Below are 102801 nucleotides of genomic sequence, written 5' to 3'. Positions count from 1 at the left end.
GATAATTGAGGATAGTAACCTAAAATTAATACTCCCAGAACTGTCTCGTAAGTACCTTGACAGAAATCACACATAGGGCTATGGAAACCAAGATGATGAAAATTAAAGAGGATGAGAGAAAAAGGTTTCCTGAAAGATAGCAATTAAGGTTTGTTTGTGTGTGTGTGTGTGTGTGTGTGTGTGTGTGTGTGTGTGTGTGTGTTTTTCAAAGAAGGTGGAAAGAATAGGGTAAAAGATGGATTTTATGTGGTAGTAACAGCATAATCCCTTCAAGAACTATTAACAGGCACTCAAAAATATTTCAATGATCCAAAGTATGATCAGGGTAGAGTCTGGAGAACCTGATTCCCATCTAAGTATTTCCCTTTTGACATAACAGCCATTTTTGAAAATAAACCCAACGGTGACCTATGATTGTAAGAGAAAGCTGGTGAAGTAATTTATCCTAGAATCAGAAACAACATGCCCACTAGCTTACTTCCTGATCACTTCTAACAAGGATTTCAGTGCAATGGCTCTTTGAGCAAAATAAATGTGTCACTAGTTATAAAGTAGTATCATCTAAGTCAATTCAGAATGAAAATCTAAGGGACTGGCTCTGGGCTCCCCACCCTTCTGCCTGGAGAGATCTGTCAAACTTCCACTTTTAAAGCTAGAATGCTTTACTGCTTGGTAAACAGGCAACTGCCTTCCCCTTTTCACTTAATTGCATCCCTTAAGATCAAATGTCATCTAGGTAACTTTTGCTTTAATTCCACTTGCAGGAGAGAAGACATAAGGAGAAAATACGAAGTTAATTAGGGAGTAGTAAAGCGGTTCTCTGCAAGATTGAAGAGATAGAAAACATCTAAGATTCCGTGAACTGGAAGTATTGCTTTGGTGTCCTATAACCTCCACTGTTAAAGGAGTAATACCCCATATATTCTCTATTTAGGTGCTGAATTTTTTTTTTTTTAATAACAGTTTCTAATAAAACAAGGAGAATTTTTTTAAAGCATAACTCAATCTCTCAAAACAAAAATGAAATATAAGCTCAAAACATTAAAAAAGTAAAAGCAGCACATACTCTGAGCTTAAAATAAACTTTAAAACATGTTTTAAAAGTATGAAATGAGTTTTCTATTTTCTTATTTACTTGCTGAAAATTTTTGCATGTTAGGTATTATGTCCCACGTAAGAATTCACACCCATAAGCAGGTCTGACCTACGTGACTAATGATACTTTACAAAGTAGAAATGAACAAATTATTTTCAAAAAGCTGGTATTTTGTGTTTATTAAAATTACAACCACAATTTATCTCCTGACATACAAATAACTGAGAAGTTAAAAGATGTTTAAACTCCAACCTAATTGCACAAGTGTTGTTTTCATCTCCAATCTTGAAAGGTTTGTCACATAAACAGTTTAGTGAGGCCAAAGTGGTGATAATAAGTGAATCTTAAACTGATTTTGAAAAGGATGCATCACAGGTTCACACTTCCACATCTATACAACTTTATTAACAAGTAAAATACATGCCAGCATGTTTTATATATGGGCAAGGACATTCCTATGATAATGAATGGCACATTATCATCTAACAATTGACCTTTATCAAATATATGTTAATATTTCATATGACTATTTGAAGAATTAAACAACTAATAAATGCTAAAATAACATTTAACAGCAGTTAAAAATATAAAAGCCATTCAGTTTAGTATTTACCATAAGCTGGAATCATTCAAATACAACTATTAAAAAAAATACTATTTCTCTTCTACAGGCCAAATGGTTAATTAGAAAACACTGTGGCAATAATAACTGGCTCCTACCCTTACCCCAGTTCCATCCCTCAAAGGGCAGTGGAGCTAAGGTAGTCGCTTCTTGGTACGGTCTACAATTATACACAGGATGATCATATAACTTATCCTCCAAATTAGAACACTTTTGAGAATACGATGAGGCACTACTAAGCTTGAGAAAACAGGAATAACCAGGACAGTTTTGAGCAAACTAAGGATATATATTACCTTAGTTAAGTACGGTGTCACATTCACTATCATCACCTTTTGCACCTCTTGAAATAGTGCACACTAGATGAAAAAAGTATGTTAAATGAAGGAACTCTGAATTTTTCTCCAATTGGATATTTTGAACTCCACTTTTCCTGTTAGGAGAGATTTTACTAGAAATAATATTGTTTTAGCAGGTACAAATATGTGAACAACTTCAAAGGCATGTCTAAAATGAAATATATCTTATAGACTTAAAATAATAGGCTAAAGTTTAGTTTTTTTTATATTAAGCAGAGATTTTCATTTTAATGAAATGTAATGGGATTTCTATTTTAATCTGTTTCTAAAATCTATCCTGCATACAACATATATAAAAGTGTATTTTTGCCTTAAAATTCAGTTTATTGCATAAATACATGAAAATGGATTATCCTAGCCATGACCAGCTTATTCATTTACAACAGAAATAATTTGAAAATTTTGTATTAACTTCCAATCCCCAGTTCACACTCAAAAATGTTTAGATACCCTAACAAGAGTTTTGATTTTTCAATCTTTAAGGCAGAGTGCAAAGATGATCAAGCGTCCCCAAAACACAACAGCAGCTGTTCGAGGTCACAGGAAATGAAGTATGCAGGATTTGATATATCTGAAGGGAACATTAAGTTCTTGAAAATAACATTCTGATTCCCTTGCTTACGTGATGAGATTTAAGGTTACCACTGAATTATGCCAATTATAGAGGATTAAGTCATATGTATACTTGAACCTTATAGATTTGGGGGGAAAAAGTCAAAATAAAAAGTGAAGTTTTGATGCTGGATCAAAAGTAACATACCCATATTCAGAAAACAAGCACATATACCATAAAAGCTAAAATGAAATTCTAGTAAGTCGATGTTTTGATAGCTAAGCTTCCTAGTAATTATTTATCATGTAGCAAAGCTTTAATTTCATTTAAAAATTATTGAAAGAACAAAGTACAGGTCTATAAGAAATTAATATGAAAGAGATACAGCATGAGTTTGAATATGTTATTAGTACAGTTTAATTTTAATTAATTTCCAAATTAGGCAACTAAACCAAATATTTTTTCTTTACCCCATGCTATTGTCTTATTTCAAGGGTTGTAACACGGGTACTTTAATACAACAATAAAATTTTAATACAACAATAAAATTCTATGCAGGAAAGTAAACTGAATGAGACAAAACAAAAAATAGGCTACATTAGCAAAACTAAACTATGTTTTATTTATCAAAGACAATGAAACAATCAGAAAATACAGAGAAATACAGAAGAGGTTATAAAGCATAATAAATTTTATTTTTTGGAAATGGAAAATGTCCCTGAATAGTTAGATGTACCTTTTAGTAGTAATGTCTGATAATAAATAAGAAATCAATTTTATACGTTCCATATAGCTGTATTAAATAATTTTTAAGTTTAAAAGGTAAAATACCATCATTTTAAATGTTGGTATTCAAAACCAAAGATATAACCAAAAGGAAAAACAGATGAGACATAAAATGATTTGCAAGATGGGAAATATAGTAGTTTATGAATGTAAATTAACTTCCAGTTGTAATAATGGTTACATACTCTCACTACACACACAGACCCCACAGTCCTATATGCCACAAACACATTTCCATAACTTGAAAATGAGTGTTTTGCATATCTCAGTTCAGGATATGTTTTTTACAAGTTAATCCTAAAGTCATAAAGCAAGAAGCTATTAATAGTACAAGATTTTATTTGCTAAGTTTTACAAATTAAACTCTAAAAAAATTATTACAATGATACTGACAGATATTTTATTGGCTTTGTAAAAGACAAACACAAATGAGAATTATCTTATTTAGAGAAATTAACTTTCAAATTTTTAAATGAAATAATATAATACCTAATACAATTCTTTCGCAAGATCCTCCAAGACAGGGCCATCTAAAAACCCAGGCTTCTCATCTGAAAATCCTAAAACTAGTATGCCTTTAAAAAATTTTTTTTTATTTATAAAGGACATTGGTATTCCCACATTTTCTTAAAATTTGTTGTCCTAAAACAAATTCTATCTTTAACACTCAGGTTTCTAAATATATATATATGTGTGTGTATGTGTGTGTGTGTGTGTGTATATATATGTATACATATACATATATATATTTAGTTCACTGAATTTAAAATTAATGAAAGCTATCTGGACACAATTTCTAAGAAAACATTGCAGAAAGTAAGTTACGCACGTATTTACAGGAAGAGTTTTCCTAAATATAATGTAAGTGTCATGTTCAAAAATCTGACAAATCCTTTCTAATAATCAGCACTGCAGGTTTCAATAAACCTTATGTAACAAAAGATGTTTCATATGTAGAATTACCAGATGAGTCTAAGAGCCAGAAACTAAATCATTAGACATGGTTAATAATTTCATTTTTATTATACTAAATGTCAGGTCAGAAGTCAACGGCATTTACAAGCTGGAAGACTGTTTATCCACTCAACTCTTTCAATTATATCAAACACTGATTAACCAAATGTGACTGGACTTAACTGCTACAACTTTACGGTTTCTATCAAGTATACGCAAATCTCTCAAATGGGCACATATGCGTATGTGCAAAACAAGTGAAATACAGATACTTAAAGAATGAACAGAAATGGCTTGTAAGCATAAACCACCCTGCCATTCAATTTTGAAGCTCCGTCTTTTCCTCACTAATTTGTCTTCTGTTATTAGTAGTCTTCTATTAAAGTTGTAGGTTTACAGATGATCTGGAAATTTCACATTGGTATAAGAAAGGAATGTCAAGTTGATGCAGTCTGGAGGCAAAGAAGGAATTAGTCTTAAAATGTATTAAGTTGTCTTTATCTAAATCATAGTATAATACAACACATTTTATAGAAGAATTACATCAAGTATATAATATTCTTTTGATAAAGTCTATATATCAGAATATATTCTAAAGTGTAAGGCTTCTATAGCAGACTTTCATCTAGAAAATATTTGCATTGTATTTTACACTCTTCGAAATGTACAGAAGATAACCACACAAATTAGTAAAATAGCAAAATTACTTTGCCTTTTAATCTTATTATTAATACTGACAAATTCTTAATGCCACTGTTTGAGAAGGTATTTTGCTTGTTAAAATAAAGTGACAGTGACTTCTTTGGGAGTGGTTGGGGGAGACTTTAATAGAACACTTAAAATGATACTTAAACATGATCTAGAAATACAAGTGTATTCATAGTACTCTAGCAGAAATAAGTAAATTATATAAGCTTATGTATAACTTACGTAAATGATAAAATGTAAGCAACCAAATCACAAAGCATACAATTTATTTGAAAAAAGAATACTTAGTAAACTTGAAACACTTTGTTCTTTATAGTCCTACATTCAGAAGTTAGGTACTGGTAGACATTTTGGTTATGGAGTTCAAATGCTTTATCAATTTACATTATTTATAGGCATAAAGTATATGGTACTTGCTTTAAAAAATAGAATAGGGAGTATGAGGTTACTTTATGTGAAGATACTCCTGCTGCACAATAAATAAATACTATTACTATATCCATGGCCTCCAGAAATTCACTGGATAACTAGTAAGACAACTTCTACTCATTTCTTCATATTCCTACTTATTCAAGTTGTAGCATTCATAGTTGATAAAAACCAGCACACATTAAGAAAACAATAACAGAACTATTTTCTTCACATGACTTTTATTCCTTGATCCAGACTGTTAAAAGGACTGTAAGACAAATTGTTTTTCAATCACAGATTTTTTTTTTTCCACCACATGTCTATGTGAATTTCACATTGTTTTATACAAAATGCCCATTCCTTCAGTCCAAGTACTATGTCCTATTTTGTTGTTTTCAAGCCTTCAAATTTCGTGCTGGTGGTTACTTCATATACATTCTATGGTTAATCTTTAAAGAGTTATCTAAAAAGGTCTATGACTTATTAAATTTCAATAAGCTGACCATTAGCAGCATTAAAAAATATTAAATATGCTAACAGTAAAAATCATGAATACACATTAGGCATTTAACACGTATCTGGTAAATTTGAATACATAAAGGGAATAGGCAGAGTTCACAGATTAATATTTCTTACCTCTATAATAAGAAGAAATACCTTGTTCTATGAGCAGCTGCCATACTTTCAGACATGTTTCTGACTTTTAGATAATTAACAAATCCTCTGAAGAAAAGGAGCAGACCTGAGAAGGTTGAAATAATATGGATATACTATGTTTTTATACAGAAAGGGGCAAGATAAATTTAAAGTAGACAATTATGAACAAGATCCTCTTGATTTAAGGAATTTTATTTGCAGACTTCCATTCATTTCTGTAATATATTTTACACTATAAGGATAAACTCTGTCACAAGGAAATACAATTTTTCAATTTGTTAAGCCTAGATGTAACAAAATTAAAGCAAACCTAGTTATAAAATCCAGAATTACATAAAAACATACATTTAAGTAATTTTCTTAAATAGCGAAGTTACCTGATGCACTTAAACTGATTCAACTCATAAAACCCCCATTGAGCCCATGGGTTCAATCTTTTCAATTAATATAACTACTGAGTGAACATAGTTATTTATATAAAGTACATAAAAAGGAAAAATATACATGTGGTTGCTAACAACTGTGGGGAAAAAAACAATAAGCCTGTATAGCAGTATCAAGTGCCTGTCATCTGTGAAATCTGCATTTGAAGATATGTGCATTATGTACATATTTTCAATTATGAGTTCTTATTTTGAAGTAATAATAAGAAATTAACATAATAAAAAATTAAGAAGAGTTAGAAAAGACAACTTGGAAGACAGTTACTCTAATGATTTTGATTATTTGGGATTCTTCTTATATCTATCTCAGTTTTCTCCTTTGTAAAGTAGTATTTTAAAATAACAACCACAGATATATTTAACAATTTAAAAAGCAATACCTGTGAAATTCTCTAAAGTTTCACATAACAAATATTAGATCAATATAAAACATTACCATTATTAGTATAAGCCTTTGAAATACTTAAGCATATGATTCTTAGGGAAACATTAACCCCAGTAAATTTTAATCAGGAAACTGGGGTGGGGATCCAAAACAAAACAGAAGATATCTACTGTATGTGTATGACTTTCCTCACCAGGAGGAAAAAGAGTTTGAGAATTTAAAATATAAAGTCTCAAATTAAATTTGTACTCCAACTGCAAGACAATAATCAAATTACTAAAAAAAAGAAGCATGTGTGTAGTAAATTGGAGAAGAAAGACAGAAGAGAGATACAAATGATGACTTAAAGGGTATAAATTTCAGCTAAACCCGATTGCATCTGCTTCGCATATCCTAACTCCCTCTGGGACTCCCTCTGAATTCCACCCTCATATCTTTCCAGATGCTGTTCAAAGATAGTAATACTGTTATCCCAAATGTAAAAATATTACTGCAAAATGTAAACCAACTTATTTGTGGGATCCCTTCCTTTCTCTCTAAAGCTGCTGTTTTCTAACACACATTTTACTTCTCAGGCATTTTCTAAAAGAAGTCACCCAGTTCATATCAAAAAACCAATCACTCAGTGGCTACTGTTTCTGAGCATTCTACAAAGTGCTCAACATTCTTTTCAGCATATGTGAGAGCAACATTTTTATCATTTATTACATTTTCACATTCCCCTAAATAAATACTAGATTACGGCTCTGAAGTGGAACTAGCATTGTCCTCTGTATTCTACTCTGCCCCACACTAACCTCCCTAAGATTCCTCCAATCTCTAAATAATATATATATACACACACAAATGTACTCATTTAATATAAATACTTAACAGACTTTACGAATCTTCTCACTTTTAGGTAAGAAACTCAATAAAGAACACGTCATTCAGGCAGTTAGAACACAACAATATAAAACTGGCTTCACCTCCAGATGCATCTCAACAAGGTCACAACACTAAAATAATTTCACTATAGCTATTAAAGAATTAAGTGACCTTATCTAACAATAATTTGTTTCCCAAAAGATCCCACAGTACGACTAAATAACAACTCAGAGAGAAGACTGCCACCTACTGAAATGCTGTTATTTTCTATGAGTAAAACATGGGCTTTTAATCTTAACAAGAAACAAAATGTATTCCTTATGTCAGCAAACACATCTGAAAAGTGGATTAAAGGTATAATGTGATCTAATGATTAACTTAATTATCTCACATCAAAGGTAAAAAACAAAAGGGAACAAAAATTGAAAATCCATAAAATTCCATCAATATTAATAAAAAGACATGCCTTATAGAAAGACAACTCAACAGTAGTACTGTGATCATCAGGCATAAAGCCTTTCCTTATGCCTGGCTGATTAATGATTAATTCAAGGCACAATTCAAAAGCATAAAGAATGTTTCCACGATCGAAAAAGAAGAGAATAGATAGAACAACCAAACTATCCAACTCTCAAATTTCCTAAGATCATTAAAAGAAGTTATTTGTGTATATTTTCTGAGATAAATGCTAAGACAATTTTTTTATCACGTTGTTATTTTACAATTTTGTGGCATTCAATGATCATCCCACCACTGACTCTTTACACTGATAGCCTCTGGATTTTAAATCTAAGAAATCTGTAGTGCTATGTAGAATAGTTTAAAATGTATTTTAACTATTTAACTAAAATGTATTTTAAATCTAAGAAATCTGTAGTGCTATGTAGAATAGTTTAAAAATGTGAGATGATGTGTTTGAATATGAGAATTTTATAGAAGAAAAATAATTTCCACATAGATTGTGCCACAGTTTATTTACATTTACAGTTTTTGGAAATATCAAAGTTAAACTAAATACATTAAGAATAAACTTACCAAGTACAAGAAATATCCACCAAAGCCAATACTGTCCATTGAAATATCCAGTAAAATAATCAGAAAACTATGGAGTGAACATAAATATATTAACCAAATTTGTACACCTGAATTTGAAAATCATAGATTATCTTCAGTTTCAGAATGATTTACCTCAAATAATCTTTAACACTTAAAATAGCACAAAGGAAATATAAAACACTTAAGGGCATACATATATATAAATTATTTGAGAAAAAAATCATCTTATGCAATAGCAAAAAAAAAAAAATTAAATGAAGTATTTTGGAAACAAAAACCAGTTTCAAACTCCCTGCAAGAAATACAAGTAAATGTTGTATGTCTGATTCACACATTTTCTTATTAAAAATTTCACATCAGTCCTTCTTTCATAATCTCAAAACCACAACTACCATCCCAAACACACTATACCAACCTGCTGCTTCAGATATTAACACCAAAAGCCATATTAGTTTAATCTTATCAGATGGGGGTATCCTGCTGACCTCCAAAAAGAAGAGCTTTTGACCTTCTGTACACTCCCTACTGCTAATCACTGCCAAAAATACTAGGTGCATAAAGACCCCCATTAGAGTCTTTCTATTTTCAAACTAGATGCTCTAGCATTCAGTTCCCAACAGTGAGCTGAGAACAGCTAAATGAACCTTAAAGTGGCATTTCAACAGTTCCTATTAGCGGCCATGGCAGACAGTTTTATATTCTCTGTGGTGTGGGAATATGAACAGGCCGATGGAAGGCAGAGTTCGATGATATTGGACACAGTTACCTTTTCCTTGATTAGACTCTAGACATCACACTTCATTAATTTTAAAAGGCTTTTTAAAAAATCAATCTGATTTTCTTTAGTTACTTCAGATAACTTTAGCACCTAAAACAATGCCTCAAATGATTATTTTTTTAAAAGTGTTTAATATAACCTACTCTAAAATTAGTAAAAATTAGCTTGTATTTACCCACCCTGTTTCCACTGGCCTGCAAATTGAATCTGATGTAACTAAAAATGATTTCATTAAATGCAGACTTGCTCTCAAATCTGATATTAATTAAAAGTATTTGTAACTTTATAGGTAAAGATTTCCAATTATTTGTTGGTAATTTCCATATAAGCTTAAAATCCTAGGCTTTGGCAATAATAAAAAATGCTTACAAATTGTAAATAATGTTATTTAGTAAGCATATCAAATAAAGATTACCTAAGTCTACTTTTTATAGCCTTTTAAGTATTTTCTCAGGAAGTATTTCTAATAAATCAACCATTTATAGTAATTTCAGTATTTACAGTAATTTCATGTTTTACATTTTATAGTACTTTAAAAAAATGTATAGTAATTTCAGAGATTTAAAATTTCAAAGTACTACTAAACACAGAGATCCCACGTACACCTACATCTTTAAAATATGTGTACAATGAAGGAGGGACTCGAAATGAAAAAGATGCAGCTTACACAGGACTGTACTATACTATTTTTCAGTCAAGTCATTCACAGTTAGAAATAAAACACTTTCATATAGGTCTTAAAGGCTTTTCAAGAACAAAAAAGAATAAAGAACCAAGGCAATACGTTTTGATTTTAAATTTCTGCGTGTTACCCAGTAACAGGCAACCTGAACAGCCAGAACAGAGTCTTTCTTCACCAAAATATTTTGAAAGAGAAGGATTCGCTATGTAAAAAGGATAAAATAATGTTGGACTCATTACTGTGTTAGCAAAAATGTTTTAAAATACTAAAATCATAAGCCTAAGCCAACTGTTGTGTTTTCTTTAATGTAAGTAAACCAATCATGTTGATTGGCCAGTCACAGGCTAGAGAAATCAAATTTTGGAAAATAAATTAATGAACATTAAGAATTCATCCGATTTTATTATATTAATACATCATCACTATTTCATTGTTTACATCCTACTTTCGAAATGTAATTTGTTAGTTTTTAATAAAACACATATGTATTTTTAACCAAATAATAAAAAACTTAGACAGAAGTAGTATCGGAAGCCTAGGCTAAAGATATTTACACAAAATCCGAGGTTCATGGCAGCTCAGACACAAAATGGACAGCAGCAGTATGATTTATAAATTACTTATTGTCTAATGAAAGGAAACACCAGGTTTTAGGGGAAAACTTTTCTCTCAGCACTAAACTCTAAAAGGAATGTTTTACTTGGAGCATTATAGTAAAAGTCAAAATACAGTGTAACAGAGGCAGTACAGAAGTAGGAACATAGGTGATGAATTGAGACCAAGGTAGATGCCAATTCACATTAAAAACTGTGGGACTGGCTGGGCACGGTGGCTCACGCCTGTAATCCTAGCACTTTGGGAGGCCGAGGCTGGCAGACTGCCTGAGCTCAGGAGTTTGAGATCAGCCTGGGCAACGAGGTGAAACCTGTCTCTACAAAAATACAAAAAATTAGCCAGGCGTGGCGGCATGTGCCCGTAGTCCCAGCTACTTGGAGGCTGAGGCAGGAGAATCGCTTGAACTCAGGAGGCAGAGGTTGCAGAGTGCCAAGATGGCGCCCACTGCACTCCAGCTTGGGTGGCAGAGTGAGACTCTGTCTCCACAAGAAAAACAACTGTGAGACCTTGAGCAAATTATTAGATTCTTTTTATTCTTAGTTTCATTACCAATAAAATGGCTAGATCATCACCAGCATCAGAGATACAGTTAAAACTTTGAAAACTCGTTATTTGTAACAAATTATGCCTGGCACACACTAAGGGTTAAATGAATGACAGTTATTGTTATTTTATACAAAAGATTTTTTAAAATCCTTTTCTTATAACACTTCTTAATACACACTAAAGGCATAACATTAACTCTAACTCAGTAAAAGTATTTTAAGGGAAATTAAACAGTCCTGGAGATCAAACTTGATGACAGTATATACCTTACAAAACTGTAAGAAACTCCAATCCTTGAATATAAGTTCCCCATCTTATCACATCAACTAGAGTTGATAACTAGATAATCTAATCCCTTCTCAACCTGAGGTTCTTATGAGAAAATTAAGCTGTAATACTCTAAGGGCATAAGTTGTATAGGATGCATTAACTTCTTTCTTATACATCTAGAATGATACTAGCAATTTACTAACTGGGAGAATTGAGAAAACAGTCCTCATATCATTTTGTATGTTCTGTGATTTAGATGAGAAATCCCATTTGAATAATAGTGCTTAATAGTATCATAATCAACGTTGGACTTATCTAGGCCCAACTTCGAGGTATTTTAATAATAATTTCTATAAGGGAAGGGATTGTGTCTTTATCTTTGTATGTTCTGTAACACCTAATAGATTTATACTTGTGTTAGGAACCCACTGCACATCTTTTGCAGTAAAACTAAAACAAGAAATTGTCAGGGGATAGTTCTTACGATGGCTCAAATTTTAATTTTCTTAGAAGAAACCAGTCCATAGGTCCCAACCAATAATTAATTGATTAGTAACTAAAACCTATGGATTACTGAAACCCTGGGAAGCTATAAGTTTTAAAATAATAAAGAAATGCATCACATCTATAAACATTAATATTTTCATAATGGGGTACTTTTAAATCAAGCTAGGTAATATGGATGGTATTATCAAACGTGAACATTTTAGGAGAAGCTCAATATCATTTGATCTATGAATTTAGCTAAAAATTTTAGGAGGATTTAGCTCATTCAATAAGAAATGAATGTTTAAATGTAGAAGTATTATATTTTATTGAATGTATAATAGCATTTAAAATGTGTAGGTAACTTTTCCAAAAGACTTATTAAAACAATAAGTAAAGCCATTCTTGGATCATTCTCCTAGATCTTATAGTAAAGAAAAAAAAAAAAAAAAACTAGGAAGAAACATTTGTAAAAGAAGTGAACAGAGGCCTTCAAAAGGCAAAGGTAAAGAGCTGGGGAAGATGATGCTAACAACACTAATGCCTAAGCAATTTTACAGAAAACTTTTTTGGGACTAGAAAAGTTGTTAAGGTGGGGAAAAGGACTTATCACTGTCTCCCTACACACTATCTTGTAAATGATAAGAAGAAGCCAGAGGGTGACTTCAGGGAACAACAGGAAAATAAGGAAGGCTTAGAAGAAGCATGAGGGAAAAAAAGGGTTCTGATAATCACTTCATAGGCCTTTACTTTTGAGCTCTCAATGTTTTCAAAAGAAAAGAGTGAGAAAATATTTAAGTTCATGATAATGTGACTAAACGAGAAATTTTTATGTTTTAACTGATTTTAGGCATACCTGCACTATATCACAATAATAGTAGCCATGATTTACTGAGCACATATATTTGTGCAGTAACTGGATAAGGTACTTTAATTACATTATTTCCATACCTCATAAAAATGCCACAAGGCAGGTATCATCAGCCTATTATAAAGAAACTAATGCTCAGAACAATTAAATAAAGTTAAAAGACATATAAAAAAGTTGAGATTCAAACTTAAATTTTTATGATTTCAAAGTTCTTTCCACTATATTAACAATTTCTCATATGATAAAGTTATAACGTGTTCATACCGCAGAGCTCACTATAATGATTAAATATAGGATTTAAGAATAAGCCTTGAAATAACAGAATTCATGAAAATAAAGTGCCCATTTATGAATCACACAGAAAACTTCACACATCTCATTTTAGAGATAAAAGAGATACAGGCTATCAAGACACTCACCCTGACAATAAGGATCCATTTGATCAAGGAAAGGCCAAATCCGCAGATAGCACCATACCTTCCAGCTATGGTATTGGTGATACAGAAGGATAAACAAAATCCAAGCCAGTTGAAAATAAATGCCACTAAAAGTAACAGAAACAGTTATTTTATAAACCACAATTTGGAAACAAATTAACATAGACGTATCAATAATATTTCATTGCTCAATGGAAACAGCAGTTCCCTTTCTTTTAACTCTGCCAATTAAGGCTTCTTTATAGACTATAGCCTACTTTTTGCAAACAGCTTATTTGCTATACTGTATATCAACAAATGGGTAAGCTTGGTTTCTCCTCAGTCTGGCCAACAGGAATCCATTCCTGAAAGCTTATCATTAATAGCTGAAACTGCAGTTTTAAACTAGCTTAAAAGCAGATCACAATGTAGCCCACATGTGGTTCCACGCAAGAAGTCCAGCCTAAGCAAACAGCCAACAAAATTGGCTTTTTAAAAAAGGTAAAAGCAGGCCGGGCGCAGTGGCTCATGCCTGTAATCCCAGCACTCTGGGAGGCTGAGGCAGGGGGATCAGCTGAGATCAGGAGTTCGAGATCAGCCTGGCCAGCATGATGAAATCCTGTCTCTACTAAAAACAAAAAAATTAGCTGGGCGTGGTCGCAGGCACTTGTAATCCTAGCTACTCAGGAGGCTAAGGCAGAATTGCTTGAACCTGCGAGGTGAAGGTAGCAGTGAGCCAAGATCACACCACTGCACTGGAGTGTGGGTAACAGAGCAAGACTCTGGCTCAAAAAAAAAAAAAGAAAAAAAGAAAAAAGAAAAAAAAGGTAAACAAAACAATAAAATTCAATACTTCACAAATACTTTATGGGTTTCTTCAGTTGTAATTACAATTCTTAGATGTTCCTTTTCTGGATTTACTTATGCTATGTAACGTCATCTAAAAGCTATATAAAAAACAACTTTCCATGGACAGAATAAGTCATCAATTTTTGTTTTCCAAGATGTGTAGTGTGCAGATAACCCCTTTAAAAACTGTAACTTTTTGACTTGTATATGGTAGGTGTTCAAAAGAATGAACTGAATAAAGATGCTTAACATGAATTGTTAGGGAAATAAAATTAAACCACAATGAGATACCATCACCAAATTATTAGAATGTCTTAAAAAAAAAAATCATCAACACCAAATACTGATGAGGATACAGAGCAACAGGAACTCTCATTCATTACTGGTGGGAATGCAAAATACTACAGCTAGTTCGGAAGACAGTTTGGCAATTTCTTACAAATCAGAATTCACATTTCAAAACACTCTTCTAATTCTTTTAAAGTTACAAGTATCTTCTCTTTCTGTTTCCCTCAAGTCTAAAATGAGAATAATGCAGGTGATTACTTATTACCATGGCATGCTGATGTGAAGATTCACAAACGGTACAAATGGCTAAACCTCAGAAGAAAAGTTTTCTAAACAGGATCAAATAAGAGCCCATTACATTTTAAAGCACTAAAATTTAAGGTCATTTCCATAGACTGTCAATTATCTGTAAACTTTTCATTTCTAGTGTTTGGCAAATAACCAAATTCTGTTCCATTCTCTTAGAAAGTTTCTTAAAAATAAGATCAGAGATATGCATATTATGCATGTATCTGAGGCATTTTATGGTAACACTTTAAAAAGATTTTGAGAGCAAAAGCATTATTACAAACATTTCTTCTTTTACATTTTCTGAACAAGAATACACAATTATCTCACCAAATTTAAGTGTAAACTTTTTTTAGGGTTATATGAGGTAAAACACTAAAAATAAAGAAGGAAACAATTAAACCACCAAAAGGTTTTAATTGAAATAGTCTTATTGATATTCACTGTAATTTTACTTGTGCAAGTTATGTAACGTGACATGCTTAAGTTATAAATAACCCACACTAAAATAAAATCTTTTCTGGACCGTTTTACCCACAGTAGCTATTAGATATTTAAGAAACATGGAAAATATAGCAAGTTGCAATTTGAAAACCAGCCACTAGATGGTAGTGATGACAAATAAATCTATGCTTATCAAGCAAATAAACTCTAGGCCTATAGCCTACCAGGAAAAAAAAAATCAGGAAATAGAGGTAAAAATATAAATTTACTGTTACAATATTGGTACAATATTTGTAAAACAGGAAGCGTTAAATATATGAGTTGTGGAAACAATTTAGTAAAAATTTAGTAAAACATAATTTATATTAAATCTATTAAATATAAATATATACATTTACATTATATTAGCTAATAATACTATCACTGGCTAAGAATAAAGTCATCCAGTGTGTCTAAGTTATCATGCATTTATAACACATCAGTGAAAGGCCTTCAAATCTAAAAAATAAAAATTAAAAAGAAGACACTGGTGGTAAGTGAATAAACGGAGAAACAACATTTCTGAGTTGCATAATTAGAAGGTGTCAAATAACATGTTTTTATTCCCAAGAAATAGGTATTTATACTAAAATAGTACAATATATTTAGATCCTTTCTTTTCTAATTAAGGTTTCTTAAAAGGTATAGTAACAATGAAAACAATGAATGTTTAAGCTACTTTTTGTAAACAAACTATGTGAGAGGTTTGTTATTAAAATGTTATTAACATATAGGATTACCAGTTAAACCAAAATTAAGATAAAAACCAAGGTTCACAGGACTAATATTACAAAACAGCACTCATTTGTAACCAGAGTTTACTGCCTTTTTATTATACCTAACGTATCTAACTAGAAATTGTAACTAAAACCAATTTAAGATTTAAATCTTGCATATACATTTGCTGGTTGACAACCAGAATACTACAATTAGTAAATTCGAGGAGCTGCCTGCCCTCCTTCCTCATTCCTCTCCCCCTCTTTTCTTCAGCAGATGAAAATAGAATGGAAGCAAGAAACCATTTCAAACTTGGGAGGACAAGGTTTACATGAACTTTCAGACTCAAAAGTGTCAACAAATGAAGTTTGTATTTTCTACTTTTTAAAGTTGAATGTGGCACTTTAAATAAGTTTATTTCTCGGTTTTATGATAATAAAGCTTATAACTAAACCGAATTAAATCAGCATTCTATCCAAGAATGAAAGCTTGATCATTTAACCAGGTGGAGGGCAGAAATTAACTATATCATAGATCAATAAACTTACTTAAATGGTTTCTACCAATGGCTTTAGTAATTTATTGGGCATCTTATTATTTAATGAGTTTACTATGTCAATCCCTGTATTAGGAATTGAAATAATGAAGACTTTGACACAGTCTTCCCTCAAGAAGATTAAATTTACTTTATAAGTCAAATACTAAGAATTCTGCAAGATGTTAAAATGTTACTAAGTTTCTGATCTTCTAATTCTTACCATTCCCCCCAAATAAGACTTATACTTTCATAACTGTCTGTCTCAAGTGACACTGTTCCAATTGCCCAGAATGTCCGTTTTTTCCAATCCTTCTTCTAGCTTAAGGACACTCAAATGGAAATCCTCTGCCCCCAAAGCGGAATTTATAGTTTCATTCTATATGCTCCTACAGAGCTGAATGGGCACCAATATAGCAGTATTTCTCTTTAAAAATCTGAAATAGCTTAAATATGCTTATGTACTTTTACATGTCAGTGTCTTCATAATGGCTGCAATGCACATTTATGCAAACAAGAGTTTAATAAATTCTAGGATTTGTATTTAAACATATGATCACAGTATTCATTAGTCCAATATCAGAAACAATTTACATTTTAAGAAAGGTAGACACATGCTAACAATATTTGCTTCTCTTCACTATGTTACTTTAATATACATAAAATCAATACATGCAAAAAAAATCAAAATAGTTGGGAAAGATTACTTACTGAAAAATGCCAGCATGAAAATGCCATCATTACCCACTCTGAGCTGGTCTGCATCACTGAAGTCATCTCTTGGTGGACACTCTTCCTCCTGAATCTGTAAATATGTAACATTGGAATAGTTCACTAAAAATTACAACTTTACCATCTTAAATGTTATAAACATAAGAACTTCAACAAAATCTAATGTTCTCAATTTGTTGTATAGACAAATGAAATAATGAGTACAATGTCTGGCACAGAGTAATCAATAAGCATTAGCAAGTACTATTTTTTCACAGTCACATTTGAAAAGAGTAACTTTAAAGATAAACACACACACAAAAAAAGATGAGTAACATCAAACTCATAAAAATGGTATCAAGAAGAAACATGTGACAGTGCTGCATTAGTAATGATTGGGAAATAAGAACTTTCATAAACAGTGGTGGAGTATAAATTGGTACAACTTCTATGGTTGGCAATTTTGCAATAATTATCAAAAATAAAAATGTGCATACCCTATGATCCAGCCATTCCAGTTCTTAAAATATACTGCACAGATATCTATATATACATACACATATTCCCTCTTATAAAAATGATGTATTAAAGATAATTCATTCCAGCAATGCTAATAAGAGCAAAAGATTAGATACAATCTAAATGCCCATCAACAGCAGACTATGTTAGGAGATAATTCTCCGCACTTCTATCATGTTTCTACATGTCTTCCAGGTAGAGGCATTGGCGGCCTTTTTTCTGGAAAAGCTGCCAGCATTCAATGCCAGCCCCTGAAAGCAGCCACAGGAACTGTACACTGCAAAGCCTCAAGGGCAGAGCTGCCCAAGGCCTGGGAAGCCCACCCCTTGTACCAGAAAGCCCTGGATGTGAGACATGGAGTCAAAGACTATTCTGGCCAGGTGTGGTGGCTCACACCTATAATCCCACACTTTGGAAGGCCGAGGCAGGCGATCACTTGAGGCCAGGAGTTCAAGACCAGCCTGGCCACCGTGGTGAAACCCTGGCTCTACTAAAAATACAAAAATCAGCCAGGTATGGTGGCACATGCCTGTAATCCCAGCTACTCAGGAGGCTGAGGAGTGAGAATCGTTTGAACTCGGGAGGTAGCAGTTGCAGCAGGCCAAGATCACACCAATGCACTCCAGCCTGGGTGACAGAGTGAGACTGTCTCAAAAAAAATATCATTTTGGAATTTTAGGATTTAATGACTGTCATGCTTGGTTTCAGTCTTCCATGGGGCTTGTATCCCCTTTTGTTGACCAATTTCTCCCTTTTGGAACCAGAATATTTACCCAGTGCCTATAGCGCCATTTTATCTTAGAAGTAATTAACTTGTTTTTGATTTTACAGGCCCATAGGTGGAAGGGACTTGCCTTGTCTCAGATGAGACTTTGGATTATTGATTTTTTGAGTTAACGCTGGAATAAGATTCTGGGGGACTGTTGGGAAGGCATGGTTGTTTTTTGAAATGTGAGAAGGACATGAGATCTGGGAAGGGCCAGGGACAGAATTACATGGTTTGATCTGTGTCCCCATCCAAATCACATGTTCAACTGTAATCCTCAACTGTTGGAGGCTGGGCCTGGTAGGAGGTGATTGGATCATGGGGATGGTTTCTAATGGTTTAACATCATTTCCCTGGGCGCTGCTCTCATGATAGTGAGTGAGTGCATTATTGTTTTTTTCTGAGATCTGGTTGTTTAAAAGAGTGTGGCATCACCTCTCCACTCTCTCTCTTTCTCCTGCTCCAGGCATGTAAAACGGGCCTGCTTCCCTATCACCTTCCGCCACAATCGTAAGTTTCCCGAGGCACCCCCAGAAGCTGCTATGCTTCCTGTACAGCCTGCAGAACTGTAAGTCAATTAAACCTCTTTTCTTCATAAAGTACTCAGTCTTGGGTATTTCTTTATAGCAGTGTGAAAATGGACTAACATGGTACACTTCATCTCCGTTGAGTGTGAATAACTCAATTTTGTGAGGCCGAGTCTGAGAAGCTAGGGTTCTGCTCAAGATCACATAATGAGGAGGGTCAAAGTGCAACCTGAATCCAGGGCAATGATGTTCTTTTCCACACAATCATGGTAGCCTCACTAAGCATACTGCTATCCTGAAATTTAAAAACTTTCAAAATCATTTTATATTGCTTATTATTTGGGTACAAAAATCCCTTAAATTGTGCAATCATATATCACAGGTAAACTCAATATACTAAATTTAATCACTGGCCATGACTAAGTACATATTTATAAAATTTTATATAATTTCAAATTAATTCAAGGAATAAACATTAAAGCATAGTAAGAACAAAAAACTGTCAGTGTGATGGCAAAAAATATATTTCATCCTGTGTATTTTAAAACATCAGTACAGGCCAGGCACAGGGTCTCATGCCTGTAATCCCGGCACTTTGTGAGGCCGAGGTGGGTGGATCACTTGAGGTCACGAGCTCGAGACTAGCCTGACCAATATGGCAAAACCCCGTCTCTATTAAAAACCCCATCTCTACTAAAAATACAAAAAAAAATCAGCCAGGCATGGTGGCATGCTCCTGTAGTCCCAGCTACTCGAGAGGCTAAGGCAGGAGAATCATTTGAACTGGGGAGGCAGAGGTTGCCCTGAACCGAGATTGCACTACTGCATTGCAGCCCGGGGGACGCAGTGAGACTCCGCCTCAAAAACAAAACAAAACAAAACAACAACAACAAAATCAACACAGAAATTTTATCAAAAGTCATTAAGACAAAAAAAAAAATTTTTTAAGGTAAGATCTCACTCTGTCACCCAGGCTGGAGTGCAGTGGCACAATCATGGCTCACTGCAGTCTTCATCTGGGCTCACTATAGCCTCAATCTCCTGGGCTCAAGTGATCTTCCCACTTCAGCCTTCCAAGTAGCTGGAAGTACAGATGCATGCCACCACGCCTGGCTGAACTTTTTTTTTTTAGTGGAAATAAGGTCTCGCTATGTTGCCCAGGCTGGTCTCAAACTCCTGAGCTCAAGCAATCTGCTTGCCTCAGCCTCCCAAAGTGCTGAGATTACAGGAGTGAGTCACTGCAATATGCCCAAAGATGTCTTTTATAATATTAATAGAAAAAAATCGAAACACAAACATTTGAAAATACTTTAATTGTTCACTCTAGAGGAATGGCCACTAAATTTCAATAGCATATTGATTCCAGGGAATTTAACTCAACTATTAAGTAACAGGGAAATGTTTATATAAGATGTTTAAAAAATAAAATGGTATCTAGGCAATAATTTCAACTACATTAAACATTAATTTCTGAATCCTAAAATTGGTAAAGACATTGAAATATTTTAAAATAGAGAGCTGTAATAGAACACCTGTGGTATTTTCCTCTTCCTATTTTCCCACATTGGCTAATACAGAGAAAGCATTCATTAACATAATTGACTGTCATTCACTAAACAACAAAAATGTGCCTGATAATAACTAGGTACTGGGAATGTAAATGCAAGATATCTGTCCTGGAGTTGCTCATGATTTATCCAGTGGTAGTTCTAATGTCAAAAGACAAGTTACTGCAACAATTTAAAACAAATTACAAAAAAAGAGCCCTACCCACTATAAGATGATGAAATGAGCCTACCTGAAGAACAAGCCATGTTCTAAACATTTTATAAAATTAATGGTTTGGAATTAGCATTTTTCATAGAAATATTAAAAATAAGTTGTCATTTTCAGAAAACTACTTAACCATTCCATAACATACATGCAATTCTATGCATCAGAAATAGGAAATAGTAAAAAACAGTAGTCTTAAAGTCTCTTGACTATCTATATTCTCCCAATGAGAGTTGATTTGGGACATAAGCTTTCACACCCAGCTGAGACTCATTTACAACTGAATGTACTCAAATGCTAATTCGATGAGACTTTTTTTTCAATTTTTAAATTTTGTTTGTAATTGACAAAAACTATATATGTATGATGTATAACATGATGTTCTAAAATGTGTATACATTGTGGAGTGGCTAAATTGAGCTAATTAACATGCACAGTATCTCAAATATTTTTTCGTGGTAAGAACACTTAAAATCTACTCTCCTAGCAATTTTCAAGCATAGACCAATATTTTAATCTCAATCAGGTAATGGAGACTCATATGCAAACATTCATACTCTGCACAAAGAGGGTGCTGAAGCACTGGGTTAAGGAAGCACTGGTAAATTTAAAAGACTTTTTACAAGACCTAAGTTAGCGTCTCTTGTACACATTTCTATTAATACTTTGCTGTCTATGAAATTTTCCACAATGCTCACAAGCTGGAGTTACAATGATATTAGAAGCAGGTGAAAACAGAGAATTTTTCGTTATGGACATGTTCCAATTCCGGCTGAGGATTACATTTACTTTCTAAAACACGGTGCTGAAAATGATGACCATGAGGAAACGGAACAGTAACACTTCAGACTTTTCTCTCCAAAAGGAGTAAAATCAACTTTCCTCAAAGCACACTTGGCAAGACTTAATACTTCCTACATTGTCTTTAGAATTCTATCCTATTGTATGGAAGTTAGGGCAGTAAATGATCTAAGTTCCATAATACTCTTTAAGGACCTTTGCCACTGCCAAGGTCTCTAGGGAAATACCCCTTGAGAAAAGGAGTTATTGGGACTTTCATAGCTAGAGAGGACTCAATCTACTTCACTGAGAGATGGGCATGTGCATTTACAAATATAAGTGTTCTAAGTAACCTAGAACTGATTTAGACAGAAACACCCTATTTAGATCTATCCTCCTCCTCTATGATGTTCCCCTCACAGCAACAAAAATTCTTATTGACTCAGCTATATTATGCCACTCTGTTAAGAGACTTACTTTCCTCCTCTGTGAAGAAAAAGGCATAACAAATAAAACTGGAGTTTACTGTCTTTATATACCTTCATAACTGTGTCCAAAGCTATTTATGTTGACATTTAACTCTGTGTGTGCCGGAAGAAGGTAGTGGGAGCAGGCATAAAAAGGGTTGTTGCTGATAAAAGAAACACATCCAGGGCACATGCTCATCTCTCAAGAGGATCTGCTTGCTGGGCTCTGACCTCATAGCAGCTAGAGGAGAATGCCATACATGGAAGTACATCTCTCTCCCTTGATTCCTCACCTAATTCTAGCTTTCCTAGGTGAATTGATTTTTTTTCTTTTCCCGAACAAAATGGGGTGAATCCAGGGATCTGAAATGGCATCTCTCAAGTCTGAAGCAAGAAAAAAAGGCAAAAAATTCTAGCACTCCTTGCAGCCACACTAAAATGTAAATAATTTCTGCCTCTTACCTGGCTGCAGAATAGCAGCTGTGTATGCATGTCACTGACTCTACATGACTGAGACAGCCACTCCTTTTACCAGAGCAAAGAATAATATACATGTATCTCATTAACTCTATTACTAAAACAGGTAGATGAGGAAGACAGAATTCTTGATCATCATTCCAAAATTCTAGAGTAGAATATGTTATTTAAAACAACAGCTGACAAAAATAATTTGAAGGCCTTGTAACATTTCTGTGTTTTTCGGCTACCTTGAGTTTTTTCACAGTTTAGTAACTGGCTATGCTAATATAGAAAACATAAATAGAAAAAAAAGATGATTCACAATTAAAATGATAGGCCATGGAATTCAAACTACGTAAGAAGAGAAATAAGTACGTGGACATCAAAGAGGTCCATGGACTTGAGGTCCAGGCAAAGAGAAAAACTTTCCAAGTGGTGGTAACCAGAGTGAGTGAGTTAGGATGCGAGGTGAAGGCTAACACACGAGGTGCCTGAAATCAAAATTTAGGAAATGATAAGTGGGGAAAAGCAATAGAAAAGAGGAAGTCAAGGGATGGAGAAGGTGAATTTAACTAGGAGAATGTCAATTTCAACAAAAATGACCACAGACATAAGCAACAGTAGAACAAATACAGTAACCCTTCAACAACACAAGGATTAGGGACACCGACCCACCTGCATGTGGTAGAAAATCTGAGTGATTTGACTTCCCCAAAACTTAACGACTCACAGCCTACTGTTAACTAGAAGCCTTACTGATAACATAAACAGTCAATAATACATAAACTAGTATCTACATACATTTTATACATTCATTACATGCCTTAATTTTTTCAATATTTCTAGGCTACGCAATTCATCCCAAGTTTTTTCAAATTATTGCAGATCTCCAAAATATTTTTCCAATATACTTATTTAAAACAATCTGCATACAAGTAGACCTGTGCAATTCAAACTCATGATGCTCGAAAAAAATCTATATACACACTTAAACACAAAGAACTATTTTAAGTATTACTAAATGTACATATCAATTAACAAAAATAATTTTATAGAAAGAAATGATAAAATTTTCTTACTCTTTGAGATGTTTCTGCTGCTGCAGCTGCCATTGCAGCAGCTTTAGCCTTCTCAGCTTCATCGTATGTAGGAAGAGAGGTAGCAACGCTATAGGGAGGTGGCACAGGATAAAACTCACCGTAAACTTCTGTATCTGAAGAAAGAATTCAAAAAGAATAACCAATAAAATCTATTTAATTTTGTAGCCATACTTAACAATTTACAATAGGCCACTAATATGGGACTACTATTATAGTTCTATGTTACAAGCTATAAATTACTATTACAATCATATATCTTATTTTAGTCCAAATTTATTATAAAGAGAAAGAATGGATAAATACCATTTAAAGACTAATACACTAAACAAGAACCTCTAGATTGAAATTCAGAAAAAGAGTGCCAGACAAGAGAAGTTAAGAATCTCACAATACTTATTACTCATGTGTTCACTGTAGTAGCACTTTTAATTGGCTTCAGGAACATTCCTATATGCCAAAGCCTGGTTCAGAGCAACGTGCTAACTCTCTTCAATACTATGAAGACTGAGAGAAGTGAGGAAGGTAAAGAAGAAAAGTTGGCCGCTGGCAGAGGTTGGTTTATGAGGCTACATCAAAGAAGCCATCTTCATAAAAGTGCAACATGAAGCAGCAAGTGCTGACGTAGAAGCTGCAGCAAATTATGCAGAAGATCTAGCTAAGATCGTTGATGAAGGTGGCTATGTTAAACAACAGATTTCCAATGTAGATGACACAGCTTTCCACTGGAAGATGCCTTCTAGGACTTTGAAAGCTAGAGAGGAGTCAATTCCTGGTTTCAAAGCTTCAAAGGGCAGGCTGACTCTCTTGTAAGGAGTTAATTCAGCTGGGAACTTTAAGTTGAAGCCAATGCTCATTTACCATTCTGAAGATCATAGAGCCCTTAAGAATTATGCTCAGTCTACTCTGTGCTCCATAAATGGAACAACAAAGTCTGATGACAGCACACCTGTTTACAGCACGGTTTACTGAATGTTTTAAGTCCATTGTTGAAAGTTCAGGAAAAAAAGATGTCTTTCAAAATATTACTGCTCACTGACAATGCACCTGGTCACTCAAGACCTCTGAAGGAGATGTACAAGAAGATTAATGTTGTTTTCATACCTACTAACACAACATCCATTCTGCAGCCCATGGATCAAAGGGTCATTCTTTCAAGTCTTATGATTTTACGGCTATATTTCATAAGACAATTGCTGCCATAGATAGTGATTTCTCTGATGGATCTGGAAAAAGTAAACTGAAAACCTTCTGGAAAGGAGTCACTATTCTAGATGCCATTAAAAACATTCAGGATCACGGGAGAAGGTCAAAATACGAATATTAACAGGAGCTGGAAGAAGTTGATATGAACCCTCACAGATGACTGAGGGGTTTAAGACTTCAGTGGAGAAAGTAACTGCAGATGTGGGAGAAACAGCAAGAGAAGTAGAACCAGAAGTGAGGCCTGAAAATGTGACTGAATTGCTGCAATCTCATGGTAAAACTTGAATGGATGAAAAGTTGCTTCTTATGGATAAGCAAAGAAAGTGATTTCTTGAGATGGGAGATACTCTTAGTGAAGATGCTGTGAACATTGTTGAAATGACAAAAAAGGACTTAGATTACATAAGTTTAACTGACAAAGCAGTGGCAGGGTTTGAGAGAACTGACTCTAGTTTTGGAAGAAGTCCTAGTGTGGGTAAAATGCCATAAACAGCACTGCACGCTATAGATAATTCTTTCGTAAAACAAAGAGTCAACTGGTGTAGCAAACTTCATTGCTGTCTTATTTTAGCAAATTGCCACAGTTGGAGCTGGGCACAGTAGCTGGCACCTGTAATCCCAGCTACTCGGGAAGCTGAGGCAAAAGGATCACTTGAGGCCAGGAGTTTGAGACCTGCCTGGGCAACGTGGGGAGACTCCATCTTTAAAAATATTATTATTTTTTTTTAAATGGCTGTCCCTGTAGTACTCAGGAGGCCCAGGCAGGAGTATTGCTTGAGCCCAGGAGTCCAAGACTACAGTGAGCTATGATAGCGCCACTGAATCCTGTCTCTAAAAAAAGAAAAGAAACTGCCATAGCCACCCCAACCTTCAGCAACCACCACCCTGATCAGTCAGTAGCCATCAACATTGAGGCAAGATCTTCCACCAGGAAAAAGATTATGACTCACTGAAGCTCTGATGATCATTAGCATCTTTTAGCAGTAAAGTTTTAAATTAAGATATGTACATTTTTTAAACACAATGTTACTGCACCCTTAAGAGTACAGTGTAAACATTAACTTTTGTATGCACTGGGAAACCAAAAAATTCATATGACTCTCTCTACTGAGATATTCGCTTTACTCCAGTAGTCTGAAAATGAACCAGCAATATTTCTGAAGTATGCTTTTATTTTTTTACATTTGTTTACAATTTTCTCTAACAGAATTTCTTGCATTTCCAACCTAAAAACACATTTTATTCTAGCAATACTTCTACCATATTTTCATGCATATAGGTCTTAAAACAATTTTTAGTGCTGTCTATAAGAGCTAAGGACCTGAAGTTAGGTCATTTTTAATCTAATCACATGGAATTGGTACTAGCAGTGTAATACTGAATGTTATCAAACACAAGAGACAAGAGTCAAATTCTTAGAAAAGATTTATTATCAGAATGTAAAAACATAAGTGGTCAAGTAAACAGATTTCTTTAGTTCTGAAAGAGTAGAAGCAAAATCTAAGTAAAAATGATGTTTACAAATTTTAAGGCAGTACCATTAAAACTATAAATTTTAAAAACTGGAACAATGGCACACATTATCCAAGGAGATGTGATCTTTCATAATAACAAGGATGTAAATTTTTGAAAGGTTTTAATACTCGAGACAGGAAAAAAAATCCCTACCACTAATAGATGAAAGTTGGGTAGGAAAACTCAATTGCTACAGCTTTAATTTTCACTTTTAAATTTTACTTATTTTCTCTACCCTTTTAAGAGAGTGGTTCTCAACAAAAGGATTTAAAGTCTGGCGAGCTCCAGCTCCAAATCCTCCTCTTAGAAGTTGTGTGACCTCAAGTTAATCACTTAAGCACTATAAAAGCTCCACTTTCTCATCCATAAAACTGACGCAGCAGGGCTATTACTTGCTATTACGGGATAGAATAGAAGAGTATTCAAGAGGACTCTGTAAACTGTGAAGCATTACACAAATGTCATGTATTATTATTTACGTTGCTCAGATCTATTAAAAACTAGCCAAAAAGTGACCTAATGGAGAATATAATCTCTGCAAAATCTAGCACAGTTCATGTTTAAAATACAGTCATGCATCACTTACTAACACGGATATATTCTGAGACATGTGTTAAGCAATTTAGTCTTTGTGGAACATCATAGAGTGTTCTTACATAAACCTAGAGTGTAGAGCCTACTACACAACTAGGCTATATGGCATATAGCCTATTGCTCAGACTACAAGCCTGTACAGCATGTTATTGTACTGAATACTCTAGGCAACTGCAACACAATGTTAAGTATCTGTGTTATATAAATACATCTAAACATTGAAAAAGTACAGTAAAAATATGTTCTAAAATATTAAAAAGTGGCCTACCTGGATAGGGCCCCTACAATGAATGGAGCTTAGAAGACTGGAAGTTGCTCTGGGTGAGTCAGTGAGTGAGTGACGAGTGAACGTGAAAGCCTAGGACACTACCATACACTACCACAGACTTTAGAAACACTGTACACCTAGGCTATCCTAGATTTATTTTAAAATATTTTTCTTCCTCCAATAATAAATCTCAGCTTTCTGTATTTTTACTTTATAAACCTTTAAATTTAACTTCGTGATTCTTTTATAAGAACACAGCTTAAAACACAAACACACTGTACAGTGTACAAAAATATTTTCTTCTTTATATCCTTACTCCACAATCTTTTTTCTATTTTTTAAATTTTTTAAACTTTTAAACTTTTTTTTTTTTTTTTTTTGAGACAAGGTCCCACTCAGTCACCCAGGCTGGAGTGCAGTGGCACACGGCTCACTTCAGCCTCAACTTCCCAGGCTCAATCAATTCCCTCACCTCAGTCTCCCAAGTAGCTGGGACTACAGGTGTGCATTGCCACACCTAAATAATTTTTGTATTTTTTGTTGAGAGAGGGTTTCCCCAAGTTGCCCAGTCTGGTCTCAAACTCCTAGGCTGTGATCCTCCCACCTCAGCCTCCCAAAGCACTGGGATTATAGGGATGTGCCACCATGCATGGCTAGTTTTTTTGTTAAAAACTGCAACACAAACACACACATTAGCTTAGGCCTACACATGGTCAGGATCATCAATATCATTGTCTTCCACCTCCACATTTGTCCCACTGGAAGGTTATCAGGGGCAATAACACACATGGAGCTGTCATCTCCTATGACAACAAACGCCTTCTGGAATACCTCCTGAAAAGATCTGCCTGAGGCTGTTTTACAGTTAATGTGTTTTTTATAAGTAGAAGGAATACACTCTAAAATAATTATTAAGATTAATAAATATACAAATCAGTAATATAGTCATTACCATTATCAAGTATTATATAATGTACATAATTGTATGTGTTAGACTTATACACAACTGACAGTGTAGTGGATTTGTTTACACCAACACTGCCACAAACACTGAGTAGTGCAACCTTACGACAGCTACCACGTCACTAGGCGACGGAAATTTTTCGGCACCATTGTACATGCAGTCTGTCACTGGCCAAGATGTTGTTACGCAGCATGTGACCGTATCTCTTTAAAGAAAGCGAAAACAATCCAATTACTATACCATCCAGACTAAGTGATTATTTTTAACATATCTTGGAATTTCCTTTACATGGAAATGTTCATCTATTTCTTAAATAATGGGGATCACATCATATATGTCATTTTATATTCTACTTTTTAAATTTGCTGTTTCAAAGTGTGTGATATCAGTAAATGGTCTTCAAAAAATCTAATTTTAATGGTTATGAAATATTTAAATATAATATTATTTGAAAATGTATTTAATGATTCCCTATTTTGAGGATGTGTGATGCTTCCATTTGTTAGTTATTAGAGTCACTTGCTGTCTTCGCTTCCTCCCTACCTGTGTGCTTTTTTTCCCATTATATGCTAGGTTTCTATTCGAAACACTCCAAAGAAACCATTATGGCAAAACTCACCAATGACCTTCAAATAGCCAAAATCATAGGACACTGCAATTATAAAACATGACTGTGGACTTTAGAATTACATACATCTGAGTTCGAATTCTGTCTTTACCACTGAGAAGCTATGTGAACACGAGCAAGTTATTTAATTTTCCATGACTGGTTTCTCCTCTGTAAAATGAACCTCATTTTACAGATGTGATTTACTCAGGATGGCTGGAAAATCAGATGAGCTATATACCTAAGAACTTGGAGAAAGGGCAGGCATGCAGTAAGCACACAGTAAGTGCTAGGTACAATCTTTTTAAATTCTTGACCAGCCACTTCTTTTTAAAATTCTCTCCTCTCAGAGGGCTTCTAGAATATTCTTTTCAGAGTCCTCTCCTACCTGCCTAATAGTTCTTCTTTACTTGTGTTGCTAGTCTTCAAGGTTCTCCTGTTACCCTTTATCTAACTTCATTCTCCTGAAGGTCCTTAGATGACTCTATCTTGGTGTTTCTCATACCTCTCCAGCTTCTCTTTTGCTGATCTGCTAATCTTCCCCTACTCACTGTTAAATGTTGTAGTTCCTCAACATAGACAACTTCTTCCTCCTCTCTACTCTCTCCCTTGCTATTTCATTCATGGATTAAGAATTCAACTACCAACTACACACAGCTGATTTGCAACATTTATTTCTAGCCCAAACCTCTCCTCTGAATTTCAGGTTTATTTGATGTGGGTCTATTTGTTATCACTTGACTGCCTATTTGCTATCTCCTCTTTAGTTCTCAAAAGCACCTAAAATTCAACATGGCCAAAAAATAACATTTTGATCTTCATCCCAAACCTGTTCCTTTTCAGTGATACTTGGGCATCATTCTTAACCCCTTCTCCCTCATCCTGATCCAATCTGTCACCAAGGCATTGATTTTTACTTCCCACATATTGCTTGAATCCACATACTCTTCACCACCAGCACTCTAGTCCAAACTACCAGCATCTCCTGTCTGAAGTTTTAGCAGCTCCACCTCTTCTCTCCATCTGCTAAGAGCATAAAATTATAGATCTCACTAATATTGTAAAAACTTTAAAATATTCACAAATCTAAATCCAGAAGAGACTAGAACATGGCATGAAAACTGTGTATTTCAGAACATGGAGATGGACTAGCTTAAAGACATATAATAATATATTTCATTTCATCAAAAATTAAAAGAGAAAAACCATATACAATAGTTCTACCTTAGGCATGGTTTTGCTTTCCACAGTTTCAGTGACCCCAAGGTCAACTGCAATCCAGAAATATTCAATAGAAAACTGTAGAAATAAACAACTCATGAGTTTTAAAGTGTGCATTGTTCTGAATATCATGATAAAATCTCACACCAACTCACTGTGTCCTGGCCAGGATGTGAATCATGCCTTTGTCCAGTGTATACATGCTGTCAACACTACCCACCCATCAGTCATTTAGCAACTCTGTGTTATCAAATCTACGATTGAAGTATTGCAGTACATGTGTTGAAGTAACTCTATTTTACTTAATAATGGCTCCAAAACACAAGAGTAGAGATGCTGGCAATTCAGATATGCCAAAGAGAGCCATAAAGTGCTACCTTCAAGTGAAAAAGTGAAAGTTCTTGCCTTGATAAAGAAAAAAAATAGTAGGCTGAGGTTGCTAAGATCTACAGTAAAAACGAATCTTCTATCTGTGAAATTGTGAAGGAAAAAGAAATTTGTGTTAGTTTTGCTGTCACATCCCCAACTGCAAAAGTTTTGGCCACAGTGTGTGATAAGTGCTTAGTTAAGATGGAAGAGGAATTAATTGGTATGTGAAGGACACAAGCAGAAACATGTTCCGATTGACGGCAATGTGTTGCACCAGAAGGCACTGAGCCTATACGAAGATTTCAGCAAGGAATCTCCTGAAACCAGAGACACTGAGCCATTTACTGTAAATAAGGAATTTTCACACAGATTGAGGATTAGGTTTGGACTAAAAAATAAAAAATTACGGGAAAGTCTGTGTCTACTAATGAAGAAGCTGCTGTCGCATTTCTGGCAGAGTTGAAGAAGCTGTTAAGGAGAAAGGATACCATCCAAACAAGCTTTCAATTGCGATGAAACTGGGCTCTTCTGGGAGAAGATGCCTGACAGAACTGACATTTATCAAAGTACAAAGGAGGCATTAAGGCATAAAACATGGAAGGACAGATTAACTCAGGTGGCGTGTGGTGACACTGCAGGGCATATGACAGAGCCAGGTATACTGTACAAAGTGAAGAATCCATGTGCCCTCAAAGAAAAAATTAAAAATTATCTGCCCAAATTCTGGCAACATAATTAGAAAGTATGGGTGACAGCTATCTTGTCCACGGAATGGTTCCACCAATGCTTCATCCCCGAAGTGAAAAACTACTTGAAAGAAGACAAGTTGAAATTTAAAGCCCTATTAATAACAGACAATGCAGCTGACCGTCCTGAATCTGTTTGCTATGAAAATGAAAATGTCGAGGTTTTATGTTGACCTCCAAATATAACCTAATTGCTTCAGTCCCTTGCCCAGTGCATCATCTGGTCTGTCAAGGCCACATATACTTGCCTAGTATTTAATCACATTTGATCAGCAATTGATGCAGACCCTAACATGGACATAATACAGTGCTGGAAATCACTATTGCTGATGCAGTAATATTCATCAAAGCTGCAACTGATGAATTAAAACCAGAAACTGTAGATGTCGCCTTGAAGAATGGTTAGAGTAGTTATGAATGATTTTAAAGGCTTCTTGGGGATCAATGGAGAAGTCAGGAAAATCACACAGCATGACAAGTTGGTAGAGAAGGATTTGCCAATATGCTTGATGAAGAAGTAGAAGGTCGTAACTGAAGGCCATCAAGAAGTGTTAATAAATGAGGCCATGGAAGAGTTAGAGTCATCTACAGAGGAAGAGGAAGACGAAGAATAAAATAAAGCAGAATCAGTAATGTGGCCATTACCAAAATTTGCTGAAGTGTTTCAAATTGCACAGACATTAAATGTCAAAATTATAGAATATGATCCTTAATGGGACATAGTATCAAAGTCACCCAAATAATCACTGAAGCACTATAACCTCTGCAGCAACACTTCAACAAGTTAATAAAAAAGAGACAACAACTTCCAGTTACAACGTTCTTCCAAAAGGTTTCAGCAAAATAACCTTCAATTGTCAAGGATCCTCACTCATCGACATCGTGATGGTTTTGCAGTCCAGGATCATCTGAAGTAGACAATCCCCCTTCCGACATATCATCAGAAGGTGAATAGTAGCCTAACACTACATCACAATGCCTATGTCATTCACCTCACTTCATCTCATCATATAAGAATTTTATCATCTCATACCATCACATGAAGAAGAATGGGTATTCCAAGAGAGAGAAAGAGAGACTACATTCACACAACTTTTATTACAGTATATTGCCATAACTGTTCTAGTTTATTATTAGTTGTTGTTAATCTCTTACTGTGGCTAATTTATACATTAAACTTTATCATAAGTATATATGTATTAAAAAAAAACACAGTATGGGCCGGCACGGTGGTTCATGCCTGTAATCCCAGCACTTTGGGAGGCCGAGGCAGGCAGATCACCCGAGGTCAGGAGTTCGAGACCAGCCTGACCAACATGGTGAAATGCTGTCTCTACTAAAATTACAAAATTAGCCAGGTATGGTGGCACATGCCTGTAATCCCAGCTACTTGGGAGGCTGAGGGGACAGAATTGCTTGAACCCGGGAGGTGAAGGTTGCAGTGAGTCAAGATCACGCCATTTCACTCCAGTCTGGGCAACAAGAGCGAAACTCCATCTCAAAAAAACAAAAACAAAAACAAAGAAAAAACAGTATGTATAGAAAAAACACAGTATTTATAGGGCTCAGTGCTAGCTGTAGTTCTAGGCATCCACTGGGGTTCTGAGAACACATCTCCCTTGGATAAGGGGGCTTGCTGTAATTTTAAAATCAGGTACCAAAATAAGACTCCAAGGTTTCTGGCATACTGAAGCCATTTATTAAAATAGGAGAGACTGTGGAAGGAGAAGGTTTGGTGCTACAGGGAAGAGTAAGTATGCAATTGTGACAATTTTAAAAGTTAGTCTTCAAGTTCTTTAAAACTCCTCTCATCAAGAAGTAGAGATGAATTCCTCTCCTCTTGAATAAGGACTAAACTTAGTGACTCATTTCTAACAACCAAATATGGCAGAAGTAATACCATGTGACATTTGAGACAGTATCATAACAGGTGATACAGCTTCCATCTGACTTTCTCTCAGAATGCTTGTTCTTGGAACCCAGCCACCATCTACCGAGGAAGTGTAAGCCACAATAAGAAGCCACATTTAACTGTCTTGGCCAGTAGCCCCAGCTGTGGTCCTAGCTGAAGCCAGTATAAACCACCAAACATGTGAAAAAGGAATGATCTCTTTTGAGATCATTCCAATCCCAGCCACCATCAGACAACAGTCACATAAGACTCTAGAAGAGAATAGCATAGTTCAACCCAGTCCATGCCCAGAACAGTAAGAATTAACAGTAATAAATGATCGATATTTTACTCTATTACATTTCGGGTAGTTTGTTACACAGCAATAGCAATGGTAGTCACAACAAAGGGATCACAATTTCACTCTTAAAATCATTCATAGCATCTTTCATTACTCAGACAAACATCAGTGGGAAAACAACTCATTTTCTTTCTTCAAAATTACAGTCAAATTAATTTTTTAAATCTAAGGTAGCAAAGTCTTATTATTATATTGTGAAAATTTGTAAAATATTGAAGAAGTATTTGGCATATAATAAATTTTAACAGGCATCAAACTAGCTGTTAAATCTTAAAGACAAAATTGTTATCAACATAAAAACTGTGCATAAAACCGGGCAATGAGCAAGCATATTCATCAAATAAACATTTTATACAAATAAAAGGAGTAAGCATGTATTAATTTCATTAGTGAGGACACCATGAAAAAATGATTTTCAGTAACTACACAAAAAAAGTAAATGAATTTGGTAGAAGAAATACTGAATTTACACATTCCAAATGTAAAAACGGTAACCAGAGAAAGTTGGCATTAATTTGAGAGCAGTAGATGATGTTAACTACAGAATAAGATGAAAAGTTCTAGTGAAAATTTTTTCTGTTAAAATGTTTTCAGTAACTGATTTTTAAAATGAAATTTTTTCATAATGAGTATACAAAATATTTAGAGAAGTTATTTAGAATTTATTTAGAAATTATTAGACTAAAGAAGTTATAATCACATACAAAATTCAATAATCATCAGATAGTATACAAAATCACACTGGTATACAAAAGTGATCAAACTGAATAATTTATCATTGCTTAGGAAATAAAAATTGTAGTCAGAAAAACAGATTAGTTCTTTAGTGACCTGAATAAGATGAACAGCAGCAAACAGGAATTACTGACTTGTATTCAAGAACTATCATATGTATGGGATAACACTATGTACACCCTTCACCTATAGTCACACATACCACATTCTCACTCACACTCATCATTATCTTGTTTTATGGCTATATAAGTATGTACACATATATACACACACACATATATGTGTGTATACATTTGTATATTTATATGTGCACACAGTATGCATACACATATATAAATATCCATGTGCATATATGTTTGTAAGTCCATTAACAGACTTTATAAGTACACAAAACCAAAATGTCAAAAAAACAAGAACTAATAAAAACATTACTAGCTGTTTCATACCTGAAGTTGTAGGTACTTCCACAGTAATACTACTATATGGTGGAGGGGAAGAGTCAGTTTCAAGTGCTGGTGCTGAAGAGGCAGCCTGCACAATCTGCGGTGCTGGGTTTGAAGTAGATGGCTGCTCTATGGCCGATAATTCCGAGTTATCCTCTTCATTAAGAAGCTAAGAGAACAAAAGAAAAAGAAAACATTAATGTAATGCTAATTATTTTTTAAATTTTAAGCTGATTTTATCATTTCAGACACAGGATCACTTTTGGCCAAACACAAAGTAAAATGGCATTTTAGATAGTATACAAAACCACACTAGTATTTCAAAGTTTTGAAAACAATTTGTAAAGATTTAGTTATTAAGAAGTTCAGAATTTTCCATTTCTTTACAATAAAGTTCAAATTAAGAATTTATAAAGAAAATATCATGATTCAAAATAGATACAAATTCATATGATCCTACAGTAGATATCAAAGGTCTACCACATCGCTTGGATAAGGTGGCCTACTGTAATTTTAAAATCAGGTACCAAAAGAAGACTCCAAGGTTTCTGGCCTATTGAAGCCATTTATTGAAATCAGAGAGACTGTAGAAGGAGAAGGTTTGGTGTTACGGGAAAGAGGAAGTATGCAATTGTGACAATAGAGTTATTACATACTACAAAGAAAAGCAAAAATCCTAATAACATAGCCACGATACCATCTCTACTACTTATGAGCCTCCTGAAAAAATGTGTGAATCTAGAATAATTAAAAATGAAAGCTGAATTAATGAAATGGAATAAAACAGATAAACATTCTAAAAATGTGGATTACTCTAAGTAGGTTTTCCCAAGTACAAAAAAAATTACTAAAGCAAGGCAGGGCGCAGTGGCTCATGCCTGTAATCCCAACACATTGGGAGGCCGAGGCGGGTGCATCACTTGAGGCCAGGAATTTGAGAACAGCTGGCCAACATGGTGAAACCCTGTCTCTACCAAAAATACAAAAATTAGCTGAGTGTGGTGGCGCACACTTGTAATCCCAGCTACTCGGGTGGTTGAGGCAGGAGAATTGCTTGAACCCAGGAGGCAGAGGTTGCAATGAGCCAAGATTGTGCCACTGCACTCCAGCCTGGGCGACAGAGCGAGACTCCATCTCAAAAACAAACAAACCAACAAAAAAATTACTAAAGCAAAAAGAGCTGATGTGTATATAAAACTCTAGCAAATGTTCTTCATCTCAGCAAATTCACTGAGAGTTCAATAAATGTTAACAACATGTTGAGATCTTTAATCACTTAACTCAATCTTCACAAAAACCTAGGAGATCCTAGGAGACAGAGACTGTTATTATCACCAATAAAAGGAAAACAATAAACAAACAGGAAGTACAGAAACTAACTTGCCAAACGTCACAACAGTAAGAAAGGGTAAAGTAAGGAAGTAAAGCCAAGCAGTGTGACTGAAGACCTTTTGCTTACTTATGGTAATCTTTGAAATGGTCATTCTTCAGGAACTGGTAGTAACTACATGCAGACAAACTAAGATGAGTCAAAGGCACCAATACTAACTATAAAAAGTGATTCATCAAGAAGCACTTTGACCTTAAATATATTTGGCAAAAAGTCTTACTAAAAATTTTAAATACTTTTAAAACCGGAATCTTTATTTCAAAAGAAACTACTAGTTTTCTATATTATTTAATTTTCATATTTTGATTTATTCCTGTTACTCTAAGAAATTCAATGTTAAAAATAATCCCCCAACTAAATTTTGTCAGAGCTAGTATACACACCAATTTGAATGTGAAGTAGCAAAATGAAAATGAATTCTGGAATTCAGAAAGAGCAGCACGTTGGACTATGTGCAGAGGCTTGCACCTGTAATCCCAGCATTTTGGGAGACTGAGGCAGGCGGACTGCTTGAGCTCAGGGGTTCAAGACCAGCCTGGGCAATATGGTGAAACCCAATCTCTACCAAAAAATACAAAAATTGGCCAGGCCTGGCATGTGACTTTAGTCCCAGTTACTAAAGAGGCTGAGGTGGGAGAATCACTTGTGCCTAGGAGGATGAGACTGCAGTGAGCCATGATCATACTACTGCACTCCAGCCTGGATGACAGGGTAAGACATTGTCTTAAAAAGAAAAAAGAAAAGAAAAAACAAAAAAAGAAAGATCAGCATGTAAATTTTTGCTCTACCATTTAGGACCTCTGATAAAATTTTCTCCATGCCTTAGTGTTCACCTATTAGCTCTGAATGCAGCCAAAATCCTCATAGGGTTGTAAAATAATATTTGGAAAGCATCTAATATAACAATCAACACACTGAAGGATTTAACAAATACTATTCTCCCACCTCTTCCCTTTTATTTAGTTTAGTTCATCACCTCAAAGAGAAATTATGCGGTACTCTCTAACAATCCAGTCAGTAGTCACTCATCTTTAAAATAAAGAAATAAATGCAAAGTAAAAGAAGAAGTCAATTTACTATACATTGCTTTTCCATGTCTTGGTAAATGATCACACTAGCAAAACATTTTTGTGAGATAGTAAATGTATTATAACTTAACAAAACTGTCACAATCATGCCTAAAATCATTTCTGAAGTTACTAAGACCACTCTTTCCACAAACATCATAACATTAAGATTTACATAATTAAATCAATTGACATAAATTGAATTCTAAAACCAAATAAACATAAGTGAATTTTATGATTATGAGCCTTATGAAATTTATATTTCTTGCAGCACTTTCCAATTAGGCACTCAATGACTACCCTCTTGACTAGCGACATGTCGCACCTGGTATTACAATCTGTCTCCCATGTCTTCCTACTACATGGTACCCAGGAGAATTTCTCACTTAATTATCTTTAAGTGATAATATTTTAAGACCAAAAATGTTAGATGAGCAAGGTAAGCCAAATAAAAGTACAATACAGATATCTACTTGTTAATATCACCTAAACAATTAATTGTGAAGGTGTAAAAAAGGGAAAACCACTTTTCCATATCTCTTATTAAAGCTGCAAATGTAGATATAGCGAGTTTTATATGCAAAATAGCATTCTTCCAGTTTCTCACAAAAAAACACTCTTTACCACATTGAATACATAAATGTGCTCCCCAGAATGACCAGCTTACTTTCAAAAACTGTCAGAATTTACTCAAATAACTAAAATGAAAGGAATAACTACAAACACTTTTATATATAAGCTCCAACATAAAGCTTTGGAGCCTATAAAACATGCCCTAATTTATTTCAACTGCCCTATCTAACACCTACGGTTTTGACAAAATTATAATATGTGAATATTACCATGCATCAACAGTAAAACTAACTCAGTCAACGACCTCTACCTACTGTAGCATATATAGCTTTCAATTTACTTTAAATAAAATTATGTAATTTTGGTATCTTTGTGCCAGCAATAAAATTGACTCTATGAATTAACCAACTTTGATTGCCTTTTAAACAAATTCATTCCAAGGGTTAAAAGAAAATCATATTTATCAAATTAGACAATTCTACTTGAGAATAATTTCTCTTAAACATGTTCTCCAATGGTTCTATTTGACATTCATTAACAATTACCTAAATAGCAAAAAGGGAGGAGAGGGGAGGCAGGAGAGGAGGGGACCTACTTGTATACCGTGATGTGCTAAGCTCTGTGCCCAATTTATACATCACCTCAAAAGCTTCCAGCTTTACCTACTTATGAGTCTCCTGAAAAAATGTGGGCAATATAGCACATGAAAACTAAACTGTCTTTAATATATCAACCAGGGTGGTGAAAAGTTGCATAGTGAATGAACCAAAATTGTTTTCTTTTTGTTTAAAGAAAAAAAATGACAACAGAGCTGTCTTAAAAGCATTTGTAGCTAGTCTTTACAGATGTATACTGAGTGTTTTTAATAACAAGAAAACTGTAAGCATTATGATTAACTCTAGCTGGAAGCACAGCCTTCTAGTGTATAAAGATTGTTTCTTTTACTTTTATTGGCATTTATCCTATATAATAGCCTTTCATTCTATCTTAAGGTGATAAAATATTAATGTAACAACTGGATGCTTTGCTTTTGAGAAGCCAGAGACCTCACTGAATGTTCTCTAAAAGTACCAAGATAAGACTGTGCAGATGCGCTATCAAGTGTTGCTTGGCAAGTAGTGCACTACATTAGAGCCTGGTGGGTCAGCCAGCAATGTGACCTCTTCTCATTTCTTTTCTGTTTTAATTTGGATGTAGGTTAGACCTACAGGAAGAGAACTGTAATTTTTTAAAAATCATTTTTAAAGTAGTAAAAAAAAGTGATCTAAACAGCCTATGAATATGTATACTATCATATTATTACTATATTTAGTATCAGAGGGCAGATCCAGGAATAAGAGTCGTTGCAATGAGATAAATTTTAGCTCAATAAAAAACTTGGCTGAGTGTGGTGGCTCACACCTTGTAATCCCTTTGGGAGGCCAAGATGGGAGGATCAGTGGAGCCCAGGAATTCAAGACCAGCCTGGGCAACACAGGGAGACCCTGTTAAAGTAATAGCTCTCCAAAAGTGGAGGTTATGTCTGTCTTGTTGAACAGTCTGAAAATATTAAATAAAAGTAAGTCCCCCAAAGTACTCTGATTCAGCTTTGGTTAAAATTAAAAGAAAATATAATATAGGTCACCAGTCATAATGACTTAAGAGGGAAAGCCCTGAGAGAGAAAAACCTTGCTAACACAAGTATTTTGACGTCTCTAACAGTTAGTACTACTTTCCTTAATATGTTGCCATTACTTTTAATGGCAAAATCGCAATTACTTTTGCACCAACCTAATAAATTAAAGGAGAGAGGGCGGGAGAACATTAACTTCTCAAAGACCTCCAAGGAACAAAGTCAAACGGGTGGAATAAAGATCTTATATAAATTTATATTTAAAAAAGAATCACAACTCTGGTCAAATTCCTTTTCATGTGTTAAAACTGCAACATAAATATACTAAATACCAAGATTCCCTCCTGGAACACCACATGCTCCCAATGGCACATTGATTAGTTGTGTTTACACTCCTTTAATTAGGAGAGATATGCTTCTTGAAATCTTACAAAATATCAACAAAAACATACTCTCTTCAAAATTCTATTTACCTTACTCAGATTTTATCTAAGAAAAAAGTATTTACAAACCTGTCCCACAATTATGACTTTTTATCAATAGGTCAATATGATCTGAACATATTAATAGCTTGCTGATCTCCTAATCCTTAATGGAAAAAAAAAAAAAAAAAAAAAAAAAAAAAAGAGAGAGAAGAGAAAAAACCAACATAAAGGAGAGAAAACATCTGAGTGTGCTGGGTTGACACCTTCTCAGGCTTTCTTTCCCTCTAAGGTTGTCTATCTTCAAGGACGCTGCTCCCTGCTGGACTCCACTCACCCTCTCAAAGTCTTCTGAAAATCCAACAATCTAGCTCCCATCAATTTATCATGAAAAGCCCACAATGTATGTCATTAATGTCTATATGTTGCATCATGGGATGATGTTCAGCTCATTTTTTGTAGTTTTATATCACAATATGTGTTAGATATATTTAAAGTTTAATTTTAAAAGATGGCATTTTTTGAAGTCTGGCAACGAACTTGAGTTTGTGTCTCTCCACAGTACAATATCTTGATTTCATTAAGGCCTGGAACTTTTTGAATATTTGTTGGCAACTATGCTGTGTGTTAAACAGAGTAGACGTGTGATTGTCTCCCTAAAATCCTTTCCATAACTCTTTCATTGTAAGTCCACAGTAATTTCTGTGGGAATTAACCCACCCTAGTCCAAGGCTAACCCCAACTACATTAATCAGGATACTCCTTTGGCATGACCACTGACTGGTTCCCAACCAGCATGGCTCTCTTCCTGTGCAGGATATCTGGGTCAAAGGTAGGTGATAAGGTAACCTAAAATGATCCAATTAAAGATAATGGCACATTTTAATACTCACATAAATTAATTGAGCTAATTTCCAAGACAAATATGGTTTTCATCAAATTGTTTTAATAAAATGACAACACAGAGTGATTCTAGTTTTTAAGATTTCCCTCCTTAAATGGCTTGGAGACCATAATTTAGAAACCAAAATGGAGGAGCTACAACCACAGGACCAGCCCAAACTGAGCCTACTCTGTCAATAACAAAATGTCAAGTACCTTTTAGGTGTAACAGATTCAGAGACTGCAAGACATGTAGCCTGGGCATGTGCAACAGAAAAAGCTTGACTTCTAACAATTCCCACAACCAAAGAATCCTCCCCTCAGAACCAAGAAGACTGGGATGTGACCAAAAACAGGGGTCCATTGGCCTGGAAGATCTGAGACTACAATCCACATCAATATACCTTTCCACAAATGGTCAAATTCGCAGCCCTCCAATCAGACCCTGGCAAGCCAACATTCCTAAACCCTTTTCCCGGCCCTCTGATCCCTTAAAAGTTGCCTTAGAGCCTAAACTGGGGAGACGGTTTTGAATCTGTTCCTATCTTCTTGCTTAACCAGTTTTGTAGTAAAGCCTTTCTTTTCTCAAAAGCCAGTTCCACATACTACTGGGTCTCTGTGCATCCATCAGGCAGCAACAGCAAGCCCATGTGCTTGGTAACAAGGCTGCTTCAATGCATTTTTTAAAAGCAGAAGCCATTTTAAATGACAGTGTTTGAATTTATAAAACTATTTAAATTTCAAGTTTTCCAAATATTCCAGTGCTTTGGTTTTCACAAGCTAACATACTAGTATTCTATCCAACAAAGCCATCGACAATATAATAATGGTAACTAGTAATCAAAGGTTTTGTTTCCTTAATCAAATTAAGTAAGGACATTGTGACAGATTCTCCAGAAAGTTTCTGATTTGCATGTACCAAAAATTAGTCACAAATGGGGTGGCTAATAAAGTTTGAAAGTAAAATTGTGCAAAGAAAATATACATAAAAAGGTTTCACACATTAAAGCATAGAAAAATATCAAAATATTCACCAATCAGAATCTGAATATTAAGGGGTTTTAAAAGCAAAACTATTTAGGGAGAAGAACATAAAACAAGAACTAGTAAATTCTAATTGCAACCATTTCCTTCCAGGAAACATTCACTCACAAGTTTGCGCTGCTTTCTGAGTCTCTGGGGGCTTAGAGACACCTGGCCATCTCTAATTAGATTTGGGAATTATGTCTGCCTTCCCAATCAGATCATAAGCTTTTGATATTTAGGAAATATGCTTTGTTCATCTTGGTATCCCCTAAATCAGGTAACAGAGTTTAGGGCATAGAATTGGTTTCACATTAAATATACTGTCCTCGAAACCTCCTACAGTTTTTCCCTCATGGAAATGGGAGCTTGTCAAATAATGGATGCAATATGCACTGAACACATCAAGATTCAGTATTACACACCTCACAGATTTCTATGATTCCCACAGTGCTTTACATATATAAACTTGAAATATTTCATATTCAACTGTTACAAAGCAGTCACCATAATTTAGTAAGTAAATACGTGCCCCTAAAAGTTTACTAAATTAAACAATGGTTTCTGAAAACTACAGGTCACTCAATATGTATCCTAAACAAGAATGTAAATTCCAACCCCACATCACCCAAGTCTTTATAATAACTACTACTTTAGTGATGGCCATGCTTACCATAGCTAGACGAGAGAGCTAAGGAAATCAAACTATTTTACCCCAAATTATACGGCTTTGACATAATTTGAGATTGCTATTCAGAGGGCCTGCAAACAGAAGTAGCCCTGAAAAGCTATCTTTTGTGGGAGATTTCTATCTACAGAGAAAATCTACGTTGATGCAGCCAGGCTTTCTCTGAGGGCCTTCCCTTGTCCAATCCAGGAAAGTTTAACTGAGACCATTGTTTTTTTGTTTTGTTTTGTTTTCTGAGACAGAGTCTTGCTCTGTTGCCCAGGCTTGAGTGAAGTGGCAAGATCTCAGCTCACTGCAACCTCTGCCTCCCAGGTTAAAGCGATTCTCCTGCCTCAGCCTCCCAAGTAGCTGGGATTACCGGTGTGTGCCACCACACCCTAGGTAATTTTTATATTTTTAGTAGAGACAGGGTTTCACTCTGTTGACCAGACTGGTCTCGAACTCCTGATCTCATGTGATCCGCTTGCCTCAGACTCCCAAAGTGCTGGGATTACAAGTGTGAGCCACCGCACCCAGCCAACAAGACCACCTTTGATAGCCAAGTCCTCCTCTTCTCTCCATCCCATTACCTGTTTTGCCACTATAACCTCTTTTGCCACAATCCAAGCCCCCATTCTTTCTATTCAAGATGGTATAGAAGCTTCTGAATCCACTGTTGGGTTGGCAGTAATCACTCCGTGGTTTTCCCCCGTGTGCATCTTAATAAATTCTTACTCCATTTTTCCTATTAATCTGCCTTAGTCAGCTGATTTTCAGAGAACTTTCAGAAGGCAATGGGGAAGTTTTCCCTTGGCTCCTACACAGCCAATAGTAAAAGGGTCAAAAAAAAAAAAAAAAAAAATCACTACGGGATCACCTTCTCCCATCACAGAATCAAAGAGCAGGCTAAGGTCAGTGGATTAGGGATTAACTGCCTAGCACTTTTAATATACTGATGGAAAAAAGCATCAGTGACTTACAACATAGCAATAATAGCAAATGTTCATATACAGGACTTCCGCCTGTCAAAAAAAAAGTACACTCTTAAAAAAATATGAAATATATGGGAAAAAAAAAAACAAAATAGGTCACAAAAGGGACAACTTTTATGCAAGTTACTATAAACCAAAATAAAATTCTAAGCCCCCCAACCATCTGAATGGACTCCTGTGATGGGTAATACTGACTGTCAACTTGACTGAAGGATGCAAGGTATTGATTCTGGGTGTGTCTGTGATGGTGTTGCCAAAGGAGATTAACATTTGAGTCAGTGGGCTGGGAGAGGCAGACCCACCCTTAATCTGAGTAGGCACCATCGAATCAGCTACCAGCACAGCTAAAATATAAAGCAGGCAGAAAAATGTGAAAAGATGAGACTGGCCTAGGTGCCCTGCCTACATCTTTTTCCTGTGCTGGATGCTTCCTGCCCTCAAACATCGGACTTCAACTTCTTCAGTTTTGGTACTCAGAATGGCTCTCCTTGCTACTCAGCTTGCAGATGCAAGGCCTACTGTGGGACCTTGTGATCGTGTGAGTTAATAAACTTCTCTCTCTCTCTCTCTCTCTCTCTCTCTCTCTCTCTCTCTCTCTCTCTCTCTCTCTCTCTCTCTCTCTATATATATATATATATGACTAATACAACTCCTCCTCTTGGCCAAGGGCATTCCAAAGTTAACCTGTAAAACTAATTCAGGCCATGATGAGAAGAGGGAGTGGACATGCCTCATTACCATTAAAATCAACACAGACCATAAGGCTGATAGAACAGACTCTTTAGGTCTGATAAGAAGCATTTATAAACTTTAGGTCTTATAAGAAGAATTTATAATTCTCTCTGAAGCCTGTTACTTGGTGGCTTCATCTGACTGATAAAGCCTTGGTCTCCGCAACCCCTTATCATAACTTCTTTCTATTGATTTCAAGTCTTTAGATAATAACTCAACCAATTGCCAATCAGAAAATCTATTAATCCACCTATGACCTGAAGTCCCCACTCTCCACTGCCCCCTACTCATTGTCCCACCTTTCCAGACCAAATAAATGTACACCTTACACATACTGATAGATATCTTATGTATCTCTAAAATATATACAACCAAGTTGTAGGCCAACCACCTTGGGCACATGTTGTCAGGACCTCCTGAGGTTGTGTCACCAGCATGTCTTTAAGCTTGGCAAAATAAATTCCTAAATTAATTGAGACCTGTTTCAGATACTTTTGGGTGACACAGTAAAACGCCAACTCTAGAATAATTTTATTACACAAAACACATGAAACAACAGCACACAGAAGAAATGTAAACCAATAAAAATAAAATATTTCTAGTAATAAAGGAAGTAAAACTGCACGTTGGAAAGAAGAGAGTTGGAGTTGAATTAGCTAGTAAGAGTATAAATAAATTCAATCACCTTGAAGAGCAATCTGGTAATTCCTATTGTCAAGAGATGTTTGAACCAGAGCAACTCCATCTTGAACAGGAACTGGGTAAAATAAGGCTGAGACCTACTAGGCTGCATTCCCAGAAGGTTAAGGCATTCTTAGTCACAGGATGAGATAAAAGGTTGGCACAAGTTACAGGTCATAAAGACCTTGCTAATAAAACAGTCTGCAGTAAAGAAGCTGGCTAAACCCCACCAAAACCAAGATGGCCAAGAGAGTGGCCTCTGGTTGTCCTCACTACTACACTCCCACCAGCAAGCAACCTGACAGTTTACAAATGCCATGGCAACGTCAGGAAGTTACCTTATATGGTCTAAAAAGGGGAGGCATGAATGATCCACCCATTGTTTAGCATATAATCAAGAAATAACAATAAATATGAGCAACCAGCAGCCCTCAGGGCTGCTCTGTCTATGGAGCAGTCATTCTTTTGTTTCTTTACTTCTTTAATAAACTTGCTTTCACTTTATGGATTCGCCCTGAATTCTTTTCTTGCATGAGATCTAAGAACCCTCTCTGATCCAGACCCGTTTCCAGTAACACTAGTAAAGGTAAAAGTGTGCAGGACCCAACAGTTCTACTTCCAAATGTTAACACTAGGAAATTCTCACATGGAAATAAAGAGGCATGTACAAGAATGTTCAAGGCAGCAATATTTGTAATGGTGAGAAACTTAAAACAACTTTCTAGCCAGTAGGCAATAAATAACTATTATCCCATGATTTGTAAGACTAATTAGATCTATATTAACCATCACAGATAAATCTTTAAAAGATGCTGAATGAATAAAGTTCAAAAAGTATAAAACAGAATACTATAACAAATACATTTTTACATAATCTGAAACTAAAATACATATTATAATAAGGCATACATGTAAGTATTAAAAGAAAAGCAGAAAAACATTCACAGAAATGATAAATATCAACTTCAGGATAACGTTAAGAGGATAAACAGATGAGGAAAAGCATAGAATGTAATGCTTTATTTCATTTCTTTAAAAAAAAAGTTCAAGATCTCAAACAAACATACAGCAAGATGTTAACACCTATTATGTCCATGGTGGATACAGAACTATCTTTCACTTTATGTTTGAAATGTTTCATAGTCTTAATGTTTAAATTTTTTAAAAAGTTCATCCTGCCAAGTTGTCTTCCACGAATAGACATTTTTAAACATGAAAGAAGACAGAATACACAGCACCCATGTGTCCTTGAAAAGCAACTCCCCGTGATGAAAACAAGACAACTAAAACTCAATCAGAACAAAACCACAGAAACAGAAAATCCATGGAAAAGATATAACGGTAAGCACTAAATCCATTTAAATATAGACCTAAGGCTAAACATAGAACTAAAGACTAACTTCTGGTAAACAGAAAGCAAATATTATATGCCCTAAAAAAGCAAAAATACAACATAAAATTCAGAACTGAAGAAAGAGATGACAGAACGTATGAACAGCACTCAACTTCATCTTTCATGGCAGGGATTTCATATCTCATATCTAAACTTTAAACATGTAGTTTTTTAAAATACTCCGATTTCTTACTGTTTTTTATAAACCATTTTCCTAATTTTAGTGAACTCTTATAGAACCTAAGATTTTTGTGGCAAAGAAGCCTTTACCTAGAGTTCAGCATTTAGCTAGAGCTTAAGGTATTTTTCCCTTGTTATTAAATTCAAACAAAATCATAATTTAAATTTTTGTTTTTTAAAATGGCATAATCCCATAATTATGAAATTATTCCTGTCTGTCTATACATAAGCATGAATAAGATGATGTTCACCAAATGTTAACATAGGTAAGATTTGGGTGCCTAGACTGCTTGTCTCTTTATACTTATATGTACTGCTATATTTTTAAAAAATAAAGTATATATCGCTTATTTTTCGAACACAAAACACTCACACATGTCAATCTAACACTTCCCATTTTAAAACTATACCCTAGGGAACTAATCAGAAACTTAAACAAGATTTCTTTCTAATGTTGTTCATCATGATGCTACAGTAATAGGAAACTGAAAAAAAAAAACCAACAAAAAACTACTTGTCCAAAATAGAAGAGTTAAACAAACATGCTGTATCAAGGTAATAAAATATTATACAGCCATTTTAAATGGTGTTTTGAAAGAATCTTTAACAGTGTAAGGAAATGTTCATGAAAAGATGTTAAAGAAGTAACAGAGTTGTGTCTGTGTGTCTGTGAGAATCATATATTATTCCAATTTTAAATAAGACAAAATGTTAACAGTTTTAAGTGACTGTTAATAGACAAAATAGGTATCATGGTTGCTTACAAGTTGCATTTTCTTTTTTATTTTTCACTTTTCTGTATTTTTTCCAAGTTCCCTAGAACAGGGATAAAGAAAGGAACATATCTTTCTGTTTTTAATGTAGGACAGAAGGTAACATGTTAAAGAGATTTCCATCTGTGCTTAAAGGAATAAGTTTCTACAAGTCAGAAAACTCATATTTGTTAAATTTCTCCATGATGATAAACAAGATCATCACAGATTCTACAACCATTCAGAAACCTCCGATAATTATTTTCATCTTCACAAGAAAGTCAAGTACATAAACACAGATATGATGTTGGTTGCCATCAATAATTTAACAATAATAATACATAGAGTAAAAACCAGCATGTATCCACTTTAAGGTGATGATTTTCTAATGAAACACAGTTTAGAAGTTACAATGATTCGTAAGGGCTTTTTTTTTTTTTCTCTTTCCCACCTTTTGCTGTAACTAGTTATCACCCACACTGCATATTCATTTATATAATCTAAAATGGCATTCTAGTTTTCCAGCAATAGTACCTATTCTTTGGGAGCTTTTTGGATTTTGGGGTCTTTTTTTAAAGGCAAGGTCTTTCTCTGTTGCCCAGGCTGGAGTGCAGTTGCACAATCATAGCTCACTGCAGCCTCTAACTTCTGGGCTCAAGCAATCTTCCCGCCTCAGCCTCCCAAGCAGCTGGGACAAGCAGACACCATCACGTCTGGTCAATTTATTACGTTTTTTTTTTGTTTTTTTTTTTTTTTTTTTTGTAGAGTTGAAGTCTTGCTATGTTACCCAGGCTGGCCTTGAACTCCTGGGCTCAAGCAATACCCTTGTCTTGGCCTCCCAAGGTGCTCAGATTACAGCCATGAGCTGCTGCACTGGCAACTGCTTATTCTTTAGAACTCCAATAGTAAGGATGACACACCCACGTTGTGAGCAACATGCCACCAAAGTTCCAACTGCTTTATTCAACAATCCAGCTAATAAAGGACTCTAGCAACCTTTCCACAAGTAACTCTGTGAGAAAATGTTCATTAAGCACCTAGCACAGTAGCAGTAAGCTATTGTGGCAGTAACTATTGTGTTGGTCAGTATTCTCCCATTGATGCCCCATGCATAAGTGTAAACAGTGCTTCTTCAACCCAAATTAAACTCCAGTAGTCAGACATATTCATATTATCTGAATGCTCTATGGCAAGAAAGTACAAAAATGCCAAGAACATGTTACAAGGAGGCAAGAGCAGATGGAACAGGCTCCTGCTGGCCAAATCGGAGATAATCTGAGCCTCAAAATAAATTATGACAGTATCAGATTATAACTCATAGAATAAAACATGAATCCATGAATACATACTGATATAAATTAATAGACTGGGAGCAAGAGAAAACTCTTACAGAATTCTAATTAATAAACATAGAAAAAAAAAGGAATTAGGAAATCACTATTTGACAACCACTAAAGTTATAACTATTTAAGGCAAGAACCACCAATGAATTTTAAAATCAGTGAGTGAAAGTATAATAAAACAGAGCTACAAAATAACTGACCTGAACCTTTCTAAAACATTAATGTAATGAAAGACAAAAAAGAAAAAATTAGAGAACTGTTCCAGGTAAAGAGACTTGATAACTGAGTGTAATGTTTAATCACAGATCAGATCCCAATTTTTTATAAAAATGTATTTTCTTTTGCTGTGTAACATTAGTAGGAAAACCGGTGAAGTATGTTTAACACTGCACCAATGCTACAGATTTTGATAACTGCACTCTATATAAGAGAATGTCTTTGTTTTTGGGAAATAGACACTGAAACATTTAGATACAAAGAAACATCATTTCTGCCATTTACTTTAAAATGTTTCAAGGAAAAAATGTACTTGTATATAAATATAAAGAACTCATCATAAAACAAATGTGGTAAAATATTATTTGGGGACAATGGGTAAAATATACACAGGAATTCTTTGTATTATTTTGCTACTTTTCTGTAAGTCTAAAATTATTTTAAATAAAGTTTAAAAGCAAAATGCTATATAGTAAGAAAGTAGAATATATTGTATAAAACAAACACATTAATTTAAAACATTATGAATCAGTATCTAAAAATTTTCACTCTATCTCTAGAACCCCTATATGATGATTAACTCCTCTATACCTTCAGCCATTTTATAAAATGATCTCTCCACATTTAACTGAACTCCAACTTTCCATGAATGGGACTACATCCCTCAAAGCCCTTTCAAATAAGAGTGCTAATCCTCACCTCTCTCCCTCTTATCTGGGAACAAGACAAGGAAAATTTTCTCGGATATTTTCAATTCTAGATCAAGAGACTCTTTTGAAGTTCATACTCTCCATATAGCCTGCCAGACTCTCTATCACCCTATTCTTATCAGTGGCATTGACAGGAGTCCATTTATTCCTAGGGAGTAAGATTTATAAGCCAGCTCTTCACCCACAATATCATCCCCTCAACCTTAAATCCTACTGTAATATAAGACAACTAAACCATCCTAACACCTCAGCCACAAAACAAGAATGATGGATATCTAGAGTTGGGTGGTTCAGTACACCTCAGTTCTCTATCCTCTGACAGAATGCCTGATCTGGTTGGTCACCTAGAACTGCTTCTTCTCAAAAACATTACATTCACACAACTTGGTTCTTGATCCCAACCTCCTGGCCTCAACATTTTTCATTCCTTACTTCCACTGAGCCTATTCTCTGCGCCCTCTATTCCCCGCTACCTGGTTTTACCTTCTACCCTGTGTAGTCTGGACTATAAAATGCAAAACTTGCATGACATTCAACTGCACCCTCAGTTCGCTAGTCCTCTTATCCTTGGCCACATCTATCCCATTAAGACTCAATTTGGGATAAGTCTGTCTACTGCCTTCTGGTGGAGGAGGAAAACAAACCACGTGACTATGTAGATGGCTGCCACAGCAAATTTAGTTTCCAATTCCAACAAGGCCATCAAAGTTCACTGACATCGTGGCAGGTGTTCCAATTCCACCATTCTCCACTTCCAACCATGAGACTCTCAGTCAAAATCTTTGCTTCCTATTTCATGTAGGAAAATAAGCTTTCAAGCAAAAATTCCTTTAACTTCTCTCCTCTGCAGCTCTAAACTTAGCATTATGGCATCCATCCTAACTTATGTTCTTCACTCCCAAATGCCAGACAACTGTACAGAGAAGATCTTGCCTCCCAAAGGACTGTTTTTTCTTTAAATTCTCTCTCCTTCCTTTTCAACACTGACTTCTTTCTCCCTACCCACGTGTATATTCTATTCACACCATACTTTAAAGAGAGGAAAAAAAAAAAAAACCTCCTCCCAGCTAAAATAAACACTTTTCTTCTGCTTTTGAACTATTTCCATAGCTCCCTTCTTTCCTTTAGTGACAAACATCCTGAAAAGAAATACATATATGTATGTATATACTCCCATTTTCTGCACTTTTTTTATTTCCTCACCAATTCATGACCATGTGGCTTTCACCCAAATATCTCTTGCTTAGAACAATGACCTTCTAATTATTAAATCTAAAAGCCTATTTTCAGTCCTCATACTATTTAAATATTTAATATACTCAACACACTTAACTGTACTTCTAATTAGTTTTTCTTTATTCCCTTCTGATTTTCCCTCTATCTTCGACCATTCATTCTGTTTCTTTTGTAAGGGGCTTTATTCTCCTCAGCCAACTTTAAAGAGTCTTATCGAAAACTAAATCCAGAACTACAGATACTGTCTTTGACCCAGGGACTGGACTGAAGCTGGATAGTGTGTAATTGGTTTGGTTTAAGTTTCATTTGCAAGGGCATTAAAGCAATTAACCCCATGTAATATTGTTAGAGTTACTATTAGAAAAATTATTTGTCCTTTTTAAAAATTAGCATGATGTACTGTCTTCTTTAATTTCACATCTTTTAGAAGAAAAGTTAGTTGCTAAATGAATAAACTAAAAAAAGAACACGATTTGATGCCAGGAAATCTAAATTTAAGATATAGATCCACCACCTACCAGCTGGATAACCTTGATGTTATTAATCTCTTTGAGCCTCTTTTTCTTTCTATGATTCATGTATTTTCATTCAGTCAATTAATCATTCATCATTCAGCTAACATTTACTAAAAGCTTAATATGTTCCAGGTACAATACTGGGTGTAGGAAATAGGTGCAAATCCCATCTCATTAATCCCTACAACTTCTAGCTTCTAACAACTAGAAGCTCTGAGGCAAGGCCATAATAAGTATGACTTCAGCAAGAGGGATAAAGGAAAAGTCAACATATTCTATCATAGGCAAACCAAGGAGCTGAAACCAGTAAGGACCAGGCCTGAAACACCAACTTCCTTCACAGAAAGTTTCATTCTTCCCTCAACAAACTCAGAGAAGCTAACAACAGAATACTCAAGCAAAATTAAATACAGTAACATCAATTACTTAGACATACTGTTGTTAGTGATTCATCCAGGAAGCATAGCAAATGCCAAGACACCGCTACAGACAATAGTTAAGGGGTTGATCCATCAAAGTGTTATATGCCAAAGCAAAAACTCCAAAGTTGGCCACTAAATCTAAACACATAATTTGAATAACTTCAGAATATCGAAGACGAACACACATACACACTATATCACTCACTCTTTCTGTTTCCCTCTCTCAAAGTTAGCAATCATGTAACCCCCATACTGATTCACCAAATCACATTTTTTAACACACTTCACTTTTTAGAGATTTAGATCCACAATTAAAGTCCACATAAGGTACAGAGCTTTCCCATATACCCCCTTTCCCAACACAGGCAAAGCCTTCCCCATTAACAACATTCCTCATCAGCGAAACATCTGTTATAACTGATGAACCTATAATAACACATCATTTTTACCCAAAGTCTACAGTTTACATTAGAGTTCATTCTTGGTGCTGTTTCTATGGGTTTCGACAAATGTATAAGGCATCCACCATTACAGTCCCATACAGACCACTTTCACTGTCCTAAAAATCCTCTGTGCTCCACCTATTCATCCCTCCCTCCACACTAACACCTGGTAACCACTGATTGTTTTACTGTCTCCATAGTTTTGTTTTTCCAGAATCTCATACAGTTTAAATCACATAGTATACAGCCTTTTCAGACTGGCTTCTTTCACTTAGTAATATGTATTTACATTTCCTCCCTGTCTTTTTGTATTTGGACAGCTCATTTCATTCTGGTTCTGAATAATAATCTGTTCCCTCTCTGTCTCACAGTCTATCCATTCATCTATTGACAGCCATCTTAGTTGCTTCAAAGATATGGCAAATATGAATACAGCTGCTATAAACATACATGTGCATGTTTTTGAATGGACCGTAAGCTTGCAACTCCTTCAGGAAAATATCAAGAAGCATGACTACTGGATAGTATGGTAACAGTATGTTTAGCTTTATAAGAAACTGTCAAACTATCTTCCCAAGTGGCTGTACCAGTTTGACTCCCACCAACAAATGAGAGCTCTTGTTTCACATCCTCACAAGAATCTGTTGTCCGCGTTCTGGATTTGGGCCATTGTTAACAGGCATGCAGTGGTCCCTAGTTGTTTTAACCATCATTTCAAAATGATGCAGAGTATCTTTTCATTTGCTTACTTGCCGTCTGTATATCTTCTGTGGTGAGGTGTCTCTTAAGGTTTTTGTCCTGATTAATAGGGTTGTATTTTAAGAGTTCTTTGTATATTTTGGATAGTAGTCCTTCATCAGATGTCTTTTGCAAAGATTTTCTCGCAGACTGTGACTTTATTTTCTTGGCAGTATCTTTCGCAGAGCAGAAATCGTTAATTTTAATGAAATCTAGCTTTTCACCTCTTTTTTTTCTAAAAAGTCATCACCACATCCAAGGTCATCTAGCTTTTCTCTTATGTTATCTTTTAGGAGTTTCATAGTTTTGCCTTTTACATTTAGATCTGTGATCCGTTTTGAGTTAATTTGTGTAGAGGGTGTAAAAGTCTGTACTTAAGTTCTTTTTTTTTTTTTTTTTTTTTTGCATGTGGATGTCTAGCTGTTCAGCACCATTTGTTGAAAAGACTATCTTTGCTTCACTGTTTTGCCTTTATTCCTTTGTTAAAACCAGTTTACTCTAATTTTGTGGGTCTATTTCTGGGTTCTCCATTCTCTTCCACTGATCTATTTGTCTGCTTTTTCACCAACACCACATTGTCTTGATTACCATACATCTACAGTTAACTCTTGAAGTTGGGTAGTGTCAGTCCTCCAACTCTGTTCTTCTCCTTTAATATTGAGTTGGCCACTCTGAATCTGTTGCCTCTCCATGTAAATTACAGAATTTGTTTGTCAATATTCACAAAATAGTTTGCTTGGATTTTAATTTGGATTTCACTGAATCTACAAGTCAGGTTGTGAAGAACTGGCATCTTGACAATATTGAGTCTATCTATCCGTGAACATGGAATATATTTCCATTCATTTAGTTCTTTGATTTTTTTCAAAGTTTTGTAGTTTTCCTCATATAGATCTTGTCCATATTTTGTTAGATTTACACTTAAGTATTTCTTTTTGGGGGGATGCTAACAGTATTATGTTTTTAATTTCACATTCCACTTGTTCATTGCTAGCATTTAGGAAAACAGTCTTTTGTATATTAACTATTTATCCTGCAATCTTGCTATAATCACTTCCAGGAAGGTTCTGTTTTATTTTGGTTTGTCTATTCTTTCAGATTTTCTACACAGATAATCAACTCCTCTGTAAACAAAGATAATTCTATTTCTTCCTTCCCAATCTATAACTTTTATTTCTTTTCTTGTCATATTGCATTAGCTAGAACTTCTAGTAGGATGTTGAAAAGCAGTGAAGAGGACATCCTTGCCTTGTTCTTGTTCTAATCAGGAAAACTTTCAGTTTCTCATTACTAAGTACAAAGTATGACGTTTGATACAAGTTTTTAGTAGATGTTCCTCTCTATCACTAGATTGCTTAGAATTTTATCATGAATGGGTGTTGGACTTTAATGCTTTTTCTGAAGCTGTTATATGATCATGTGATTTTTCTTCTTTAGCCACTGATGTAACAGATTACATTAATTAATTTTTGAATGTTGAACTACCCTTGCATACCTGGAAAAGATCCCATTTGGTCATGGCACATAATTAATTTTACACATTGTTGAATTTTACTTGTTATTTTGTTGAGGACTGTTACATCTGCATTTATAAGAACTATTGGTCTGTAGATTTCTTAAAATGTCTTGTCTGGCTTTGATATTAGGGAAATGCTGGCCTCAGAGAATGAGTCAGCCTTCAATTTTCTGGAAAAGACTGTAGAGAATTGAAATAATTTCTTCCTTAAATTATTGTTAGATGCTATCGTTTGAGCATGTCCTCCAAAACTCCTATGATAGAAACTTAATCTCCAGTGCAACAATGTTGAGAGATAGAATCTCCAAGAGGTGATTTGGTCATGACAGCTCCGTCCTCATAAACGGATTAATGTAATCAGTGCAGGAGTAGGTTCTTGATAAAAGGATGAGTTCAGTTCCCTTCTTCTTTCTCTCTCATACTCTCTTGCCTTTCTACTTTTTGATGTGGAATGACATGGCACGAAAGCCCTCAACAGATGGCAGCACCTTTAATAATGAACTTCCCAGCATCCAAAACTGTGGGAAATAAATTTCTTTTCTTATAAACTACACAGTCTGTGGTATTGATATGGCAGCACAAAATCAGACTAGGACAGAAGAATTCTCCAGTGAACCCATTCGGGCCTGGTGCTTTGTTTTGAAAGGTTCATATTTCTTTATTTTTGTATTAATAATACCCATTTTCAAGTTATACTGATCATTATAATGCCATATCTCTAAAGGCACTAGACAATTTAAAACACTGCCATACTGAGGTTTTAAAGAAAACAACATGACTAGCATTTTCTAGTAAAATGTAAAACCTGAATTTCATTACTTCATTTGTCTGCAATAGGAACTAAGATGAACAAGGTAAAAAGATTCACACCCAGGTTTAACAGTCTCTAAATTCAAGTTCTTTCTATTTTAAGATGCCTCCAGTAAAAATTCACAGGTAGTAATCTACCCTGCCCCTCCCTCTCAGCACAAATTGACCTTTATGAGTATTTGTAAAGCTGATTTGAATGTACACACTCAAACACACACATACACACACATCTTTGAATCCATCCACCCACTTCTCTTTAGTGACACTACCCTAATCCAAGCCACTATTATCGTTTACTTAAACTACTGCCATAGCTTCCTAAATAAATTGCAGACACTGACATCTGGGAGGGTCCCACAGAAAAGGCTGGTTCACCAAGACATGATAAAACATCGAAACCAAGATCAACAAGTACACACATACACACACACACACACACACACATCACAGATATAGGATATAAATGGGCATGGAAGGAACACCCAAATTTAAAGAAAATTTCCAACATGAAAGAAAAAACAAAAATACTAGGGGGAAAGTGAATGCAGTGAGTATGAAAAAAAAAAAAAAAAAAAAAAACTCAAATATCTACAGTTGGTTCTACTTCCAGCATGGCAGTAGCCCCCTACAGTCCAGCCTTCCCAACTGAGAGCAATTATGAACTTAGGACAAAATATAAAAAGAATTTTAAAAAATTTAAAAAAACACAACTACCTGAGTATTCTCAATATTAAAAAAGACAGGCAAGGATGTAGAGGGAAGCTAAAACTTGGAAAAGTAACCTGTACCAGGTAAGTTTCCCTTTCTTTTTGCAGCTTTGTTCTAAGGTAAAGCCACAGTTATGGAGAGGAACAGAGGCATAGGATGCTAAAATTCCACTAGAAACCCTATTCTAGCCAGAGGAAGCATGGAAGGGAGCCCATGCAAACTAGAAAGTAAGGGGAAACCATTAACCCTTAAGCCATGCATATGTAGGACTGATCCAAAACTGATACTAGTAAAAGCCTAAGGACCTGAGGTAAGATTTGAATCACTGCACACAGCATAAGAGACCCAGCTTACAATCTGAATCTATGAGAGCTGATTGCCTGCTAAAACAAAACAACCAACATTCTCCAGAGGACCACAGCAAAACATTCAGAAGATCCAGAATAAAATCTAAAATTACTAGAATACTCAAAATACAAATCATTCTCTGGGGGAAAGGCAATCAGCGGATGCCCATCACAAGGCAATTCAGGTTACAGTTAACATATAAGGATTATAAAGCAACTATTATAACTACGTTCCAGGAAACAAAGTAAATTACTTTGAAATCAATTAAAAGACAGGGAATCTCAGCAGATAAACAGAAAATATAAAAAATAAACCAAATAAATATTTTAATATGGAAAATATATGAAATAAAATTCACTAATGGGATCAATGGCACAATTAAGAGGAAATAAATGGTAAAATTATAGAATTTACCCATTATAAAAGGCAGAAAAGAAAAAAGAGCAAATAAAATTGTAATACAACAGAGCCACAGTGAGTTTAAACCCTTTAAAAGTTTTTTAAATGTAGAATTTGGGGCTCAAAGGAAATGAGAAAGATTAGGGCAGGAAAAAAATTTGAAGAAATAATGGCCATAATTCCTCACATTAGTAAAAGAAGTCAATTTACAAATTCAACTTTAGTGAGGCCAAAACAGAATAAATTTAAAGAAAGTTACAGCTAGTATTATCATTACACAACTTCAAAAAAATCAAAGATAAACAGAAGTTACTAGATGCAGCCTCTATACATATAGAGAAACCATGACTCAAATAATTACAGCTTTCTCATCAGAAACCATGGTGGTCAGGAGGAAATGAAAGAATGTCTTTATAGACCTAACAGATAAATACTCAGCCAAGAGTTCTATACCCTAAGATACATATCTAGACACTTAAGGAATGAAGGCAAAATAAAGACATTTTCAGATTAAGGAAAATTCAGAGAATTGACAAGCAGCTGATCTGCACCTTAAGAAATGAAGTTCTTAAAGAAGTTCTTCGGATTAAAAAGAAATTAATAATACAGGGAAACTTGTGTCTTCATGAATGAATACAGGGCACAGAGAATAGTAAATATCTCAGGAAATATAAAATATTAATTTTTTCTCTTAAGTTATTTAAAATGTTATGATTTAAAACAAAAATTACAACATTATCTGGTGGGATTTCCAACATATTACATATGACAACTATCACACTGAAATTAGAAGGTGCTGGAGAGTAAATGGATCTATGTGGTTAGGAAGTTCTACATTTTATGTGAAGTAATACAATATTAATGTTAAATATACATGCCTAACCTTCACACTTTCTTGTAATCTAAGAGCAAACGTGGAAAGCTAAAAGGCAACAGAAATATTGAAAGGGACACTAAAACTTGTTTCATAAATCAAATGATCCAGAAGAAGAAAAGGGTAAAAAGAGGAACAAAAAATCAGAAAAGATAAAAAAAAAGTAACAGTAGACGTAAATCAATCATATCAACAATTACATTAAATACAAACACTCCCATGAGAAGGCAGAAGCTGTTAAAAGTAGGACCTAACTATAAGGTACCAACAAAAGACACATTTAAAGGACCTAGATAGGTTGAAAGTAAACAGAAAAAGATACACCACACAAAATATTTAGGTTGTTGCAAAAGTATTTGTGGTTTTGTCACTTGAAAGTATTTCAAAGCAATGGCAAAACTGCAATTATTTTGCACCAAACTAAATATAAAATAAGAAGCCTATGTTACTATCATGTAAAATAGACTTGAAGACAAAGATCACTATCAGAGATAAAGTGGGACATTTCATGAGAGCAAAATTTAGAAAACAAGAAACAGATCATTAAAGGATCATTAAATCATTTCAGATTTTAATAACTCGTCTTCAGCAATTAGTAGAACATAAAAACAAAATCAGTAGAGACACAGAAGATCAGAACAATACTCTGAACCTGATCTGACATTTTTAGAACACTACATCCAACAACTGAATAATATACATTATTTTCAAGTGCACACAGTATATTATCAAGTTGGATATATTAGCCCATAAAAATGTCTCCAGAAATTTAAAGTGAATAAAATCAAATTAGAAAATTAGATTTCAAGAAAAATATCAAATAAGTAGAAATTAGACACACAAAAAAAGTAAACCATAACACAAAGAGAAAACAGTAAATAAGGTAAAACATAAATTGGTAACATAGAACAACAGAAATTTAACAAAGTCAAAAGATGATTCTTTAAAAAGATCAATAAAATTGACAGAAAATCACAGCTAGACCATTTAAGGAAAAAAGAATACAGAAGATCTCCAATATTAGGAATGAAAAGAGGTTATTATCACTACAGGTATTACAGACATTAAAATGACATTAAAATGAGCTTTATGTCAGCAAACTCAATGTCTTAAAAAATGTTTAAGCTCCCAAGTATCCCTTCTTAAGAACCTATGGGAAAACATCTTCCAGCAAAATAAACGAGTAAACAAAAACAACGAAAGACTTATAGTGCAACAAACAGGAAATATAACACATCTACAGGGAAAAGTCTCAGTATGACAGCTGTGCATCAGGCCTAGAGAGCAAATAGTACAGTTGAAATAGGAGAATAGAGGGCTCTAGGAAGAATGTCTTCAAAGAAAAAAGGAACTAATCCAATGCCTCTGACCATGCAAAAATTAACATGAAAAGTAAGTTTGGGAAAGTCACCAGAGGAAACGCAAAAAATTAACAATAGATATATAGATAACTAAAGAAATAAAAATTAAGCAACCCCATGAAACATTTTTTAAATTATACAAAATATATTGCTTCACTCAGTGATGAGTTATTTTTTCAGTCATAAAATGTAAATGTTAATCACTGATTTAAGCAAAAATTAGATGGTTTTCATACATTTAATCCTCACAATAATTCTGAGATAGAATTCTGTACTGTCCGTACTTTACAGATGAGGAAACTACAACACAGAATAGTTGGCCCAAGGTCACAATGTTTTTGAGAAGTCAAGACTTGAACCCAAGAGGCAGGACTACAAAGATCATGATTTGGGTAGGGAAAGCAAGGACATGTAAGAAAGCAAAATAAAATTAATAAAAATAAATTAGTGGCTGAAACTGCATATGTTAAAAATACAGAGTAAAATAAAGCAGCTGAAATAGTTCGAAGGTTTTTTGGATTCTTCCCCTACAAGGAGAAAAACTTACAAGATAAAGGGTGAAAAGGAGATTGCTGTTTTTAATTATTTGTCTTTTGGTGGTCGGAATTTTAAAACTGTACATGTACTACTTGACTTTTTTTTAATATGACAGTTAAAGAAAACTTACCTACAAGCTAAACCCAGCCCAATGAAAGGTTACTGAGTTGTAGGTGCTACACAATCGGCTGGGTTCACTGTGGCAGACTTTTATGCTATACCATCCATGCTCCCTATGTCTGGCATTGTCATAAATAAAAGAAAGTTAGCTATCATAAAGGTTTTATTTCCCAGGATCCTTGATGTATTTTAACTCTGTTGCTATGTTTACAGTAATAAAATTTGTCCTCTAAGCTTTCCTGCATAAACTTGAACAGAAACTCCCTTGGAGAGTATTCTGTAAAATGAGTACATTGAAGAAAATGATCACTAAGGACTCCTCTACTTCCACAATATCTGGAAACAATTTCCTTTTCTCTTTTCCATGGGTAGACAAAATAACCTAACCATGGTTACTGTCTTGCAAATGCAAGCCATGGGTTACAAGAGGAATTATTCAAAAATACCAGAACTCATCTAAACTGATTAATCAGCACTATTATAAAAGCAAAGGATACATCCTAATTATGAACATCAAGAATATCAACAGTATATAGGCTGTGCAAAACATTATTACTTTTAAAGCACAGAATTCTGTAAAACTACATATCGCTTTATAAACATAAGAAAATATACCAGTATCGCCATGCATACACTTGGAGTCATTCAGAAAAGACATCCATTTATTTCTTTAATAAGTATTTATTTTTCACCTGTAACAGGACCAGTACAATGACATAAACTATTATAAACAAGACAGATCTAAGCCCTGCTTCCCACTGAGTTTACAATCTAGTGAGGAAGGACACACCATGAAATAAGGGCTATAACAAGGATAAGTGCACACTGTTAAAAGAACACACAGAACTTGAAAGTAAAGAGCAGGAAATGGAGATGGGGAGGTAAAAGGGAAGGAAAGGTTTTTCGAAGAAAATAACATCTAAATATCGATCTGAATACAGAATTGAAATTAGTCCTGGAGGAAGGAGGGAGAAAAGAAAAAATGGGAAAGATACATTTAAAAGCTACAAAGCAAGGGATAGCATGATTTGGGATGGTGATAGAAGAAACAAAAGCATTATAGTTTAAAACATGGCCAAAGTACGCCATGCAACAACAAAGTAGGCAGGGATGAGGTATGCAGGTGCTCCTGTTGCTCTCTAAAGGTTAAAAACAAAAACTTAAAAGGGTCTTAAGTGTGTCCAGGAACAGTGGCTCATGTATGTAATCCCAGCACTTTGGGAGGCCAAGGCAGGAAAATGATTTGAGAACAGACTGGGCAACATAGTAAGATTCTATCTCTAAAAAAGAAAAAAAATCAGCCAAGTGTGGTGATGCATGCCTGTAGTCTTAGCTACTCGGGAGGCTGAGGGGGAAGACTGCTTGAACCCAGAAGGTTGGGGCTGCAGTGCTGTGATCCACCAGACTGCACTCCAGCCTGGGTGACACAGTGAGACTCTGCCTCAAAAAACACAAAACTCTCAAGTGTTATTTCAAGACTCTTCCCTTTGGAGAGAAATCACACAAAAAATCATCTGATATAGATGAAAGCTCTCCCGAGGTGAGGAGAACAAATGTTCTATAAAAGCTGTCACTTTGAACACTTGTAAAGAAAGGAAGAAAAAAAAAAGGTGTCACTATTGGATTTCCTCAGTCCAATATCCAACAGGCTATATGTCCTAAGACCCCTAAAATTAGTAAAGGGGTTAATACCATCACATTGAAAGGTTCTTTTACACAATGAACTCCAGTTCACTCCCTTATTCTCAAAACCTCTGTCCAAACAGCACAATTTCTTTACATAATGTTATGAGTAATTCTGGAGAAACATCATAGATGAACTAAACCACGGCACATTACTGAACTTTTAAAATATTAAACCGTACATGTTCAAACAAATCTTAAAAGCAAGCAAGTCAAAACCCTGAAATAATCTGATAGTAAATCTTAGACTACTGCAGCATTTCCCAACTTGCATTTAGCAAGTCTTTAACAAGAATTTTACCCACACCCTAATTCCGGCTAAGTGATCAAACATCTGAAAGTTCAAAACCATAACAACAAGGCCCAAAAACAGAGACATACAATGATTTACAATTACATAGCCTTAATTACAGTGATCTTGTCAGTAAATTTACACTGACTAAACGTCAGCATAAGATTCCATACCATTCCACAGTTAATTAAACTCAAGTTAGGCCGACATATATAGAATACATACAAAATCCTAAAATAACATAATGTGGATACACATACAATTGAGCAATGTTTTAGAATGAAAGTCAGATATTAAGAAAATAGTAAGAAGAAAATAGTTGCTGAGTAATCAATATAAAAAAGATAAGGAAAATCAAACCAGTATTCACAACTCCAAAGTTTATGAAAGTGATAAGGAGGGCCACTGCATATGGCTTCATGGGCTACTTATTGAACAACTCTAAAGGACATCATTCAGAGAGAGAGGAGAGGCGGAGGAAGATTCAGAGAGAGAGGAGAGGCGGAGGAAGACTAAGCAATATATTTTAAGCTGGAAGAGAATGCAAAAAAACAACCACCACCATCACCCCCACCTTAAAGAGCCCAGGTCTCAGTAGCAGAGACAGAACAAATATAAAAAGGAATGAAATAACATAGGCAAAGTTTTATGTCTATAAAATTGGCCTTGAACTAGCACCATTCATTCACCTTTATCAAATACTGAAAGTCTACCACATGCCAGGTATGGAAAGATATACACAGTAGTGAGCAAAACAGAAAAAAACCTCTCTATCATCATGAGACTTAAATTCAGGGAGGAAGAAGGGAGGTAGGAAATAAATAAGCAAAATATTTGGAATACCAGATGCTGACAAGTACTCTGGATAAAACACAGTGATTTAAAATAAGGTAGTCAAGAATAACCTCAGTGAGGCGATCACACTAACAGAATGAAGATTCCACCATATTTGAATAAGCTGTCTTTGCCACTCTCACAGGCAGTATTATATTCTCTTCTACTATCCACTCATATCCATCCCAATTCTAGAGACAGACTAGGTGCTTGACTGATTATCAGGTGCAAGTAAGGGATGCAAAACAACCTCACCACATCGTCAGGAATTTATTTAGAGACTGGGTGAAATAAAAAATTAGTTCTTCTGGGCCGGGCACAGTGGCTTAGGCCTGTAATCCCAGTACTTTGGGAGGCCGAGGTGGGTGGATCACGAGGTCAGGAGATCGAGACCATCCTGGCTAACATGGTGAAACCCCATCTCTACTAAAATACAAAAGTGAGCCAGGTGTGGTGGTGGGTGCCTGTAGTCCCAGCTACTCAGGAGGCTGAGGCAGGAGAATGGCGTGAACCCGGGAGGCGGAGCTTGCAATGAGCTGAGATCGCACCACTGCACTTCAGCCTGCGCAACAGAGTGAGACTCTGTCTCAAAAAAAAAAAGAAAAAAAAAATTAATTTTCCTGAAGCGCCCTTCAACATGCCAAGCTTCAGGACTATATGAGGTACATTCCTATAACATCTACATTGGGGTGGGCAAACTAGAGTAAGCAGGCCAAATCCAGCACACTGTTTTTGCAAATAGTTTTCTGGAACACAGCCCATTTGTTCACTTTCATTTTTGGTATGGATACTGTTGCACTACAATGGCAGATCTGAGTAGCTGTGACAGAGACCACATGGCCTGTAAAGCCTAAAATACTATGTGGCCCTTTACAGAAAGGGTTTACTAACCCCTGGTCTACATCATCACCACCACCATCCCAAGTAACACAACCTTCAGGGCCATCTTCATGAGCATGTGATCACTGCAGTCACATGGGACCACCAGTTAGGAGGAACTCATGCTTGGAGTTTAATACCCTGTGATCACTGTCTTAAAATTCTTAATAATTTCATCTCTAAATATCAGTTTTGTAAGTAAACTCCAATAGGACTCCAATGGAGCATGTGCCAGGGGCCTGACACCTCAGCTCACCAGCAGTCTGCCTCTCCAGGAAGTGTTCTCACTCAGTTGAACGCTTTGGCTCAGTCTGACCTCGCAGTCCTCACCCCACAACTCGGGGAAAGGCAAGGTGACAGCCATCTCCATCCTAGGCTAGAAGCACCCTGGCACATTTCAGAGGGTGGCCTCTTGCCTATCACTGATGTAGGTAATGAGCAAGTCCTGACGTGGAGACTCCATATTTGCTTGGGGGTCCGTAGACCTGTACAAAGACGAGGTCTGCAGAAAGGGGAGATTGACTTCCTCATCACAGGCCAGGGCCCCACATTTTCATTCAGCATTAGACTCTGCAAATCATGTAGGTGGACCTAACCGCTTTCACGAAACAATTATAAACTAGAGTTATAAATGAGAGTTGCATTCATCTATCAAATCCAGCATAAAATTTGTTTCTGTTTTGTCCCATTCTACTCTAGGCCATCCCCTTAACTTTGCTGCAGCCATACAGCTTTCCTCCTATATCTTCAATCAACAAACTCATTTCCACTACAGGTTACTATTACATTTTCAATATTCATCAACTAGAACTAGATCTTCACATTTCAATTAAGTCTGCCTGACTGTCACAACTTCAGAGTGGATGGAGTTCCCTGACTAAGCTGATCCCTATCTACTAAGGGGTCAAATTGACTGGTGTGGTACATCATCTCCAAAGATGGCCACTATCGCTTTCTTCCCTCTATGTATGTGCATGTTTCTCCCCCACTGACAGATGGAATTTATTCCTTCTTCCTTTGAATTTAGGGGGTCTTACAACTGCTCTGACCAATAGGACACTGCAAAAATGACATTATGAATTTCCAAGCCCAGGCCCTGAGAACAGCAGCTTCCTCTTCCTTCTTTGCTGTGGGAAGCCAAGGTCACATCAAGAGGGCACACAGAGGAGAACTGAGATGCTCAAGTCAACAGTCCCAGCTGAGCTCCCAGAAAATAGACAATATCAACTGCAGCCAAGTGAGTGAGACATCTTGGAAATTCCAACCCAATCAAGCCCCAAAATGGCTCCAGCCCCAGCTAATACTATGTAGACTAGACTCAACAATTCCCTGATCACACTCAACCCATGGAATCTTAAAAGAAAATAAAATGCTTGTATTTAGAGATGATTGTTACACAGCAATATAAAACTAAAACACCCAAGTCTGAATACCAACTCCATCACAGCTGGGACTTTATTTAACTTGTGTCTCATGTTCATCTGCAAAATGAGGATAATGACATAATCTACTTCATAGAAGTGGAAGGATTAAGTGTGCTAATATGTATAAAGCATTTAGCAGCATTTTATTAATATAATGTAATTACTGTTCTATTATTATTATTTCATAATTGATAGAATGTATTATTTATTCCATCAACTTGCTTTATTTTCTTCAAAGAATTTATTACTATCTGAAATTAGGCTTACTTATCTATCTGCACTCCCTCCACCAAAGCATGAGCCATGAGACAAAAACTTAACTGTCTTATTCACCAACACTTAAACAGAAGCAGACAGAAGTACTTCATAAGCTATTATATGTCAGATGAATGAGTTATAGGATCTTTGTTTCATAATTAATAACGATATCTAAAAACTGCTCCCATATCTTTAGCATAAATCTGACAAAGGGCACTCAAAAACATAAGCTATAAATTATAATACGGTATTTTCATGATACAATTCCAATGCATTTATTTGCCACTACACATATAGTCCTCCAGTACTAGATCATGTACTGCTCAAATGTACCTAAGCAAAGGCTACCATTTGATTCAGCACTGTTCAGGTGTGTACTCATTTGTATAATTTTTTTTAATGAGCTAAACTCAAACAAATAAATAACATATTTACAGTTAATATCATGACATGCACAAAAATAGCAAGAGAAACTTTAATCTGGGGTATGTTTAAAAGCAATTTACCCTCGCAACCCAAATTAACATAAAACTGGTCTTCAAGTTAGAAGCAACAACTTGGTATACAATATATTTGAGTATTGGTGTACAACTTGGTGTACTACTTAGTATACAACATATTTGAGTGTAAATTTCCTCAATTAGTTTTTTCAACATGTAAAGATCTATTTTAAAGATGAAATAAAAATCAGACATTGACAGAACCCTGACACACCTTTGAGAAAAAGCAAGAGTCTACAAGGTTAGAAAGACACACGAACACATAATTCAGTATAACAAGTTATCCTAACTTTCTTCTGCCTTGATGCTGATGACAGAGGTAAGAAGCTCTCTTTACCTCCCTCTTTCAATTATAGATTCAAAGGAGTTTCTACATTTAAGAATAGGATTTTATGAGGTAAACAAACCAGAGAGAGTACAGAACTTCAGATGAGAAATGAGTGCATAAAAATTAAGAAGACAGATTGCTGAGATATGTCACTGTGCAGGTAGGGAGGGCCCATTCAAAAAAATTTGTATGCTAAGAACAGAAATTTTAAACTTCAAAAATGTAATAAACCCACCAGAATGGTTAAAATTAAAAAGACGGACAGCAGCAGAATGTTTGCAAGTGTGTGGAGCAACCAAAACTTTCATACATTGATGGTGGAAGTATAAAATGGCATAACTACTTTGGAAAAAAGTCTGGTGGTTTCTTATAAAATTTAAACATACACCTACCCTATTACTCAGTAATTCCACCCATGGAAAATAAAAACATATGTCCACAAAAGATTTATACAAGAATATTCATATCAGCTTTACAAAAAGATTTGTACAAGAATATAACAGTTTTACTCATAACAGCAAAAGAAAACTAAAAACAACCCAAATATCCATCAATAGCAATGGATAAACTGCAGTGTATTCATATGATTTATATGATGAAAAATATACAATAAAAAGGGATGAGCTACTGATAAATACACAAAAACATAGATCAATCTAAAAAACCTCATGCTGAATGAAAGAAGCTTTGTAGACTACATGCCGTATGATTCTAGAATAGGCAAAACTAGGTAATTTGAAGTGAAAAAATCAGAACAGTCACCTGGGGGGTAGGAATTGATCTAGTAAGGATAATAAGGGAACTTTCTACGGTGATGGTAATGTTCTGTATCAGGTCAGTAAAATTTATCTGTAAAAGGTAGTGGTACAAACTGAATGTCTGTGTCTCTCCAAAATGTGTATGTTGAAACCCTAATCACCAGAGTGATGTTATTTGAAGTTAGAGCCTTTGGGAGGTAATTAGGTTTAGATGAGGTCATATGGGTGGGGTCCCTATGATGGATGAGTGTCTGTGCTAACATCACGGAGTGTACTTTTGCTAATCTAGATTGTATATATGGCCTACTACACACTAGGCCGTATGGTCTAGCCTATTGCTCCTAGACTACAAACCTGTACAGCAAGTTATTGTATTGAATACTATAAGCAACTGTAACACAAAAGTATTTATCTAAATATATCTTACAGGACCCCAATATATGAGGTCCCTCACTGAATGAAAAGTCATTATGCAGTACACGAATGTCCTCAACTCTACCACTGTGAATGAATGGGCACGGCTGTGTGCCAATAAAATTTATTTACAAAACCAGGAGTTGGACCATAGTTTGCTGATCTCTGCTCTACATGTCAAAGGTGGTTTGGGTTACATGAGTATACGAATTTGCCAAAGTTCATCCACTAGGCCATATAAGATTTGTGCATTTCAATATACACTGATTTTACCCCAAAGAAAAAGAACCATAAACAAATACTAAAATGTAGGCTAATAAAAATACGTGGCTTGCATGCAAGTACACTGATCCCTGCAACTTCCTTCAAAAGGATCAAACAAAAAAAGATGGATTGATAAATACACAAAACAAATAAACTGTTAACAACTGTAGAGCCTACAATTTGTATGGAGGTTAACTGTACAATTCTTTCAACTTTTTTATAAATTTGGAAGTTTAAATATTAAATGTTATTAAATGTCGGGGCAGGTTCAGTAAGGGGCCACTGAAGGTTTTGAGCAAAAGAACAAAATAAGATTGATACAGGTTGAGTATCCCTTATTTAAAACACTTGGGACCAGAATGTTTTGGATTTCAGATTTTTTTTGATTTTGGAATATTGCATACACATAACAAAATATCTTGGGAATGGGTCCCAAAGATGAACGTACTATATGTGCATGAAACAAAGTTGTGTTGAATATGTACGTGGGGTATTTTCCACTTGTTATATCATGTAGTGTTCAGAAAGTTTCAGATTTGGGGGCATTTCAGATTTCAGGTTTTTGGATTAGGAATACTCAACCTGTATTCTACAAATATTATTCACATAGTGCAAACAATTCATGAGGGATGGTCAAATGAGGAAGAAAGTTAATAGACAATATTCCATGCCAGGTAATGCATCAATATTTAAGGAGAAGGAATTAAGTACAAAAAGAGTTCACTAAGACAAGAAAAGTCAGAAAAAGTCAAGAGAAGTAGGAAGTTTCTTATTATCAGGAATAAGGATGGACTTTCAAAGAACGTTCATACTGTCAATATAACAGAGAAATCAAGCAACATGAGAACTGAAAAGTAGTTATTAGACTATGCAGTTGGGTAACCTTGATAATGTAAAAAAGGTGCGGTAAGAATATAAACCAGATAAAATACACTGATAAATTCCAAAGAAACAAACAAGAGACGATCAAAGGAATAATGTTGGCAAGAAAAGGTGACAACTAGACAGTAAGGAAAGGTAAGAGGGTGCAACACTTCCTTCCAATGGAAAATGAAATGACTATACTGAAAACTCATTATACATTATCTCATCCAGAACATGCATTATTGGGTGAGGCAGTCAGCCATGGGCCTGAATGTCCCTGCACATTCTTGCTGAGTGTGTCAGTCTGTAAAGCTTTCCATTTCCTGATACTGAGCTGTTTCTTCTAATAAGTTACATTGGGAACAAAGATCAGGCAACCACAGTGTGTAACTGCCATCCCAGGAAAAGGTAAACTAGTTTGTTTTTTGTTTGCTAAGATATTTGCTGCTTGAAAAAAAAAACAAAAAAACAAAAAAACAAAAAAAAAAAACACTGCACCCTTGGTTCTCAGTTCCTCAGCTGTGATGCAAACCCACTGCACGCATCCATATGGACACCCAGCCCCTTTGTGGAATTTGGTAGCTAAGAAAACCTACACAAATATGCTGATGTTCGTGCTGCTTGCTATGCCATGAGTAATGATCGGTCTCTAACTTGGAGGTCACCTCTTTTTTGCCAGCAACCGTGAAACATTAACACACTAACTTATTAGCTTGTAAAAAGGGTACTTATTTATCATGTACCAGTCTCTATATGTTTTACACACGTATTATATTATCTTTCACAATAATCCTAGTCAGGTAGGTACTAATATGAGGACAATGAGGCTTCAAGATGTAAAGTAACTAAGCCAAGGTCTCACAAATTGCAAACAGCACCATCTAATATATAAGCCCAGCTGGCTTTAAAACCTGCAGGTTTTTTACCCGCTAATAGTCAGGCCTCCTTCAAGCCTCCTTCCCAGCTGATTTATTGAGGGCAACTCTAATTCCCCAGATACAAGAGCAAAGTACTCAGATCTTTGTAGAATGAATACTTCAAATTACGTTCCATAGAAAACTGATATTTTGGAAATGTTAACATAATCTTAAATTTTTAAAAACAAAGAACAAAACAAAACAAAGATTAGGAAGAGCTAGGTTAAAGAAATCCAAATCACTGTCTTTACTGCAGAATTTTTCATGGTTTTAAAATGCTAATGTATTGTAAATCTTCCAGCTACACTTACTATCATTCTGAAATATAGTCTGGGAAATGACTGCTACAATCAACATGCCAATTTAACTTGTATAAGAAGTCAGCTTGGTACAGGTACAATCTTAGAAGTCAGCTTGGTAGAGGTACATAATCCTTTAAAATAGAGAACTTTGGCCGGGCTCTGTGGCTCACACCTGCAACCCCAGCACTTTGAGAGGCCAAGGCGGGCAGATTATTTGAGGTCAGGAGTTCGAGACCAGCCTGGCCAACACGGTGAAACCCCATCTCTACTAAAATACAAAAATTAGCCAGGCATGGTGAAGCACACTTGTAGTCCCAGTGACTCAGGAGGCTGAGGTAGGAGAATCACTTGAACCTGGGAGGCAGATGTTGCAGCAAGCCGAGATCACGCCACTGCACTCCAGCCTGAGTGACAGAGACTCCATCTCAAAAAATAAATAAATAATAAAATAAGAACATCAAAGTTAGAATGTGGTCTAGCAGCTGCAAGCCAAGTCAACTTCATCAAAGTTAGCAACATTGCTCATTTACAAACGAACAAAACTGAATTTCCCAGAAAATTATGTACCATACCTAGCTTTTTCTGAAATTAGAAGGGTAACAATCAAGAATTTTTGTAGCTCTAAACTGTTAACTGCATTACTTAATAAATTTTGGGTCCTTTTAACAATGAAAGGAGAGAAGAGATCACAGAAAAAGTTTCCAGATAAAGCTTGTGTATTGGCTAATGGTAGTAGGTCGTTCTGATGACCCTGAGCATCACTGCTAGCTTTCCAGTATGAAAAGTTGTATTTAAATTCTTTAAATAAGTGAAAAATTAACATTGCATACCATCTCACCCCTAAGTATACTTGCCTATCTCCTGACTTAGTCATCCCTTAACATTCAACAACTCAAGTTGTTTATTGCTCCAGTTTATTAAACATTCCAGTTTTCCCAAAAACTGAGCTAAAGGCAACCACAAAATAGTTATGTTCATCATATAAGCCAGAGCTGAATATTGATCCCTAGTTTAAAAAGTCTACTGAAAACGTCAGTTCAGCTTTTTCTCTGGCATACACTTAGATGTTATTAATCAGGCCGTTATAAACAAAACTAAGAGTTATAATGGATAGATTAAATGACTATGTAAGTTGTGTAACTCTAACACTGTTGCCTTACAAGGAAAACAAATCGATGTCCTACCTACTTAAAGTATTATCTTTAGAGGGACTGGTAGGCATTATCTTTAGAAGAACTGATTTTTGCCCTCTGCTCTCAAGGAACATCCAAAGTCTATGTGGGACACATGGTCAGTTTGAAAAAAATGAGGGGAGGGGGCAGCAATAAAATATGTCCATTTATTTTGAAAGGAGCTGTAGGGAAAACAAATATCTTAAAACTGAGAGCTACATAAATTAACAGTGTTTTGAGTAGTGACGTGTGTAGGAGAATATGGTTGATGTTTCTAATCTAATAGAAAGATTAGAAAAATGAAACAAGTTCCACTGCTGATATTATTCAATATTTGTATCATTTTATTTTTGCTAACATTTACAAACCTAGAAATGCCCTTCAAACCATCAAAAGGATGTACACTTGAAAAATGCTTTCCATACTGGCAGAAACAGTATTTCCCAAGTTGTTGAGAAAAGCTGATAAATTTTCAAAGAATTCGGAATATGGACCTTTTGTAGGTTTTAAAGAACGCAAACCAGTTGAAAATAGAAGCCTCATGAGCTTTTATCTTAGAAAAATGCAAAATTACGTACATTGGGATCTCATCTTACAGTGTCCTTCATATTGCCAAAATGTACTTATTAATAGAAAGTCTTGGCTTATAACTAAGTCTTACATGTGCAAATAGATTTGAAAGTTGAAACCCGGGGCTAACATACCTAAATTTGTAAAATTTTATAAACCATAAATTGCACCACCACCTATGTATTATTTATCTCGTCTCCCCCAGTAAATGGGCTGAAAGTTTGTAGAATGACATGCTACCTAGCTGCAACAGCACAACAGCACAGTCTATTGCTCAGTCCATTTTTAACTAAGGTTTACAACAGGAATCTCCAACGTTACCACCAGAATACACAAAGAAAAATATATTTAAAATTTGACACTGAAAATATAGAGGAACACATTTCACTTTTTTCAGCATACAGTTACCAAAGTTTACACAGTTAAGCTGGAAAACCTTGTATTTAACGAAAAATAATTTTCGAACAAGATTACAATTTGTTCTACTAAAACTACCTCTGTTTCCCCTCTAGCCAAACAAACAAACAAACAAACGAACAAAAGTGGGGATTACAAAAAATAGTCATTTTAATACTAACATAATGGAAAAGGACAAAATGACAAGGTTAACGAGCAGACAAGATCAGCACTATGGCCAGTCTTTCTCTACGGTTCCACAATTCCTAACCCACATTTTGCCAAATCCCACTTTACACAGTACTTAGACCTTCACCCACCTACCCACCCACCANAAATAATTTTTCGAACAAGATTACAATTTGTTCTACTAAAACTACCTCTGTTTCCCCTCTAGCCAAACAAACAAACAAACAAACGAACAAAAAGTGGGGATTACAAAAAATAGTCATTTTTAATACTAACATAATGGAAAAGGACAAAAATGACAAGGTTAACGAGCAGACAAGATCAGCACTATGGCCAGTCTTTCTCTACGGTTCCACAATTCCTAACCCACATTTTTGCCAAATCCCACTTTACACAGTACTTAGACCTTCCCCCACCTTCCCCCCCACCCACCCCATTTATGACGGCGATCACCTTCCGGGCAGGTATGCGAAGTCAGCCCCACTTCCAGTAGACAATCGACTAGAATGGCTCAGAAGTGACTGAGTCAGAGAATAAGAAAATTATAAACTGAGCAATTAAAACAGATAACAAGTTGTAAGGTGTGCGGAGGGAGGGTGTCTCAAAGGGGGCTAAGGGTACGGGCGAGGAGCTAGGAGGAGACTTGGGGCGACAGGGAAGGGTTTCGAAGCAGTCCTAAACAGGAGTGCGCAGGAGAGGCGAGTGAAGCAGCTCCAGTCAGAAGATCCAAAAGAAAACAAAACAAACGCCATAGCGTTTCCTCTGGGAATAACCTGATGAAAGGGACTCTCAGGACGCCCCGGCGGGAGGCAGTCCCGGGAAGCACAGGAGGCCGGGAACTCACCACCTGGTAGCGCCCAGTCCCCGGCTGGTGGTGATCCATCCTGCCCGGCTCTGGATCCGGCTTCAGAGCGGGGGAGTTCTCTCCGTGCTCAGCTCCTTCGGCCACCCCCGTCGACGACGTCGTCGCCGCAGGGCCCCTTCCGCCTCCGTTCCTGCCGCCGCGGTCTCCCAGCGGAAGCTCTTCACTTCCTGTGGCTCCCGCAGCGGCAGCCGAGACCTCCGCGTTGGTCGCGGTTCCGCGGAGGAGCACCGGGGCGCCGCGCGCGCTATTGAGCATGCTCGGACCGCTCGCGCAGACTCGCTGGCTCCGCCGGTGTCCCATCCGCGCCGCCAGTGGGAGGGTATAGCTGGGTGGGAGGAGATGGAAAAGTAAGGCAAGTCCGGGGGAGCTGTCTAGGTTGTCAACCTGTCGAGTGGGCGGTCGCAGAAGGCGCGCGGGGGGCGGGAATGACCCGTCCTTGATTGGGCTTTTCTATGTGCGCGAGTCTCGCGCAGGCACGAGCCAGTGCGCCTTCTCACCACACAGAGACAGAGGCTGACAAGGGATGGGGCCGCGTTCCTAGAACACCTGAGGACAGGTCGCCCGGGTACCCGACACTTCCTCGTATTACTCACCCAGCGTAGGACGTGGGGAGGAGATTCATCTCTAGAACATTGCTAAAACGCTTATTCAAAATCATTCGTAAGATAGGGGATTTTTTAAAGACTAATATAGAGTAGTTCTAGTTTACAGCAAAATTGAGAAGTTAGAGAGATATCCCATATACACTTTGCTCCTACGCATGCATAACCCCACCCCCCCCCCCGCCGTTATCAACATCCCCCAGTAGAGTGGTACATGTGTTACAATTGATGAACCCGAATTGACACATCATCATCACTCAAAGTCCATAGTTACCTCGGGGTTCACTCAGGTTGTTGTATATTCCTCGAGTTACGACAAATGTGTAATGGCAGGTATTCATCATTGTAGTATCCTATAGAGTTATCCACTGCCCTGAGTTTCTTCTGTGGGATGATTAGAGATGGGGTCTCACTATATTGCCCAGACGAGTGCAGTGGCTGTTCTCAGGCACAATCATGGCTCACTGCAGCCTGGAACTCCTCGGCCCAAGCTATCCACCTGCCTCAGCCTCTGGAGTAGCTGAGACTACAGGCACCAGCTCTTTGGTTACTTTTAAACTTTTTTCCACTTTTGGTAATAAGAGATTTAAAATCCAACGGACTCTCCAGACAGCTCTCGAAGAGGTGTCCAGAGGTCTAGGTTACTGGAAGGACGTTAGAAGAAAGTAATGAAATCAGATAGGATTATTTTGTGGTAATGCTCAATAATTCCAATGGATTTAACAGCAGGGAATCACTTGGGAGCATTGTTAACAGCATCTCAGTGTCTGCTTAACCACACATGACACGGCATAAAGCATATTTCTCTAGCAAGTAGAAGAGTATGACAGAGCAGTGAACAGTACCTTTTAACCTGAAGACTAACGTTAACCCTCAAAACTATGGTGCTGCTTGATGTGGCCCAGTTATGTTTTTAAGATAAGACCACATTTTCCCTAAATGATCTTACAGTGGAGTCCCCTGAAGGGAAGGAAAGGGATCTGGAGCCCCATTTACTTTATTTCCTTCATGAATGTCCAGAGGACATCCTTGAAATGAAGACTGCCACTGGGTGAGCCTAATCAACTGGTTGAAATAGCAAGATACAAAAAAAAACCCCAAAAACTCTTTGAGAGATTGACAACTAAAAAGGTAAGCCTTCCTTGTAGTTCTTTTTAAAGCATTCATCAACTCTTCCTATTTGTGCCATTTTGATATGTCTAATAGTAGAAAGCATTACTGTGCTAACAATAAGAGGCAATGATATCTCATACTTAAATATTGTTAAACTTGCCTTGTTTTGATCTTAATATATTTTAGTTTCTAAGCCAATAAACATATGCCATTTTATTGGTATAACTGGTATAAACGCTCACTCTCACAATTTCACTCCAAATGGTATTGCTTCTCGATGACCAAATCAACAGCCAGTGTCAGCAAACTGAAATTAGATCCTTATATCATTTACGATCTATAAGATTTATTTAGAACTCAATTTTATATGCATATGTGTTTTCATTAATCATTCATGTGTTCATTTGTTTCTCAAATAGACGGCCACTCAGAGCAGAGACCATTTCTTACACCCAACGCAGCACTGAGAACATAACCGTAAAAATCAAAGACCTGATGAAAAGCAGACATCTTGAATCCTGATAGAGTAACAGATTCTATTTTACCCTCCTCTCAGATTCCCTGAACATTTTGCTAATCTAGTGAAGTAACACATTCAGCAGGAAAGCGTATTTTTAATGAGGAAGAGAAAGGGGAAGGAGAAGTAGAACAACAGCTTACTAGTATAGAGCCCTTTCTAAGCCAGTACTATGCATCTATTATTTTAGCCTCACCACAACTTCATGATATAGGCACAGTTGCACTCCTGGGTTAACAGATGAAGGGGGAAAATAAGGCACAAAGAGTTTCATGAACTTGGCTAATGCCAAATCGCTAGTAGGTGATGACAGACCTCAGAGCCTCCACCATATTAAGCACTACATTAAGCTGATATTAAGTGTAATGTACCTAATAAAAACAGTCCTTGTCTCTTTCCTCTTCCTAGCCACCACTACTGTGAAACGTGCAGAAGACATAAAAAGATAGCAATGTATCACAAAGAGCCAATCTGACTTCTTTAAATCCCACCTTCTTGATCTATGTAAAATAATGATTCTTATTCATCATCCCCAAAAGAGGCATTCTGAGCTTCTTTTGCCCACTTTACAGCTAAGCCCGTGTGACCTATAATGGACCATTACAAGCAGAGGCACTGAGTTGTCCCACTAGGAGAAACTTACTTGTGACGCGATGGAAATAACAATATTCTTTACCATTTTACGGACCTTAAGCAACATCCAGTAATATTTTCAGTCTCTGGTATTATGGTGACAGCTCTAGTTATCTAAGGAATTTGCGGTGGTGCAGCACTAGAAGCTACCTCAAGTAGAATTGTAGAATTTTAGTGCACTTCACTAACACCTCTCGTTCTGGCCTGATCAATTTTCATCTCCAAACACACAGCCACCCAACATTTTACTAGTGCTGCTCTGCAGTACTGGAGAAGACATGGAGATAAGCTGCCCAGATTCCCTTTCAAGAAAGCACACTCTGCCCAGCTGGAAGGAATGTGGCTGTCAGACAACTTCCAGTTGGTTGCTTTGTCAGGGTCTCCCTCAGCTTTCAACCTGAGGAGGTGCTATTTTCAGGGTGGCACCCAGCCACTAACTGAGCAAGGCAGTAGTACAAGGCTCTGGCTATTTTTGCTAGACACTGAAGCCCTTTAAGGGACAAACTTTGCTTCAGAGTTCCCTGTGAAGCTGGCAGAGACTTTTCCAGCTCTGCAGCATGTTGTGACAGCTTGCCCTGCCCAGTCCTTTTTCTTTTCACAGATGTTGCTCCCCAGTGAATCTCTTACACTTAAAACTTTATATCAGCATCTGCATCCTGGAGAACCCAACTAAGACAAGTACCAAGATGTATAGTGATAGGGGAGTATTATCAAAATTGTGTTAGATAATCACAACTATCATTTTACATGGTTGGTGTTTCATCTTCAGAATAACTCTCAGGACTCTACATTGTTAGCATTTTCTCATGTGGATTTAATGTATCCGTAAGCCTTCCTACTAAGAATGACTTTGATGGTATTCTATAGTGTGATGCTGTATAGAGGTCATGGGGATCTCTTTGCCTGGGGCGTACTTCCCACTGGGAACCCCTCCCACCTTCCCAGAAGCAGGGTCATTCCCTCTAGAGGTAAACTAGCAACTTAACATTCATCATCCTCTTTCTTATATTGTCAGATATATTGAGCTGCACACCCAAATGCCAGGATTCTTCGTTGGGATTCCCACCAGTTAAAGAGCAATAAGACATGCCATTGCCTACAGAAAGCCATCTACACAGGCCTAAGTCACAGGGAGGCGATGTTCCAAATTTTCCTTACTACTTCACTGATTTTTAGTTTCTTATCATTTCCTTTACCACATAGAACTACTCAAAGTAGCTATTGACGGTTAGTGTGATCACAGATCTTAGTAATGAATTGCATTTGGAATATGTATGGTTTTTGTATAATTACCTGTAGAATGACTAGAAAGAGGTAAAATTTTATATTATCTGAAAATTTCTATTTCTACCTAATGAAAATTCACTAGCAATCATTTTCTGGACATTAAATTCTAAAGTATATATTAGAAAATATAAGAAACTATTGCTTTTCACATATAAATGAAAATTAACACAATAATGACTCCAGTTTTATCTCTGAAACTTTTATAATGTGTGTGTGTATATATATCTCTCTCTTTTAATCAGTTTGTAGGCTTGAACCTCAGTTCAGCTTCACATAGTGTTTCTTATTTAACTGGTTCTGAGATTCCTGTCATCTGTTCAGCTCTATAATTTTAGAGAGGATATCTAAGTGAGCAATTTTAAAATCAAGTATCCACTTCTTTTTCCTCTCTTTATTCTCCTCCAGTATGTTGGAAGAATCTGAAATAAAACTTTTTATCAGTCAGGATTCAACTAGAGAAACAGAGTCAGTAGAAGACATATCTTAAGAGATTTATTGCAGGGAATTGGCTTACAGTTCTGTGGGCTGGTCCAGCAAGTCCAGAATCCACAGGGCAGACCCCTGTAACTCTAGGGTTGGAGTTGAAGCTGCTGTCTACAGGCAGAATTTCTTCTTCCTCAGGGAATCCTCAGTTCTGCTCTTAAGTACATTTAACTGACTCAATCAGACCCACCCAGATTATTGAGGATAATCTTCTTTACTTAAAGTCAACTGATTCAAGACTTTAATTACATCTATTAAATCACCACAATGCCTATGTCAGTGTTTGAATAATTAGGGCTACAATCTAGCCAAGTTGATACAGAGAACTGACATTCCCTGTTTATTTAAATACAACAAACTAATATAGTATCTATATAATAAAGATAAAAGTAGAGGAAGGAACAGGAGAAAGGAAGGAAGTACCACAGAGTTAGCTTAGAAATGTAAATGAATTTCCTAAATTTAAGTTTTCCTATCAGCTTTATATAATACATATAGTTATATATGATGGCATCACCAGTAAACACTTGGAAAAGATCTGAATTCTGATAAGCTACATCTCAGTCCTAACAATATTTTTATTTAGCATTTTCATTTTTCCTTTATTTGTTAACAGGCAACAAATGTGAGCAAATCAGTAGCCATTTTGCTTTGGGGAATTCATATTTGAATTTGGAATAACTCATAAGTTATTAAAATAATCTTTGCTTTACCTTGGGTATGGAAGGCTGTTCTTTGACCATACTAAAGCAGGACTTTCTATGTTGTTATCTCCTTTTTACTCTGTAAGCCATAGAAGAGCAGCAAAGTCACTGAGCATAGGGCTGTTATGACAGGTGTCCCTTAACTGGCTAATGTGATTATTGTATAAGAAGACAGATACTGTGTGTGTGTGTGTGTGTGTGTGTGTATGTGTGTGTGTGTATGTGTCTGTGGTGTGTGTGTCTGTATGTGCAAAATATTAGGAAAGAGAAGTGTGTCCTATGCACCCAGATCTTCTTAATATGTTAATGTGCATTTGCTCTTTTTATTTCTTAACAGAAACCAGGCCTCATTTGTTTAACACAGTCTAATGTCAGTACACTGCCTCACCATTAGCAACATATTATGACACAACAATAAGATCACCATATAAGAAGGTTGCCTGATTTCAGTCCTGATGATAAAGGTCACTAAATATCTGAAGAATAAAATGACAATGATAATCAGATGGAATAACTTACCAGATGCTGCCTTTCTAGAACTACGAGGAAAATTATACCCATTTCCTGGCTTTAACATTCAAATAGGGGAAAAAACTACTGGCCTGACAAAGCCAAAGTAAGCCAAGATAATGTTTGGGGAAAAAAAGGAAGTTCCTTTTGTATCTGGCAGGTATATCCTAGAAAAAATAAAATATTTATATTGCATTTCATTTCAGCTCTCAATTATATGTGAAATTTTCATGAAATACCTATAAATTCTGTTTATGAAGATGATTATTGAGAAATCTGTCATGATTTCCCCAGTAAAGGTGAAGACACCAAGTGCAATTCCAGATACTGACTGTAAAAAAAAAAAGCATACATTTAAGTCTTTAATTCATCTTGAGTTAATTTTTGTATACAGTATAAGGAAGGGATCCAGTTTCAGCTTTCTACGTGTGGCTAGCCAGTTTTCCCAGCACCATTTATTAAATAGGGAATCCTTTCCCCTTGCTTGTTTTTGTCAGGTTTGTCAAAGATCAGATGATTGTAGATGTGTGGTATTATTTCTGAGGCTTCTGTTCTGTTCCATTGGTCTATATATCTATGCTGGTACCAGTACCATGCTGTTTTGGTTACTGCAGCCTTGTAGAATAGTTTGAAGTCAGGTAGCGTGATGCCTCCAGCTTTGTTCTTTTTGCTTAGGATTGTCTTGGCCATGCGGGCTCTTTTTTGGTTCCATATGAACCAAAAAAGTAGTTTTTTCCAATTCTATGAAGAAAGTCATTGGTAGCTTAATGGGGATGGCATTGAATCTGTAATTACCTTTTCTTCCTATCCATGAGAATGGAATGTTATTCCATTTGTTTGTGTCGTCTTTTATTTTGTTGAGCAGTGGTTTGTAGTTCTCCTTGAAGAGGTCCTTTAAATGTAAGACCTAACACCCTACCCTAGAAGAAAACCTAGCAAATTCCATTCAGGACATAGGCATGGGCCAAAGACTTCTAACTAAAAACCAAGGCAATGCAACAAAAGCAAAAATAGACAAATCAGATCTAATTAACTAAAGAGTTTCTGCACGCAAAAGAAACTATCGTTCAGAGTAAAGCAGGCAACTACGAATGGAGAAAATTTTTGCAATCTACCATCTCACAAGGGCTAATATCCAGAATCTACAAAAACTTAAAAAATTTACAAGAAAAAACAAACAATACATCAAAAAGTGGCAAGATATGAACAACAGGACACTTCTCAAAAGATGACATTTATGCAGGCCAACGCAGACATATGAAAAACTGCTTATCATCACTGGTCCATTAAGAGAAGTGCAAATCAAACACAATGAGATATGATCTCACACCAGTTAGAATGGTGATCATTAAAAAGTCAGGAACAACAGATGCGGAGAGGCTGTGAGACATAGGACCGTTTTACAACTGTTGGTGGAGTCGCTAAATTAGTTCAACATTGTGGAAGACAGAAGTGGCATTCCTCAAAGATCTACGCTAGAAATACCATTGACCCAGTAATCCATTAACTGGGTATATACCAAAGGAGTATAAATCATGCTACTATAAAGACAAGCACACGTATGTTTTATTGCAGCACTATTTACAATAGCAAAGAACTTGGAACCAACCCACATGTCCATCAATGTAGACTGATTAAGAAAATGTGGCACATACACACCATGGAAGTACTATGCAGCCATAAAAAAGATGAGTCATGTCCTTTGCAGAGACATGGATGAAGCTGGAAACCATCATTCTAAGCAAACTATCACAAGGACATGAAACCAAACACTAATGTTCTCACTCATAGGTGGGAGTTGAGTAATGAGAACATATGGACACAGGGCGGGGAACATCACACACTGAGGCCTGTCAGGGGATGGGGGACTGGAGGAGGGATAACATTAGGAGAAATACCTAATGTGGATGACGAGTTGATGGGCGCAGCAAACCACCATGGCACATGTATACCTATGTAGCAAACCAGCACATTGCACACGTGTACCCTAGAACTTAAAGTATAAATAAAAAAAGCATAAATGTTACAAAACCACACACACACACACATACACACAAATACAGCACATGTACTAGAAAATCAAAATTTTTTTGTCTAAATGAGACAGATGATGTGGCTCCCTGTAGTCCCTGTACGTTCTTTAGAACTCAATTGTCTAGAAAAGAGAGAAAATGCATGTTTTCATAGAACAATAAAACTTTAGCCTTTATTTACCCTATAACTTTGAGATCACCCACCCCAACAGCTTAATTTTGAAGATATGGAACCTGAGGCTTAGAGAGGTAAATGCAGCCTCAGAGTGATATCTAGGAAGCAACTACCACCCCACTTCCAGCTTGATTCAAATGTGGTAACTAATAAAACAATCCAAAATAGTCCGTTGACCATTCCTACCTCATCCAACTAGAAATAGCCCTCCAAAACAGCACTAATAAAAATCAAAATTAAAAGAACTCAAACACATTATGAACTCAACATGTCAAAAATGCTTTTGGAAGAAACATTGCAGGCATTGTATTGTCACCAAAAAGGATAAATTCTAAGATAGTTGTGAATCCTCTCAGGGGTTGATGCTTTAAAACAAGTAAAACATCAACTTTTAAAAGTACAATAAAAAGTGTCCTCCACAAATAAGCATTGAAAATACGATAGGTACCTAACATTAGTTGTATGTATTCAAGCTTAAAAACCAAAGAATCCCAACTCCACACATACATTTCCATTTATGTAAGGTTGGGATAAAAGAGAACCTGAACACGTAAAGTGTGTGGGAGCCTACGTCGCTTAGTCCAGCCTCCAAATTTTGACCATGGAACTTTACCATGATTCCTGAAACAATACAGCTACATTGTCCAATATAGTAGCCACTAGCCACATATGACCACTTAAATATAAATGTTGAAATATTAAACATTCAGTTCTTCAGTCATACTGGCCACATTTCAAGTGCTCAGTCACCACATGTGTCTAGTGGTTACCATATGGGACAGAGCAAATATAGAACATTTGCATCATCACAGAAAGTTTATTGGACATCATTGCTCAAGCAGATATTCTCTTACTATTCACCTTGCATTATTCTCCTTCCAGCTGGGCTCACACTTGTAATCCCAGCACTTTAGGAGGCTGAGGCAAGAGGATCACTTGAGCTTAGGAGTTAGAGGTTGCGGTGAGCTATGATCACGCCACTGCACTCCAAGAACAGCCTCAGCAACAAGGTGAAGCCTCTGTCACTACAAAAAATAAATGAATAAAAAAATTAGACAGGTGTAGTGGTGTGTACCTGTGGTGCTATCTGCTTAGGAACTTGAGGCAGGAGGATCCCTTGAGCCCAGGAGTTAGAGGTTGCAGTGACCTATGATCACGTCACTGCACCCCAGCCAAGGTAACAGAGCAAGACCTTGTCTCAAAAACAACAACAACAAAACATCTCCTTCCTTCACTTCCTGAATTATCCAAATAATTTTGTAATAGCCTTGGTCCCAACTCTGCTGTATATTAGCAAGGTGACTCCAGATAAGTCACTTAACCTGTTGAGCTGGTTTGCTCATCTTTAATATCAGAATATTAATTCCATCCCTATCTGTCTGGTTGTTGTGAGGCTCAAGTGAAAATATAACCATACAAATATAAAGGCTTATAATTCCTAGAGGCCCTTTTCCTTTCTTTCATTTTCCAGTGGCTCCCAAAGAAGAAAAAAAGAAAAATTTTAAAATATTTTGCACTTAAAATGTGGAGTAAAAATTGTAATTCAGGGAGGATAGAGGCTATCTAATAGAACAGACAAGTCGGTTAGGTCTCCCAACTTAGCTCCATATTTTTTCTAGGCTATGTGTCTGAGCTTTTACCTTACATAATGACTCGTCACAAAATTCGTAATAGATTCCAGTGTGTGCAACCATGGAAAATATGTCACTAGTTGTTTATCCAGAAGTGAAACTATTATATAATATGTTTGTTGATCATAATAATTATGGCAATAATAGCTTACATTTATTGAATGCTGCTAGCATTTTGCTAAGTGCTTCATATGTATCAAGTCACAATTCATTGTATCAACTCACAACAAACATACAGAATAAGTACTATTGTTATTACCATTTCACATAGCAGGAAACTGAGTCTTAGAATCTTAAGAAATTTTAACAAAGGTCACAAACAACTAGAGAAGGAAGATTTCCTGGCTTTGTTTTTTTTTTTTTTTTTTTTTTTTTACTTTAACAACGTTTTATCACAATATACATCAACACAGGAAAGTATACACCTTATGTATACTTTAATATACTTGTACACCTTGATGATTTTTCCATCAACTGAACAAACCCATGAAACCAGCACCCACATTAAGAGACAAAATATTTCCAGAACCTCAAAAGACCCCAGTACACTTCTTGCCTCTACCTTTGTGCAAAGGGTAACCATTATCCTGACTTGTAACACCATCAATTAGTTTCTACTGTTTTTTAACTTTATGTACATAGAATCATACTATATGTATCCTTTTGAGTCTGATTCATTTTCTTCATGTTTGTAAGATTTATTCATATTGTTGGGTGTAGTTATAGTTGATGCATTTTTGTTGCTGTATAGTACTTCATTGTGTAAATACACTGTTTATTTACCTGTTTTACTAAATAAATATGACTGGTGAGCATTTGAGTTGTTTCTGTTTGGGGTCTTGCATTAGTTTCCTAGGGCTGCTGTTACAAAGCACCACAAACCAAGTGGCTTAAGCAACAGAAATGTATTGTCTCATAGTTCTGGAGGCTAGAAGTTCAAGATCAAGGTGTCAGCAGGGTTGATACCTTTGAAGGGATGTAAGGAAAAATATGTTCCATGCCTCTCCCATAGTTTCTGGTGGTTTGCTGGCAATCTTTGGTATTCCTTGGCTTGTAAAAGTATCACCCTGACCTCTGTCTTCATCTTGATATGGCATTTTCTCTATGTACATTTCTATATCCAAATTTTCTCAATTTATAAGGTCACCAGTATAGTGGATTAGGGACCTACACTTCTCCTGTATGGCTTCATCATAACTAATAAAATCTGCAACAACACCATTTCCAAACAAGATCACATTCTCAGGCCAGGACTTTAACATATGAATTTGGAGGGTGGAGGGGACACAGTTCAACCCATAAGAGAGCTATTACAAACAATACTGCAAAGAATACTCTTGTACATGTTGTGGTGAATATATGCGTAATTTCTGATGAGTATATTCCTGCAAATGAATATAGTGTGTATATATACACAGACACACAGACACGTGTGTGTATATTCAGCTTTAGTAGATGCTGCCAAATGGTTTTGTAAAATGGTTATACCAATTTTTCCTCCCATCATCAATGTATGGGAATTCCAGGTGAGCCACAGCTTCACAAATATTTTGTATTGTCTCTGTTTCTTATTTAAGCTATTCTGATGAGACTATAGTTGTATCTGGTTATTTTACTTTGGATTTTCCAGTGACTGTTAAACTCTTCTTTATATGCTTCTTGACCATCTGGAGGTCATCTTTGCTGACCTATTTATTTGTCTATTTTTGTATTGAGTCTCCTACTTTCTTTCTTGGATTTGCAGCAACACATTTTTTTTCTGGAAATGGGTCCCTTGTTAGATATAGAAATGGAGGTAAGGATATTGACGTCCCTTTTCATTCTTCTTGGCTTTAGGAACCAGGCTTCAGGCAGATGGTCAGATGTGGTCGATTTGCCTCACTTTGTGCCTCTTTCTCTATGCCTGTGTTGAAAATGCCCAAGGTAGAAGAGGAAAAAATCATACTACAAAATAGGGAGAGGAGGAATAAATTGGTACAGAACTGTCCATCAGCAGATGGTCTCTTTGAAGTTTTGTTTTGTGGTTCTTTATTTGACCTTTAGTTTCAGGGAGTGTGTTTGTCCATGTGAACATCCCAGTGACTATCTGTCTCTTTCTTTTGATGTTCCCTTCAGAACACTTTATCAGTTTTGCCTGCTCACCTCTTTTCTTTATAATTTTTTTATCTGGGCTTGCTTCCCTTGCCTTCCAGCTCTGGCTGCAGAGGATTGGATGTTTCCACTTTCAATATCTAACATAAGACCTGCATAGAATAAACCCTGTTGCGGGAAGTCAGGGACCCCAAACGAAGGGACTGGCTGAAGCCATGGCAGAAGAACGTAAATTTGTGAAGATTTCATGGACATTTATTAGCTCCCCAAATTAATACTTTTATAATTTCTTATGCCTGTCTTTCCTGCAATCTCTGAACATAAATTGTGAAGATTTCATGGACACTTATCACCTCCCCAGTCAATACCCTTGTGATTTCCTATGCCTGTCTTTACTTTAATCTCTTAATCCCATCATCTTCGTCAGCTGAGGAGGATATATGTCGCCTCAGGACCCTGTGATGATTGCATTAACTGCACAAATTGTTTGTAGAGCATGTGTGTTTGAACAATGTGAAATCTGGGCACCTTGACAAAAGAACAGGATGACAACAATGTTCAGGGAACAAGGGAGATAACCTTAAACTCTGACTGCCGGTGAGCCGGGCAGAACAGAGCTATATTTCTCTTCTTTCAAAGGCAAATAAGAGAAATATCACCGAATTGTTTTCTCAGCAAGGAACATCCCTGAGAAAGAGAATGGCCCCTGAGGGTAGGCCTCTGAAATGGCTACTTTGGGGATGGCTGTCTTTTACANTGTGATTTCCTATGCCTGTCTTTACTTTAATCTCTTAATCCCATCATCTTCGTCAGCTGAGGAGGATATATGTCGCCTCAGGACCCTGTGATGATTGCATTAACTGCACAAATTGTTTGTAGAGCATGTGTGTTTGAACAATGTGAAATCTGGGCACCTTGACAAAAGAACAGGATGACAACAATGTTCAGGGAACAAGGGAGATAACCTTAAACTCTGACTGCCGGTGAGCCGGGCAGAACAGAGCTATATTTCTCTTCTTTCAAAGGCAAATAAGAGAAATATCACCGAATTGTTTTTCTCAGCAAGGAACATCCCTGAGAAAGAGAATGGCCCCTGAGGGTAGGCCTCTGAAATGGCTACTTTGGGGATGGCTGTCTTTTACAGTCAAAAACAAAGGGATAAAACAAGCCCTGGTCTCCTGTAGTGCTCCCAGGCTTATTAGGATGAGGATATTCCCCCCTAATAAATTTTGGTCAGACTGGTTGTCTGCTCTCAAACGCTGTCTCCTGATAAGATGTTATCAATGACAATACGTGCCCAAACCTTCATTACCAATGTTAATTTCACCCCATCCTGTGGTCCTGTGATCTCACCATGCCTCCATTTGCTTTGTGATATTTTATTACCTTGTGAAGCGTGTGATCTCTGTGACCCATACCCTATTCATACACTCTCTCCCCTTTTGAAAATTGCTAATAAAAACTTGCTGGTTTTATGGCTCAGGGAGCATCACAGAACCTGCCAACATGTGATGTCTCCCCTGGACACCCACTTTAAAATTTCTCTCTTTTGTACTCTTTCCCTTTACTTCTCGGACCAGCCAACGCTTAGAGAAATAGAAAAAAACCCACGCTGAAAATTGGGGGGGCGGGGTTCCCCTGATAAAGGGCTCATTATTGATTTGTTGACTAAACTTGGTTGAAGTTTCCCTTCCATTGCTAGGTAGAAATAACCGTAAGATGCTGTGTCATTTCTTAAGAATTTTTAATTTCAAGAAAGGAATATTCCAGGAGGTTTAAAAAAAGTATTATACTTTGCAAATGAGGTTTAGAAAACTTCTGATAGTTCTCCACGAATTTTTCTCTGATTTTCTCTAAGTGTAAGTAGAGTTCTCTAAATTTTCCCTGATTTTCTCTAAATGTAAATAGGTCTGACCACTTAAATGGTACCTCATTAATGACCTCCTTTTATTTATTATTACAGACAGTCTCTTGTGATCCTCAACCATATGTTGGTTCTATAATGAGGCTAGAACTGTACTGAAGAGACTTTATGGGTGACTGTTTTACTCTGAAAAAATATAAATAACATAACATTTATGATTGTAACTATGTTTAAATGTACATTTTAGTGACATTAAGTACATTCACATTGTTATGCCACCACGGCCACCACCACCACATCTCCAGAACTTTTTTATCATCCCAAAATGAAACTGTGTACCCATTAAACATTAGCTCCCCATTCCCATCTCCTTCCAACCTCTGGCAACCACCTTTCTACCTTCAGTCTTTATGACTGTCACACTTCTAGTTACCTTACGTAACTGGAAGCAAGCAATATCTGTCCTTTTGTGTCTGGCTTATTTCATTTAGCATAATGACTTTGGGGTTCTTCCATGTTGTAGTATATGTCAAAATTCTATTGCTTTTTGTTTGTAGTATGTGTCAGAATTTCATTCCATGTTGTATTAAGTGTAAGAATTATTTGGTTAAATAATATACACTTCCATTATAAACCACATTCCCTTTATCCATTCATCCACGAATGAACGTTGGGTTGTTTCTACCTGAGTTATTTTATTTAATCTTCATAACTACTGCCCTTGGCAGAGCCAAATTTTAAAGTTGGTTCTGTTACTTACACAGCAGCTGGCCCTGGCCAAGTTGAATTTTCACTTTGTATCTTAATTTCCTCATTGTAAAATGGAAGTGAAAATATCTACCTCACTGGACTGGAGTGAGGATTTAATAAAATAATGAGATACCTAGAATAAACCCTGCAAATAGTAGGTATCCAACAATTAGCAGCTAGAAACATGACTCCTGTCGAGAGGAGACAGTTCAAGTCAGTTCCATACATCTCAGGAGTCCAGACTAAGGTATGCAATGTGTCTCTTGCTTTATTAAAAGTCATCTTAGGTTGTGTATATGTGGCATGTCCTGAAGATATTTTTAGCTTGTAAAATACTGAAATCAGTGAAGGAAGACAGGAATCATTTGGGAAACATGAACTTTCTCTTCTACCCACAATCTATTTGGTAACATCAGAAAGGTCAAGTCAAAAAATTCAATTTAAGGAGTACCAATGATTTGTCTTTGGGGATAACTGTTTTACTTTGTTTATCTGAAAAATAAAATCATACTTTTAAGAATATAGACTTAATAACTCATTATAAATAAAAGCATCTTTAGACTCAACTAAAACTAATCTAATTATCAGGGTAAACATCTGGGAAAATAAATGGCCAAATCTTTTCAGCTGGATTTTTAATGAACTTTTACAACAAACTAGATTTAGATTGTGTCTAACTTTGGTTATTAATACAACCATAAATAACTTCTAAATATTCTTCATAATTTTAATAACTAAAGTTTCTGCACATGTGTCCCCGAACTCAAAGTAAAATTTAAGGCCAGGCACAGTGGCTCACACCTGTAATCCCAGCACTTTGGGAAGCCGAGTTGGATGGATCACAAGGTCAGGAGTTCAAGTCCAGCCTGGCCAAGATGGTGAAACCCCATCTCTACTAAAAATACAAAAATTAGCTGGGAGTGGTGGCAGGCACCTGTAATCTTAGCTACTCAGGAGGCTGAGCCAAAGAATTGCTTGAACCCGGGAGGCCGAGGTTGCACTGAGCCAAGATCGTGCCACTGCACTCCAGCCTGGGCAACGGAGCGAGACTCCGTCTCAAAAAAAAAAAAAAAAAAGGAAAATTTGGTAGCCATTGTAGGACTTTACAGGGAAGAGGAAGATAAACAAAGGAAACATGAGAGAGCCAAGGGTACAAAACAAAACAGGAAACAGTTAAATACACTTCCAGTTGGTTTTAATGAGATGTATGTGTAAACCTGAGTTATGTTTTTTTGTTTTTGTTTTTTGTTTTGTTTTGTTTTGAGACAGGGCCTCACTCTGTCACCAAGGCTGGAGTGCAGTGGTGTAGTCTTGGCTCACTGCAGCCTCCGCCTCTCGGGTTCAAGTGATTCTCCTGCCTCAGCCTCCCAAGTAGCTGGGATTACAGGTGCCGACCACCACGACCGTCTACCTTTTTGTATTTTTAGTAGAGATGGGGTTTCACCATGTTGGTTAGGCTGGTCTTGAACTCCTGACCTCAGGTAATCTACCTGCCTTGGCCTCCCAAAGTGCTGGGATTACAGGCGTGAGCCACTGCGCCTGGCCCAGGGGACAGATTTTCAACAGGAAGAGGACCTCAGATCTGAGACAAGAAGAAATGACTCAAGGATAGGAAAACAGACACAGACATTTGAGGAGGGAGGGATAGGGAACAGTCTGAGGGAATTCTACCTAAGCTGTCCCTGCTTCCCCTTTTCCCTTTTCTGAGAAAGCTAAGATGTTTGAGAAAACTATAAAGGTCATGGAGAAGATGAGAGGGGGCTCATAAAAGAGAGAGAAAAGTTCTATTACTAAGCCAGCAGAGTGGTACATGTATATAGTCCCAGCTACTCCGGAGTCTGAGGCAGGAAGGATCTCTTGAGGCCAAGAGCTTGAGTCCAGCTGGAGCAACATAGCAAGATCTCTGTGTCTTACAAAAAAAACAAAAAGGTGAGGTAATGTCCTGCTGAGGTAAGGAACTTTATATTAGTCATGGTACCAGTAGGCACAATTGTGTGATTTTCTTCATGTAAGTTCACCCAATTCAGCAAATAAAAATTCAGTTCACCAGTTAAATTTGAATTTCAGATAAACAATGAATAAATTTTTTAGTATAAGTATGTCCTATGCAATATTGCAGACATAAACTAAAAAAAATTCCTTGGTTATTTGAAATTCAAATTTAACTGGGCATGCAGTATTTTATCTGGCAACTTTATATGAGAACTTGAAAAATCGGATGTGAGGATTATGATTTAATACTTAAAGTTGGAATTTACTATGCAAATCATCTTCATTTATTAATGTTTATTTATTTGCAAGCATGATTCACTGCTAGCAGACAGGGCCATGAGCACACACTCATAACATGGCAACAAACCCAAGCAGTACTGATTAGATCACGAAAGCTGAGCTGCATCTCTCCTCCTACTTCTGTCTCATTTCCCAAGACATCCACCTTCACCTCTAACCCCAGAAATCAGCATTTTCTATCCCAGTCTGCCTTGACCATGCTGGGGTCCTTTAAGCCCATATCTCTGTGTTTATCATTAAGCTTTAAATTCTCAAAATAATTATAATACTTCTCTCCAAAAAAACCTCATCTTCATGACTTCTTTTATGTAAAATGTAAGATTTTGCAAAAGAAAAGGTACATTTTTCATATTTCATCCTATATCACATTCTAGTTCTTAGAACATTCTCATGGGAAAAGTGTGTTAATTATCAGATCATATTTTTTCTAGGCTAATTATTAGTGATGTAATTTTTAAATGATTGGATCAAGGAAAGAGTTGATGCTCACATATAGGCTAGCTTCATCCCTTATATATATTGTACCAATTTGGAGATATCCTATGATCCTTCAACTTACAGAATGACAAAATACATATATGTGTGTACATATTTGTGTACTAAATGCAAAACATAAATGACTGGCCACCTGTTTTACTTTCAGAACTCAAAAATCTTAGTTTTGTACCTTGAGGTTAATTACCCTCATACAAACAAACTTTAAGAAAACCTGCATTCTACTGGCTTCGGCATATCTTTCACAGGGGAAAAACTGAAGATAACTTAATTTTGGAGCCATGCTTTGATCAATTAAACCATTATTGTGATGACAATGTTAGAGTTCTAATTTACAGTTATGAAAGAGACAAGCTGTCAAACAAATATTGATTCTCTTCTTCTATATGATCAGCTGAACTACTCCTTTTCACAGCCTCCATGGCAGCTGAACACGAAACTTCCAGAAAGGCTTCTTAAGAGAAGTATAGCCAGATTGCACAAACTCTTTTATACTTTTGTCCCTTTCCCATGCTTCTTACCTGGAACTCAAACATGGTGGCTGGAGCTCCAGCAACCGCTTTGGACCATAAGAAAACCTTAAAGATAGAAGCACGCTACAAATTACACAGTAGGAATATAAGAAGAGACTGGGTCTCTGATAAGTATGGTACTACCCTATGGGGTACAGATCCATTAACCCTCAAATTTCTTTTACTTGAGACAAAAACAGTTAAAGATTACGTTATTTTTGTTGTTTGTTACTAGCTATCAACGTGAGTTCCAACTGACACAGCTGTTAATGGAGAATTTAAAAAGATGAGTATTGCTTGGCTTAGTAATAACAGTAAAGCTTATTGAGTGTTTACTGTGTGTCAACCTCTGACATACTTTCTAAAGGTTATCTTATTTAATCATCACAATAACTCCATAAAGTAGATACTGTATTTAGTTCATCTTTCATATGAGAAAACTGAGCTTAGGAGTAACTTGCTCAAGGCTATAACACTAGGAGGTGGTGGTGTTGAACTCAAACCCAGACAAGGTTCCATAAGAGCCCTGGCTCTTAACTTCTCAGAGATGGAAAGAATAACATTTTCAATGACAGAAAGCAAAGCACATTTTACAATGTTTAATAGATCAGCCATTCATTTGTGAAAATGTTGTTGAGTATTTTTAATGAGCCTTACTTGTTAGTAGAAACTGATTATGTAGAAATGAATAAGACACGTGTCCCATCTTTGTAGCTCCTGGTTTAGGGGAGAGAATGGTTAGGAAATATTTCTTATATCACTAACATCTACCTCAGCACCATAGGAAAAGTAAAAAAAAAAAAAAAAAATCTATTGAATATCCCTAAAATTCTACTTTAATAATCTTAAGTAAGTTATGAGATAGGGAAAGTTTTCTTCAGGGCCCTCACAACCCTCATCAGTCCTATCCCCAGCTTTAGTTATAGGCAGGGCTATTGCATATAGTTTTGCAAGAATGTGCAGTGCTGGATTCTGGGGAGAGCTGTTCACATCCATTGTCTTCATTGAATTTTGGTATTTATCACCGTGATGTTCTGGCTGATGGCAGTAAAATGTCTTGAGAAAGGGTGTTTTTTGTTGTTTGTTTGTTTTTCTTTTCTTTCTTTTTTTTTTTTTTTTTCGAATTTGCACAAGGACACTCTTTGGACTAGTGGCAAGTCTGGTTATATGCTTCTGCTTCCCACTTCAGGCACTCTGGCTTGTGATCTTCCACTGAAAGTACCCCAACATCCCTAACCCAGTCCTATTCCAACCTGAACCCAACAAGCTCTGTTTCAGAGACCTTACAATGTATTGGAATTAACTCTCTCATCTGACAAGTCAATGAAGTCCATAAACTCAATTACCATAAAAGTAGAAATTAGTCTGTATTCTTGGTTTTCTCTCTTGTCAAGACACACTTGCATAGTCAAAGTCTTAATTCAGAGGCATGTGTGTCTGAGAGAAAGAGAACTCTTAGTGAAGTACTATAATAACAATTTTAAAATTATGGTACTCCTGTAATCCCTTGCCCAATTCCATCTCATTTCCCAGAGGAACATATTTTCAACTGTGATCTGAGAGACCAAAATAGATGCCCCTTTATCAACTAAGATGAACTCTAAGGTTAAGGAAATGAAAGGTACCTATGGGTGGAAGATTCAGGGCCCCGCTGGCATGGCAGATTTCTAAATTCCTAGGGCTACAAGAAGAACCACATTCTTGTTAAATTCCATATAGCGGCCAGGCACAGTTGCTCATGCCTATAATCCCAGCACTTTGGGAGGCCGAGGCGGTTGGATCACTTGAGGTCAGGAGTTCAAGACCAGTCTGACCAATATGGTGAAACCCCACCTCTAGTAAAAATACAAAAATTAGCTGGGCCTGGTGGCAGGCACCTGTAATCCTAGCTACTCAGGAGGCTGAGGCAGGAGAATCGCTTAAAAGTAGGAGGCAGAGGTTTCAGTTAGCCAAGATCGCGCCACTGCAACAGAGTGAGACTCCATCTCAAAAAAAATAAAAAATAAAAATAAAATTAAAAATTTCATATAGCTCCTATCAGACCCCTCCTAACTCTGATTGACAACACAGACCACTACAACACTGATTGGACAGAGGACTGGCCTTACAAACATTCTTTTCTAATAGAAAACTGCAAACTCGAACCTGTTGCAGCCAGCTTAGAGGCTGAGCACAAATTGGCTTTGTGTCTAATAGTTCACCTTTTGACATAAACAGCCAAATTTGACTTTGTTTTAATGCTAAAACTCCACCCAAAGTGAATATGGCATGTATGTTACAGCTATGTTTACCTATTGCACATGTGTTTGGCTTCTCTCATAAACATGTGTAGCTTTTCCCCCTAAACCTGTTAAATATGTATAGATGTACTGTGTAATATGGGCACTCTGAGGCATCCAAACCAAACCCACCCTTCCCTTCTCAAAGAGAGACCACCTTTAGTACATGCTGGAGACTCTCTCTTTCTGGTTTGCAAGCTGATATTGCTAATAAAGCTCTTCTTTCTACTATTTAGCCAAAAGACTTTGGATGACACAACTCATATGGGGTTGTTTTGGTATTTACCTCCATATTTCCAAACAATCTGCATATACTGGTATGTCTTGTTTATCAATTTCAAATTTATTAATATCCTATTAATAATAAATATGGATGTACACCTCATATACCACCAATCCCACTTTCCTTGTATCTCTCACTCTCCCGAGATAGTTAATTCAATACTTCTCAGAGGTAGAAGGAATAACAATTTTAGTGACAGAAAGCAAGGAGGATTTTACAATGTTTAATAGATCAGTCATTCATTTGTGAAAACTGTCACTGAGCATTTATTATGAACCTTGCTCATTAATAGAAGCTGATTATGTACAAATGAGTAAGACATATCCCATCTTTGGGATTTTTAGCTATGCCAGTATTCAGTGTTGACATTTTTATGAGTGGTAAATGTTGACCCTTCAGAGCCAAGTTATTTCCTATAAAACACTGTTTTTCCTAGTGTTAATAATTGCTGCATTTTGTCATTTCTTAACATTAATAACTGCCTCATTCCTCAATTTCTCATGGAAAATTTTTATACATGCTCCATCACATCTCTCAAATACGTCTCAATATTTTTCAAGTGCTCAGATATATCAGATAATCTGTCAATCCTATTTTTTCCTGGAGGCTCTTCCCAGTCCTCCTGCTCCAATCTTGAGTTACTGATTTCTGGTTTGTTACACAGCAGTCATGTAGGGTGCCCTTTTGCTATTACATGAGAATATCCTTTGCCTCCTGCCTGCATTGGATCTCTTTCTTCTTGTGGATCCTGGAGCCCTCTGTCATGGATACTCCCTCTTTTGTTGGCATATATTCTCCAGTTGTTTCCTACAAAAGTTATATGTTTGAATTATGTGTCTTCAAATGTCTTTATTTACCCTCATACTTGACCATTAATTTGTCTAGGAGAAAATAATTGTCTCACAAACATTTGAAGTATGGCTTCATTTTCCTCTAGCATCCTCTAGGATGCCAAATTGATGCTAGCACACTTTGATGCCATGTGGATTTCTCTTCCCTTGCATGTAGACTAATTTTAAAGTCATTTTCAAGATTTGTTCATCTTTGATGTTCTGAAATTTCATGACTATGCCTTGGTGTGGATCTTTTTAAATTTACTCTGCTGATATCAGTGGCCTTTCAATCTGTAGGCTCATGGCCTCAATTCCAAGAAATTTTTTCTGCTTTTCTGGACTCCCCTCACTTCAGATGTTCTTACAGTTTGATCATTAGAATCTATTATATTTTCTCTATGAATGCCTTTTTATTTGTTTTTTTTTTTCTTCTGTTTCTCTGGGAGATTTGATTAACTTTATCTTTAATCTCTTCTTCTATGAAAGGTTTTCTTTTTTATATTATACTTGTAATTTCTGAGCACTCTTTGTTATTTTTCATTTTATCCTGTGTCTTCGTTTTTTATGGATGCAATATCTTGTGGAAGGAAAGGTATATAACAGGATATGGTATTCGGGGATCAGGTTGGGAAAAGATGGTTGGCAGCCTTCTTTAGAGAAATCTGAGGACTTAAAACACTATAACACTTTCTATCAAAATACCAGGAATAACATAGAATCAGACTTCTTACTTCTCAAAGTGGCTTCAGGACTGTGCTTATTTAACACTATGGAATAATGGTACGTTTTTCATTTAGATATAAGACAAATCTGTGATTAGGTTACAACAGGCATTAGATACTCTGATGGACTGGATAATGATTTCTAACCAAATAAGATTATTTTCCTAGTATTAGGCTCTCACCAATAACAAACAATCCAGTTAGATTTCAGTTTGTCTTCCAATTTTCTGGCTGCAGGATTCCTTAGTTCAGAAATAATTCAGACAGCTTTGCAGAGGAGAGAAAAATGGCTCCCCTCCATCCTTGTAGGTTCTTTGGCTGGGCTACAAATTAAATTGACATAAGACAGATTAACTGAAGAAAAACCATTTTAGTTATGTGCATATGCATGGGAGTCCCAGAAAACATGAGACTCGAAGAAAGGCCAGATGATTGAAGTTTATATAGCATCCTGGGGCTTCTTGTGGTAGGAGGCACCAAGTTACAGAAGGCTGATGGGGGAAAATGTATGGTAAATGAAGTTGGTCTTGTTATGCAGATAAAAGTCTCTCGAGTAATAAAAGTTGTATGGAGCAGCCCTCTTCCTGATACCAATATTTTTGATAACTTAGATTTGTTTTATAGATGTAAATTTCTCTTACACAAGGGGAGCTTTTCAGAGCTACTCCTGTGTCTGTAGATTCTCAGAATAACTAGCTCAAAATATTCCAAAGAAGCATATTTTGGCATGGCATATTCTTGTCTCCTCCAGTCATATTTTGGGATGGTATGTCTGAGTCCCAACAATGTCATAGAGATTATAGATATTTGCTCAGTTTTCTCGGTTTCAAGAGACACCTAAATGCACAATAATAATTGAGATTCACAACTTTATCACACTGAATGATTTTCCTCAGGTTCTTGTTTATGACTCTTATAACTGGGTAAATCTTACTCTCTCTAGTTTGCTTAGGTTTTTTGTTTTGTTTTTTGTTTTCAGATCTGTCTTAAAAGAACAACCAAGTAGGCAAAAAAAACTCTTTGTACCTTATCTAGTCATCAAGTTAAACTTGATTAGTATCTCTCTCTTTCTCTTCCCCTAAAAGATCTAACTGTATTAATTTCCCTTTATGAAGTTCTATACCAGCTTGATCTGGGACAAATATCACAGCTTCATTCCAGCTAATGGACCAAAGTTTTTACAAACAGGTGGAATGGCATTAACATGAAGATTAGTGGCAACTGAAGTGTTGTTTAAGAAGAATAAGGGAAAGACAGTCCAACCTTTTCCTTTGAAGACGATGGAGGCTGTCATGTGCTGATAGTGTAGATGCAGATCTCACGTCTGTCTTTCCAAGTGGCTGAGCCATTTCCTCTCTTGCTGAAGAGAGTCTCTGCCCTGAGTCACCACCCTGTTTTTGCTAGGGGCTTGTTAGCTGCGTGGTAACACTCTTCACCGCCACCTCCCACATACTGAGTTCTGGGGAAAGGCCCCAATTTTCAGCTTTGCTGAGGTGGTTTGTGACTCATCTTCTTTTCTCTTTGGTGACCTTTTAAAGGTCATTTCTCTTGTAGGACTTTTTTTAAAAATTTATTTGCACACAAGCAACAATGGTCTAAAACTGATAAATTCATTTTGCATACCATTTATATAAAATTGGCTTTCTATTCTGCTTCAGATAAAATATTTACTTTCCATTAGGGAAAAAAACAGTGCAGGATGATCTTATTTCCTATGGGACAGTCAAGATTATATTTCCGAAAAATGTTATCAGTAAGTGTCCAAAACAAGGTAAAGAGCCAAAATCCTCGGAGTCTTATTTAGAACCTGTTTATTCCTAGCTTTACATACAATACCTTCCCTGGAATGAATAGGATTGCCAGTGTAAGCAAAGTTGAAGCATCCAATCTTTGCAATATTTTGCAATAGTAAGTAATTTTTTTAAATCTTTTTTAAAATTTTGTATAAATTTAAGGGGTACAAGTGCAGTTTCATTACACGGATATATTGCATAGTGGTAAAGTCTGGGCTTTAAGTGTAATGATCACCTGAATAATGTACATTGTGTCCACCAAGTAATTTCTCAACCATAACTTCTCTCCCACCCTCCCACCCTTCCAGGTCTCCAAGATCTGTTACTCCACACTCTATGTCCATGTGTATAAATTATTTAGTTCCCACTTATGAGTAAGAACAAGCAATATTTGATTTGTTTTATTTAAGAATTTAATCCTAGTGTATATGTTTCTTTGTTTTATTTTATTGTTATAGTTTAGAGATGTTATCATAGTTAAATATCCTCCACTTTTAGAATTGAAAACCTCCTTGCCAATATTTCATAAGTCAGAATTCTTGGCATGCCGACTAACAATTTAACTCCCCATACAGAGGAGAATATATATGGATGAGATATGGAAGATGAGTTTTGCTATGCACTTAACTCTTATCCCTAGGAACCAACTGGGCTAGAGAAGTATAAGCAGCTCACTTGTGTTGGAATATAAAGTGTGAAGGTGAGAACGGTCAGTGATATAAGAGAGACAGCATTAAGGAGCTTACATTTTTGTCATTTCATTTTGAAATTTATATTCTCAAATTTAGGAAATTGGTAAAGTTCAGAGGAAAAACATGTAAGACTTTTATATAATTCAAGACAGTTAAAAACTACAGGAATATATTTCTCATTATATAATTCAAATGGCACAGTCATCACACTAATACTGAGTAGATGCTAAGTAAATGCTCTATACTAGAGTTTCATTGGTTTAGCATATGTGTGAGTCTGAGAGTGAATGGGGAAATATCAAAAGAAACAATATGATTCAGAGTATACATTTTGATAATCTCACATTTAAAACTTCATAGTTTTATTTTGTATACACACATGCACACACACACACACATAGACATGCATACATTGTGAAAATAAAAACACATAACCAAGGCAACCCTGGGAGTCCTAGGATACCAAATGCCTAAATAATAAACTGAGATTAATTTTTAAATACCATACATAGCAAGTTGTTTCTTTCCTTCCTGCTTGCCTCCCTTGTTTGCGCTTTCCTCTCTTCTTCCTTTTCTGTTACATTTCACAACAGGATAGAAGGAAGGAAGGAAGGAAAGAAGGAAGGAAGGAAGGAGAGGGAGCGAGGGAGGAAGGGAGGAGGAAGGAAGGAAGGAAGGAAGGAAGGAAGGAAGGAAGGAAGGAAGGAAGGAAGGAAGGAAAGGTAACTTCAAGAGGGGTGAAGATCAAATTTGCATTCCCAATTCTGGCATGTGCATGTGGTTGGTCCCAGCCAGCCACCCCTTGAGCATGTTTGCAGATTGGTCATTGTTGCATAGTGCCAATGAGAAATGATTGTAGTGCCAGTGTACACAGATAAGGGCAATCATTTCTATGGACCATGTAGCAAGATTGTGTCTATGACATTAAAAAACTGTACCCAGAACCGGGATGATGATCCAGATAGCATAGTTTGCTTCAGACAAGTTTAGATGCCATATAAGTCCTCATATGGTTTGTTGCGAGAGCCCTACTTAACAAAAAAATAAAAACCGACAAATTCAATATTTCTGTGATCTCTCCCAAGGCCTGGGAAAAGCTCATGCAAGTGAGAGATTCTAAAGCTTAAGCTTAGATATTCCTCTGCTCCAATAGGGCACATTCTTTGATGTGGCACAACCTTCCCATGGACAATTGCAAAACTATTGCCACCAACTGTCTTAGTCCATTTGGGCTGCTATAACAAGATACCTTAGACTAAGTAGCTCAAAAACAACAGCAACTTATTTCTCACAGTTTTGGAGGCTGGGAAGATCAAGACTTAGGTACCAGCTCACTTTCTCGTTCACAGATGGTATCTTCTCCCTGTCCCCTTGCATGAGGGACGGGGCAAGGCAGCTCTCTGAGGTCTCTTTTATAAAGGCATTAATAACTTCCTAAAGGCCTTACCTGCTTATAACTATCACCCTAGTGATTAGTGTCCAACATATTAATTTTAGGGGACACAAACCTTCAGACCATAGCACCACCCAAACACATGTCCTCTGGGGGAATCAAGAAGCCATATTCTCTGCTTATCTGAGCCACACAACATCAAAAAATGATTTCGGTGACAATTTTCTATTTTAGCCCAAGATGGTCACATAACTAATACCACTCCAGATGTATAGGATAGAAGTTAATTATTTGTGTATCATGGATGCATTAGTGCAATAAGACCTAATTCTCTCATGGAACTAGTTGAGAAAGACTCCTTTATCCTCATATCTTGTTATTCTTTGCTGAAAATGTATCACTGGAAGTTACACAATCAAATGTATAAAATACATGTTTTAGAGTACTAACTAGTAGTAATCTTCAAGCCAATTTCTGTGAGACTAATTTATCACTCTAGACTATAGTCCCAGGAATAGGGGTTACTGAGAGTGGTCACATATAGGCAGATATAATCCTCTGGTTAGTACTAGAAGAGCAATGTCAGTCACTAGGGCCAAGAGGCAAAGATAAGGTCATAAACAGGAAGTGAGGAAAAGCAGCAGGAACCATGGTGGTCAGCAAAGAAAGTATCAAGTCTAAACAAGGAAGAAATGTTGCAAACCTGTTCTTAACAGGCCTGAGTCCCATGGCACAAACACCAGCTTGACAGAATGAGTCCCAAATGAGAGTCAGTGGTGTGCCGACACAGAGAAAGGATACTCTTTATTACTTATTCTCATGTTTTCCAAAAAAGGAGAACAGTCTTTTAATGAACAATCATGAAATTAATATTAGTCAAGAGTAGAAAGTCACAATTAAAGGACAGGTTGCAAAGAGCATATCAATAATCTGAATGAAGTCTGGTAATTTGCATAAATTCCATGTCAGTTGTGAGATGCATATTAGCTATACCAGTGAGGAGAAAGGCATCTAGGAGGGATTCTCAGAAAAGGCAATGCTTAAGATGAACCTTAGAGATAAATAGAACATTTCAGGATAGATTAAGCAGGGTAAGGATAACAAAGTGATGTGAATAAGAACTTGTGTGTGTATCAGTGTACTTGAGGGACTGTGAAAGATGCAGGAATATAATAAAGATTATCTAACATTCAAAAGAGATAAGAAGATCGTTCCACACATTTGCCAAGGAGGATTCTAAATTGGATTATTAAAGAATGCTTCAAGGTCTTCTAGTTCCCAGCATGGATTAATTTGAAAAGATCAACACATCCTAATCTCTCCAAATCCTGCTTCTACCATTCATTACCCACATTAGAGAGTGTGTCTGTGTGCTTGCAGAGGGATTAGTGGGGAAGAGAGAAGGAGAAGAGAAACATTTACTAAGGGGCTGCAGTGAAAGTTAGTGCAACATGACACTGGAGATTGAAGCAGGCAACAGAAAGCCTATAGCAATGTGAGCTCTTTAGGCCAGATGATCAAGAAAAGAAAAGAAAATTTTGACAAGTTTCAAAATACTAGAAAAAAATGTGCAGGAATTGAAGGCAGGATGCACTACTGAAAATATAGATCCCAGGAAACTAATAGCACATGCAAACAGTTTGGTATGAAATAGGAGGAAAGGGTGAAAGTGGGAGAAGATAAACTCTTGCTCTAAAACATTGGTTCTTAGAGTTTGGTTCCTGGACAAGCATACATGAAAATTTGTTAGGAATGCAAATTCTACTGAATTAGAAACAGGGTGGAATCCAGAAGTCTGTGACTTGATGAGCCCACCAAGCAATTCTAGTGCACACTGAAGTTTGACAACTGCTTCCCTAGAGTATCAGCTAGAGTTTGCAGCTTGTTTTAATGGGATTAGGGAGCTCAGTGTAATTCCAATGGCCAGTTTCTGCCTTGTTATATGTTAAAATTTTAAAAAGCCATCCAAAATCTTTACCCTGCATTTGGACTCCAGGGATCAATCACAATTCCTTTTGCTAAAAAGATCTGCGACACAAAAGAATGTCAGTTTTTTCCTAGCCACCGAAAGTTACAGTGCTTTTTATAGTTCTGAAAATATAAGACCTATAAAGAGAAAACTTAGTGAACTTGCTGCTGATTCATTTGTATGAAAATTTAGTGAACTTGCTGCATCGAATTTTATTGACCAACCAATACAATTTATGAACCACCATCAATTTTTCACTCCAGCTACTGTATTATGACTTTTGGCAATTATTTGCAACACTATTTCATAAAATCTTAATGCTAATTCAAGTATCAAGGTTCCTATTGTGTATTTCATAATAGGTAAAGTCAGGTTTCCATAGCACATCCTCTTCTTCTTGGGGACAGGAGCTTAGAGAAAAAAACACTATACACTATAAAATAAAATGCAATCTGATTTAGGATCTGTATTTCTATCCTAATAAATCCAATAAGCAAAAGACAATTTACTTGAAAAAAAAAAGTACACGATTTCCTTTTCATAGGGTTTATAAGCCAGGGTCCAGGCAGGAGTCAGAACCACAGCAGTTATTTAAAAGCAAAAGTTCAATATAAAAAATTGTTAGTTGAAGGTGGTTATCTGCGAAATGGGCAAAAGGAATACAGAAGTATCGGGTGTAAAACAGCAGCTACTACCTACCTATTGTCTGTGAAAACACAGACAATAAAGGAACTAAGTAAGTACCAAGAGAAGGGCTGCTTCCTGAGCCCAGGCTGAGATTTTGATCTCTTCGGAGATCAAGCCATTGCCATGGAACGCAACGGCCTGCTGGTGGTGAATGAGGTTGCCAGAGTGGAGATTGGCTCTGGTCTATAGAAGAGGCTTACAGGCCGCGCGCGGTGCCTCAGACCTGTAATCCCAGCACTTTGGGAGGCTGAAGTAGGCAGATCACCTGAGCTCAGTAGTTTGAGACCAGCCATACCAATATGGTGAAAACCCATCTCTACTAAAACTGCAAAACAAAACAAAAATTAGCCAGGCCTGGTGGTGGGCGCCTGTAATCACAGCTGCTCGGGAGGCTGAGGTGGGAAAATCGCTTGAACCCCGGAGGCAGAGGTTGCAGTGAGCTGAGATCTCACCACTGCACTCCAGCCTGAGCGAAAGAGCGAGACTCTGTCTTAAAAAAAAAAAAAAAAAAGGCTCACAGTTGTCAGGAGAGAAGGAGTGGGCACAATAGTGTTGCTCAGAAGTGGCTTCTGATAAGGAAATCATGGGCTCAGGGTACGACTAGAGCTCATCTGCACGGCTGGCTACTCATCTCCTGTTCTGAATACTATTTAAGGACTGGAATCTGGAAAGGGAAGGGTCTTCCTGCTGCTATTGCCTGACATGGTTACACCTGTGCCCCCTACTGGCGAAGTCTAACATTCCCCTGGCAGGCAAGTGGGAACTGTTGAGTGCAGCTGCAGTATCATAAAACAGGGCAAAGAATAGTGCATTTGGAGCTGAGAGACAATAAATTAATAACTGTACAGCTCACCCTTTGGCTACTTAGCTTCCACTTACAGTTTTCTACACACATTTAGACTTCTACTCAAAAACAAAACCACTCAAGTTTTCCATCCAACCAGATGTAGCTATCCTTCATACAAGGGAAGTTCTGATTTTCTTCCCAAAATGAGAGGACACACTATTCTAAGGGTTATTGTCATTCAAAGTCCCACCAAATACTCTGTTATCTAAAGGCTAAATTGTAAATGCGACCTTCAGAAACTTGTATGTAAAATAATAAATGAAAGAGAAGAAAATCACTGATACATACAAATAAATGTATAAACATACCAAGCAAATAGAAAATATACAAAGCCTCTACAGTCCTTGTTTCTGGAATAGGTCATGAGGCTGTAATTGCTATCTACATCCTTCTTCAACTATCCTTTCCACATTTCCCTTGTTTTCAGAAAAAATATCAACTGGCTGAGCCTCTTTACCTGGTGTAATAACCCAAAACCATGGGTAAGATATTCATATTTTATAAAGTTGATATAAAATCTTTTTCTAGTGGATGACATGGATCACACATTTGCATACGTAATACATAAAGTGGACAATATTTCCCTTCTTTCCTTTTTCCCAGAAAGTTATGATATGAACTTCTGATGATCCTAATGTTTTTTGTTTATACCAAACTTTCTACATAGTTTGTCCTTTTTATTTTTTCACTCGCTATAAGGCCAAAGTTTGTCAAAGTTTCTCATATAAATGAAATGGCTTTAATTATAATTACAACAATGATAATTAGTCTTGTAAAAAACACTTCCAGAATTTTCTTACTAATATCACACTCAATGTAATTTTATAATTTAATATTTATTATTTTATTTAATGTTTATTATTTAATATTAATATTTAATGCTTGTGCTGAAAATATTTATTATATTTATAAATACATAATATTTATGCTGAAAATATAACTGTCTTGTTTATGAAACACATGATGTATTGCAATTCCAAATACCTGCTTCAAACATTGTTAAGGCCGGGCATGGTAGATCATGCCTGTAATCCCAGCACTTTGGGAGGCCAAGGTGGGCGGATCACAAGGTCAGGAGATCGGGACCATCCTGGCTAACATGGTGAAACCCTGTCTCTACTAAAAATACAAAAAATTAGCCAGGCGTGGTGGCGGGCACCTGTGGTCCCAGCTACTTGGGAGGCTGAGACAGGAGAATGGCAGGAACCTGGGAGGCGGAACTTGCAGTGAGCCAAGATCCTGCGGCTGCACTCCAGCCTGGGTGACAGAGCAAGACTCTGTCTCCAAAAAAAAAAAAAAA

The 102801-nt window shown here is 36.3% G+C and overlaps 1 protein-coding gene across 2 annotated transcripts; it reads right to left on the bottom strand.

Moving 5' to 3' along the window:
* Positions 1 to 1252: 1252 nt before the first annotated feature.
* NDFIP2 (Nedd4 family interacting protein 2) lies at positions 1253 to 77947 on the bottom strand. 2 transcript variants are annotated; one of them, XM_017871225.1, is made up of 9 exons: positions 77660 to 77947; positions 72291 to 72636; positions 34744 to 34909; positions 23803 to 23936; positions 17433 to 17526; positions 13565 to 13689; positions 8877 to 8943; positions 6126 to 6231; positions 1253 to 4822 (listed from the first exon to the last, which is right to left on the bottom strand). In XM_017871225.1, the coding sequence occupies exons 2-8, from the start codon at positions 72609 to 72611 to the stop codon at positions 6128 to 6130; spliced, it is 1011 nt and encodes a 336-aa protein (XP_017726714.1). In that variant the 5' UTR covers positions 72612 to 72636; positions 77660 to 77947; the 3' UTR covers positions 1253 to 4822; positions 6126 to 6127. The 2 variants fall into 2 exon arrangements, with proteins under 2 accessions (XP_017726714.1, XP_017726713.1); XM_017871224.1 differs by lacking the exon at positions 77660 to 77947 and having other exon boundaries at positions 72291 to 72843.
* Positions 77948 to 102801: the final 24854 nt, after the last annotated feature.

This window comes from Rhinopithecus bieti, unplaced genomic scaffold (assembly GCF_001698545.2).
Source record: "Rhinopithecus bieti isolate Rb0 unplaced genomic scaffold, ASM169854v2 scaffold_4981, whole genome shotgun sequence".
In the NCBI taxonomy this organism is placed as follows: Eukaryota; Metazoa; Chordata; class Mammalia; order Primates; family Cercopithecidae; genus Rhinopithecus; species Rhinopithecus bieti.
The sequence above is the reverse complement of the archived record's forward strand: the minus strand, read 5'-3'. Positions and strand labels throughout refer to the sequence as shown.

Bases quoted from the DNA above. Each gene is read 5' to 3' on its own strand.
- NDFIP2 (XM_017871225.1), bottom strand. From the start codon at position 72,611: ATGGGACACCGGCGGAGCCAGCGAGTCTGCGCGAGCGGTCCGAGCATG. The intron at 13,690-17,432 runs GTAAGTAATCTT...TGTTACTTTTAG, and splicing joins TTTCATGCTGGCATTTTTCA to TGGCATTTATTTTCAACTGG. The intron at 6,232-8,876 runs GTAAGTTTATTC...CAACCTTCTCAG, and splicing joins GTGGATATTTCTTGTACTTG to GTCTGCTCCTTTTCTTCAGA.